This window comes from Lonchura striata, chromosome 17 (genome assembly GCF_050655825.1).
Source record: "Lonchura striata isolate lonStrDom1 chromosome 17, ASM5065582v1, whole genome shotgun sequence".
Taxonomy (NCBI): domain Eukaryota; kingdom Metazoa; phylum Chordata; class Aves; order Passeriformes; family Estrildidae; genus Lonchura; species Lonchura striata.
In genome coordinates, this window is record NC_140719.1 from 10,166,771 (window position 1) to 10,285,415 (window position 118,645).

The following is a 118,645-nucleotide window of genomic DNA, read 5'->3' on the forward strand; positions in this document are numbered from 1 at the left end:
GATCCCCCACCACGGCTGGAAGGATGGAAGAATGTCCTGTCACAGCAATTTAAATGTTTCCCAGCCTGGCCTTTCCACTCTCCTACCTCAGCAATTTGCAGTTTTAATTTCACGGATCTTTGTAATTACAGCGAGGGGCTCAGTGAAAACAAAAAGCAAACCAGGAGAGCTTGGCAGCTTTGCTTCTTGGCATGTTTTGTTGAATACTCTGGGATTAATTTCCTCATGTTTTGCTGTAGGAGAAAAGTACTTAATACAATGAATCTAATTTGGCTATAACCTTCCAGGGCCTCAGGTGGCACCTGAGCTGCAGCCAGGAGCACATCCTGCAGCAGCATCAGTTGCTTCATCCACAGATGCAGGGGAAGAAAAACACCCAAAAGCTCAAGGAAACACATGAGCCCTGAGCAGAGCAGACCTTGATGTGAAGTAGCAGCATGGTTTCTCTCCCTCCCCTTAGCTGGGAGCACATTTCTGTCAGAAAATCGAGGTTGGGGAAGCTCAGGAAGAAGGGTTTTGGAAGCGCGCGCGAGCATTTCATCAGAGTCACCTCCTGGCTCTGGAGGAATTCATCACGAGAGCAGGATTTATAGGAGAGCTGGGTAAAACCTCAGAGAAAGAAAACAAAATCCAATTAAGCCTCCTGTTAAGGTCGTGGTTTAGCAATTTTTGCTCTAATTCAGCATCCTGGGACATCACCCGGCTCTGGCTCGCCCTGCCTGGGGCAGGATGCTCTGTCCCCCTCTGGGACCACCTTTATTCCCTCCCAGCCAAAGCCTCCCCGAGCTCCCATTCTCCTCTGACATTTCCCTTCCCCTCAGGTCCCCCAGCAGGTTCCAGCCTCGCCAGCTCCAGGCTGGCAGAGTTTTTCATCCAGCAGAAAATGAGCAGTGCCCACGGGTCACCTCTGCCTGTGGATTGCTCCGAGCCAAGGGGAACCCACAGCCCATTGTCACCCCCGAGCCCTGGCTGGTGGCACTTAAAAAAAACTCTCCTGCTTTCTTTTTCAGCATTTTAAAGAGGGATTGTCAACAGCAAGGAAGGAAAAAGGGCTAAAAATACCATAATAAACCCAAAACGCAAGGAGGAATTGCAGAAGGGCACAGGCTGCTGCTCCCCTCTATCAGCTTTATTTTTATACCAAGGCTGAAATTTCCTGCTCATAATTCTTTACCTGCAGATGCCGAATGAGCAGCTTGTTGTGAAACTCAGTAGCTGAGACGTTGGTAGCATGGGTTAATTGTAATTGGGTACATAAATCCCAGCCTGCATTACTGTCCCTTAGAATCACGCTCTCGATGCAAATATTTGTTCTCATGAATTTGAGATGATCTCACCATTAATATTTTTCACATATTTGTTGTTTTCTGGCAATACTCCTGAGCTGATTTGCAGGACTGTTGGAGATGTTGAAGACCAGAGTGGGGCACCTTTAAACCCAAAATGCTCCTGAATAGTCTCAGTTCCTGAATAACAAAACTTCTCTGTCCTTCACAGCAACGTTTTAATCAGCACAACCCTGTCTATTACGAGGACTCCCATTTCAAATTAGACTCCTTATTAACATAAAAAAGTAAATAAAATGAGAAATGATCAGCTGTCCCTAGGTTCTCCCAACTCAGAAGACAATAAAAGCCCATTTACATTCCTATGCCATACTTCATTTTTTAATCCCCCTTTCATTTTTATGACACAAACCCAGTGATCAGGTATTAATGCTGCTGTTGAACTTTACAGAGGATAAAATGCCAGCTGATAAAAAAATCTTGGTTGCTGCAGGGACACACCCCTGCCCTTCCAAAGGGTCACTGCTCTCCTTGTGTTAACAAGGAGCACGTCTGGAGATGTCTCTTGTTTTGATCTTTTGCTTTTAAAAGGGAAGAAGAAAGACAACCTAACAAATTCCAACAAGTTCATGACACACACACGTCTTTATAGGAACTAATTATCTGATATTTCAGTCACTGTTCCTCAAAGCAAGAGAGCAGACACAAACCCCAGCGACTCAGAGCTTTGTTTTGGGGCTGCTGCTCACAACACAACCAATTCCCTCCTTACCCCGCTGCTTCCAGCCAGGGAACAACCACGGGAAAACCAGCTGATGTCTGAAGTGAAGAAACCCAGCTGCAGCCCCCGCTTCCCGTGGTTACCTGCAGCAAATCTCCTCTCCTGAAGGACGCCAGGTGAGTTTGGAACAGAAGCTCTGACTTGCAGTGGGGCATGGGGGACCTCGGCTCGGGCTGTGGCACTCAGCCCCCATGGGACAGCTCCTGCTCAGTGCTGGGGGAGGAGGAGCAGGACGTGGCCTGAAAGACCAAACTCTCTGATGAAACCTGGGTTCAGTCAGCTGGAGGCTGATCTGCCCCCCTCTTGCATGGATGGGGACGAAATCCATGCAGGGATCCGTGCTGGGGTCACACCAGTGGAGGGGAGGGTGGCAGGAGGAACTTTTGAGGTTCCCCTGCAATTTTGGGTGACAGCTGGAATGGGACCCTGAGCCTCCTGCCTCACCTCCTCCCTGCCAGCATCTGCCAGCTCCAGGGGCTCGGCTCTGGGTGTCCTGGCACACAGCAAGGAGGGATGGATTCCCACGTAGATGCTGCTGGAGAGTGCAGCCAGGGGTGGGAAGGGCCCTGCAGTGCAAACCCTCCACGACAGGGGACTTTTGGAAAGTTTCGCCACATCTCTGGAATTCGCAGCTCTGGAGACACCAGAACAAGCTGTGGATACAAGACCCAGGATGGGGATCCTGCCACACACCAGAGCCCCCTTTCCTGCTTAGCCAAGACAGGACTGCAGCACCACAGCACAACACGGAGCCCAGAGGCTGCCACTGAGAGACAAATATCCTCATATTTAAGCTGCATTTCTACCTTGAAAAGCAATTTGCAAACCCACGGAGCGATTCTGACAAGCCTCACTGAAACCACTTCTGAGTTTGCAAGAAAGATGCTTTTACCCACCTGCCAGCCCTGGGATTCATCATCATCACAGCCCCAAAGTGCTCTACAAGGCAACCCAGCTCTCACATTTGCAGAATTCCAGCGGCTCTCAGAGCGTGCAGCAGCAGTGGGGTGGGTGAAACCCCCTTCAGGGGGTTTAGTCAAGGATGCCATTTGGGGTTGAAGAACCTGCAGGAGCCCTGTCAGGTACCCAGAGCTGTTGGTGTGGCCAGGGCTGCTGCACTGCTGTGATGAGATTCCACTCACTCTTAACATTTAAAGCTGTTGGCAGAGGCCAAAGAGAGAAGGGAAACCTTTCCCATGTGTTCTTCAAGCCCTTCTCCAAAAGGTTCAGCTTTGAAATGGGACTACACCAACAGCACTCACTCTCTTACTGCATTCCTGGGTTAATACTTCCCTGTGGACTCCTCTGGCTGGTGCACAGCACCAATTAACCCAGGGCCTAATGCAAGAAATGTATTTGTTTCTGAGCAGATGTTAAAAACTTTGGGAAAAGGCAACAAATATACAAGAAAGGAAAGCGAACGAAAAGGCTTTGGTTGGAAAATTAAAGTTGTTTGCCATGGCTTGATGGCTTAATCAGTCGATCAATATTGTTCACAGGGCAGGCAGGGAGGGAGCCATGAGCTGTGATGAAAAATGCATGAGGGGACAAGGGAGACCTGGGAGTAGAAAATTAAAAAGTCAGCCTGTTACATTTGTCCAATATTGGCAGAGAAATTAAAGCAGTTTGGGGAGGGGTGTGGGGAGGGAAAGGGGAGCGGCTGCGAATCTGCTGCGGGTTCCCTTCACCAGAGAAACGTGGACATTAATTTAGTTGCTTTCTTAGCAAAAAGATGGATTTTGTAACCTTTAGCACTCGCCAGCACCACCAGCACAGCAGCAGGGGTTTGCACAGGGAAAAAAGAAGGGATTTCTTGCCAGAGGAGCAGGCTGGGCTCAGGGGGGTGACACCAAGTGACAGCACCCAGGGGAGGGCTGCGCCTGTCCTGCAGCAGGAGGGAGCCGGGTGGATCCTGCACAGAAACACAGAAACAACCACACTGGCATGATCCAGCTCTGTCACAGCCAGGCACCACAGCAGCCCTTGCTTCTGCATGTGCATCACTTTCCTTCTCTTTCTCTGGCCAATTTGGCCACTCCTGATTCTGCTGGCCTTGCAGAAATGAGGATAAGGACAAGTGCAGGCCTGGAAGATGCTCTGGAAGAAGTGAGAGCCAACCACTCCTTATAGATCACGCTCCTTGGTGCTTGCCTTAGAGATTGGGACTGCTTTAATAACTGCAACAAACTCCAGTGGTAAAGAGCAAAGTCACTCATTCTTCAATTCAACTGCTTTTGGTCACCCATCCTTTCTAAGGGTGACAAAAATAATTATAATGCCCAGTATCCAAAGCTGAGAAAAACCACAGAAATGTAACTGTGAGAATGTCTGTGTCCTTAGGAGTGACCTCCCAGTCTCCATCGCTTTCCTTGGGAATGCACATCCCAGGGACAGCCAGGCACTGCCACCAGGCTCCAGGACAAGGAGCAGGGACAGGCACAGCCTGAATCCCAACTCCTCAGGTGAGTTTCTGCCCCAAAATGAAGACATTCCAACCTGCTGCCCTTCAAGGCTTGCAGGGACAGAACTCCCTGCTCCTCCCAGGCCCTGGCAGATCCCGATCCCTCTGCTGCAGTTCAGGGGGATGGGACGTGACAAAAAGATTTGTGTTGCACTTCAGTAAGATTCAGTAAATTATTTTTGTACTGAGGTACCTATGGTGAATTGTGTGACTCTCCCATCAGACTCCCCAGTTACAGGTTTAAAATTTCAGGCTCAATTAACAGACTTGGACAACGCTGTTTTCTGCAACTAATTATCTCCAAATGCCAAGACAAGATTCCACACACGGTACTTTTGTGAACTTCAGGATTTGCTTTCTACACCATTATTTAAGCATAAACAGAAGGGAGCAGCCAGCAGTGCCTAAAGCAGGTTGGATATAATATTATGACCTTTATAGTAAAAAAAAAAAAAAGAAAAAAAGCTTATGCTATCAGAAAACCAGGCCTTCTAATTAGCACAGGAACAGGATGGAGAGTGGGGCTGATTATTTCCAAGGCTCGGGCTCATCCAAGATGCAAACGTTGTTCTGTCTTGGCTGATCTTTGGACTGAGAAGGCTGCTTGGGTCAAGTAACAGCACAAAAAGTTTTCATTAGGTAATTCAACTGCAGCTGGGTTTGAAATGGCCATTATCCTACTGCTATGGTAATTCTGTTTGGTGACGGGGAATGTTATTATTAATAATAATATGGAAAAAAAATTAGATCTCATTATTATCATTCTCAAACACACACTCTCATCCTTCACACAAATGTTGTGCCTCCACAGTCATAAACATGCATTTTCTTTCAGTCTCCTTCATACCAGCCAGTCCTGCAACAGAAGTTTGTCCAAAGGCAGAAGGAACCTCAAAAATGACTCTGCAGCACTGTCAATTTATTTGACATTTAATGAGTCACAAGGATCCTCCAGAGCTCCCCTTCCCAGCTCCTAACTTGGCTGAATCCTGAAGCCTTTGTGGTTTGTAGAAGCAAAAAGGGGGAACAAGAGTGGAATTAATCAAATTGGCTGTCAGGGGGTGACACGGGAGATGTGGAGTCAGCAAAACAGCAGAGGAGACACTTCACCCACCTCAGCCCTGGGCTGGGACAGGACCAGGGACCTCTCCCCATGTCTGGGGGAAAGAAAACCAGCCAAGGCTCATAGGATGGAACTCTCCCATCCCTTCCAAGCTCAGGGATTGCTGGGAGGGATCCTGCTCTTCTCCAGTGTGTTCCATGTACATTTTAAATCATTTAGGAAACACGCTGGGTATCTGTGCTGCAGAAACTCTGCTTTAGGGCTGAATTATTTCAGTTGTAGAACACGACTGTCAGTGCTCATCACACGTTTCCTAACCACTTAATACATGCAGATTTTGTTAACATTTCTCATTACAATTTCAGTAAAGGGAAACATCTGTTTCCCCCCCCCTTAGAAAGTTACACTGCATCTTCCAAGCTGCCACATGCCTTTGAAATTCCGTGTTTAATCAACGCCATAATCTCCTCTCCCACAAAAACATCCCAGCACTGAGATAAGCAACCTTGCAACAATTCCCCTCCCCAACATTTCAGCATGTTTAAAAGTTTCCAGTTCTCCTAAAGAAAAGAGCAGCACTGAAAAATCCACGCCAAATCCAAAGGTTTTGCTGACCAAATAACAGAACAAACAGCACAAATTTTGAGAATACAGAATTTATTTCAAGCTTACAAAAATCCTCAGCATTGCAAATTCTGTCACAAAACGCAAACTGTACAATGGATATTTTCATTAAATTTTGGAGTAATGATAATTACAGTCAGATCTTGCCAGGCAGATCATTTCAGATTCTCCTCCAATATCCATCAGTCTCACACGTGCCTCGCAGATGTGAGAGTCCAATGGTTCAGTGCAACCTCACTGCTTAGGGAGGCTCAGTGCTGTCCCCAAACCCCCAGGGCTGACTCCTCTGGGCTCCTACTGCCTGCAGGTGTCGTGGAAAGCCTCGAGGGTTCGGAAGTCCCTCCACGTGGGTGGCAGGCCATCCTGCAGGAACTTCCCACAGCGCTGGCACGGAGCCTGGAACAGCTTTATGTAACTCCTCAACCAGGTCTAAAAGGAAAAGGGAGAGAAATTAAAGACAACTAGATATGGATGCTGCCCTTTGTCATTACTCTTGTCAAACAGGAGCAGCAAGGACAGAGGATGTGCTTTGGCCAGGCCCCAGTGAGGTGCAGGGTGATTTTATAAACACAAGCACGCTGAAGATTACAAGGTCACTGTAGAGCTGAATTCCCACTTTATTAATCATCTCTTGCTTTTTTAGTCACTTAAGCAAATTTGTTAATAGAAATTCCTGCCCTGTGAGCAGGAGGCATTTGCAGCTCCAGAATTGTGAGGGGAGGCAAGTGCTGCAATGCTTTATATTTTTACTGGGATATAATTGTTCCTCCTGGTGGTGCCTTCTCCAGCTGAGTATTGGTTTGTCTCTTGCCATGACCATCTATCACCCCTGCTGCACTCCCACTGCAGGCTGGGCTCTCCAGAGCTGAAGACAGAAGGACTCCCACATCCAGCTAATGAACTTCCTCTCTAATGCGATTTTAGGATCAATACTCACTGGTCATAAAAATACTGAGCCATTTTAAACCTGATTACACTGATGACTGCACATATATATATATAAATAAAAGGCCAGTAGTGCTGAACAACACAGGGTAAGTTCAGATGTTCCTTCACAAAGTTCCTGCCTCTGAACTGGGTTGTTCCCATTGTCACAAGCAGCAATGAGCATTGCATAACCCAATTCCCCACTCAAGGAGATGCACAACTAAAAAAGCCCTAGACCAGCAGATTTATACTGTGAAGGATGCCACATGAATCTTGTCATTTAAAGTCCTATTGAATTACATCGATAAGAGAAAATTGTTCTCTAAAGAAGAGGTCAGCTGAGTTTATTGAAACAAATCCTTCCATCTTCATCAGAGTCTTCTCTATAGCAACCAAACCTTGGGCTGTCAATAACTCTCCTCCAGAAGAGCTAGATCTTGTCTGGGTTGAGCAGTAAATATGGGGACAAGGGCAACATGACTCTACAAGTAAATTGCTGTTATTTACTTCAGCTTGGATGGGCTTTGCTTGCACTATCGAGAAATTGAATTTTCTGAGCCATAATACAAAAATAGGTAAATGAAGTTAAATTGTGCACTTGAGACGTGTGTTGACAGAAAAGAAAGGAATGGGTTCTTCATTCCCATCAGAAAATTAGGGCTCCAGAAGATCCTGTCATGTGGATTGCACAAGTGACAGCTGAAAGGCCCAACATATTGACACTTGTGCTGGTTTTGCTTTGTTGGAAGCTTTGGTGTTTTCTCTGATCAATACAGCAAGGCCTTGTCCCACACAAAGCACTTGTTCTACTCAATATTCATTTTCAGGACCATGTTGAACATGGATCTGACCAGTAATGGTTGCTTTCACCTTTCAAAACCTATTATTTTAAGATACACTTTGCAAATCTTTCATCTTAGTGGCCTTTTTATTAAATAACCAATCCAGCACAGCAGGGAGGAGAGCCTGACTGCTCTGAAATTACACGCTGGAAATTAAGGATGTAAAAGAACTGGTGCTAAACACTCCTAAAGACAGTGAATGGCAAAATGAGATTTATGTTTCCCAAAGTCTCAGCTGCATTGCCCCAGGTAAAGGGGCAACATGAAGGAAATGGAGTAAAAAGCCTGAATTGTAAAGAAAATCTCTCTCCAAATCCTTCTTTGACTGTAGCAGAGAGAACAGCAAGAGCCTCCACTGCCAAAATTCATCTTGGTAGAAGGAATTCTGAACCTTAATTCCTTTATTCACCCCCTGATTAACACGGCTGCTTCTTATGCAAGTTTATTTCACAAATAGGATTCTAAATACAAAAAGAATTACAGGGGATAAACATAAATCTGTATATCAAGGTAGAATTGTACTGGATTAATTTTATTCAGTAAGAGAAGATCTGAATACTCCAGTATTTCCTTGCTTCTCCAAACACCTGCTGCTGAGCTGGGTGAGTACACACAGTTCCACAGGAACCAAGTTTGGATACAGCAAAATGGAACCTTCTGTAAATAATGCCCATCACCTCCCATACTGGGCAAGCTGCCTCAGCTGGATTGCTAATACTGAGAATTTCAATTTCCTCTTAGCAGGGACTTCCAGTGGAGCGGATTTGGTACATCCTGAACTTTCAGACTAGGAACTGTCAAAGGGCTGGGCCAGAGGACAGAGTTTGGCTGAGGGGGTTTTTCCTCCTGTTCTGACAGAGCACTCAGACCTTTGCAGACAGGAACCATCAGGCCAATACTGAGACCTGGACAGAAGAGCCATTCCCAGCTCAGTTTTCCAACACCAATTCCCCCAGGGAAATGGGGATGTGCTCTTCATCCCTGTCCAGGTAGGAGACACAAAGAATCAACCTCCAGTTAGATAGAGCTGGGGAAATTCCAACTGCCTGATGTCAATCACTGCGAACACACTCAAATTGGGCTGGAAAAAGATGTTTTCCAACACACTTACCATGAAAGACCTGACCACCACATCTGGCATCTGGGGCAGCTGGTAGTGCAGCAGGGCAGTGGTTGCATGATCTGTCACCTGCATCAGGGAAAGGAGAAAGAAAATACCTTTATTCACTCCCCATTTCACACAAAGCAGTGCTAGCTTGCAGGAAAACTGAATTCCACGGGGAGGAAGCAAACCAGGGAGTACAAGCATTACTCAGTTTCATTTCCCCTGACATCAGGAATCAATTAATATGTTTATGGTTTATAAATACTTGCATTACAAAAAGATTTCTGATAAAAAGCTTTTTAATTTCCCAGACAGAGCCATAACAAGATCATACATCTGGGAATTGCACACGGACACAATACATATAAAATGTATATTTATATTAACAAGAATAATTAAAGAAAAATCAGGAAAACTAACCAATGCTGACAGATTTTTTTTTTTTAATAACTACCATTTAAAAATTATTCTGGAAGAGGCACTTTCTGACAGTTATGATACAATTTTCTAGCAGTATTCAGCCTGTTATCTATTATCAGCACAGAAAACAGCTTACTGCTTCTTAGAAATTCCAGGCTGAATGCAAGAAATTATTGGAAAAACTCTTTAGGCTGGACAATAAAGAATTCAAAACAACAACACAACCACAAGAGCTCTTTCACACATTTCAACTCATGAATCTCAATGGTCCTCATCAGTAATGTCAAAGCTTCCAACAAAATCCATTATTTTGTAGAGAGTGATTAAATTGTATTTTCTAGTTCTGGCACAGGGAGTGGAGCTCTTCTCAGGGCCAGTCCATAGACTACAGCAAACTTTGAGTAAGAGAAGGTGAGAACTGAAATTCCCACTGCTATTCCCAGCTAACTCCAGTTGTTCCCCATTTGCAGTTAAATCCAGCTCAGCAATGGGAGCTGGAGCACTCCAAGTTTCACTGGAGACAAGAGAGGCTCGTGCTCGAAGCTATTCAGGGAGGTGGCTTTGCCAAAGATATATTCCTGAATAAATCCATGTATAGCCAGGCTCTCATTCACACCATACAAACTTCCTCCACGATTCTCCATCACATCAGTGTGTCTGCAGCCAGTTCTGAGTTTTCCTGCTATTTCAGACACAGGATGTGCTCCCCATCATTCTCACACACCCAGCTCTGTCAGCCTGAGCAGGGACTCACATGTGATTCTGACATTTGCAAGGGAAAACTTTCAGGACTTTGCACATTCTGGTGAGTTTGCAAAAATATTCACAAAACGGACCTCGGCCCGTTTTAGCCATTTTTCTGCTACCATGTAAAAATAAAGATGAGAAATAAAGTGATGAACTCTGCATTAATAGCATAGCATAACTCAAACCAGCCATTTCTTTTAAACACATCTCATGCAGTGCTCAGAAGCCAACCCGAGCCCCACCAGCTATCTGAATTTTTTTTTGAGATGGTGCTTTTATAGGATAGTAGCAGACATGTCAAAGAATAGGAAGTTCTGAAGATATTTATGAGCAGCCGTTCTCCTTCTGCTGCATTTCTACTTCTAACAAACTGTAGTTTGTTTTTTTTGGTTTTTGTTTTGTTTTGTTTTGTTTTTGTTTTTTCCTCCTCAATAACAAAGTTGTTTTCTCTTGGCACCGAAAGAAGTTGCTTAAAAAATACTGCTATTAACAAATTTAAATTGACTGGCCACTTTGGCAAAGTTGCCCATATGCTGTTGCTATTGTAATGTAAAGATAATGAGATTCCTTGGGGAGATGAAAGCCATCCCAGCATTGCTGCAACACTAATAATGCCTTCTGCACGAAAAGAAGGCAGATTTCTACCCTAAGCAAGAGCTGATAGCTAAAAAAGATCAAAGTGGGTGTCAAATTTGAGGAAGAAAAGTAAAGGAATGATTCCCCCTCCCCTTCCCAACCCAGCAAAGATCCCGATGTCAATCAGAAAAGAGCTGGGCCATGGATAAACTGCCCAGGGCATGGGAGTGAGGGAGAATTTAACCCCCTCAAGATAACAGAGATGATGAGAGAAAACACAAACTAATCAAGATTAAAAAAGAGGAAAAAGGAAAAAAAGAGGAGGGGGAAAAGAAAAAAAAATCCCAAAAGATCAATACCCAGCTTTCCTAATGGCAATACAATTTCACACCAAAGCAGAGCAAAACAAACTGTGGATGTGCCAGCTCACTTAAGGGACACACTTTTTTCCCAGCCAAGCTGGAATCAGAAACTAATTTATTCTGGGTGCAGGATGATATTTTGTACATCTCAGGGTTTTATTTTATTAACTCCACTTTTATCGTTGTGCCTTACCTACTGCTATCTGAGTTATCAGTCACTTTCTAATTTCTCTACTTTTTTTTAATAGGGAAACATATTCAGGGGAGCACACATCGATTGGGATAGCTCTGCTCTGGACCTTGAAATGGATTTTCAAGATATCTTGCAGAAGAGCTCAATATTTCACAATTCATCTATTGAAAAGCACTTGTGTTTCTTGTCTAAAAAAAAGGAAAAACAAGGCAATATCCTGCAGCAAAATTCTGCTATATAAAATAGCCATTGTTTAACTAAGCACTTGGAGACTGAGGAAAAGAGACTTCAGTGTCACGGAAAAAACAAATTTGGCAAAAAGTCTCAATTGTTTAAAGGAAGAGTTGTAATGCATTGGGACAGTACTGAGTTTTCCAAAGGTGACACATCCAAAAACGGCTTTATTGGGTTTTGATGACACTGGTTTGTCATACAGTATTCCCAAAGCTGGAAAATCCATTAAAAAAAAAAAAATATATATATATATACAATTTAGAGGGGAAGAAGGCTGAGCAAGTGCTTCCTGAAACTGGGATAAGCAGCACAAAAGCAAAGACCTAAGGCACAGCTTTGCTCCACCACAGACCAGGTGAGTGAAGCTACACCTGGCCTAATAAAAACCATCCCAAGACTGAATTATAAAAGCTTTCCCTCTCCCCATGTATTCTATCTCATTGCCAGGAAATATCCTCCTCAAAAGTAAGTGCAGAACTTCCTTTAGGAGCCACAACTTTCCTTGCCACTTACTGGTTTATTCCCTCAAGCATGGCACTGACAACTCCATCTAATATAAAGGGATTCTTTAAATCCCCTGGAAGGTTTTTAATTTTTTTCTCCCAAAACCTTGTAAGTTCATGGCCTTAACTGCAGCCTGTAGCAATGAGCTCTGAAGGCTGATCACAGCACTAAGGGAAAGGAAAAAAAGGAAGTTATTTTATTAGTGTTTAGATCTTTTATAGCGTGGAAAACTGCACGAATGCCTTAGTTCATTTCCAAGGATCCCCATTACTCAATCTTCGCTCCAGGAACACAGCTGAGTCTCTGGAGGGAATGTGGAGCACAGAATGTGGTGCCTGAGAGGTGCTGGGCAGGATGATGGATGGAACAGGCACTGAGGAACTCACACAAATCTTTACACATCCTTCCCCACTCCCAGCTCAGGAAAACACCACCACAATCCTCTGAAAGACAGGATTTACCAGCTGTTTTCAGAGCTCACAGTGTTCAGTTATTATTTTGCTTGTTCTGCTTATTTGGACTGGGTCACAGAGGTTTTATTTCACTCAAGCAGGTCTCTGAAGAGAGCCAGGGGCTGATCCAGCCAGGTGACCCTGGAGCAGCCCAGCTCCTCTCCTTGAGCAGCAGCAGCAGCAGCAGCAGAGCCCACGCTTTGTCTCATGCATGCATTCATCCTGCATGTGCTCTCTCTCGGAGATTATTGACAAGAATACATCTTCATACATTACAATACTTATGTGCCCTTGTGCTGGTGAAAATGCCATCACTTTGGGATCACACGGCTCACCAACAGCTTCTCCAGGTTCTGCTGAAAATCTGCTTTGGGGAGAAGCAGATCAAGCAAAATTATGACCAGAATGGGTGGGACTGTTTAGGTGAAAATCAGAATGAAATATATAGGTTTAAAGCCTCTGCATATGATTTAAACAGCTCATCACAGTACCCAGCTACACTGCTCTTAACTGAGCAGCTGTTTGACACCATCTCCAGCTTGATTCACTCACAGCAGCTCCAAAATTCTGTTCTTCCCTCCTTTTTTGAATGCAAAGTTATGAACATTGTACCATTCTTTACAATTAGAATTCGGAACCCTCTGCACGACTGTAATTATGCAGCCTTCATGTACACCAGGATTTAAGCCTCAAAATCTTTCCTTATTTCCTGTTTTATTCCTCTTCTTGCTTTAGTGGATCAAGAGGCATGAGGTGTTAAAATTAGGAGGTTTGAGATGAAAACATTTGCTGCTCCTGTGGAGTTTAAATGTCACACCAACATGGAAGCCTGAAAAACCTTTTCTTTGCTCCTTGTGTTTCTGCCCTTTCAGCATTCCCCTCTCTCATTTCCCAGCTCCATTCTCTGGATCTAACCCTGCTGGTGCATTCAGTGCCTGTAAGGATTGCTCACCCCAGGACCAGATTCAGGAAGTCTCCAGGGAACTGGGAAAATGACTGTACACTGGAACAGTAATGGGCCCTCCAGGAGCTGGCCCCCATCAAATCACACACACACACTCAGGTACCCTGCCTAATAAGAAGGAGAGAGAAAAGCCTTGCTGACACAGCCAATGTTTGCCAACAAAAAGTCAGGACAAATTCAGCTTGGTTTGACAGGGTTGGATTGAAGATCAGAGGTCTCTGGTCCTTAACCTAGAAAGTCCTGCTGCAACCCTGTGAGGATTTGACAGGACTGCAGCTCCCCCAGGCAGGGATCTGGGGAGCTCCAGATGTTGCTGTATTATCACAGAAGAGGGATTTTGGGAACTTGGCTGGGGTTTTAAAGAGGAACAGCCCTGTCCTTCAGAGGGGTGATGGATTGCACATTTAAAGCACTGCCCAGCCTCCTCCATGGGGGCAGCAGTTACTCATCCCTGTTTTTCCTTCTTCCACATTGCCATACTGGTGACTGCCATGAGAAACACATTTCAAGAACATTCAGATGTGCTCTGACACATTTACTCATGATTTTTCAGTGGCATGAAAACATTTGTTCAGAAAATCCTGCAGTACAGATCCTACCCTGGTAACAGAGTGTAATAGTTTCTGTAACACTATTTTATCTATTTCCTTCATTTTGCTACTCCTAAATCATTGCTCCTGGGTATTACAAAGAGACACAAGTGCAGCTTTAGAGAATAAAGAGGAAATCAAACCAAGCACTACACCACAGAGAATTTACTATGCTGAACCACAGCACTTTATATCACCTGTTTGAAAACTTGATGTGGGTCCCAGCCTTAACTCCTTCAACTATCAGCTCAATCTACACCACCTATTGATTAGAAGGTACCATCTCCTTGCATTTTCATCACATTTCTCAGGCTGAGAGCTCTATGCAACCAATTCAGTGAGAGCTCCTGTCAAGTCAGCAAATATTACCCCAGCCTGAGGGAGGAGAAACTCAGCCAAAGAGAGGTGAAGCTGTCCAAGGTAACACAGTGACAGAGCCAGCAAAAAAAATCCATAAAACTACTACAAACCCCCCCCACAGACAGTTGTTCAGCTGGTTACAGAACACCCTTTCCCTGAGGTCTTTCTGGGTTGGTTTTTATTTTTTGGTAAATATTACTAATTTGATATTTATCAAGAGAAAACTGGACAAAATGAACTTAGAAAGAGAATAAAGATTCTCATTTATCCAAAGTGCAGCCACAGAGGTAGCAGGGAAAGGGGTATTTCATGTTTTCCCACTGATCTCTTCCACCTTCTGCTCTGAGAGCATCACCTGGACATGAAGGGAAATTTTATTCACCCTGAGTCCTTAACATGGATATATAATAAAGCTGGACATTTACTGAACTCTCTTATCTTGCTATAGACAATTATATCATCAAAACCTGATTATTTATTATCATTTAACATAAAATTCAGCAATATTACTTTACCCTTTCAAGTTATTCTAAACCAGAACATCCAGGAGGACAATGTTATGCCCAAATGAGTGTACAACCAAACACACACATTGGGAATTTGAGATGATGCAGGTCATTCCAGAACCTTATATTTATTCCACTGCATAAAGCAGGATGATAACCAAATGCTGTTTTACTTCCTGCTCTATTACCCTACTTGGTACGAAAATAGAAAGAATATTTAAACCAGTAATCTCCGGGCTAAAGAATCAACTGCAGCAAAAATTCGCTTTAATGCCGGGCAGAGAAGGGAGAGCAACCAAGGTTCCCAAAAGCTGTTCTTTGATCTGCAGCAGGGCAATATCCCAGGTCAAGCACCTCCCTCCTGACTGCCTCTGAAATCTTGGAAGGGAGCTGCACAAACACAGCCAAGGTGCCAGAGTTTTGACCCCTGTTTTTAAGCCCTTTTCGAGTCCCTGACCCCCATTTGCTTCACAAAATCCAAAGGAGGATGAAAGGAGCCAGAGCAGCAGCTGGAGGCTCCAGCTCCTTGAAACTGGGGCTTGAGGGTAGGGAAACTGGAATTTAAACTCGGATCAATCTGAACTTACAGCATTCTGACAAGAGGCCTTCAAAGAGAAATCTTCCCTTCCTTGAAAATAGCAAGATATAGATCTTTCTAAAATGCACTTTAACCTTCTTAGCAGCTTTATTTTTATTGCTGCCATTCTCTCATCGCTCTGCTCTCACTTTATGGTACAACATTCATTCCAGTAAGTCCCTCCTCTTGTTTATACCATCACGGGAAGAAGGGCAGGCAAAAATAATGCCAAGGAAAATACTTCCAAACTCATTTTGGAAAGGGAGTTCCACTGATTTATTAAACTCAACCTCGCAGGAATGTGAGGCAACCAACCCCAATGAAAACAAAAAAGCAAAATGCCAATGAACCTGAAATAGTCTTTTCTCCCCCAAAAGATTTAAACTCCAGAAGGGAATGCTCTAAGATTTCTCATGAAATTTTAAGACTAGTGTAGTATAATCTCTTGATTTCCTATTCCAAACCATGGACTGGAACTGTGATGGGAAATAAATCCAAATTAAATAACACCAGAAGTGATCTTCTTTTCTACTCACAGTTTTCCATCATTACAGATTATTGTTTGCTATTTACAAGTTGTGATGACAAAGAATAAATTCTGAATTATTTAACATAAGGGCCCAGATATTTAAAACCAATTCCACATATGTGCCTTAAGTAGAGAGAAATGATGTGAGACTTACCGTTGCAGATGAGCGTGGTATTCCCACAACTTACCTTCTGAAAAACTTGATAGTTGGATTTAGACCATATGTCAAGCTACAGTAGGAAAAAAAAAAAAAGTTATATATTACTACTGATAAAGAAGCAGCTTTGGAGAGAAAATGGATCAACAAAGATGCATCTCTGAGTTCACTCTTTTGACCCCTTGCCCTCACCTGTTGCAATCCAAGAAAGGGAATTAATAACATAAGACTTCCTTTGTACTGCAATGAAGAATGAGCATAGTTCAGCACAGTTTCAATAAAAAAATTATACATACAAGACCTGTTGAATTAATCAGTTCTCTTTAAAAAAGCAAAATCTTCATTTGTATGGGGTTGTGGCTGATCTATGCAAATATTCATCAGCTTGAGTGTGTTTCTAAAATGAGGGCATTTTTATTAAGTTTATGCTTGTCTTGTGTTGAATAAGTGATTCAGTTACAAACGACACAAAGAGCATTTAGCTGAATTAAACTAAAGCTTTGGGTCTACTGGGGCTAAATAAAACATCCCTCAGGAAACTGCAAATTTACATTTGCAGACAAAAATCACACTAAGAGAGATTTAAGGTTGTAGATAACTGCATACATCCATGACTTAAACGTGTGCTCAGTTACATACAAACTAAAAGTACAAAACTGAAATTTAAGATTTATTAGCCCAGTGGCTCTGGTGTTTAACAATTCCTACTGACACATTAATGCTCTCTTAGCCAGCCCTGTGGAACATCTCAGACTCTGTCAAGGAAAAGCAGCAGGGAAAAACAAGAGGAGCTTCCATCAATCCCAAACGTGCAAATCACTTTTTTTAAACAGATCCCAGTGTACTCAACAATTCTGTTTGCACAGAACTTGTCACAGGAAAGGTGTTTGATAAAGCATTAATCTCAGGAATCTTGGTCTAGACAGAAGAACTTCTGAGTGAATTTCTGAAGCAGGGCTAGCTCCTCCAGTGCCTTTACCATGGTTGGACATGCACATTCTCACAAGGGGGGCTCTCTCTTTTTCTGGTACAACTGATCCTTTCAGTTCTGCCTCAGGTGCCCACACATCCTAACTGACAGTACAAGATTCTTCAAAGGCACAGAAAGAGTCTGAAATGAAGGAAGTCATGTGAAGTGAGTAAAACACATTAGAGGGAGGTGAGGGAAGCGAGGGGGAAGGATGCCGAGTCCAAGTGATTAATTCACCACGCTAAAAATGGTCAGAATGCTAAAAGCTCTCATTCTTTCAGGAGCAGCAGTGGGAAGTGGTCCAGGTCCCAATCCTGCCCAGCAGTGACTCCTGAGTCCCCAGTGCTCAGTGTGGACAGGACGTGATGCTAAACCTTCAAAAGCCACTCCAGGGTCGATGTTTCACGGCTCAGCAGCGCTGACCTTGCCGGGAGACAAAAGGCAGCTGATGGCTCAATGCCTTCTCCAGGCTGGATGGAGGCACGAGTACCCTGAGGCACCTCCCTGCAAACTTTGGACCATTTCCTGGCTCTTGGGGTGAGATCAGGAACCTCTGTGAACACCAGCACTCAGGGTGCAGCCCAGACTCAGATCCAGGCTTGATTTATTATCCCACCTATGCCTGCAGCACTGCACTTCCAGATTAGAAAAGCCTACATTTGAAAATAAAAAAAAAATAATGTACATTTAAAAAGAACCTAGTTTTAATGTAATTTACAGATTTTCTTTGACTGCAGAGTTGCTGTAATTGGAATGTATAGATGGTTTGCTAATCTCCAGTGATCAAACCAAGTATGTGATCCTCTCTTGTTAGGCTCAAAAAAAAGTCCACTTCAGATGCTGGTTTAAGATGAGTTCAACAGGTTCTGAATGTTCATTAGTTGGCATGGAGATGGGAAAGCTGAAAAAGTAATGAATGTCTGTCTTACAGATGTGATGCTATCCATGTTAAAAAAGAAGAAAGAAAAAAGGAAGAAAGAAAACAGGAAGAACAAAAAAAGGAAGAAAGAAAACACCACTAGCCCCTGCTCCATGCATACATCCTAAATGAGTGCCCACCTTTCCCTCCTGAAATTGAGGGTTAAGGCAGAGGCAGATTAAAGAATGCATCGTTATAGGTCTATTATTCTTCAACTTTTCACTTTCAATCAAGACACACATTTGTAACTAAAAAACTGCTGAAAGCACAATTTCAGGGCATCCTCTGCATGTGAATGAAACAGGGGCTTTCTCTCCCCAGTGCCCCTCTCCCCACCCAGCCCCAGCAGCTGGAACAAGAGGCCGTTTCCTGAAGGTCGCAGAGCGATTTCAAAGGCGATAACAAACCAGAATGTTCCCTGCATCCCATATCAAACAGGTCCGGTGCCAACACTTATTAGAGAAATCAGATTCAACCCCCCCTTCACCCAAACACACACACAGCCAGCTTTGAAGTGGTGAGAATGCAGGGATCAGAAATTACCCCAGAGACAGCTCTGCCTGTCTTTGAAGCTTTCCTTTGATACTACTATTTCTTCTCCTCTCTTACGCTAGGAGGCTAAAAGCTGCCTTTTCTTATTGATATGGGGTAATTAATGAAGCCATAGCATTAACATAACCCAAGTTCCCGAACATGAGAATTCAACAGAGACACTTATGTTTCCTTAGTTAAGTCTAAGGGATGCAAAATAGGAATTTGGCTAGGCAGTGAAGTGCCCACGTGCCCTGTCAAGGTGGTTCTTGGTCTCTGCATCCAAACAAAAGCATGGCGTTATCATGCCAAAAAATCCCAATATGACTTTTTGTTGGCAGATCGATGGCTCAGCTGCCCTGTGAAGATGAGCTGCATAGCTTCATTTAGTCAGGAATCAGGAAAACACTAGTAATTAATTACTATCCATGGTTAAATTTCAATGCACAACAAGCATGCCACAGTCTGAAATTAAGGGTGGCACTGTGCCACCACTAAAATGATGAGGGTAATTAAAATACATCAGTCTGTGCTGGACACGAAGGGTTAGGATGGTGAGCAAGAGCAACTGTGAGCAGGTCCAGCACCCACGACATGTCAGAGCCTGCCAGATCTCACTTATTGTTTTTGCAAAGTGGCACCAAAAATGTCCAAGTTATGCAGCTGGCAGCTTGGCAACGACATTCTGCAGGGTCTGTGAATAATTCACGAGAGGTACACAAGGCACTTAAGAAATGCAGTGATTCTGTCTGTATAAGCAAAGCTTGAAAATAAAACCCCAGAATGGCTGGTCTTGTTTTACTCACTGCAAGCTTAGAAGTTCTGTTTTTTCACCTTAATTTTGGAAGTATTTATATGTGTAAGAGGGAGGACCCAATTTAGGGAAACTTCAGCAGAGAGCACGTGAGGCTCTCATGTAAGCACCTGTCAACCTGCACAGCTCATTGTGTGAGCACACAGCAAGATAAAACAACCTGGAAAATGCAATGTCAGCTTTCCTGGGTAACTGCTCTGGTGTGTCGTTGTGCAGCTCCAAAACCAGGAGGAACACCCAGATCTGGGGGCTTTTGCCAGACTTGCCTGACTGGAGGACCAGAAGAGTCTCAACAGCTCTGCTGTTTGCACTTCTCTCTTCCTCTTTTCTTCCCAGCAATGCAGAATTTGTTAAAAAACAGTGTATTTTCCGTAATAAATGATGACTGCTCTGATCAGAAGGGAAATCTTTGGCCTCTTTTGTGCACAGTCCATTTCTCATTTATGGCCTGTGTGACCAGTCTCTCAGTGATGGCCAGTTCTCCTTTTTTGAATGCCACTGAATACATCCGGTTGCCCCAAACCCCTCTCTACCTGTAAAAAGTCTTTTCCCACGGAATTTCACTTTTTGTACTTAAAGGCCTTTCCAAAGTGTGCAGTTTGGAGGGTGACTCAAGAGACCCTCACCCAGTCATTCCAGTGCAAAGAAGATTTATCCAGTGTCCCTTCTTCAGCATGCCTTACAGAAAAGAGGCACTTCAGCATTGCCATATTGCATGTTAGCACCTAATTCCTCATCTCCCTGTTGTTTACAAATATTAAATGTTTCCTAGGAATACATAAGCTAAGTCCCAAATCAACAATGACTGTGTAAACCGTTCCCTGGAAAAATTATCACCGCCTACTGTGTTCCTGAGGGTTCTCCATATTTCTGTTATTTAATAACGATGATACTCACTGATCTTTTTCTTACTTTTTTTGTGTGTTTCTCCTTAATGCTGGTGCATTTTTCATGCTATCAGGCTAGCATCTGAGAAGCCAGAATGGTGTAGAAACCTCACTGAAATACCTTCCCAACAGCATCTGTTGTGACAGGAAAGGAATTGCAATGGACTCTGTTCGTAACTGACTGCAATCGCTCATTCCCAGCAGGCACAATGAGGAAAGCAAATCACTGTGAGAACACAATCTTAATTCTTATTCTCCAATTACCAGAGTAGTTAATTAGTGACAAAAAAAAAAAAAAAAAGGAGCTCACTGTTTGTCAATATGTGCTCCAGTTGGCAAAACTAGCAAGCTACGCATTTATTTAATCTTTCAAGCCAAATTTGCTCATGATTTAAGTGGCTCCAACTCCAGTTCTACTTCAGTCAAATGAAATGTTCCTATTTATACCTAAAAGAGAGACCTTCAGGTTTGCAAAATCTCTGGGATACCCACTGGAATAGCAAAGTGCCACGTAAAGGTCACAGGTTGGTGCAGCCTTGCAGGAGCAGTCACACAGCCCGGGTTTGGACACAAAGCTAAATGAGTAGAGAACAGACTCCCCTGCAGACTGGCTTAAAGCAAGAAATAAGCCAGGTGTTAACAGCAATGCTCTGGAGGAGCAGAACTGCTCCCTATTGACAGCAGGCAAAGGTTAGTGCCCCGTGCCCAGAGCTGGCCTTGGCAAGTCCTGCTGTCCCCTGGCAGCAAACGATGGCAGAGGAACAATGTGCAGCTCCCAGGAGAGTTCACCTTGAGCTGAACAGAATCCCAGTGCCAGATGCTGAGTTTCAGAAAGGAACTCCTTACTTAGCTTTTCAGCATATATAGCATTATTGTATTTCAAGGGAGCTTCAAAGGAAACTGGATTCATCAGAGAAAACGAGCACACCCAAATGAAGTGTGACATGGGAATCCATCACACACTGTCAGTGCTCTCTCAGCAGACCATCATTTCACTTCCATGCAGAACTTGGGGTGAAGAGGGGCTGGTGCAGCAGCTCTGCATTTATATGCAAATATACAGGGAGTAAAGAGCATCTGCTTCTGTGGCAAACTGGTATTTAAGCCTGCCTATCTGAAAAAGGCAAATCAAAATTAAGCAATTTTTATTTTACTACTTCTTAGGCCAATCCTCCGCCCTTTGAGGGAGAATGTCTCACATGGGAAATGGAACTGTACTATTTCCTTCAGCAGCTCAGCTCCTGGCCTTTCCCAGAGAACAGAGCTCAGACTGAGAGCTGCTGAACTCTGGGTCAGCACACAATGTGCTTCTGTGTGCTGAAACACAGTTATCACTTCTGAAAGGAAAAGAAGTCTCACCTCATTATATCATGGCCTATGGGTGCCAAATATTCATCTTGATATAATGAACTTCTTATTTTAATAGGCTTCATAATCAGAAGAGAAAGCTCCAGAGAGACAATGTGAAACATGGAGGTATTTAGCACTCTTACTGGAATGGAGAGTCCTGGTGTATGTCCTGGGAACAGAGACCCTTCTGCCCTGGAAAGAGACCCGAGCTGAGCTAAGGCCGTCAGGTCCTGTTAACATCTCCTGATGTGCTGAGGAGACCATATGGAGTGTGTGCAGGCACAGGAAATCTCAGGGTTCAAGCAGGGTGAGCTGTTCACAAAATAAATCACTTGTGGAAACAGGTAACGCTTGCTGTAGTAGCTGCTGTTCAAGATGTGCTGCTGCTGGCAAGCAAATTCTTGAGGAGCACCTACCAATGATCCTCTCTGTTTTGTTTATCAAGCCAAAAAAAACCAGCCCAAGATTTCTCAATGGCTCTCAGAAGAGCAAAAGCTGAACCTTGGGCTGTTGATGTGCTGGTACACTGCAAAAATATTTTCTCAGCAGACACTACGAACACAGCAACCGGGGTCTAAGGTGATAAATCAGAAATTCAAGCAAAAGCTTCAGCGCTTAGAAAGAACTCAGAGATTTGGGGCTGCAAAACCCAAGCAAAGCAAGACAAATTTAAACTGGAACATCGTGCAGACAGTCTTTTGCCAGTTTTACGTTTCTGGTGTGCCTGCAGAGGGAGCCCAGTTTTCTGCCATGAAAGCAGATGGAAATGAAGTGCAGAGCTGCTGGAGAGGCTGTGACCCACCTTGCCATCCTCGGTGTAGACGTTCTCGTTGTAGCCCTTGACGATGGTGCGGTCAATGAAGAGGCTGCGCATCACCACGATCACCTTCAGCACCTTCCCCAAGGTGACCTGGCAAGAGCAGCACAAGGACACAAAGGAGCTGAGGGCCAGCTGATGGGGGCTGAATTCATAAGACCATCCAGTTAACAGCTAAAGTTGATGCAATTTCAGTTTTCAATATTTTATAGAGAGACCAAAATAAAAGATCTAAAAGCAGTGTGCGTTATGAGGAGGAGAGATACTATAAAGTGCAGAACAAACAAACATTCATTTGCAACTGAAAATGTATGAGTTCACAGAATTCCCTTGTGCAGACGTGACACTGCCAAGCAATTCTCTCCATTTTATTAACACCACAACTCAATAACTTGTCAAAAACAATGGGAAAATGTGATTATTTTCGATGAATTTGATATTCTCCAATATAAGTCCACTTAGAGAAAAACAATTTTAAAGAAGAATCGGACTCTCCTAATGCTGGCTTGTAAAAGCATACCATGAGTTTAATGGAAAACATTTTCTGTCCAATAAAAATGTAAAATTATTTCAAAGGAAGCTACAGCTTAAAGTAAAAATGTTACATTTTCAAAGATTTCATTTCCTTCCGTGAAAGTGTTAAAGTGCAAAGAATAAAACTAGTATAATGCAAAATATAGAGGGTCAATCAGAGTATAACAACAGAAACAAGCCTAAATTATATTATTGACAAAAATGCAATAATGAAGGCATTTTAATCTAAAAATCAATTTACATTTCAAAGATGAAGTTGTACTTCAATACAGTTAAGATGTGTGTCTAACAAGAATCTCGTCTTTGTATTTTGTTATGCAGAGATTATTAGAGAGCTTTTCCTCACCCACAAAAGCATAAAACTGAGATAAAAAACAAGCAATTAGTTCATTTCAATATTTTCCAACCAGCAGCAGCTCATTTTCTGCCAGTGTTCCAACATTTCATACTGTATACATTAACACCCCCTAAAACAAATGTGCTTTTACTGCTGACCTCAGCAGACAAATCCACACCTAAAGAAATCAGTCAATATGCACCTTTATTGATCTGTTGGATGTTATTCCTTTGTAACTTCTGTTAATGACTGCTGCCCATCACCTTGTTCCAACACCAGCAGCCCCAGCCTGAGCTGATTTAATCAGTACAGAGCAGGACAGAGCCACAAACAGACAGAAGTGATGCCAAGCCTTTGGCACAGGACAGGGAGAGCTCCAGCAGGGAAAAGTCAGAACAACACAGGACAAGTTCACAGCAAGAGGAAAGACAGGGAAACAAGAAGGGAAGACAATGACCACCATCAAGCACACAGGCTGCCAGGCATAATGCTGCAGGAACATAAAAAAGTGGGTCAGAAGATTGGGTAATTTCTGAAGAAAACAATTTGAAAGGCTGAAGGGCAGGAACTTGTATCAAGGCCTGAGCCATGCACACACCAGAATAATGAAAAAGTATGGAAACATGATGTTGTGCTAACAGGTGCTGTGTATGTTGGTTTAAATGCAGCATCTTGACAGGGTACTCTTAAACAAGATCTCTCTAGTTGGTCCTCATATACAGAAAATTGGCAGAGTTATTTCAGCACCTGGCACTGTATTAATTAAGTTAGAAATGCAAAGTCATTACCCAGAGGTGCCCAAGCTATGATGCTGATCATCCACTGGAATCACAGTTTTGTCATAATTGCTGAGAGGAGGAAATGAATAAACTTTGAGAGAAGTTGCCAGCACATTAAGAGTTAACAGTTTTCAGTTTATTTTTCTGCCTTATTAAAACTGGCACTTCAGTGGGATATTGGTCTGCTGAGAGAACGGACTCTTATTTATAACTTCACACTAGGCATCAACCACACATAATAAAATTAAAAGGAGGAAAAGAAGACATTTTAAAGAAAAAGAAATCTTAATGGAAGAAGGATAAGGCTGCCTTACAAACACCCAGACCTAGCTTTCTGTATAATATTTCCTATCCCCATAACCTTCAGACACTTTAGCTGATGCTCCCTTCCTTCCTCTTCCTCTTTCCATTGTGCATTCACAGCACCTCCCATTGCTGCCAGGTAGAAATAAATCTGAGGTTGATCTGAAGCCTGTGTGGGATGTTCCTGAAACTCCTCAGAGTGAACAGTGGAACATAATACGGTGAAAAATCCTATGTGGCACTCCAGCTTGCTGGAATGAACTCACTGCTGGCCTCAAACCTCCTCCCCACATGATTTACCTGCACAAATGCTCCTGCATTAGCTCCCTGCCCTTTTCCAGGTTATCTGACTTTACACACTGCCAGTGGTTCACTCCCCACTTCCAGAATCCATCACAGCACTGAAATGTCACATCCTGCACAATGTCCAGGACAGGATCTTGATCATCCACTTGCCTGACCACAGAAATTCAAAATTCCTGTCTGCCACATGTGTAAACTGTGGAAACCCAGCTCTAGCTGGGTACCTCAGTGAGCTCCCTGAGAAAGGTCCTACAGCTGCACTCCCCCTTTACAGAGGGCACCCAGGAAATCCAAATTTTGGCTGGGTTGGTGCTGGGTTGTCTGAGTCAGCTCTTACAGTGCTCTAGAACTGAAACAAAAAACTTCCCTCTTTTGTACCACTCTTGTTTTGACAAGGGATTCCTGCAGATTTTACTCTGGCTGGAAGAGAGATCCAGACATTGAGATGATTTCTGTAGGACTGTATCATTAGTTAAGTCTGACAGAAGCAGGAATTTTGTAAAAGAGTAGCTCAGAGAAATTACAGTTCATGGTTTTAAGAGCACTGAAAGAATGAGGGTAGTAGTACAAAGAAGGAACAACAGCCTGTCACCAGACTGGAGGATGCTGTGAGAGGTGCAAGCCAGAATTCTGCTCCATAGCTATTTTCAGGGTGAAACACATTCCACACTGTACACAGCAAATGCAATAGCCTTTATTTTTTTTCCTCTAGTAATCAAGATTCATAGCTATTTCCAGGGCTTAATGTTTTTCTTCAACTCTGCTGTATTTTACAGATCCTGTTTTTCAGCAGACCATTTTATTCCAACCCCTGCTCAACCTGGCTACTTGGAGGCTGTGTTCAGAACAGATCTATGTATGGAACATAATTTACACTCGAAGTCATACAACTGTGTCCCTACAGATCACCTGAAAGGAGGTAATAAAACACTGATGGCTTTGGTAAACCAGTAATTTGATAGTTCTACTCCAAGCTCCAAAAGTGCAGATTTCTCCTGGAGGTCCAGACTCACCCAAATGGTCCCTATTTAATGGGCACTGAAATGTCCCTGCATTTCCACAGGTACCCACTAAGAGAAATTTCCTTCCTTGTTCAGAAAAGATACCTTTCAATTGTGACAAAATGGCAACAATTTCCCTTCTAAGCCAAGTGTTCCTATTAAATTTCAACTTCTCCTGTCGATATCCTGTTAAGACAGCACTTGGCTTTTTAATATTTTGCCTGAAGGATATATGCCAACTCGTCCTTGATGTAGAAAATTTTAATTCAAATCAATACATGTACAAGGTCACTTTAAAATTCAATTAATATGAATGAAAAAATATGCCCCACAGTTCTGTATGCTGAAAATGGAACAGTTGCGAGCTAAATACTTCTGTAGCTTCTGTTTTGGGCTGTGTAATAACAACATACTTCTAACTTCCTTTTAACTGAAGTATACTAAATTCAGACAGTTAAGTTATTCATAAATCCCCTGCTTCCTAAAATGGCAAGCCTGAGAAGAAGGTAGGACAGGCAGCTGATTGAAATCTGCAATATTATGCAGCTTTTCTGACAAAGACATATAAAATAAAAATCTTCTTGAAATACCCCAGTTTTAAAAATATTTTGTCTATCACCAAGATAAATCTCAAGGAGCATCTGACAGACACAGTATGCCAAGAAAGGGAGAGGGGGAAACAGAATAATCATGGAGAATGACTTAGATAATTTCTTGTAAGACTGCTAAAAAAGGTCCCCATTTAACAGCAATTAAAACTACTATAAAAGAAGAAAGTATCTTTCCAAGTAAGTAAAAATCAGGGTCCACACGAGTTTACAAAATGAAAAGGATCAAAATTAATTTACCATGCCAGAACTCTGCCTGGAGGAAACAGTTTGAAATTCCCCCCTTTAATTTTGCCTCTTCACTGAAACTAATATCAAGTGAAGCCCTTTTATGAACCATTTAAACAACACATTGACAAATGTTCTTTCTTAAAATTTATTTCAGTTTGATATCAGGAAAATGTATGCTGACAACACCAAGCTCCCATACTTTTTGAAATGAAAAATTCCCAAAGCTGCAGATTTCCCCTCAGCATTCCAGGGAATTTGCTGCTGATTTGAGCTGCAGATGCTCTGCAATGCAGAGCTAAAAGAAAGAAAACATTATTTTCAGTTAACATGGGCACCTCCCCGCTTCTATAAAAAGGAGCACAAGTGTGTGTGTGGCTTTTATTCACCTCAGAAATAAGGCAACATCCAACCAGAGATATAACCAAGCTACAGATTTCCAGCAAAAGGCCAGACACCTGCTCCTTGCCATGGAACCAGCCATAAGCTCAGCCTCCCACTCCCAGATCCTTCTTACTAATCAGTACAATGCATGGAAATCGTATTTATATATGTTGGAAAAAAAAAGGTTTTGCATTAAAAATAAAGTTTAAAAAAAAAGCCAACACACAGACTTTCAACTAGATTTTTTTCCTCTCAATTTTTATGTCTCATCTGCTGTTGGTATGACTGCGTTTTCCCTCACATGCTCATTATTCTTTAATGATGCCTATTTGTAAATAGCAAGATAAGATGCAATTAAGCCATTAGAGTCTAAATAAACAAACATACTAATTAGGTTTTTTACATGGATTTCTTTTTTTAGGCAAGGGCTGGAATTTACCTTTCATTAGTCTAACCTAATTGCAATAGTGCCTGATAAAAAGTCAACATAAATGAGGGACTTTAAATGCTTCCACCATATGAAGGATGAGCTGGCTCTTCTCCCTCACTAACATTCCTTTTTCTCTTAATAAGGCAAAAAAATTGGCACAGGAATATTGTTCAAAGGTACAAGGACAGATTTTGCCAGTGGCCAGTCACACTTAGGGAACACTCACACCAGCCCAGCGTTGTTACAGAAGATGAAATGGATTTTGTCTCTTTTTTCCCTTCTCAATTAAAGCATTACCAGGAATTTCACACGGATGAAAAATGATGTCTGATCTTCCACAATGTAAATCTGTGGGAATATCAATACACACCTGAGAACTTTGGGCACAGTAATCCTGTGGAGGGAGCAAAGCTGAGGACATTTCTCACAAGTCTTTCTCTATTTTTTTTCTATTCTTGTTCCCTTTTCCCAATGGAAAGGACTCTTCCACATCTTCCTCATTCTTCACTGGACAAGCAGAGAACACTTTCCAATTTACATGCCAACCCTTTGTTAATTCAAGACCTCCTTCCCCTGCCCATGTCACCTCAAACACTGACTTAATGCCCTTTAAATGCTGATTTTTATGCTTTCTAAATGCTGGTTCTCCATCTTAAGGCACAAACTGTGAAGCCACTGCAGTCACCAGTCCCACTGTGAGCTCAGGAGTGACTCCTTAAACACCATCCCAAGAGTTCCCTTAAACACCAAAACCAAGCTACTGTTTCCAAGGCAGTAAATCCCTAAATGAAAATTCATCCTCCAGGCTTAAAAATCATCTGCCCAAGCCACCAAACAGGACCACCAGAGCCACATCCCCTCCGTGAACCTGCCTGCTTTTATCCCCTGCCTGCTGAGCACTGCTTTCCTGATAAACCACCCAACAGGGAAGAAGGAAGGTTTACACTGCAAAGCACTCTGGAAATATGAAATTATTTTGGAAATAACAGCACTGGATGGTTTCCAATCAATACAACATCGATACTGATTTCAAATCACTTTGCAAATTCCTCCTCTAACTCCTCCCAGTTCTCCAACATCAGGGGCTCATGCACAGAAATCAGTCTGGTGCCTTTCTTAATGGGCAAATAATAAATTTCAGCATCCATTTTCCCAACAAAAATAATAATGGTTTTATGTAAAACACTAATAAACAAAAAACAATGAGACACAAGGAATTATTCAGATTCAGGGAACAGATGTCTGGCCTATTTGCAATTAATACAACCCACTGCCACACAACCAGAGTGCTGCAAGTGCTGGGAACAAGATCTGAAAGTTCAAATGCAAATGTGCCTGGTTTTAAGGAGACTGAATAAAACTGTAAAAACTTGCTTCATATTTTTATATGACAGATCTATTAAAAATCTAGGCAGCAGTATAAATCTATAAAAATCAATTTTAAAGCAAAAATTTGTAAGATAACCTGGAAAGAAAAAAAAATCATTATTCCTGCCCTGAGTTTGGCAGAAACAATTCAGTTATTTGGGTTGGAAGTTACTTATACATATCATTATGCTTTAGAAACACAAATTACAGAAAACAATTCCATTATCTGCAAAAATATTTACCCAGTGATTGTAAATTCTGTAGTAGTTCTTTACAAATATTGAGGATAAAAAGAATTTAAAGACAAAGTAGTTCCCAGACATTGATAAGAAAATAAGCTTCTTCCCTAATTAGGACTGGCTGGGTACTTGATGGTCAGGAACTCCTATTTCTCAGCTGGAAAAGTAGGGCTGAAGTTTACTGCCTTCTAAAATATTTCTGTTATTAATGAGTAAATTGTACAGAGGATATGCTTCATGCAAAAAATATTATGAATTTTGATAATATAAACAAGGTATGTGAAACAATCACACAATAATTTGATTATTACAGTAGGAAAAATAATTTATCTAGGAATATGACTAATCATTCAAGGAAAAAAATGTAGGTATTTTCATTCATTAAAAATTAGTTAACGTTTTCATAATATACAAGATAAGGTTTACCTATTTAAAATTCCTGGCATTTCACCAACAAAATCTCACAAAAACCTTAAGGAATCCTCAGTTCCCTGTGCTGCTGCTAGAAATTAATTTTGCATTATACAGTTATTAGAGCTGATATAATTCTATGTTTAGTCTATTTTATACATAGTGCTATTAAAAGATTAATTGAAAAATCACTAGTGAAGACTGGGATTAAACAGCACCTTGAAATGCCACAATAAACTGCTTTTAAAATCGGCTGAGGATCTCACACAGCTCTGAAAGGTTTCAATTATTTATGTGTTTGGCCTGTGTAGCATAAATCCAGACTAATGAGGTACAATTGCTGTGTATAAATCTAAAGCCTAAAAAACCTCCTCATTGTCTGGAGGCAGCAGTTCATTTTTCTCACAGGAGTTTGCAGCTTCTGGTCAGGGAGAGCCCAGCTGAGCACGAGGGTTACTCGCCAGCAGAGTCTGACCAACAGGCTCACACAGCTCCTAATTATGACAGAATTCCAGAATTGGAAGGGATTTCTGGAGATCATCTCATCCAACCCTCTGCCCAAGGCAGGGTCAGCAGGAGCAGGTGACACAGGAGCACACACCCAGGTGGGTTTGGAATGTATCCAGAGCAGGAGACTCCACGCCTCCCCTGGGTCCTCTTCCAGAGCTCTGCCACACTCCATGGAAAGAAGTTAATCACAGAATGTTCTGAGTTGGAAGGAACCCACAAGGATCACTGGGTCCAACTCTGTTGCCCTGATTCTTAAGATTTTCTAAAGCCCTCTGAGTTTACATCCTTGTAGAGAACTTTCTCACACAACTTTCTGTAAACAATCTGTTGTTTTGCATTCCTCCATAGAGGTGGAGAAACTTGATGTACTGGTAATTTGTCCAATGTCATTGGAGAGGTGGCACATTCACCCTCCAATCCACTGTCACCTCTAGAAAAGTATAAATGCTGGAGTCAGAAAATAAACTTCCTCTTTTTCACCTTGCAATAGCAGCGGCTTGCATCGTGCTTTCACGTGTCCTATAGTGACACAACTCTTGTGTGAATGGTCCACAAAGAGATCAAACCCACAAACCAGCATCACTGGCACCACGCCCTAACCAAGAGAGTTCATCTCAGGGCTCTTCCTCATGCTGAAGTGAAACTTTCTGTGGTGTCTTTTAGTTTATGGCTGCAACTCCTTCTCCCGTCACTGGGCACCACTCAAGAGAGTTTGGCACTGAGTTGACACATCTTGGAGACACTGACATGGATTGCTGAGATCCCCTCTCAGCCTTCCCTTCTCCAGATTAACCCGGCCCAGCTCTGCAGTGTCTCCTCATCAGAGAGGTGCTCCAGCCCCAAATCCTCTGGGTGCCCTCCACAGGAGCCCTCCAGCAGCTCTTTGTTCTTCTTGAAGAGAAAGACATCTTCTTGCAGCACCTGATGGATCTTAGTGGTACAGGTCCCACCTCTACAGCTAAGGACATAAACAGATTTCCATGTGCACATGAAGTTGTAGAGTTGAAACTTTCCCTCTTGGGTCTTCTTCCTAAAGATAATTTGTTTGGCATAGGCTCCAACGTTCCTTGAGTTTCAAAGAGTCTCCCAGACCCCCTTTTCCCCTTCTTCCCCATCTCCTTCCAATCATTTACATGTTTTTAAGGTATGTATAGTGCTTACCAGTGCCTTTGAAGGTAAATACACGGGTTTTCTCTGTTAGATGGAATGATTGTATTTAAAGATCCTATAAAAATCAGACCTTTGCATCAAGGACCTTCCCAAGACACCAGGTGTGCTATGAACAGTCCAAGGATTGAGATTATACAGTTAGTTAATTAACTCTGGGCAAACAGTTTGGCTGTGAAATATTTTGATAAAATGAACGTTATGTGGAGCCTTTGGCACTGAGGTAAACCACACTGCTGCAGGGGAGCAACTCCAGATGTAACCTGGGCTAAGCTCAGAGTGAGAAATCACAAGTGCTGAAGAAACCTCCCTCCTTCTGGGGGAGGTGCTCTTCACACTGCCCATCCCTCAGCACCTTTTTCACTGAAGGATCTGTGGCTGAAAACAGCAAAAGCTTTTGTAGCAGTCAGGGCCAGATGGAAAGTGCCATATTGGCAACATCAACTGAGACAGATGGGGAAGAGGGAAAACCTGGCTAAAAGCAAAAATGATAAACCCATCACACAATCACACACAAAAATACTTTAAAAACAATCTTTTTGATCTCTGATCCAAGGAAAATATGCACACCACTGGTTCAACATGGGGTTGGGATCTTGTAGAAACAAAAATGTCCTTGATTTAGAGAGCAACTGCCACATGGAATTCACTCAGTTACTGCTGCTGGTGAAAGGCACTTCCTTTACTTACCACCCAACCTTGTTCCTTGGAAGTCACATCCAAGATAATTTACCCTACTTCCTAATGGTGCCCGAGTCTTGAAAAACATCATCTATTTCCTGACCACCTCAAAAAACCACCAAAAGTGAAAGGTACTTCAATATGCAAAGAAGGGCTCCAAGAAATGGAAAGCATTTCAAAGTAGGGAAGCAAAACCAGACTTTTTTTTACAGAAAACCAGATAAAACACAAAGTCAGCTTAAGAGGAATTGCAAAAACTTTTAAGACTTAAAACTTCTTAAGACTGCACTGATGAATTCCATTCTTTTCTGGAATATATTTTTCCACTTGGTGAATCCAACAATTGCAGATTAAATGTTTTAATGCCAGCTGTTTATTTTAACCTCTGACTCAGTTAATCTCTTGTGAATTTGTGGCTGTTCAAAGAAAGTTAATAATGAGATGTTAGACAGTTGATTAATTAAAACAAAATACACTTAAAATACTTAAACATTAAAAATAATCACAGCAATAGTTGCTATAGGGAAATTTCCATGAGAAATGTGAGATGTAAGAGACTGAACTGGCCACAGTTCTTCATCTATGTATGTGGTATATTTTCTAGTTTTATTTAAAATTTGGCAAAATATGTCACTTCTGCCTTTCCCTAGAAGGAAATCAGCATCCAGCTGCCACACCTCTTCCACTTAAAGTCTTAGAGCTCTGAAGACTTCTTCTGCTGTAAGCACAACAGCTGCCTGTAAAAATGGATGTGAACAATAGCTTCCTCTGCAATGAAGTCTTGCTTGGTCAGGCAGAAATAAGTTGAATGTATTGGACTTGTTTATCTCAAATCCAGCCTTTACTGCTCATTTACTTCAAAGGCAAATTCTTAACTTCATCATATAACAGAAATTCACTGACCCAAGAGCAATGTGAACAAATTCAAATCATATTGGTTTCCTTCTTCTTTTCTTCTTCACAACATTCTCTTCCTTCTTAATTATCATGATTAAGATTCACTCATTGGCAAGTCTGCCAAAACCCACAGTGAATATTTAAGTTTTGTGCTCATATTTCTACAATCACATTTAACAATAAAGCAATAGATCTTCTGTTTAAAAGGGAAATTATTTTTATCACTTATTTGCCTAAGAGCAAGAAAGATGCTGCATTGCTGTGGCAAATGAAGAATGATATGTTTCTGGGAAAAAACCATCTTTAATAACCTGCATTTTTGGGACAGTAATTCAGCCTGTGAAGACAATCAACTTGAGATTAAATGTTTCAGCTTACCAGAAGCATTGCAGAGGTTCCATTTGGCCGGGAGAGCTGGATGGACATTTCAGGGAACATCCGATCAATCCGACTGATCACATCATCAACGTATCTACCAACCAAACCAAAGAGCAGCATTAACACAAGGGCTCTCTCTCTCACACTCAGATTATAAAAACTATGCTTTTAAAAAAAATTTATCCTTTTTAGGAATTATTTTAAAATTTATCCTTTTTAACCCTGTTCATGGGTCTTTCCTTAATCAATTTCTCTCTGATACCTGCGTATTTTTCGAAACCACATGCAAGCAATAATTCAAAAAGTTATTGATAAGAGGAAACAAACCGAAGTTCTCTGCAAGTTGTTTTGAAAATCAATTACTCTGCCCTTAAAAACATGCACTCTTAAATTTTAGTCCAAATCTGTCAGCTGCAAACTCCTGCATTGTATTTCTATACTTTCTCCTCAGGAGGGTTGAAGGACACATGATTACAATTACTCTTCCAGTGTAGGAATTCACAGGCTGTCATGTCCTTACTCTCTCTTTGATAAACCTAACAGATACAGGTTTTATCAAAGTCTTTGGATGATTCTTAGGGGTGTTTTTTTTTTTTTTTCCCCTGGATCTTTCCAATTTATTTCATGCACTGGTGACTCTGAAATTGGCTGGTAAATTCCAGATGTTTCTCTGGAGCAATCAAACACAAAGGTAAAACAACATCCTTTCTGCTGGGTGTAATCTCTGTTTCTGCAGGCCAAGGTGAGCTGGCACACAGCTGTCCTGCTCCCTGGGATCAAATTAAGAGCTGACCTCCATTAACACTGAAAAGAGCCTTACAGGGACCTTGTTTCCCAGGACACATCACCCCAAGCCATGGACATGCCACTTCAGCCACTCCTCCGGACATATTAAAATCCAAATATTTGCTTTAGCAGAGTTCCCAGGACAGTCTGTATCATCTGTGCACTGATCTGTCCCCATTTACAAACTCTGCAACTCAACCAGATTCATGAATGAATTTGTAAATAAAACTGTTTCCATGCTAAACCACATACATGCTTTGAAAAAAAGACTTTGGAAAAATTGGTTACCTGAGTTAGATTAACAGTAAAACTTAAAAAAAAAAAAAAAAAAAGCTAATTATTTCCCATTAATCTGCTTAAACAAAGGCAAAAAATGTTGAATTCCTGCTCTTCAAAGTAATTAATTTCTAATGTTAGTGCTAAAACTTCCTGAACATCAGTAAGGTGCTATGCTCCAATTGCTTCTTTGCAAAGGATTAAAACAATCAGAAAAAATAAAATCAAATCAGGAAAGCTCCACCTCCTCAGCTGGTAAAGTCAGCTTTTAAAAGTAACCAAAGAATGAAATGAGTTATGACAATTTTGCACAAAAGCCTTAATCCACACTTGTCATTGTGCAGAACAAAGTTCCCCCATTCACTGCAATGACTCATTGACACTTGCTGCTGATAAGAAAAGCCAAAAACATCCAGAAGCCAAGAATTTCCTCAGCACTGGGAAAGAGGAGGCACATCACACACTGCTCCAGGAGGAACCAACTACACATGGACGGCACAAACCCAACTCATTTTAAACACTGCTGAATCCCAGACTGATTCCATACAGCAGGAGAGTTTACTCTGCTTCATAAATGCCACTACTCCTGCAAATAAATTAATCTCTTGCATGTGGGGTCCAGGGATGTCTGGCTGTGGTACAGGCAAGGAGAGATTCTGTGGTTCTGAACATGTCATGATGCAGATTTTTACATAGCTTAAGTTTTCCAATTTGCCAAGCTGAAGCCAATAAGAAGTTAAACCAAATAAGAAGTTGTGGAAAACAAGACACTGGCATAGTCAATGCATTAAGGAAGGAAAATTCAAGCAATTTTAAATCATGTGAACAACATTTGGATGTGGGCATTTCATCTGCTTACGTCCTTCTGAAAATCCCAGTGGACATGTACACCCATCCTTTGAAAATGGGATGCACACTGGCTGGAGGTAATAAATTGTTCAAAGTCTTTCTTAGATGAGATTATTTTTAAATGTAAAATTGTCTTGACCATGAGGCTTAAAATCTGACTCAAACCCAACTGTCACCTTGTACTACGTGAGCACTGTAAGAACAGGGAATTCACAGGGTTGTGGAATCTTCCCTTTAAATGAAATCACACGTACAGCAAAGCAGAAATCTCCTGATTTGCATTAACCACCTTCTGAAAGCACTTAAAGGTGAGTTACTATGACTTTTTGGGCTTGGATGCCTGTTAATTTTGTACCACTTTTCATAGATCAGTTGACAGAAGGAGGAAAATGAAAACCACGTGCTGCAGGAAATGTGCTGTTTTACTCTGGCAGCTCTGTCAGGAGCATCACACAGGGAACCTTTTCCTTCTCTTCTCAATCAATGGGATGTCAGAGAAGATCCCAGACCAACAGGAGAAAAGAGCATTGATGTATGCAGCATTGCTTTGTGCCTCTATGCCTTTTTTCAATTAGTCATCAGGCTTTCCTGAGCACTCAGAACAAAGATTCTTCCAAAAATACACATATAATTACTCAATTAGCCTGACTGGATTGTGTATTGTATCAAATATGAAATGGCAAACAACCTTATCTAATGCAAAATTCTATAGATTTGCTCTTCTGAGAGGACATCTGGTAAAACATCTTGTGAAGGGATGGACATGAGAAATCAGGTGCAGTGAAGTAATGTAAAAGTGTAACTGGTGATGACTTCAGAGAAAGCTGGGGCACACGTTAAAGAAGAGATAAAGTGCACTCCTGTGGCTGTTTGGGAAGAGGGTCAGAGAAAAAGCTGCTGTTTGGAACTTATTTTGTAGAACTGAAATACATACATTGACTGCCAAAATAAGCACTGACAAAATTTACACATCTCTGTCCAGTTTTAGCTCAAAATACGATAGTTCTTATTTATGTTACAGAACCTCTTGCCCAGTCTCAGAGAAGCAAAGCACTTGAGGATGGAGAAAAGTCTAATTTTACTTTGCCAACAAGCACTTCTAACTTCTGACGTCCTTTGCACATCTCAGTTTTCTCCTACGTACAAAAGATGATGGCTGGAACGAACATTTACCCAGATGAAATAACACAAAGTGGGGAAAAGCAAATGGCAATAGGTTTGTTCAGACATTTGGCTTATTTTCATCTTAAGAAATTAATGGAATTCTCAGAATTAAATAAGCTGAAATTTCATGTCCTAGAACAGGCATTGTTCCACCTACAAAGGGCTGAAGAGAGCGTCTAGACAAATTCCCTATTGCTTCTCTGGGATGCAAAGGTGGTTCAAAAAGGTCTGAAGCCAGGCTGCAAAAGACTGTACCAAATAATCTCAATTTTTTCAGCACAGAATTTTAACTCTTTATAGACAGAATTTCATATGATGAACTATCCTAGGTCTCAAAAAACATTTAACAACTTCTCACTGCAACATCCTGAGTTAGTCCCATTGTATTTAAAAGGCTTTAAGTAACTTCATCAACACCTGCACCCTAATCCAGATCCATGTGTGCCTCCTAATCCAGATCCCTGAACATCCTACTCAGAAAAGAACAGACTCAACCAACAGGTCTCCACCTCATTAAATCTCATCAAGCACTAAACCATTTCCCCAGTGTCATTTTATTGGTCTGGGAGGAAATTTTTAAAACATCTTCAACAGCAGGTTTGTACCAACTTTCCCCTCCCAGTTTTTCTTTTTCTTTCCTTCACGACACAGGTTCATGATTCTTCAGGAGGTATTAAAATTGAATTTTAGATACAAAATCTTTACTTATAAAATGCTAATACTATCATTCAGGGGTTTGCATCTGAATATGCAGAGCCAGCCAGTCCATCATATGCTCTCAAAGGCTGTCAACACTATAAATCAGTATTTTTATTTTAATGTAGAAGAGTTATTTTTTCCACAAACGTGCCAGATTAACAATACAAAAGTCAAAACAAATCTACTTCATGAACATCAGCAATGACTAAAATTAATTCAAAATATTACACTTCAAATAAAGCATTGTTATGAACATGCAGAGAAACCAAAAATAGAACAAAGTAATAGAGATATTAATTTAAAAACTCTCTGCCATTTTCCCAGAAAGCATACACAAAAATCCTCTAGTCCCTATTAGAGAAACAATGCCTGGGACATGCAGAAGACACCTTTGAAGCCAGTTAGAAAATACTGTTTAGAAAGGCCTAATTATCTATGCAAAACACTCACTGAGAAGTTTAATGCTTAAACATCAGGTTGACAACATAGAAATAATTCAGGAACCATTTTTGTAGATAAATGGTCTTGTACCATCTCTTTGATTCACACAAAGGCCCCCCAAAAGACAGCAATATAGGAAAGTAATTCATTATAAATGCCTTTCAATTCCACACTGGACAGATGGCTTCACTCTCTAATGTGACCTCTCTTTTTAATTTTTTTTTATTTTTACTGGATTAGATCCAGCAATCCAGTGTTAGTGTGATGTTTAACAGCTTAGACAAGACTTGAATAGCATTTTTCCCACACAGTGTTTCACTTGCATGCTGTTCATTTTTTGCACCCAATACAACAATTCAAAAATTAGAAATATAGGTACTAATAATACTTTTCTTTTTGAAGAAAGAAAATTTTGCTAAGTGATCTTGGGAAGATGGAGATAAAGAGAAAAGGAGTAAAACCACAAATTTGTAACATGAAAGAAGTTAATCTTTCCTATACACTTAGCAGAAAACATCACATGTAAGACAAAAATAAACTCTACAATTCCATCAAATCTGGATTCATGATATTTTGGAGAGCAACCGGGGAAACTCTCCACACATCCTCTCACTTACTAGCACAGTATTTACTTGCTCACAGATTTTAATTTCTTTTTTTTTTTTTTTTTTGGCTTTCAGTTAATATTTTCAACCCAGTTAATAATTTCTTTTCACATGTGTGATATTTCAGAAGCATGAGCTGGCCCTGCTGCACATGTTGGGTTGGTTGATGGTGGCACTGGGGGACAGCATTTGCCAGCACTCATTCTAAGACCTATGGAACAGCTATTTTTGGCAGAACCAAGATTCAACATACAACTTCAAGACTTTAGCAGCAGCAGAATTTAAAATATTGTAGACTTACAAAGAGATTTAATAGTTTTCAGGCAGCCTGATTGGAGAAATAGTATATTTTAACACATACAGGGTAACCACAGTTCTAGTGTGATTTATTCATCACGGAATTTAAGTTTTAATTTGATTCAGCTACCTGCTAGGCAAGTCTCTGCAGGTAGCAAATTCAAGTTGATAGAAGGCTTTTCAGAAGCATCAATTAACAATAGTTATTAAAACAGTGACCTCTGCCAGCTCTGGTGAGATGACACTTCCTGCTTGGATAGGCAATGAAGAGCGTGAAAAGAAATTCAACACCACTCACGCTGAGAAAGCGACTTCACATCTCAAGACTAAATTAGACAGCTGGCACCATCCCTGACATCTGTACAACAATCCTGGAAGTCTCTGCCTCCTCTCCCAAATTCCACAGGTTCTGTAGAAATTTTTTTCATTATTATTGTTAACACAGGCTCTTGCTTTTCACTTCTGCAGAGCCTCTATAAAATGCTCACGGTTTCCTGGCTCCGGTACTAAACTCTCTTGTTTTGAACAACTTCTCCTCCAGCTATGAGTTTCCTTGCCAGGCTGTTTTCTCATACAGTTGTTAACACCGTCCTCTTGTCCTTTCTGAACAAACTGTTTCAGCAGTTTCCTCTCTCTTCTCACCCAATTTCCAAGTTTCTTGTGGTGGAAGATTCCAGCCAGGATCCTCTTGGCTCATCTTTTTCTTCCCTTCTCATCTGCACGTTGACTTGGTCTCTGCTACTCCTGCAATGCCTCTGTTCCCGCTGTAAAATCTTTATTCATGCTATATCACAAAGGAAAAATGTTCTTTCAAATATCTGACTTGTAACTACCAGGAGGTGAGGTGAGTGCAGAAGGAGCAAATCTGAGTTCTGCACAGTTCTTCAGTCTTGGGGCTAAACCACAGGATGAGCAGGAGGGAGTTTCAGCACTGGAGAGTCTTGGCAGTATGAATCCTGAATCCACAGTTGTGGGAAGAAGTCAGTGTGGGCTGCAAGGAACTGATTTGCTAAGATACCTTGAACAAAGGTCCTAAGGAACAAATCTGCTAAAATTTTTGTGCAACCCACTCCACTCCACCTTCAGAGGAGTGGAAGCACTGAAAGATCCAAACTCAAAGAAGGCAGACTTCCATTGATTCTTAAAAATCCTCCTGTTTTCAACTTTGCTATGGATGTTATTTTGGTCATAGAGGAATTATGCTTTATTACTGAGTGGATGCAAAAGATTAAGTTATGTGCTTAAATAGTCTAGCAGTGTTTACATATAAACACAGGGTGGTCTGCTGCAGAAGCATATGCACACAGAGCTGTATCAAACACTCACCATCTGCACTTCTCACTCACAAAAGGCCAAACCTGGTGCAGCACTTAAGGACACATGTGGAATCATTTGGACAGCTCTCCAGAAGCCAAGACAGAGTGTTTAAGGGTTGGATTTACAAAGACATTTAGAAACCTGAGGCTGTGATTCAACAATTTTCAGGCTTCAGCAGCAATAGTGACATAAGGCACTGACACATCCCCTCCTGCACAGCATTCAGCCCCCTCAGCTGTGCTATGCTGGAAGAGCTGGAGCTCACAACTGAGCTGGCTTGAAGGAAAAAAAGAAGTATTGGTTTAAATCTAAACCAGTTTCATGATTCAACTCCCTGTGAGGCTGCACACACAGCGTGCCAGTACAATTCCTGCTGGCACTACACATCATGGGCCAGGAATGCTGCACACTGGGGTCGTTCTATTACAACAATAAAATATTGGTTTATGGTAAAATGTTGTTACTTTAGCGGCATTGTTTATAGAGCAAACACAACTCTGAATTCTTCAGTGAGTCCACTGCTACGTGACGTGGTGCAGACCTGCCTGGAATGTCCTCAAAGGTCTGAGCTGACAGTGATGGCACAAATGAACACAGGTTCTCCTCCTAAAAGCTTCTGGAATGCAAACCTGCTGCTGAATTAAATACTCTCTGGACATCTGCACATTTATATTAAATATGAGCAAATAGCTCTGTAACACACTCTGAAAACACACGTTGTCAGTGCATAATTTATTTTTCAATACAGAGCAAAAAGACATCTCTTCACAACACTGAATTCCAGTGCACCACCTTAAAAAGCATAACTTTAATAAGGAAAAGTTTAACTTACAAACAGAGACCTTGCAGTCTAATTCTCAGGGCTATTTTATTATAGTATTGAAATAACTTTCTTTGTACTTATGTGGAATGCTCTTCAAAATGCCTTTAATTCACAGCAGTAATCATGAGAGGAATATGGATATTAGAATGTGTGAAAACTGGTTAACAAAACAAGCATGCATCTACTTTACAGTCATCACCAGGATCCTGCCTGAGCCTGCACTGGTCTGTGCTTTATGAAACAGAAAAGCATTAACTCCTTTATACACACCTTGAGAGGTAAACCAGCCCTCCCCTTAACCATTCAGCATGGGTGGTAAAATAATTTCAGAACCAAAACTCCACAGTACAAATGCACTGTTTATATTTCCACTTCATGGAACATGATGTTGCACAACAACAATAATTATATTGCTATTATTAACAACAAATGCTAGAAGTAATTTTCAGGGGCCTGGGTAAGAATCAGAATTATTACATTAGTGTTTATCTACAAAGATGATTCTTGAATTATTCCTAACTTGTCAAGACATTTGTGCCCCTCACGTCAGCCTAAATTTGCATGTGCACACACATTTCCATACAGCAGAGATGTGTCAGAATTCCTCAGGAGAAACTCAAGCCAGAGTCCTTTAAAAAGGAACACAAATGTTTGCACACACACAGAGCTGTCCCCCACGGTGTTCCAAAGCTGGATGATGTCCCCACCCTCTGGGGTTCACCAGGGGTGGCTGGGTCAGTGCTGGGAGGTGAAGCCCCCTCTCCTGACTCCCAGACCTGCAGGGAGGGACAGGGGGTTCAGCTGATGCTGATCCCACTAAACACTGCTTTGACAAGGGCCCCAGAGGAAGGCACAGAGTTCAGTCCTGCCTCGAGGGAATGGGATGGGCTGGGATGGTTTCCAGGGAAGTGAGTGGGGCTGTTTCCCATCTGGGAAAGGCCCCACTGTGTGCACTGACCACCCGATGGGACCCTGACACCATGCATTGCTCCACACTGTCACTGAACTTGAGTTCAGCCTTCTCAAGCTAGAATTTATTATTTTATAACCTGTTATTTTCAGCTCTGCTATTGGAGATTTACTGCAACAGCAAAGCCTTCTCACTCTCTTTCTTTGTGCTTTATTTCTCCCTCAACAGAGCAGAAATTACAGTACTTACCTCCTTTTTTGAACACCAACAGATGATGCATGATACCTATTATTTATTCTATACTTATGGGAAGCAGCAGGGTTTTACCTTTGGGTGCAGTGAGTGATGAACAGGAAACAACACAGGATGTTGTGCCCAGTTAGACCTTTTCAGACACTGGGCTTGACCACGACAGGCACTGCTGGCAGGAAGAGATCCCAGTGATCACTTCTCTTAGGCACATCAACTCCCTGAACTTAGTGAAGGCATCACAAGTTCCAGAGGCTGGGAGGAAGGGAAGATCAGGGATCTAACCCTCTGGAGAATAGCTAATGTATCAAAACAGGAGAGCAGAGCAGACCATTTTATACACATGACTAAAATGATATAGAATTAGCAAGTGAAGACTCAAATTTTAGGCCTCATCAATAGAGTTCAAACAGCCACTCCAAAAAATCATCCACTTCAAGGTCTAGAGCTTTTGTTAAAATTACAAATTGTGGTAGAAAAGGCAAGTCTTAATATCATTAGTTCTAAGGGTACTTAAGATACTTGATATCAGCCTTTAAGGATCCTTAAGATCAATTTGTTCTTCTGTAATTAAGAGGGAAGCAAAGGTGAAGAAAAAAATCAGGAAAGATGAGATATAAACGTTTCGCAGCCCACTGCAATTTATTACACAAGCTTTTACCCATTTCAACTTCTGTGATCACTTACTTTAAATTTTCTTGAGGGAATTTCATAATTAGTCCTGGTTTTTAGCTCTTCAGAATTATGATCTGACCAAGTACTTCGATCTGCCTGTGATACTACAGAGATAAAAATCTATCTTACAACTCAGAGGTTTATCAAAAGACTCCTTCAAGGTCATCTTCACACTTCAGTAGAAAAACTGGAGATAACAAGAACAATTAGGCATTTATAAACTCAAGACTCTCCCAGTACAAACATTTAGGAGAGAGAAGCCCTTCAAAACACTATTTTATAAAAAATATGCTTTCATCACTTCTTCCTCCAGCATGACAAGCTGTTCCTTAGGTTGAGATTTTTTATAGGGCTTATGGAAATTAATTGCGTGGCTTCCACTGAAAGTCAACGTGGGGGAGGAGGGAGAATTCCCTTGAGGAAACTCTGAGAAAAACTCTCCTTGAACATGAAAGTTGGTTAAAGGAAAGGGCTCATCATGCCTGTAACTCCTGGGCTTGGTGAGCACAGTGCAGACATGGCAGCAAAGGGACAGCAGAAATTCACTGCACCTTTCTGGCCATTTCCCCACTCCTGTAATCAGACTCCCTCTCATCTGTTATTTCCACTCACACAAGGATCGTGTGCAGCCCCAGCAGAGATCACACAGGTTTTAAGTTCACTTTTGAAATGTTGGAGCCTCTGAGCTGGAGTTTGAAGTCTTTCATGGGGCTGAGAGCTGGACTAAAGCCAAGTAGCAGAGTAAGAAATACAGAAATTCAGAAGTGTAGTCCTGTACCTGCATTGCTTGACATCACCTGCAGATTTTCCCTAAAAAATAAAACCTAAGCTAGCATTAATGCCAAATATATTTAAAGTAGAATAAGCCTTGCAAAATTACCATGTCTGGTGCAATCTGGGAGAAAAGCTCAGCCTACTAAAAAATAATATAATTCTGTTTATGTAGGCAGACTAAGAGAGGAAAGTGCCCAAGTGAAATCCAAGGAATGAAGATCTCCCAAGGTAAGCATAAATATTATCATTAACACTGCCTAGCTTAGTTCCAAATACATTTCCCAATCCTCTTCATGAATATCAAGCTCCAAACTTGTGAAGAGCAAATTCCTTTAAGGCATGTCAAGTTGGTTATTCAAAGTAAAGAAATTCCAGGTTGTCAGATAATTTCTAATAGTAAATAGATACAGATTAAAAAAAAAAAAAAAAAAAAAAAAAGACAGGCTATGCATCCACAGTCCTTTAAAAAAGGAAAAACTAAAGCCTGACCACTGTAATGTGACTGAGTGGTACAAAATAATCCACCTGTCCCTGGGTCTGTACTTGGTCAAGAGCCAAGGTTTGTACTCTGCCAAACATCTCAAAAGTGCTGCTAGAGAAGGGCCAATAAAACATTTCCTGCAAACCCTGCAGACAACACGAGCCTGCTGAACCCTTTCTGATCAGCAGCCCCAGTGTCTGGCCTGTCTGTCAATGCCAGTGGCTCTCAGCAGGGAGTGGTTTATTATTCTAAAAAGATGCTCCAATGAAGAGAGGGTCAGCTCTGAATCACTGCCATGAGATTTAATTAGATTTTTACACTGACTAAAGACATTCCCTGCACACACACACACAATTTAAAATATGGTGATAAATGACAGTGTCTTTTAAAGCAAGGTTACTTTTTTAAAATTCCTGTTTTAAACTCCCTGTTTCTATTTTTTCTTTTCTTGAGACAGCTGTTTACATTACACAGTTATAGTGTCCAGGCTTAAAGGTTTCTTGTGAAAGTGTTCAATATTTTCTGATTAAAAACTCTTCTGGGCAAACCTGAAGTATTACACCAAATACAGAGCTCTATAATTTCCTAGGAAAAGGTTTGAAAACCCATACACAATTAAAAATTTGAAAAACCCAACGAAACAACCCAAATTTTCTTCACGACAGAATAAAACCTACAGAACAGATTGATACTGAATACACGTACATTATATAGCAATGTTATTATGCTGTTTTAATTAAAAATATACTGGATAAAGAAGAGAAAGAGGCTCAGCTGTAGCTGATCCACACAGCTGCAAACTACCTGTGTTAGCAGACAGAACGTTCATTAGGGGTAACCTCCCATCAAAGATTTTTCTAAAAGCCACCAGAGGAACGCTGAAGTCAAGCACGAGGGCCAGAGCTATTAGGGCTGTTTCAATCATTAGGAAACCATTATCTCAAATTCATGCTGCTACCAGGATACAGGTTCACCCAGTAACATGACAGCAAATTATATGATTAATTAGCTCCCACATAGCTACTGTGAGTCAACCAGTTGAAACTGATGCCCCTACAGAAACAGATGAAATATTACCCAATGGTAGCTACTGGCTGCACAGATCTTCCTGCAGTTACACTCCCAAAAATCAGTGAATTTGCAGATGTTTTAAGGGAGCTCCCCAGCCATGCTCACTTTGCATTCACTACTCAGTGTACACATATGCATTTCTGTATTTGATTTTTCTTTCACCATATAATTATTTTCACTTTTTTGCTTAATTGCCATCAAGTTTCCTGTAGATCCAAAACATAAAGGACTCAAAAGGATTCAAAACATAAACTACACTGGCATTCATCTAATGGCACCTATTCTTAAGAGCACTTCATAGGCATTTTTAATAAGGAGACAAAATATTTGCCTCCTTTGGCAATTTGGCAAAAGACACAATGAGATAAACACTGCACAACAACTCTGAAAGAGGTGATGGGGCAGCTGAAGAGAATGCTTAACTGAGAACAAAACCAATTAAATTATATCCACCACTGAGAACTTCCCTGCTCTGATTGCTGTCCTGCACCCCATCCCACCAGCTGAGTCAAGAGGTGAGAAGTAAGCCACAGCAAAATAAAAACAAACATGGGAAACAAAACAAATCTCATTTTATTCTTTTTGAGGGTTTACAAAAAACCCCAAAGGACACGTGTGTACAAACATTACCCAGTATTACAGCAGGTAATGCTCCCTGACACCTGGAGAGGCTCTGCTCACTCAGAGCTGAACTTTTCTCAGTACATCCTCTCCTTCACACTCAGGAGACAGGAATGAACTATTTATTTAGGATCTGAAAACACCAGGAGTCAACAGTGGAGAGACCTTATGTGAGAGAAAACAACTTCATCCTTGAAACTCTTCAAAACAAACCAGAGCAGGTTAAGAGATAAGGAAATAGTTGAAACAACCTGCAAATCTAAGGACCATCCAATAACCAGGTTCTCTGTGTACCTTCTTCCCACCATCATTTTAAGATATCTAGAGAATTTCAGCAGAAGGCATTTGAGAGATTTGCAAAATGCAGACCTTTAAGATCCAGTATTTATTTACTGACACTTTCACAAAGCAGTTAATACAAAAGCAAACTGATCACTTTATTAAGAGGTTTACTGTTTACTTTATTAAGAGGCATTAAGAGGTTTCTGATGGAAGGTGATGCCCAAGACACCAAAAATTAACTGGCTTTAATACATGCCAGCACACAAAGAGATTATTCAATCATGGCACTGCTGAGAGATGCAAAAGAGCAGGACAGAAAGAAGGATATTATAACAGGCTACAATATCAGAATCTTTATCCCTATTGATGACTTAATATAAAACTGAGGGAAGATAGCAATTGTGGAACAACAAAAAGAAATTAGTAGCTGCAGATTATATTTCAGTTGTACTAGCAAAAATTATAATTGATTTTCTGTCTGTGGTGTTAAAGTTGCTATCTTTGCTCTGAAAATAAATTTTAATTTTAAAAGCATAATCACATGTTAAAATAGTTCAACCTGGCATTTTCTGTCCACAAGCTCATTTTACAAGAGGGATACAGGAGCCACGATTGCTCTGTCATGTCAAAGAATCCATTTCACTTCCCTAGGCATACCTAAGATTAGAAAGCATTAAATTTGCTTATCATCTGCCATGCTGTAAAATCAGGTTGTTGAAGAAGGAACCTTTTGTCTAAATGAAGAGCAACTTTCAAACTAGAAAAGATCATGGAAGCATCCACATAGAAACTGGTTTTAAGCCAAATTTCAGATTTAAAAAAAAATCATGCAACTGTTACTTTAAATGCCAAGCACTCTTCCTTGTAGCACTCCTTTCAATTAACTCAGTTTCTCACTGTGGGATTTTTAAGCAGGCTACTATAATCTACATTATTACTTAATGTAGTGTCTTCAAAAATACCTGTTTTCTCCTTCCATCAGCCACTGCCCTCAAACTGTCCTTCTCAAAGGTTCACAAAAAGAGGGCTCAGCTCTTTTCAAGACCTGTCTACATGGCACACACAAATCTGTCATGAGCAAAGCATCATCTCTGCTGAGCAACTGTCAAAATGCAAAAACCAAAATGAAAGAAGGTTCTGCATGTAAAACAGGGAAGCAGAAAAGGCTGGGTTTGGCTTCAGGGGAGCTCAGCTTTACAGGGTTATTTTGGACACAGATATTACATTCTGACTGAACACACATCAGAACTGTAGGGTATTTTTTTGCAACTCCTAGAGCACATTTGATTTTAATACCAAACACTGAATACAACAATCAGCAAAAGAGCTCAACAGTTTGAGGCCACAGAAGAGTAGGCAGCTTGACACAGACTGACAGGCTCCAGCCAGGCTTGTGTGGAATTATTTCATGTGCTGGCACTTTGCCTTCCATCACTGAAATGAGCACCTAAAGGCAAGAACACAAAGGATACAGGATAATACATCACCACTCATCCATCACAACAACAGCTGGCAGTGGATACTTAGAGCTTCTTAACAGGCCTTGTTATCTGGTCATTCCTTCATTCCTCACAACGTGTCATTCCCAGACTCTGGATTTTTAAAAATATTACCTGGTCTTGAACAAGCAAAAATAAAAGGTAAAAGTCCAGACTCTCTCCGTGGATGAAGGCATCTGCTTTGTGGTTAATGCCTTCTTGCTCCATTCACTCCCAGCATTCCTGCACAGCTGATAAAATTCTCACCATTCCCATGGGGAAACTGAGGCACAGAACAACTCAACAAAACAGCAATTTGCTCTGCAAAAACTTGTTTAGGAGTCTCTGTATCTTTAAGTGCTTTCAAACACATATGAAATGAAATGGCTGAACACTATTCTACAATCACATTTGGTAAGGGATGGAGTCAAAGATTACAAGCAACTGTGGAGCATAATGATAATACACAGAATACAATTTTCATTTCATTTCATTCCAGGTAAGCTCAGCAAAAATTAAATATGTGACTCATTACCACCAATTCTGTGCCAAACTTTCTTTCCCAAAACTGAGTTTCAAAGAACAATCTTGAGCAACACTAAAGCATAAATTTAATTTCAATGCAAAACTTGCTGCATGGAGGTGCTTTTGGTTGCTAAAATTAGAGGGCTTACTACAGGATTCCCCTGGCCATGACTCACAGACAATAAAGACACGGTGTGCAGCCACAGAAAAAAGTCAGCCCAAGTCTCCAGTGTTAACAAGGTCTTCCCTGTGTAGTTTTTCTCCCATGCAAAGGTAAGAAAGGTAAATAGACAAATAATGAGGTGTATCTATGTCAGTTAGCAATGTGTATCACACTATTAATACACTTATTTCCACAATAACATATATATACTCCTGAGTAACATCAGTGAAACTGAAAGGATGGTGCTACTCCTGTGTAGGTAAAACCTACACAGCACAGAGCAAATGCCTTCCAAAATTAACCCATCAAGAATGGAAATAACAGTAAAGCAGCACCTATAAAGAGATGAAAACTGAGTCACTTTACCCAGTGAAACTTCTAATGGTTCCATTTTATTTATATTTTCCCACTGTGTGTTGGGAAAATGGGACTAGAAAATAAGTGCACCAAAATGTTTCAAATCATTTTAAGTGAAGATTATATTTAGAGGAGAAAACTATGAAGTCATCAGCTGGAAATTGCTTCCCCAAGCTTTTTTCATTTAACCCATCCACAGGACTCCTTGTAAACACATGAATACCCAGAGAATGCCCTAAAGTGAAATTAAAAAGTAATAACAGTTATTTTTAACGGCAGGTAAAGAAAGCAGAGCAAAGCAGTTCTCCTCTGTAGTTAGAAAGGACAGCCAGGCATCCTCTCTGTCCCTGCACGTGGTCAGGAGCACAGCCAGAGCCTGGCACCACCACGGTGCCAGGGATGGGAACAGTGCCCTGAGCTCCAGGACACCTCCATGGTGCAGTTCATCACTTGGGAAAACTTTCCCCTTCATAGAGTTACTGCTGAAATCATTTTAATTGTCTTTATTTCCAGGTAAGATTTGCATTTTTGAAGTCTTTTACTGTGATACACACCTAGAGAACTTCTCCTCAAGGGTACAGGGGTCCCATATGAAATCACTTTTATCCCCCCTCCCAGTGTAGCTGCTTAGTTTTCCTCTGAAAGACAAAGGTTATTTTGTAGAGATGCAGAAATAAAGTTATTAATTAATATATTCACAGTGGACTTATACCACCTTACACAATATAAATATACAATAAAGCTGATCTGGCTAAGCCACCAAAATATAAAGACCTTTTCATTCCACCTTATTCCAGCTCTGCTCCTCCTGCTCATCTCTGACAAGGGAATATACAACCAATGCAGTTGCTGTAATATATTTTTGAATTTGGCAAGAGGCACTTTTAATTTTATTCTTTTCAGACTGTCTGCTGCAGTAGAGCAGCCTCGAAGCCCCATCCCCCTAACAGCAAAGCTAAAAAAACAGAAATGGGGGGAGTTTAAAGCAATCTTATTATAAAATCACAGCTTTAGCAAAAGCTTTGATATCATTATTAGGTTTACACAAATTTCCTCTCTTATCTCGTTTGTTCTTCATTGTCTTAATTAGTCCAACTACACATAGTTTGTGTTCTTTCTAGCTTTTCTTTGACACAGAAACAAGCAGTTAAACTAGTATTTGCAGTCTTTAATTACACATTAAAATCTTCATCCTTGGACTTTCTTTTTTACTGAAAGTACAGGGATTCCCTACAGTGCAATATTAATGTTCTGCTCTGAATGCTGCAAGGGCATCTTCTAATGGTTGGGACTGTGGAACAACTTTTAATTAATTGCCACCTTTTAATGGCACGGTTCTCACACAAACATTACCTTTAAGGCAAACATACATCAAAGAGTCAGAAATTTGCTCTTTTACAACAGAGCTGAGGTCCCTAGTAATTCTAAACTCGCTAAGGGTCTTCTGCTCTGGATCTGTGCATGTTTTGGAAACAGCAGATCAACACTGCTACATGGCCCAGAGTCTCCAAAAAGATTCATCTTTTTCACTTCCCAAACAGAGTGTTCCAGTTAATCTTCCCCAAAGTAGATGGGAATGATTTCAAATTGCTCTGCTCGGTCACACAGGGCTCCACATCACACAACAATCCTGTATGGGGGATTATTTGTGGAATATGACAACAGAATATCAACAGGCACCAGCCCCAGGTGCTTTTTGGCTCATGTCTCCTTGTCAGGCATGTGCACAGAGCTCATCACATCAGTCCACAGTGGCTCACAACATACTTGTAGAAAAAGCTCCATACACAGTAAAGGAATTGTGGAATCTTAATTGCATGCACTCTCTTTCCACAGCACTTGGCTGTAAGAGGTGTTGAAAAGCGTAAATAGAATAGATTTTTTTCTCCCTGTTAAAATACACTGTGAAGTTTTATCTCCTAACCAATGTTTCCTACCCAGAGCAGCTGTGGCTGCCCCTGGATCCCTGAAGTGTCCAAGGCCAGGTTGGACAGGGCTTGGAGCAGCCTGGGATAGAAGAAGGTGTCCCTGCCCATGGCAGGGGCTGGAATGGGATCAGCTTTAAATCCCTTCCCACCCAAACCATTCTGTGATTCTTTAATGCATATTTCAGTCATTTACTAGGGATAAAGCAACATCCGAGATCCATTTGTATTGTATGGATAGAAATTATTCTCCAGTTAATGAATATCATAAGGAACATTTAGTTTTAGTCAAGGTATTTCCTTTGGACAATCTATGTTGATCAATGCCTGCTGGTTTTTTGTAATTACTTTGTAAGAAAATATGCAGCTGTGTAGTACTTAATGGAATGAAATTAAATACAGCATATAACTGCAGCAAAAAAAAAAAAAAAAGGCACTGATTTGGCATAACAAAACAAAGAAGATTACTGCAGAAACCCCTGCTGTCAGATATATCAACATATTAGAAGATTAAATCAAGATTAAAATGTTTAAAAGAATTGTGTTTCTAAAGATGCACAGAGCAGCAAAGCTCATGTACTGTATCTTTGGCATCTACATAAGTTACAAAGCATCTGTAAAGTCCCAAAGTTAACATGATTCAAAACCCAAGTAAACAACACTGAAATCAGAGAAATTGGACAATTTAAGAGCACCTATTTTAAAATTTACCTGTTACACTGAAATAAAATTTCAACTGGATTACCCCCTTCTCTCTTTTTTGGAGCAGAGTTTGGTAAGGTACCTTTGGCTACAAGTAGTGGGATGACCACTGTTCTATCCCTGGATTTGATCTGACTGGAGTTGCCTAAAGAAGCCCTTCATGAATCAAAACTGTATTGTGGAGTTTTTTCTTTCCAGCTACGTTATACTGAGTGCTCAACAGTAAATACCACATAACTGAGACAGATTGCCATTACATTTAACAGCAGACTCTTTCACCCTTATCACATTTAAACAAAACACACCCAAAGCAGCAGGACAAAAACATCCAGTCACAGAGCTCTGGAACATTTGTCCCTGCTGCTGACATGGGCAACTGGGAAGGAAAAATATCTGTCTTTAAAAGCTTAGAATCATCTCTCATCCAAATGAGAAGGACTGGGTAACTCACTTGTGTCACACCTGAAACCCAGAAAGGACCATGCAACACCCACCCAAGGGCTGGGAAAACTCAGCTCAAGACAGGTTAATGATGTGCCATCACCCTGGAAGTGTCCCTGATCATTTGTTCCACTGATGGGATCAGCCAAGGGAGATGCTTCCCCAGCTGTGGGATCCACAAGCCCTGAACACGCTGAAATCACCATGGCAGTCAGGGGTAAATGGCAATACACTGCAACTGCCACTGAAACAGCTTCACAAAGAGCTCTGCAACAGCAGTTCAGCAATTTACTCAAAATAAAAAGAAAACAGCACAATGATGTGATCCAAACTGTGCACAGGACACCAAATACGAAAATTAATGTTCGATTGACATGGTACACGGCTGCAAAGTAATTAAACTTATTCTTGTAAATATTATTGTCTAACAATATAAAGAAATATTTTTTTAATCTTTTTTTCCTTTCATATAAAAGGGGGATTAATTTGTGGAGCAAAAGGGTCACATGTTTCAGCAACATGTTCTTTTACAGTTCCTGTTGCACTGTCTGGCTAAAATCAAGCTGAAGAATTCTGTGAGAAACTTAAACATTACCAGGGATATGAAATGAGCTCCCAGTCTTGAAAGTTATTGGAAACTGATCTCTTCCTTATTAATACAATTCCCCATCATGTACAAAAAGATATCTCCATGTTCCAGAATGCAAACAGAGTTTTAATCTTTAATTATATTCTCAACCTCAGCTCTTCTGGAGAGAAGTACAGATGTGGGCCTGAGGATTATTGCTTTATTACATTATCATCTCTGTGGTATTTAATGAATATTGATACTTAATGCAGCTTTGCCAGTACAGGCAAAGAAGAATTTGAGAACTGCACAAAGAACTTCTGATGACTTCTCTCAAAACAGGAAATACAGACACACACTTCACTCTTCTACTCTTGAACACTCCAGGAGGAGGCCCAAAGCTTGGAGCCCTGACACTGAAATTATTGCAATAACAACACTGGCTCTTAAATAACCCCACCCCTACACCTGCTGTCACACTGAACTGAATCAGATTCATCACAGAATTTGGGTTGGAAAGGACTAACACAACATAATTTAAACAAGTTCTCTTAAAAATTAGAAAACTTACAAACATTTATTGCTTTATTGTTTTGCATTACCTTTAGGAAAACCTGTCTTTTTCTCACGTACTGAAAATCCCTGAACTTAGGAAGCAATTAGATGCTGTTTATAAAACAAATTGCTGAAAAAACACTTTCCTCCAAAAAACTCTTGGCAAAGGGCTCAGGATTTTTCCTTAATGCAAAAATGTTAAATTTTTGCATTAATTCCAAATAATTTATTCTGGCACATCTGATGACTGGGAGTATAATTTTATATATATATATGTATCTGTTTAAACCAGCACCTTTTTAAATACTAAATCCTTAATTAAAAATCAATTTGAGTATCCTGAAGAAAGCTCTTGACCAAAGCCAATGGAATCTGACAGTACTAATTATATGACAGAACTATTAAACAGGTGAGACATTAATGCTGTGACAGAACAACACTTTGAATATGCTGGTACTGAATCAAACTCCAATAAACACAGAGTTTGGGATATCTGCACAGTTCTGTTCCAAATCCAGATGAACAAATACCTGCTGAAACTAGCCAGGAAATTAACTTTTTATGGAATCCACTCACTATGCAGTGAGTGGAGTAGCTAATGCAGTTCCAAAGGATGCAAAAACTATGGACTTCTTTTGAATACATCCTTCTTCTCTAGAAGAATCATCCAGATGAATTCTGAGGTGTAGAGAGCAGATCAGAGACCTCCTCCATCTCACCCAGAACCATGAGTAGAAACAGAGTGCCCATCCAGAATCTCTATATCCTCAGGTCATTGTTATCTCCTAAAAGAAAAGTTATCTCCACAGATTTTTTTTTTTTTTTTGCTCATTCATCCACAACAGTATCATGAGCAGCACTGTCTTTTCCTTTATTAAAAAAAAAAAAAAAAAAAAAAGTAATTTTGCTGGTGTGCTCCTAGCAATAGAGTACAAATTTACAGAGATTTTTACTCAATCTATTACAGTATTTTCACTGTCAAGTTAGGGCATACATCAGACCACAAGAGATTCACAAGACAAGTTGAAGAGCCTTAAAACAAAGCAAGTGGACTCTCTTTAACTCAAACCTCTCTGCTCATTGAGCCTGAAGTTGTCAAACAAGAACAAGATTTCCACTTGTTTATTGTTTATAGTGTACTTATTTCTCCAAAACCACAAAGTGACAACAAATGACCCTAAAAGGCACCATAAAGGGCAAGAGTCTCAGTACGTTCTGTGGTGATCAAGTTCTTGTTCTGGCAATTTTCTTCCAGACAGAGAAGACAGATGATCAATCTGGGAGCACTGAGAAAGCCCCACACAACAGAGCTATCAAAATCACAGGGTTTCCAACTGAGACCCCTAAAAATTCCCATTAAAACTGACTGACTCTTGTGTGTGCCACTGAACTGCACTGCATGAATACAGACAGCATCCTGGGCTTCCTCTTTTCTTCCTTCCCCAGCTCACAGTGGCTCACTGCTGTTGTTTTCCAGCTGGCCAGTGCCACACCACATTCCCTGGGATCCCAGCAGGGTGGTCCAGCAGCAGGAATCACCCTATGGACTCCCTGCACTCAGCACTCTCCAAGAGAATTCTGCTGCCTTAGGCTCTCAGAGACAACTTCCTGACTGCAAATCTGCTCCTGACATGTAGTGCCATGCCAAATAATACCAGATTAATTAACTGCACCAATTACTACATTTCAAGAAGGAAAGAAAAGCTACGCCATCATTTCCTATTGTCTTTATTTATCGATTCCCAAGCAGGAGCAGCCACCCTGGTTTTCAGCAGGGCTGAAAGACACAGACACTTCCCCAGGCACTGAGAGGAGCTGACAGCTCTCAGCACTTCAGCAAACACTGCCTTGAGATTCCTCAACAGAAGGGAGGAACAAGCAGCCAGATGAGAGGCATGTGAGGGAACGCATCCATTAGCACGTACAGGGAGATGTCTTGTTAATAGAAGACAGAAGGAGGGACAAAGCAGGCACAGAAAGCAGCCAGCAGTTAGTCATTTTCTCACACAGATCATTTGGCTGGGAATGAGACACACATCAATCCAGCCTTCCTTTCTGCGCTTTCAGAGCCAGGGAAAACCAAAACTGAAAAGCAAAACCCAACGCCAAAAGGCCTCTCTTCAAAACTGCTCAGCAGCCTTACAAATCCTCAAATAAACAGGGAGAAAATGCAGATTTTCTTCATAGCATTTGCATAGGGCAGAGAACTTCCCTTTTCAAAACCACTTTTGGATTCAAAATTGCTGTTGTTTCAGATATTTACTAGTGAAGAACTAGAGGCTCTCGCCTCCAAACCACAGCACAACGCAGAAGACAGCCTAAGGTTGGGGAGGAAAAAGTGTGAGGACCTACCAATAATCACTTTTGCCATCACCAAAACCCTTTCTCCAGCTCCTTCTATGAGCATAAAATAGGAAGAGATGGCTGAGCCTCCAAGACTGGCTTGGGTTTGCTTTGTTTGATTGATTTATTAAAAAAAAAAAAAAAAAGGCATTTTGGAGGGGGAAGAAGAAAAGCAGAGCAGGGATAGAGACTGAAGACTCAAATGAACAGTGAACTGAACAAAACTTGATTTTTCTGCTGTAGCACTCCTTTTATGAGACGAAATATCATTTAGGAATTTTTAGTTTGTGGAATACAACCCAAGTCTCACCCCAGCAGCACAGATCAAAGACCTGGATGAACAAGAAAACTGCTCAGCTTGCACCACTGCCATGGAGAACGTGAAGTGCAATAGCAAAAGTTACTCATGCAGTTTCTTCAAGAAACAGGACCATAAATAAACAGATAGTAACCTGCCCTCTAATAATACCTGTAACTCAAATACAGACATATTTACTAGTAAACCAGCCATGTGCAAAATCTGCATAAGAATAAACTGGTTTTAGGAGGTCCTCTGCCCAAATCATCACCTCTGATACCTCCTGAGCAAGTGTTTCCTGCGGCCCTTTGCTGGCAGAAAGGATTTACTGCAGTGTTGATATTCACTCCAACCTGCTCTCCTGAAATGACATTTTGGCATACAGCTGCTTTCAACTACTTCTGTTTAAGAAAAGCTCAAGATAATATAGCTGCTCTGAACAACATTTAATAAACACTTGACTCATTGTTACTCACCCCAATGACTTGTCACTGAACTTAATTTTAATAGCATACATCAAAGCAAAAATAGACCAAGAAATAGTTATCCCTTCCTTGATGAATTAATAAAGCTAAAAGAAAATCCTTGAATTGCCATGGGAATATTAGGATGCAGGATGTCCTTTCAAGGAGATCTGTAGTTTTGCAACTGGATATTTTCTTCTTTTGAATTTTATAAAGAATGAAGGAAAAAAAAAAAAACAACCAGCCCATGATTCATCACTATTTGCATGAAACTAACAAAATCAAGATATTAAAATCCATTTGTCACAGCTTTTTTTCTTTCTTTCTAAATACCTTTCATAAGCCTATTTCAATAAGTCTTTTCATAATCTGCTTCTGTCCTGTGCTGGAAACAAGATACTGAGCCCAACAGGTATTTGATTTGCCTTAATATCACTATTATTCTCTTAAGACACACTGAGATAGCAAAGAAGAACAAATATGGAAAGGTCAAAGAGAAGCCAGAGAGGAGGCAACCAGTGACAGATAAAGGGCCAGCTCAGCAGAAACACATTTCCCTGTGAATAATGCTGGAAGTGGTAATAAGATACTGAAACATAATTCAACTACTGCCTAAAGTTTAGCTACCACACCGAAATTTCACTCTATCTGCAGATCCTAGGTAAGTGCACCACTGAAGGAAAATCATCTACAGATAACAAGACATATAATACTTTTAAATCTATATATTATGTACCTCACATTAAGATTTATACAGCTGCAACTGTTAGGAGCACATTTTTCTATGCAAAAGTAGCTCTTTATACATACTTCTAGTAACTAGAGATGCTATGATTAAGAAACAAAACAAAAAACCACCAAAATACTTTAAGACTTCTGAAAAAACTGTGTCAACTGATATACCAAAATTCCAGTTTATAGACATGCTGGAGAAGGAAGCCCATTTGAAGCTCCAGATACCCCAAAAAAGAAGGAAGACTACAGCCAGTTTGTCACAAGATACCCCTGTTCCATCCCACATATCAGAGGAAGAACATCTGGTTTTCAAACTGCTGGGGCCCCCTTCAAACCATTCTCCTTTGGCTGACATATTGGTAAAACACAGCATTTTATGGATTCTTGAATTACCAGCACTTCAAAGTTAATATACAAGGGGACAGCTCTATAGACTCTGATTTTTTTTCACATTTCCTTTAAGAAAAAAAACCTCTAAACATTGACCTATGAAATCTGGTGACAACAGGGACTTTTATTATTGCAGCTATGAGGTTTTTGGTAGCACAGGGTTTATACATCAGTGACTCTTGTTTTGTGAAAAAATGCAGGCAGTTTCCACAAACTACAAGGATGTTCAGTACAATGAACAATTGCTTAGCACTTCATTTTCTACATAATAATCATTTTCTTACATGTAACTAAATATATTTCAGGTTTATTAATTTATAAGCTTAGTTGTGCACATCTCTGTGTTTCTGGCATCTCTACATACACGCTGCTTAAAGTGTTGATACTCTCTGTCCTCAAACAGTTTCTATGTGTCCTCATAATTGCTTGTCACCTGTAAAAGAGGTTTAGATCCGATGAAAAATTAACATATGGTGAACAGATGGACTTGGAACAGACGTTTGCCGAGAAAGTACTCACACCAAAGACTTTTTGGCTTCAGTCTTTTAGGACCTTCAGAAAAGTCCTGCTTGAAGCTCCAAGTCATAACAATCAGGTGAGCATCATTCCTCAATGCCAAGCTTGTGTTGCAAAAAAGTTTTTTAATGACCTGCTACAAAGAGAGCGTGTACGGAACAAAAATGCAAGCACAAGGTCGCTTATTGCAATGATTGAAAATTAAACCCAAAACCAAGGAAGTTAATAAGAAATATTCTACCTCCCTCACATGAAAACTCTTCCAAATATTCCATTACTTACTGAGGAGGCAGGACAAGAGTTGTTGGCTGGGCTTTTGGTCTGCGCTTTGCAGAGACTCCCATCTGGTTGGCCGAACGTTTCAGAGACTGCTGATTCAAAAGGCCAGATGCCAGCCCAGCATGGTACTGCAACTGGATAAGAAAAAAACATATATATATATATTAAAATACACACCACTGCAGTACTCTGTCTGTGTCAGACCTCTGCTACTTGTGGCACCTGAGTCGAATTACAGCCAGTCAGGAATACCAGTGGTATTTCAGATATATTGCTTGGTGGAAGACAATAGGGACAAAGCACATGAAAAAAGTCTGCTGTGAAATGGGTAGGAGGAAGAAGTTATGCATTAGGGCAAGTAAGATGATGACTCAAGGACTTCCTCTCAAGTCCAACTCTCTTGAAACTTGGGCTTGCTTTTAAACATTGAAACTGTTTCTCCTCTCTAGGGACTAAACATTCTCACTTTAGGAAGAAGATAAGAGGAAGACAGATGCAACCCTTTCACAATATAAACCATCTTTTTAGAAATAACACTCATCTTTTTCTTCTTAAACACAAAACCACAAAACATTTGCAAAGGAGTTTCTATCACTGTAAAGAAAAATCTTGTTTTTAAAATACCTGCTCACACATCTCCATAGCACTGCAGAACAATTCACATTCAGTAGCTTTCTCCTCAAAACTTCTCTTTTCCTTGCCAATAAAAGACAAATTTTTGAAGGACACAACATGAATCGGCAGGATTTTGAGTGCACTCCCACAGCTCTCAGCTTTAAGAACAGCTAGAGGGCTCTGCCTGTCCTGCAACCACCTCCAAGTGCAACAAGTTCTCCTCTGAACACTTTCAATTACATTCCGAGTTCCCCATTTTTGAACTGGAAGGGGGAGGAAGATTCGTTGTCAGACAAATGTGATTTCCTGCATCATTCCAGTACCTGGATCTATGTGTTCATTACATTGTCTGAAGATTTGTTCTGAAAAAGATGAATTGTTTCACACGTTAACTCCTCTAACCCTATAGTGTGCACATAAAAAATGGGTTATGGTCAGGAAAGTAGGATTTAAAAACGTTCAGAAAATGAAGTGGTCTTAGACCAAGCTGTTCTACAGGGGCTGAGTGAAAAGGAGGGAAGCAAAGTTTGGAATGTGTATTCAAAATCAGGAACAGGAGGGGAGCAATCCCCTGAGCCACTTTGAGATGTCCCTGCTCAGCACCTCCAGAAGGATTTCTAACAGGCTCCTGGCTCCCCTGGTGCTTTGCCACGTGAACTCAACTGTGCTCCACCAGAGAAGGGGGGGATTTTAGTGCCCCAACCAATGGATTTTGCTCAGATTTGTTTTTCTCTGACAGTTTTCTGAAATGAAAAAAAATCAATGAGAGCAATGGAGGGTCCATGTTTGAAAGGCAATGTTTCAGTGTCAGGGGCTTAGTTTTCAATCTTCACTACCTGAATGTGCAGGGAGTGCAATATGCAGGGAATTAAAAGCAAAGAGAGCTCTGGCAGAAGAGCCCATTGACTCCAGGAATATGTTTTTCGTTTTCCTTCCTGCATCTTTTCGTGCTGGTGACACCATCCACCAATGTGCCCTATGCAGGTGTTTCAGGTAAACAACATTATCTGGACACTTGCTCAGAAATGGAGGTAATCACTGGTACTAATCAGAGATGGATTATAAAGGCAACCTCTTAAAAACATTTCACAACCTCCCAGCTAGTGACATTTAGTAGTCAGGCATTAAAAAAAAAAAAAAACAAAAAACTATGAAAGGAATAAAAAAGAAATAGATTCTAAATCAAAATTTTATCCTTCAAGGCTGACTCCAAAGTGATTAAGTTATTTTTATTAATTATAAGTATTTCCTCTTAATCTTCCTTTGCTCTTAGGAATGCAGGTCCAACTGTCAAAACCTGTAAGGGCCATTAAATATTTACCAAACCATCTCTATAATGGGAGAAAAGGTCAAAGTTAATAAAACTGACAGGCAGCTTCTGTCCAGTTTGATTTATACATTATTAAAGCATCACACACTGTACTGCACAGAGTGCTCTCCTTTTTGGGGACAGGGGGTGTTCACTGAAGGGATCAGGAAATTGTTTCTTAATCATTTTTCTGAGGAGCAGAAGCAAAACTGAAAATAGTGCCAAGGCAAGACCACAGGTATCAGAACTATGGCCAGGAGATTCATGGTCTGATGGAAAATACGGTGCCATTCAGTTCCCTTCTCCTTTACAAAATAAACACCTTTTTCTGCCAGCATCAACCATGAGAGAAATGTCAGCTAAAAACACACCAACATCCCCCCCCCCCAGTTTTTTGCTTACTAACAAGAGAATGCCATTTCCAAACACATTCTCTCCACTTTAGGGAAAAGTGCTGAAATGCACTGTCAGAGGATGTTGTGGGTGCTAAAAGGCTCATGCAGGGAGGCTGAGATGAGCTCATGGGACACAAATACTTTTTGGGCTTAATGAACATACAGACACTACATGGAGCTCAATGAGTCCTGAATCCAGGGAATGCTGGTGCCTGCAAGAACATTGGGGAGAAGGTTGTGGGCACATGCTACAGATGGAGATGGACAGGGGGTGACAGAGCAGAGCTGTTGGGTTCCAGCACCTCTGGGTGGGGGCTGAGACCCCACAGCCAAAAATCACAGAATCGCTGATGGTCAAACCTGCCCTGCCCAGGGCATTGACAACAACATTCCCAACAACCTGTGCCCAGTCACACCAGCACAATGAACACCCACTGGAATGAGCACTGCTGCATTCCCAACAATGTTCCAAACAACCTCCCTGTGCTCCTGCCCAGTCACACCAGCACAATGGTGAATTTTCACTGGAATGAGCACTGCTGCATTCCCAACAATGTTCCCAACAACCTCCCTCTGCTCCTGCCCAGTCACACCAGCACAATGGTGAATTTTCACTGGAATGAGCACTGCTGCATTCCCAACAATGTTCACAACAACCTCCCTGTGCTCCTGCCCAGTCACACCAGCACAATGGTGAATTTTCACTGGAATGAGCACTGCTGCAGCACCACGCAGTCGTGCATATCATTCCCCTATCACCTGCAAAGGAATTCCCCATCACTACTGCAAGCATCCATGTTTTCCAGCTTTGGGGAATTCCACCTGTCTTGTGTGAGGCTAAGCTTTCCCTAATGAAATATTTTTCTGTATGATATCAATAAGATCGATCCATTTTCCCCAATACATGCAGATGAAACAGAAAATCTATTTCAGAAAACCAAGAAATCAAAACCAGCAACAACAAAAATCAATTTACAGCATTTAGCAGCCAGGAGATACCCCAGTGCCAACTTGTACAGGTTTATGATGAATCTCATGATAGCTGATATTTTTCTTAAAACTACAGTTTCAAGTAGATGTGTGAATTCTCAATTTTACAATCAAAAGTGAGTCTTCTTAGGAATGTAGGAAAGGTACTGAAAGTAACACTTCAATACATACAAAAGCTTTACACGAAGCTAAATAAAAACAGAACTTGGATTACTTTAAATTGGTTTTTTTAAGATTAATTATTTTTCTACGTTAATGGCCACATGGCTAGATTTTCTAGAACAAAATGCTATCACTAATATTTCACATTTTCAGCGTTCCTGAGTATATGAAAACTATATTCCTATATTAACATCTCTTAATCTTCCTCACTAAGGGAAAAGCATCAACAGTGAAAACACTTGGGAGTCACTTTTCTCACAGCTGTAATTGTAAGGAGGACAATTTCTTCATCTACATAAGATGTCTTTGGCTTTCACAGGAACTATTTAAACAAAACCAAGGTGTATTAAAGAATTACAGATCTGATTTAGAACTGAAAGCATTAATATTTTTAAAGAAGTTAACCCCATGACATCTTTTCCTTACTCTACCCCAGTGACTATTCTTACCAGAAATAAGGTAACACATCTTCTAAAACAATGAAAATAACCAAAAAGAACCTCCCCAATCCCCCCAAAAAATCCTGTCTTGTGCAGATATCTTTAAGATCTGGAGCAGACAGAAAACCTTTGCTACAGCCAGAAGCCTGCAGAAAAGGCCCCTTTGCTCAGCTGAAAAGCACTGACCATATTGTGACAGGTTTTAGTCTTAGCCTGTAGGGTTGCTTTGCAGTGAATGTTTTAAAACCACAAACATGGGCACAGTGCTCATTTAAAACTTTGAAAACTAAAGCTTCATCATTAGAATCAAGCTGGGTCTAGAGGTCTTTAGTTTACATAATTCATGGGCTGGAGATTTGGCATGTGCTGACTGCTGCCCAAACAAGTGAGTACACTGCACTTACTGACAAGGCCATCCAAAATTGCAAAAATTGGTTGAAAGAAGGTAAAAATCAGGGAAAAATTAGGAAAGAGCAATCACTTGGAGCATTAGCAACTGATCACATCAGCTACAGCTGCACATGACATTTACGTTTTGCCATTAATTAAAGCTTTCTAAGCACCAACACTTTAAAAAGTGAAATCAGAAAAATTATTTTCTTTGTAATCACATTACCCTATTACTCCTTCCATTCTCATGTAAATACTTAGTGATCATATATATAAACAGAAAACTGTTTTCTCAGATGCAGGTAACGTAAAGTTTATTTCTATTCCTTCAAGGAATGCCTTTTAGAGAGCAGATACTCACCCACTGTGGCATTTTCTGAGTTAGCTATAATCCTGGTGATGCACATTTGCCTCCTTTAGGATGCACAGTGCTCCACCCCTCATCATTAAACAACTTCTCCCTTGCAGATGAAAAGGGATTTGTTTATTATGATAAAACTCTACTGGCTCTTTTGAAAAGAGCAACGAGCAAGCAAGCAGGACACTCCCACAGTTTCATCTCTACAGACTAAAGTAGGCAAGAGAGAAATTATACTACCTTAATTGATATTTTTAAGCTTTTTTTAGATAATGAGGCCTGTTTGGAAATTCTCTTTTTCTCCGAACGACATTTGATCATTTTAGGACAGCTGAATTCTTGACTTGACCAAAACAGCATCAATAAGCCAAAAGGAGAGTCTCCAATTTCTTTACTCATTGGTTTTCCTCTTGTCAAGTTGGGTTGCAGGCTTTTCAATTAATTGAAAAACTAGACAAAGTGTCTTTGCTCTATTTTACTATTTAATTAGGACACTTTATTCTATTTTTTTTAAAGCACTTATGCCCCCCAAACACTTTCCAGTTTACAAGAATATTTAATCAAGAAACACCTATCCATGAGAGGAACAAAGGCTGCTCCCATGCCATTCTTTTTTAAATCCCTGTGGAAAAGTTATTACTCCTTTTGCCAACCACCCTGATCTGACTAAACTGTGACAATAATGAGCTCACACTTCTCTTAGGGTCCTCTCTCATGCCCAGGCTGTGAGATGCCAGGTCAATGAAGTGGAATATGGAGCAGGCTGGGAACATCAGCCCTGCACAGGGCTTCTCTCTTAGGCCTCTCTCCTCCCTCCCTCCCTGACCTAGGGAGCTCAAAAACAAGCTGAAATGGTTTTATTTATATATATATATATATATAATGACACAATAGTAGGAAATGCATTGATACACATCCCTGTTTCTTTTAAAGCCTTGTCTCTGCTACAGGTTTTATTCCATTGTCTCTGGATTCCTATTTTTGCTGAGAGTGCTGTTTAATTAGTGCCAGATTCAGGTCCTAAAGTCTGCTCTTCCCATACTTTTCTTTTGAAAACACAGAAGTTCTGCTGATGAATGTTCCCTCACTCCAATACTGCTTGCAAGTCTTTGGCTTTTAACCATGCAGAGATAGCAAATCTCATGGCTCTTTCTTCAAGGAATTGGTCAAAACTTCAGCATCTGCATCCTTGCTGCCAATAAAATGACCTGCACTGTTCAAAGTCTTTTCAAAAGCCACTACTCCTCCGCCACGTTTTTAAAAAAATGTTCAGTAATCAATTTAATAGTTACAGAAGTGAGATATTCTTGCTTTTTGGATAATTTCAACACAAAGGGACACTACACAGCCACCAGGCTGAATTTTAAAGGGATCTAGGGTTTGAAATGGATAAAGAGGCAGAATAATCATATTCTGGGGTTACAAGCTACTTTATGTACTCTTTAGAAGAATAACTGTATTTTATGCTTAAAATGTTTATACCTCCAGGTATTCTGAAGGGTTTGAACACACATATTTACTGAAATAACTAAATGAACTGGCATTTATTTCATTGTATATGCAGCTACAATATCAACACATAACAGAATTCCAAAAAGCAAAGTAGAATTATTACATTGTGTTCTGCATCTAAATGACAAAATAAAACCAGCTGCAGTAACAAACAGCAGCATTTTTAAGTAACCCTGAGCTGAAGGCAGGTGCGTGTTACAGAGGTTGTCCAGAATAGGTAAATGGTCTTTGTGTCACTCTGTGGGGTGTATTCACAATTTTGTGCTCCTTTAATGGACTTCATTAAAGTCTAAAGATCCAAGAAGGGCACATGATCAATATCTGACAGAAAATCCTAATTCCTTTTTGACAGAAGCATTATCTTCGTATAGGACAAATAATCTGAAGCAGGGGAAAGTCATCATTAAACTCCAAGATAAGGACACAATTAGTACCTTCCCCCAGAGCTCCGTGCTCCCTTGAACAGCCACCAGAACTCTGGAGACACTGCTCTCTTGCTAAAATTAGTGTTTTCTAAAGCCCTAGACTAAATCTTTGGTGTCAGGTGGCAGCTGTGTCAGTATGAAGAATGACCTGCTGCCTCTGTCACAGGGGGTGCTCAGGTGCTTAGACAAAAAATGGGGAAGATAAAGCTCAAATGGCAGAATAAAGGGCTGCAATCAGGTACAGAAACACTCCCCAAACTGTCCAGCACCATGCCATGATTTGCAGCTCTGAGGGTGGCCTTTACTGCTGCAAACAAAGCCCTTTACAGATAAATCAAGAAATTAATACTCCTCAATAAAATGTCTACGTGGTGCAGCTTATGTAAATCCAACCAGTACAGTGCACAATCAGACAAAGAGGAGACAGGCAGTCAAAGCAGAGATGAGGGAAATCCATTAGTGGGTAAGCAGTGGAACAGTAATGACAACACCCAGTACTTGTGCTGTTGATTAATTCTTTCCCTAACTCATTACATTTAATTATTTTAACTTCTCTTAAATGCCTTTCTTTAGCTTTGGTGACTTGCACAATAATTAAAATGCACAATATCTTTAGACTTTAGGCAGATACCCATACTGAGTGTCTGACCACAGCCCAGCTGAAGGTTTTCCTGTCAGCACAGGGAAACCTGGCTTTCCTGAAGGGGAAATGGGAAGATCACAACTCCACAGTCCATCCCAAGGCTCTGCCAAGCTACACCAGACATCACCACTCTCTTCTGCTCCAGGTGACCACCCCACTTCACCAGCAGAAGGGGCTGAAGGAATATTGCTTAAACTGAGCTGAAGTTGCCAAATTACGAGCTAATTCTTCCTTAAACAGTTACTTTTGCTAATATCTTTCTTTATATCCAGCAGGCATCCTGAAGCAAGGCTGCAGGGGATGCTGATTTCCAGCCCACCAGGGAGAAGCAATTAAAACTTGAAGCTGGAGACTTCTGGAACAGAATGCATGAGGGCTATTCCCCTGTAAGAACATTCCTACCATAGCTGCAGAATATTCGTGACCAGATTAATTTATCCACCTTTTCTAGACACTGTGAAGTAACCCACAGAAAATATTCATCCACAAATAAGAGCAAATCTTAAATGACAGGTCACTGTTACCACTAGTTTGAGTAAAAGGTTTTAACTCTCATCCTTCCCATATAACACCAGAGACTTTTACAGAGACAAATCCTGGAATCAGCACAGGTGTCTGGAACTTCTGAAAAATCAGATTAAAATGTATTTCAACTTAGACGTCCAAAAAATAAGTAAACATTTATAAAAGTCTTAGGCAAATGATTTCTTTAGACATCAAAGAGTTAAGTCATGAATGTTTTTGGGAATGCAAAAAGAATCTATCAGGTTTGATTGATAAAAGTGTAGCTTTTAACTAAGACTGAAAAAATGGAAGACTGGCAACATTCTTTCCCAGAATAATATGCTTCCTCTGCTTTTTTTCAGCATAGTGCACATAAATCAAAGAAATGTTAAAGAGGCCCATACATCACAAGCTGGCATTTCTAAACTATTTACAAAATCCGTAATAATCAAGAGGGTGGAAAACATAAAAGTGCGACCAGCAAAGTTCCTGAAAGAAAAAAGGTAGTTCTACCATCCCAGCAGGGTAAAGGTTGGAAACTCTTGATTGTAGACTTTAAAACCATTGAACCAAGACAATCCTGATAATGCAGACTGGCAAAAAGCAAACAGGATGGTGTTACCAGCCCAATTTGGTGACAGCTAGAGCAGAGCACTGAGTGCCACGTCCAGGGATGGTGACTTCACCTTCCTGGCCAGCCCTTTCCAATGCCCAAGCAGCCTTTCTGTGGAGAAATCCTTCCTCATGTCCAACCTGAACCTCCCTGGCAAATGCTCTAGGGAGGTTTGAAGTGCAAAAGCAGGGCTGACCTCACTGCAGACAGCCCCAGAAACAGCAGGAGCTCCAGGGCTGAGCTGTGTATCCATCACATCTTCACATCCCCACACCCATGCACACAGCAATTTCGACAGACAAGGTTTTCCTCAACAACTTTTACAGATGAGAATCTCATCTCCTCTTCTGAAAGGAAAGAAGTGGATTATGGAAAGTTTATGTGTCCATCTGTTGGAGATGTCACACTCTGATTAGAGAGTGCAAAAAGCACAGAGATGTTTTACAACCAAATCCCAAACTTACTGTAGTCTGAACAAGTGAAGAGCCATATGTTTTGCAAAAAAACACCTCTTTTGCTACACATTTTTTGCCACAGCACAAAGAGTAACAGTTCGAAAGCTGCTGTAATCTTTATTTCTGAAAATAGATCACATATTCTTACTCTCATCTGCTACACTCGGGTGAGTTACTGATAGGAAACCAGAAAAACAAGGAAATACTACTCTGGGAAATGCAAATAAAAGACATTCTGCACTGCAAGGAGAAACCTGCAGCTACAGAAAAGGGGCAGCTCAGAGAGCCCGGGATTGGGATGATGCACAACAGGTTTGGTGCAATGACACATGAAATTCTTTTACAGTTTTCTCTGTTGGAGACTTGCAGTGGGAGCATTTGAGATGAAGCTGGGGGACCTCAGAAATAACTTAAAGAGTAAAACAAATGGAATACACTTCATCCTATTTTCATGGGAGCTTATAATGATATTATAATTAACTCAATTACACCACAAGATTAATAGCCTTTAAAATGCTCCCAGTCATTCATTACAGGCCTAATTAAAATTCTCTTTTGGTGCTGAGCCAGCAAGAAATATGAAACTACTTACTAGCAACCATATAGAAATATATAAGGTATTACCTTTACTGTGCTGGTGTTTCCATGGTCACAATTCAGTGAGAAGTTTGGGTTTGGGTTGTTTGGGTTTTTTTAAATATCAAAAACAAGAAAAAAGGACAAGATCCACTTTAGAGGCTCCAACACCTGCAACAGCATATCAGCTCACTACAGCTAACCAGTTTATTTCTAGTTTTGCTGCAACACTTAAGGGCTTCTACAATAGCAGATGCCTTTCCTCCCACACATCAATTAATTTGCAAATGCGCTCAGGTTGTAGAAATAATGAAGTGCTGAATGCTTCTCTATTGACAAGTTTTGCTGTCAGGAGGTGGATGCTGTGGGCGAGGTGCTAAAATCCTCTGCTTCTCTCTGCATGCCAAAGGAAAGACACCACACGAAACTTGGACATGAAACTTGCACAACAGCTAACAGGGCACATCAATTACTTTATTTACGCCTCTCTCACTGGAACCAAAAGGAAGATATCCTCTCCAAAAGCTGTTTATTGTATTTATTTAGGGATTTATAACACACCGTTTTACAGGGAGGTGGGAGGTTTTGTGCTGACCCAAGAAACATTGTGTATTTGAGGAGAAAAGTAGTATTTTTCATGTATTTTTAGGTATGCTAAAAAAGTTACATTAAAATTAAGGTTACAAATGAACAATTCCGTAACTAGGAAATGCTTCATAATGCCTGTGCAATCTAAATCAGTCTGTCTGTGCTAAAGATTCAGACTTTCATTATGTGCTTCTTTCCAGACCTCAAATTACCACAGTCTGCAGGATCTCATGGATGAAGAGGCAGTTACTCAGCACCGTTTTCATGCACAGAATGTTATTTGCAGGATCTCACACAATGCCCACACTTCTCCTCTCAGATGCCTTCTACCATATTTTCCTGCTTTATCCTGCTTCTTTACAAATACTGTTAAATTTACCTTCACAATTCTTATTCCACTCATGCTGGGTGTGGATCTGAGGAATCTCAGATTTTTAAGAACACTAAATGTTTTTACTACATACTTACTATATTTGTAGTAGAGTTTCCATAGATAATGACTGCAGTCAGGTGCTGAGCAAGTCTTTGAAGCAGCCAGAGGAGGCTTTCAGCTAGGTCGTGGCAAGGTTGGAATCTCTATCCCCACTTCTATCACTTGAAATAAAGAATTAGTCTGGAACTATTAATTGTAACTTCCTGTCTGGACCAGCCACTAATTGGAAATAAAGCACATCCTGCCAGATATCCTCTGCAATCAAGTTAAAAAAAAATTAAAAGTTACTGAACTTTCAATTCCAAGCAAGGCAGGTCCCAGACTATTCCTCTCCAATTCTTCCCATGCTTAATTACCACAGGTGTTTAAACCATCCACACCTCAGCAGCAATCCAAATATGTTAAACTTTTCTTTTCAATTACTGATTTTTTTTTTTTGTTTGCTATAATGAAGAACCCTCTTACCCACTTTCCCCAACAAGTAGATGTTGGTAAAAAGCAGGTGACCCCTCTATTATCTTTTTTTTTCATGAGTGGAATAAATTGACTTGTTTAATCATACAAAAGGAGCACAGGAATCCAAATGCTTCTGGCTCAGTTCTCATAGATCTCAACTAAAAATCCCCATATTAATGAGCACTGGACAAATGGTAACTAGGTAGTTTTACAATTAAAATGATGCTTAAAACCATTTTCAAGTGTTAATAACTGAAAATGCTATTAGTAAAGGTACTAACAGGTAAGGAAATTTGCTGTTAAAAATAGATGATTTTCTGCTTTTTAAGATATGCAATTTTCAGGCTGACCTTGTTCCTTTTAAATTTTTATAGCATCTTCAGTTCCAATTTGAGATTTTCATATGGGGTAGGCAAACCTTCTTATGTTCTGTATTAAATGCAAGACACCTCCTTGGCATGATCTGCAATATTAATAATATAACAGTACCAATTTCAGGAGCAGCACTGTAGCATCAACACATGCATACCTACATGAATCAAAATTTAACCATGTACATCATGGAAATCTTTAATACATCACAAGAAAAAAGCAGTTCTAAGACAGCTCAAAGACAATTTGAGATCTCCCCTTTTGCCATACAAACACATGACCTTGTCATGCCTCACAAGGTAACACTGATGTAGCTGATGCAAGAAAACATATGCTACTTTTTGCTGGGCTCAAAATAGGAACAGAGGGGAAGGAGAATCATACTCAGGGCCAAACCCAGGTTTCTGAAGATCAGACTTGCAGCTGTCACTGTACTGAGCAAAAAATGTCCCCACCCACACAAGCCCCACAGGATTCCTAACACTGACTGCCACTACAGAATCGGGAAAATACTTTCTGGAAATTACAAACATTAGGGATTCATTACTTAGCTAGAAATTTGCACTGGTGTTATCACAGGGTTTTAAGACTTGGAGATTGAGCCGTTTTATGTTGCTGTGGGACACAGTTAAAGCTACAGGAAAATAGAAATTATTATTTTTCATGGATTTCAAAGGACACCGACATGTATTTGATTTTCCATGCACTGGCTGTCTTGCAGGCACTCTTCAACAATCCAATTACCACTTAAATGTTGGCCATCTAGCCCACAGACATTTCAGATCCTCATTTAAATCTGGACATTCCTTATTTCTGTATCTTGATAATCACTAGAAAATTCTACCAGATCAAAGCCCAGCAGTTTATCAGTATCTCAGTTCAAGGCACCAAATAAACAGACATTTCTCACACTGCTTTGTGGATTTCATTACTAATGAAGGAAAAATTGCAGACATCAATCTATTGCTTCAGATGGCCATCATCAGAAAAATAAACAGAAATGTGGCTGCTCACAGTGGCTCATCTGGCACATTCACTGGAAAGTAAATTAAAAGCACTAATGACCAGTGCACAACAAGCGAGGGAGTAACACTGGATTTGAATAGAAAATGCTTCTACAATGCTTCATTCAACTACGGCTGTGTTTTCTCCCTCAGTCATAAGATAAACAACTATCAGTGATAGTTTTAATTACTTCACCCATCTCTGCTGAAGGCCACACTGCCTACAAGCCCTTACAGAAGAAATGAACACTACTGGCATTATTTCTGAATATTCCCCAGTACCAAGAAAAAATTAAAGGCAGGAAATTAAAAAAAAACCCATCACAATATTCCTTAATCTCTTGAAAGAGCCATAGGCTCTGAGGGGATTCTCCTTCCCTGCAGCATCCAGTTCACAGCAGTTCACACTCATCCCTGAACTGGGTAATTCCAAAAAGTCCAGCTGGCTCTGGGAAACAGCACTGACCTCCCTACATATGGTTTGTGTGGTACTGAAATTTCAGCATCACCCTATTGGGCACTGGTCTCAAACTCATCCCATATATGGGACTGCTTCCCATAAACACCTCAATGTATCCCATATATATGGTCTGCCACTTTCCAAAGCTTGCCAGTTCTCAACAGCCACAGAATACTTTATATTCTCACTTATTCTTCTTTTCCTCACCTCAGAAACCAAAGTAACTTCTTCTCCAACAGTTCTGAGGTGGCCAGAAGCAAACTCCCTACAGAGCTGAGCACAGCACGGTGCCTATCACTGCAGTGTTGTGGGTGCAGAACACTGGAGAACCACTGCAAGTGGGAATGTAAAAATGCATCATACATGTAAGAAAAAGGAAAACAAAACCCAAATCTGTATCTTTTGGTCTTGAAAACAGACAGGGAAATTGCATTTAAAAAAAACCTGATGCAACTTACAGTTACAGTTGGAATTTTCCATTACAAATACAATTTTGAAATAGACATGAGATGATAAATCCAGCATTAAGTTTTCTAAAAGTATTCTCAACTCTTCAGCAGTGCATGTACTTACACAACCAAAAAGGATCTTTCTGTATGAGCTCATAGCACCAGCAATATGACACACTGGTGTGCATTTAAGGAAACTGGGGCGGTGGGGGAGCCAGACACTGCTTCTCACAAATGATGATTTTTGAACTTGTTTCCATCACTTCTCCAGCTACAAGATCTTTTTTAATGAGGACACTACCTACCTACCTCACATAGTTTATTTTATCAAGCCAATAATTCAGCAATATGAACAACTGACAATTCACTCAACTATAGTTTTTACCTGAGGCATTCACAAAAACATAAAAGAGCAAGAAAAACTTAAAAATTGTGCTGGAGAGCTGAAGCCTTGCTGGTAGCACGCTGAACAAAAAGGAACAATTGAAAGCTGAGGAGCAGTCAGTAATTTATACTACTGAGCCCAATGCCTGGACAGTAAGGAAAACAGATGGCTCTGCAATATGGAGATGGCTTCATGAAAAGCAGTCAGCACAGGGATGCTGCAATAGCTCAGCAGCAGTAGTTTGCCTGGCTGTAACAGCCACAGCAAAGCGAATTCCATCATTTCAGAGGATAAAACAAAAGAAAAGTAAACGAGAGTAGAAGAAAACAGAAGTTCTTATTACAGTTGGCCTATATTCCATGACAAAGCGTGGGCTCCTTCAGAGTTTTTCCAAGAGTCCTGCATAGATAGTTCCATGCAAATAAATGAGCTCCATCCACCCGGCAGGAGCAGCGCTCCTCTTCCTGTCCCGGCCCCCTCCCAGGAATTCTGCATCACACCAAACGTCTCTGAACGTCAGCTATTTAGTTCTACTTTTAGCTCTGCTTTAAATAAAAGTGTGTGGAGTGCAAACTGCATAATGAAGGCTCAAAACCATGGAGATGGCACAGACTGCACCGGGCAGCATTACCAAGCTGAGGGGGGTTTAGGGTTTGCTTTTCTTTCTGGCAGACTTCTTTACCTGGAACAAAACCAAAATTTGCCAAAGGAAGTTTCCAACTCCATGCTGGAGGAGACAAGAAACTGGTTCCAAATGGAAATGGCCCTGTTTGAGCCTTGAGGACAAACCTAGAGGCAATGGCAGGGAACACATCAACGAACACATCAACACAGGAAGAGAGGGCGAAGGAGTTCTTGACAAATGCGTAAGGACCTCAAACTAATTTTTTTAAGTATTGCATTTCAGGGCCATCATGACTAAGCAATACACCAGTTATGCAAGGCCTTAAAATAAGCTAAAAATCTAGCACAAAACTTTTCAGAAAGGCCAAAACATTATAAACTCTTTGACCGTAAGAACCTCTTAAAATAAATATATACTCACTATGGAACCAGAGCACAGGTGAAAGCCTCAATTTAAAGCCAAGCATAAGATCCTTCTTCCTCTGCAAGTTTCCTGTGATAAATCAGGTTGTTTAAAGGGCAAGCTCAGTAGCTGGATTTAGCAGAGAAAATATCATCTTGCCTTGCACACCATGACAGGTGATGCTATTCAGCTACAGATTATGCTGACATATTCCTGTTTCACCTACAAGATTGTTTTAAAATAAAAAAAAAAATCCACTAAAATGAGTGTTTTACTGTAGAATATGTCTATTATTTTTCTTAAATCAAAACCCACTGACACAGTTGCTGATGTTGGTAAAAGGCCTCTGTACACAGTTTTACAAATGGTTTAGAATTCAGCATGAGCACACAACTGCCTGAACTTGGGGTAGGCTTGTAAAACTCAAAAGCACAAGTTTATCATCACTCTGAGGGAGTAACCAAATGTTATTAATCTATTTGATTATTTGATTATTAAAGTAATAATCAAATAGAAAATCAAAGCAAGTTCTTTTTAAGGAAGATGCTTTCAGATATATTTCTCTTTTTCCAGACTTAAGCCTGAGACATTGTTCAAGAATTAGAGCAGAACCTGCAGTGTACAGTCCCAGCATCCTCCTGCCAGGACTGCGGCCGCTGGCATTGCTCTTCTCAAGAAAGCAAATATTAAGATTGATTAAACACCTTTGTTCAAGTACTCTTGATAAAAAAGGGATTCTTCTTCTCCTTTTCTAATGGTTATTTTATTCTAGTAACTGATGGATCGTATATTAAACTGTTTCAATTCCAAGCAGCATCTGCTGCTACAATTACCAAACTGAAGAAAGAAAGGATATAAAGCCCTGTGATTCAAAGGAAAAACAAGAAGAGAAAAAGGCATAAAGTTTACACAACACTAACAATCCTACTGACAGGTTTTTCTGACTTTGCAAACTTCCTTTCACACAGAAGCATTCTTTTATAACCTGACAATTCCCTGAAAACCTCATGAACATGTCACAGACTCTTGTTTTCAACCTCTCTGAAGTTCCTACAAAAATCTTTCTAACCTACTGGTCAGGATGACTTCCAACTGCAGACATTAAATTAATAAGTGCATTTGTAGTACCCTTCTTAGACTACTCCTGCCCTTTACAAGATTCATTGTTTACCTAAGTAAACAATGAATTTACCTATTAATGAAGACAAACAAACATCAACAAAGGTTAAAAAAATAGATTAAAGCAACTTGCAAGAAAAGAAAAAACAAATCATTCAGCCAAGCATGTTTGACTTCATCAGCCACTGAGAAAAGCACAAAGGACATGCTGCTACTTTCAGTTTGATCATGCAAGTCGCTGAAAACTTTCCCTGGTCCATTATTTATTCAGGAAAAAACCCTTTCTATCTTTACCATAAGAGTAGTGAACATGAGACATTAGTTTTCCAGACTTCACAGTGGCTGACAAAGCAAAACACACTGCTGAATTTAGGCAGCCAGCAGAGCAAGAATCTCTGAAAAAGGGCACCTTAAATAAATGCACAATAAATGTCTCCTCAGCCCACTCAAGCAGAGCCTTCAGCCACTGCTGTATGTCCATGACTGCTTTAAAAGCAGGTCATGGATGCTTAGAGAAAAGCCACAGACCCTGATTTCCATCCATCTGGGAATTACTACATTTTGCAAGTTAGCACATATGAAAATGCACTAAGGACAGTACTCTCTGAGTTCATTTAGGCTCACAGAGTTCTACTACAAATAACCTTTGTAAAACGGTTAACATGACCTACAACAGATTTTTTAAGGAATCATATTCTGTTAACACAATAAAACCCTTTTCATAGCCTGACCATCAGCAAATATGCATTTACTAGCCACAAAAAAAACCCATAAAGTTACCTTGAAATTTGTTTGAAGATTAGCTAAAATTATCTGCAATACTGTACTCTATGACTCAGTAACATCTCCCATGCCATTAAAACCTATTCCATCTTAAACAACTTCTTTGTTATTCCACGGAAGATCCACACAAGTTTACCATTACAGGAAAAGAGCAAAACTTCATTAATAAAGTCCTATCAAATTGATACAGCTAGAATATGGTGCATGAGGGAACAAATTAAATCTCTTTCCCCTCATCAACCCCTTTTTCATTTCAAGACTCTTTTACTTAGCAAGGAAAATTAATTTTATCTGAGCAGGTGAATATTCCATGTCCCAGCTGTTTTAATTCATGCAACTTTCTATGGCAACACAGTCATTTCATTTGGGCTCTTGCAAAAAATTAACAGGAAATTTATTCACCTGTGTGTACAGGTATTGTTGCCTATTACACGGAAATACCACTTTGAAGCACCATATTTACAAAACAGAATATTCCAAAGCTGCCTGGTCTCTATGGATATCTGTACAACACCAAGTGCATCATAAAACAGGAGTAATGAGAAGTTCTTTTGAAGGTCCCACACATGAAAGGGGGTTCTGCTGACTCTCTGCACCTGTGCTGCTCTTTGAAGGGACAGAATCATCCCTGGGATGCATCAGCTCAAGCAATTGCATGGATTATCTAACAAGACAACCAGACTGCAGCTCTCCTCACAGCCTTTCCTTGGAAGAGAGATTTGCTCCTTCCAAATCTGTTGGGTGCAGTGAACTCCTCTCTGCTTCAGCTCTTCCAGAGGGAAAGTATTGGCTTGGAGGAAATAACAACTAAGTAGCTCCCTCATCGACAGCAGAAAGCGAGCGCATTGACTTGTGCCCTTTCTGTATTGATGCTCTGGCTGAGTAAATGAAGATGTACAGGGGAAAAGCAAAGAGCACCACAAGCGGGTATGTGACCCAGAAAAGCACAGTAGCAATTTTATATCTTCTTCAATCTTCCTGAAATGTGATTACAGTTGACCTTTAAATCTAGTAGATCAACCAATCGATTCTGCTGGAACAACCCCGTGTGTGATCTAAGAGCATGCCCATGCTTAAAAAACTTCCTGTGCCTGCCTGGCATAGTCATTTTATTTTGTTGTAAAAGTTCCCAAGATTTGTCTGAATTGATTTTACTTGCAAGAAAAACACACCATCAAAACTGCAGCATCAGCAGACACTAAAGGTCTTAGATTCTTGCAGGATGAATGCAATATCAATACAATTAGGATGTATCCACATGAGGTACACAAGAGGGATGGAAAGAAGATGCTTCTAATCTCACTTAATCCTAATGCAGCCCCAAGTCTGCTTTTTTAGACTGTGGGAAAAAAATAAATACAGGGAAAACTACAAACACTCCAAAGTATTTGCCAGGCAAAACATTGAATTTGGAACGGAAAAAACATATTTAACAGCTCTTTAGGAAGTAAAGCTTTAAAGCTTTCCTGTTGTATTGGATGAGAGTTTTACTTCAGCTGATAAATTGTCCTTTTTTTTAAAAAAAAGAACCCAAAAGAGACTTCAGGATAGTGTTTGTCCACAGTGGGCTTGGAAGTGAGGACCAGCAACACCAGGGATCCTTCTCACGTGCAGCATCTCCCTCAGATTTCTCTAAGCACTCAGTCTGTAGCACAACTCTTATTTTATAGTTAGATATTTCACAGATGGAAAAAAAGACATGCACAACAAAGACACTCATGAAAACTCATCCAGCAAGCTAAAGCCAGAGGAAAGAGGAGGATGGATCTCTCCAGTCCCATGACAAACTTGGCAACGCTGCTGCTCCCAAAATCTTCATCCTCCCCATCAGACGTGTTCTGGGAAGTCCACATCACACACTCGTGTTCACAGAGTTAGCTACACAGCAAGTTCTTTTAAGCTGAAAGTTATTAACTTCACTCCATGTTACATGCAGAGTGTCCAAAAGAACCAGAAAATTGGAAATGAAAGGTTAGCTGGTGCTTTATCAGGCACAAGAGAGCTTACAGACTTGATAGCTCTGTGATCTATGAAATTTCTACGAACAGCTTTGGAAGAAGCATCAAATACTGCAGCCAAAAAAAAAAAAAAATAAAAAAAAAAAATAAAAAAAGAAAGATGGCACTGAGGAAACTGAAAATGCTACACTGAAAATTCTGAAAATACAGGATTTGACTCCAGAGTAAAACTGAAGCAGACGGCAAAGCAGAGAACTTGTTAAGTCTTAGTGCAGGGACAACTGCAGAGAAGACTCTAAATAGAACCCAACTGAAAGCAGATGGGTAGGGCATGGAACATTAGAATAAAAATCTAACTAATGGTAAAACACACAGGGATGTTTCTTCTCAAAAGAGAAACATACATCCACCCTCACTGAGGGATAACCTCGGAGGAAGGAGGAAGCCATTATCTTTTTAGCTGCAGCTTATTTGATACTAAAGTGACATTTTCTCTGAATGAGGAATTCTTTTTCCATAAAGAAAAGCCACCATCTGAAATGAGACAGAGCCCAGTAATGCTGCAGTAGTTGAGAATGTCATGATTTCCATCAGAAAACTGTTTTGCAGAGATCAGGAACAGCTGTTTCAAACTGAATTAGACTAAAACTGGAAACAAGCTGTCAAAACCCAAAAAATATATTTTATACATAAAAGAACATATTTGATTCAGCTGTTTTATCATGGTGGTCAGCCAAAAGAGAAATAAAGTAACATTCTGAGATCCAGACATTGTCGCAAAGACTCTCTCATTTTAACACTCTTTATGTAGATTTATTCCTTTGAGCATTTGGAATAGGAAAAATGTCAAACAGCTCATATCACAGATTCTTGAATATTTTCAAACCATGGGCAGCTTAAAACAGTCTAAAGACACCTGAGGACTCTTGCTGCTCCAGTCCACATTCTCTGCATCTTCCGTAGCAGTAACAGGCTGGTGCAATAAGGAAAATACACTGAATTGATGTTGACACAAAAAGATTAAAATAATTCACTTTAACCCACCACTTGTGGGTAATAGCACATGCATCCAGCTCCTTTTTGTGCATGCTTGCAGATCCTGGGAGGCTTTTAGTGGGTCTTTTCAATATTGATTTCCCTAGGAATAGCAGTTTAATGTAATGAGAAGTAAATACATCTATTTCAGAATATACTGTAAAATGTCACATCAAGATACAATTCCTTTGTGTCTAATGGCCCATGCAGTACACAGAGCACCTTTAGTACTCTGCCACTACCAGCAACAGGAGCTTATAGAATCCAGATACAACAACCAAATTCATCAAGACTGTGCTGGTTTTGAATAGAACTAATTGTTCCAAAGCACAACTCTGAACATCAAAGACCTCTGTGATTTTGTTATGTGCTGTAAGATGTAGCCATTATACCCTGCTTGCCAACCAAGTCTGAGGTAATCTTGAAAATACCCTTAGCATTTCAACATGGTCATTACTTCTCATAATGATGATTCATGCTAATTCCATCTAATAAGGATATTAGTTATTACTGTCAGCTTGTCAGCAGATGAGCTTTTGAAGAAGAGGTATCTAAGAACAAGCACATTCATGAGCATGTAAAAAAATTACACCCCAAGAAATGCATTTTTAACTCTCTAGAAGACCAGGCAATCATGCACCTGCAGCCATGTGCCGTTTCTCCTCACAGATTGCTCACCCAGTACAGATTTAGGCATTTTAACTCGAAGGCTTAAGTTTTCAGCACACACTCAGTGCAGTTCCAAAGCATGACTGAATGCTTCACACTAAGCCAAGAACTTCACAAAAGAGCACAACAAGGTAACTGCTGCTCAGGATACAGAAACTTTTGATCTTTCTTTGAAAAGATCAAAAATGTGAAAGCCTAGCACCTGGTAGAATCAATCAGCTTTCATTAAATCTTCTTTTTTAATTCAGAGGACAGCTTTTTCCACATACACTGTAACTGAACAAGTGTCAGTGGTTGAAAGATTTATTCATGTTTTTTGTTTCTTCTGCAAGAATCATTACATTCAGGCACTTTAAAATTAGATTAAATGAACTGCTATAAATGCTTGGGCTAATCTTGTATCAGCAAAGGACATAAGATGTACTGATAAGTGTCTTTATTTCCAGAACTTCAGGATTTGACAGCTCTAGTAGATTTAAATGCTAGCTCATATAAAGAAAATACACCAGCAGCAAATGGAGTTGGGAGTGAAGCAGCTCTGAGTGTAATGATCATATTCTGATCTCTTCTCTGTTTTCCTACCAATCCCCAAAGCAGCCCAACCATGGCACCACTGAGATTCCAGGAGAGCCAAGACATGGTTCTGGAACTACTCAAGAAGCAGGCACAGAGTTGCACAGCCTACAGCTCTCATCCAGTAATGGTCTGTCATTTCTTGCACTCTTCAGCTGTCACACCACCCTTTGTCCAGGGCAGGATTACTCTTCCCTCCCAGGAAAATGAAAACCAATCTGCACTGACCTCAAGAGACAAGGGATTTTGAGGGTCACCACAGACCCTCTGCTTTACACACCTTCAACATCAGCAGCTCAGTATTGGCTCCTGCTGAACTGAAAACTGCTGGCACCTTTTTGCCAAATGCACATTTTCACAAAGCAGCAACCAGTGGTCAGAAATGCAGTTTTGATTATATGCTTACACAGTTCCTTACACAGACTACACTCAATTTAATTAGCTGTTAAACCATCTCCATGTTTTGTTACCCAATTATCAACAGCATGAGATTAAGATACAATAGGGAAGAACTGAGCATTGTTTAGATGCAATTCAAACAAATAAATCCATTGTGAACTGTCGGGGTGGGGGGGGAGGGTGCAACTTCAGTAACTTCAAAAGAGAACTCAAAGAAGAATACAGATACACTTCTGCATTAAAAAATCCAAATAAAAGTCACAATAAAAGACCTGACAACAACAAAAGTAGAGAGCAACAGGGCGACATCATTATATTTTCCATTTTATTTGATTTCCTCTAGAAGCTACAAAAAAAAATCTTTTCCATATGAAGAATACCTGTGGGATTTTTATCACCTGCATCAGTTATTTTATATTAGTGTTCATATTCCTTGAATGCCCTTCATATGAAGGTCAGTGAATGCTTTGCAAGCATCTTTAATTTGCCTCAAAGAAAGCAAGAAAGGACACTGAGTTTCTGAAAACATTCTTTGTGTTTTCATGGTGGCACCATCCATGAGATGATCAGGCTTGTTCACCAGCAGCGAGTCAGTCTGAGCCATGGCGAGCTGAGGCAGAAGAAAACTGGAAATTCAAAGGCATGATGGGTCTGAGGTTTCTCTCAAAGCTGCTCTTATTCTGCAGCCCTGCATATTCATCAATTAATCCCCAGACAACATGGATTTCCAGTTATACTTTGTTTTATTCCTCAGATTCTGAAAGTAAAGTCTTTTCTGTTACTCTGATGGCTGTACTGTGAGTTACCCAGGCCACATTTCTGTATCTGTGCCTGGCTTAGCTGCATTCAAACTCAGTACAAAGCAAGGCAGTTTTAATTTAGTTTGATGACCACATTATACAATTTAGAAAGGGAAAGTGATCACTGCCTTATAAATTAGATATTTGAGCCATCCAGCATGAAAGGTATGAGGAGTTCTTGCAGAGGGGAAGAAGGAGAGGAGGAAGAACTAGGAGTGGGCAGAAGTGTTTTGGTTAAAACAGAGCCACATCAATCATTTCCATCCTGAAATAGGCTAACAGCTAGGACATTAATACTTATCAAAGAAACGGGGAAAAAACCCACTCATTAGCAAATAAAGGTGTTGCAAAGCATTAAATAATTCCCACCAGCTGACAAGGGGGCTGTGATTTATAACAGTGTGTTATTGATAGATCACTTCCCATAATTAGGAAAAGTGAGACTGGTACTGCTTACAGCATTATTTTGATCAGAGCCTAGGAAAATACTGTTGAATAATAACAAACACTAGGCATAACAATAGAAAAACAGCATAACATTCCTCTCAGGCTGCTTCAGACTTGAAACAAAATATTCTAAATAAAAATTCAGTAAGAACAGCAATTCTGTTTGGACACATAACCTTACTTCACAACAACATCCTGGTGTGAATTATTACTATGATAACTCTGGGAGGATCATAGATATAAAACATTCAAATGCTGCAGCAAAAATAAGTCAGAACCAAAGGCTAATTATTTCTCATTTTTCAAGCAACAAGTTACTCCTCATAATCTTCTCTTCCTGAAGTTAACAGGGCAACCTCAGTCTACTAAAATGTCAAATAAATTCAACTAACTTCCCTAGTAGCACAAGTCAGCATATACAGGAAATTCTCACCTGCCATGATAACTTTCCACAGTACAACGAAAAAAACACATTGGCAATTTTAATTTCCTTTCAGTCACATTATTAGGTGTCAAAACCACTTTTATGCCTAACAATAAAATAGTTACAATAGCCCTGGCTTGAACTTTTGTCAGAAACCAACATTAAAATCAAAGGCAAAGCAACAGAGAGCTGAAGATTCCAGGAACTCACAACTGAGGAGGGAAGATGCATTTCCAAAGAGAAGACATAACTGATGTTATCCATCCCTAATGCCCCAGACACTGCTTTAGGCAGGATCTCCAGGGAAAACAAACCCTGGCTAACAAGCTCTAGCTGGTGATTCTCCCTTTACTGCTGCTATTGTTCTAAGCTTCCCTATTTTCCTTATGGTTTTCACCATTTTCTCCTCTCACTATACCTACTTTCTCTTTTTAAACTATCAATGCAGAGCTCAAAGACCCTAAGAAAAATTTCATGTTCTACCTTTTTCCATCTCCAGTAAAGCACACATGGGCTACTGAAATTACATTTTGGTACAAGCACTTTCTCCCTCATCACATCTTTTCCAGTGCTTTTGCCCTCCCATCATTATAACATCAAGGATAATTTCCACACTACTTGAATTTGCCATCTCTGTCATGGCATCTCACTAAAATCAACCCTGCAATAAGAAAAGTCAGTATTCTCCAGGCAGACAACTGAACAGTAATTAATAACTGCAGCAGTTGGAAGCACAGAGGTAACCACCTGTTTCCCAGTCATACTAAAAAAAAAAAAAAAAAAAAACAGGAAAAAAAAACGTTAATGTAATTCTGAACAGTAAGGGCATTTCACTAGGTATTTGCCCAAAAACATACAGAATTAAAAGCCCATAAAGGACATTTTTCCAGACTGCCAGGCAAACAACATTAGTCACTGGCTATATAATACTTGGCACCTACAAAACATTCCAGTCAAAGAACCAATGCACTTGAGACACATTTAGACTAGAAACTCTCCCAAGAAGTAGGTTAAGAGATATTATCCTCTTTTATCTGCACCAAAAATGAGGCACAGTAAAAATTAGTGTGTCTTGTTCAAGGTTACAACAATTAGTGAGAAATGCAGGAATAGAAGCCAAGTGGCCCACCTCCTATTTTGTGTCCAGTGTACAAAACCCACCAGGCTGTGCTATTCATTTCTCCAGGGACAGAAATACAAATTCCTGTGGCTGATCTGCACAAGAAAGGAGCCCACAGCTGGAGCTCCCAATGCAGCCCCCTCTAGGAAGCTCTGATTCTGCTCTCACAAATCAGATTCCACCACAATCTGTGGATCAACACATAACAGGATGTCTCAATATAATAATGCTGAATTTTTGTACAAAAAAAAAGTCCTGAAAGGACATTTTGGCCACCTGCCTGAAATTCCCAAGAAGTGCCAACACAATAATCCAGTTACATTGTCCATGCTACTGTAAAACTACAATGAAGTCACAATGTTTGAGCATACCCAAAACTCAAAATTAATGTTCCTTGCAATGAACGTATCCTTTTCCAATCAAGATGAAGTGATTTTTTTTCCTGTTCTGCAGTGCTTCTTTACTATCATGGTTAACATTTAATGTCATTTATTGTCATTAAACTCACTATTTGTGTCTAATCAATACTAAGCTACCAAGTGCAGCTGTAACAAGTCTGGTCTTTCTCTACATGCTCTATTGATTTTGTTTTTTGTGTCTTACAATAAACACAATTTATACAAATAATTTATCAGGGAACATATCAAAATAATTTAATAAACAAAACCTATCTATACCTTTTCTCTTCAGTCATGTGACAGAAAATAATTTTAACTCATTAATGGTAATCTTAACAGTTCAATTTTAAATTTATGTAAAAACAAGAGGAAGCTATGAAGCAACAAATTTAAATCCAAACATTTTTAGTCTATTTCCACATGCAGATCAACAATATTTTTTTCATTTTGTAATTCCCAGCATATTACTTTCAAATAAATTTATGACAACTCCTGTCCAGCTTAGTTCACTTAGAAAACTTATAATGCACAGATATTATAAAGTTTATCCAAGTTGCCAAAATAATCTTTTCATAGAGAAGTAAATAAAATAATTTTATATAAATCCTACTTCCCCAAAAAGTTACAAATTCAGAAAAGTGATTTTTTGCTTTCTGCTTGAGGCAGTAGAAAACAGCCTTCCCAAACACATGGTTATCACGTGCTGTAAGCAGCATCTCATGAAGATAAAACAATACCACCACCCCTCACACACCCCCACACATGGGTTCAAGAAGAGTTGGCACTGGAGTAAAGCACATGGATAAATGCAACTCTGAAAACAGCAGGGGCTACAGCACCGCACTTCAGTGAGAAGTCAAGGAAAAGAATTTGAAATAACATCACCTGTTCAAGACTACAACTGCTCTCAATTTCCCCACTTCTACTGCTGTTAATAAAATTATTTGAAGGTCTGAACACCAGCCCTTCACTGCAAAGGAAGGGGGAGAAGGAAAGATGATTTGCAGAAGACTATTTTTACTTGAGCAAGTGAACTCAGCTGATGCTGCTGTCACTCAGCAATGCAGGGCAGACCGAGTTGCTGCTCTCCAACAAACACAGCTTTCCTTCACTGGCTGAAAGCAATTCTGGAGCATTGGTTTGGGAGTTGATGCATTCTGCACACACCCTTCATCTAAACAAACAACAAGCAAAACACCTGTACAGTGGTTAAAGCTCAAGTGGGGCATGAGCTACTAAACAGCATCCGAGCAAGAGAGGGGATACCTGCCCCAAAAAAGCATTTTCCTTGCTCAGTGGACATAAAATACACTGTTTTCTGTTCCAGTGGAAACCCCTTAACAGGTACTGCCTCAGGCACCCACAGGGCGAGGGCATGGAACACTTCACCAAGGGCAAAGGATGAGCAAGTACACACTGCAGGCCATAAATAACCTCACTGAAGCTGCAGATGGAAACCCAAAGTTTATACCACTCAAAGAATGAGTTGACACTCCTGGGTTCCAAAAACCTGCATCTGCTCTGACACCAGCCTTACCGTAGCTGGATCAAGTGACCACACCACCAAAAGCTTCATGGAACATTTAATGTGTGGGGAAGTGTGATGTTGGATTAATCACAGCACCAGCAAGTATTTTCTCTCCCTACAAAACCTCTTTGTTGACCAGTATGGAGAACAAATATTGAGAAATAGGCAGTTGCTTAGTAAACAAAGCTGATATTCATGAGTTGGTGGTCTCATCTCTTGCAGGAAACAAGAAGCACTTGGAAGAGGGAAGGGTGGCACAAGGGCCTTGGCATAGAAGCCTTCTGAAGAACAAGAGAAGAGAGTTCTTGTATCTACCACAAATCTGAGATCTTGTATCTACCACAAATCTGAGATCATATCTCAAAAAAAAAAAAACAAAAAAAACCAAACAACTAAAAAAAACCCCCAAAACTTAATAAGTATTTCAATCTAGAAAGTGACTTTCAAAACTTCCTTTAATCTAAGCTTAGCTGATGCCTTCTGCTGTGGTGATTCCTCTTGAATTCCAAGATAATACAAGAAGCAGGCAGCTGTAATGAGGGGTAAGGCAGAGCCTCTGCAGACCCAGTCCTGACTGCTCCAGGCAGCACCAGTCCAGACACACCCTGACCAGGAGCCCTCCTGGCTGCTGCTGTCACCTCAGATTTCACCTGCTCAGACACAGCAGTATATTACAAAATAAAAAAAAATCAACTGCCAAGATGTACATAACTACTAAACACAGAATTCAAGTGCAATGACTTAACAGTCCATGAGAAAAACAACTACTGCTATCTACACACATCCTGTCTTACCCATAATAATCTCTCTGCATTAACCTTGCAGAATGATAGCTCATTTTTACCTTATCTAATAGTGTATCTTCAGTATTACATTAGAAGGTACATATGGATCCTTCTGGGGAAACAGCACTTCAATTGTAATAAAGATAACTTATTTTCTTAAATAAAATTGAAGAGGAGGGAGGGGAAAAGAAATTTATCAACTAGACCTAAATACTGTTCCATGGCTACTGCATGTCTCCATGCACCCCACAGGCCACAAAATAGTTCACTTCCATGATTTCTACTGATACATAAAATAGGTTAAAGCAAAGAAGAAAAACCACTTAGCTGTCACTTGCAATAAAATAAACTTCCTGTATTTTTCACTTATGGCTTGGTGAAAGCTGTTAAACACCTGAAAAAGGAAAGTTCCTTTACAGCTGTGTGTGTATGCAATTAATGCATTTGACAAGCTGTTGTGTTCCCAAACAGCTGCTTTCATTACACAGACAACTTTACCATCTGCAAAACTATTGGATAAACTACAGTAAGTAAATATCAGGAGAGCAGGTGCTCATAAATAACAAACGCTGCCAAGATAACACACTTCTGTAAGGGAAGTTTTCATTCTTCCCACTGGACTTCTCCTTACTCCTGAAGCAGGTAAACTTGCAATTAGAAATGGAGGGACCAGTGCTGTGACTCACAGGAGCAGTAAAAAAGGGTTCAGGGCAAGTAGCTGTGAAATCACAATTAAATGTAACTCATTTCTACAGCACTCAGCCAAAGGGGTCAGTAAATCTGCACCTGAAAGAGGGTCTTCTCCAAATACACAACCAAGCACAGCTACAGGTATTAATTATGGTAACAAAACAAGCCAGTGTCAGCTTAAGTCTCATCCCCTATGCCAACACTCACATCTCAAACACAGCATTTTCCATTTATGTCTGTGACTATGATCTTCACTCCATTTCACATCCAGCACTGCTACTTAAACCAAAAACTTGTCCATGCATCCAAGAACCAAACAAAATCAGGCATTTGCTGGATCCAACCTCAAAACAAAGCTGCAAATAGAAAGAACCAGCTATTATAAAATCCAGGATCTCACTGTCACAGGACAATGCTTTGATATAATGAATACTCATTTGCTTCTCATAGGTAGTCCAGTTATTACCAACCTTACTTCTTATTGTCCTCAAAGTGACTTTTAACAGTCACCTCATGTCTTGAAAACAAGCAGACTGCATTGAGACATGCAGCACAGTCTGTGCACTCATTTTCCTCCTATTTCGTGAATGTTCTTTCAGAATGGCACCACAGCCCCAGAAGTCTCCTCCCCTGGCAGCCATGGGGCTGTTCATGCCATCAGTAATGCATGAACAATCAAAGGCAGAGGAAAATGCCCTTATCTCAGCTCATCAAAAATACAAGCAGGCAAGCCACAAAGGGGTCACAAATTAAAAATTAAATGCAGGCAGATCTAAAGTGTATTGACAGACCATCACTTCGAAACCATCCCTGAGAAGCAGCTGGAAACAGGAGACACATAATAAGAATTGAAGGCAGCCAGAAGTAGTAATGAAATAACTCCTATTGCAGAAGTGTATTTAGCAATGAAGAATTAAGCAGGAACAGAAGGATCTGTGGTGGTAAAGCCAGCAGCTCACACCCTCACACAGGCAACAAATTCCCTGCAACTTCGCCTGTGTTCTTCTCCTCTTCTCTATCTCTGACTTCTGTTTCACAGCTAAAATAAAAGATACTGTTCTTCTCCTGCAACATTTCCTTGTGAATATGACTGCACAGCATGCTAAAACTTCCAGGTCTCTGAAATCAGAATCCAGGATTACAAAAAATTGCTCTTCAAAGCTCCATAACACTCTAAGTTAATAAAAAACTACATTAGAACAGCTCTGTAAAGCTATTTCATTACTGCCTGAGTTTACTCTGATAATGACCTAAAGAAGTAATTAAATCCCTGAAGACTTAACAGCCTTACAAGTTTATAAGTTTTCCTACTTCTACTTTTGCTGAAAGTAGCAAATTAATTATTCTTTCTTCAGTGCCAATAATCTGCTGCTAACAGCAAGGAATACAAGCAAACAAGAAATATTTTCTCAATTACTAAATCTCCACTTAAAAATCATTCCTGCCCCTCATTTTCCAATCATACCAAATTTCTCTCAATGCCAAATTCTGCTGATTTTAGAAAATATGAACATATATTTGTATTCTGATCCATTACTGTACAAATATTATTGTGGTATTTATACAAACATTATTGCAGAATCCTATCTTAAATCTGAATAATATTAGAATGGTTGGCTCATTGTATAACAAGAATTTGCCTACAAAGTTATTTGTGTACTCTCAAAGTCTTCCTGGCTCATGTATCATAATAAATAATTTAAAGTGGAACTGCTTCTTTTAATGCTCTAAATATTTTCAGATTTATTATTCCTGCTTACTCCTGCTGTCTCGCATACGGGTATTAAAAGCTACACGACACACTACTACTAAAAGCTATAGACACACTACTAATAATTATTGTAACAGAAATTAATCCATCTTTTGTATTTCTTAACAGCTTACGGTATTTCAAACATAACTTTAAAGAAAGCTTTTAAATAGTTACTCATCTTCATACTTCTATAAAAAGTAATAGGCATGCTCAAAAAAAATCAGGATGGGAACAGGCAACCTGAAACATAACAATGCTCAGAGGCCAGTAATAATTGCAATGTCACTTTTACTTAGTTAAGAAAATTAGATGAAAGGAGTATTTTTGACCCACAAGTAGATTGTTCAGAGTAGAAAAGGAAACATACCTATCCAAACCTATATACTCAATATACAGGTTTATGAAACTGAATTATGCTGCTGAGAAAGAAGTTTCTTTCAGCAAAAACAATTTATTTTTTTAAATGTAAAAGACTGCATTAATATTATCTGCCTTTTTCTTTTACACTACTTAAAATTCAGTGCCATATAGATGATATGAAAACAGGAGGGATGTCAAAGCTGCTGAATACAAAGCTGCTTTTGAGACCATGGACAGAAAATGGTAGGGAAAAGGCTTCAAGATTTCTGATGATGACAACTTCCCTAGAGGACTCTTCCCTAGAAATAGTTTGGAGGTGACATAAGCTGTTGATTCTCTGTTCTAATATCCCACTACAGTGTTTGCTGCCAGATGCAAGGACACAACATACTTTTTAATTTATATCTACATAAGATGCTAAATGTGGAAATGCTTGGGAGTTAATACCCCATTTGAGATCAAGAGCATGCCTTGGTATCACAGAAAAAGTCTCCTCTTAATTAAAACACCATTTTATCCTTGAAAGTACATTTAGGTATATATTATACTCCTCAATTCCAAAAAGAGTCAGCTCTTTTTGGCAGCACCAAACCCTCAGAAGCCTGTTGTATGGCTAATGCAATGGGAATACACAACTAAATCACACAGATGTGCTCTGTTACCTTGTTTGACCATTTGTAGGCCTGGAGGAGCTGGCTGTAGAGGGGGGTTTTGTCCTGCACAGGGTCCAGGCTCAGGAGCCCACTGTTGTGCAGGGGGTGGTTCTCTGAGGGCTTCCCAACGAGGTTGCTCAGACGTTCCAGCTCCCTGGGAGAAAGCAGAGGGGCATTTTTTAGAGTCAGAATTGGGAGTCGCAGATGTGCAATCCTCCAGGGACAGCAGCACGCACCAATTCTATTTTAGTAGCTAAATGAGTTTTAAATAAGTCCCAGATTTGATTTAAAACATAATCCCTCTTATTACCGAAACAATTTGAAGCAGTCTGTTGGAGCTCTTCTTCAGAGAGAAAATACCAGTCAAGAGTCTTTGAAAACAACCTGGAAAGAGTCAGACTATGGCAGGTCCTGTTCACAGCCCAGGGCATCTCCTGAGCAATGCAGCCCCTCAGAAACCACAAAGTTCTGACTTCAGCACTGCCTGCAATACTAGAAGTATTTTTTGCAAACTAGAAGTAATTTTTTGACCTACCAAGCAAGCAGATTACACATCATTTCATTAGAGAACTCCAAATTAATACTGTCCTCATATAAATATACACAAGAACTGGCACTAGTCCTAAGCCTGGAGACAATCCTGCAAAGGCCGTGATTACCCTAATCAAGTATCTGCCTTCCAAGTTCTCAGGACAAGGAAGGATGTTCTGATTTCCATGAGCAATTTGTAGATCTGTAGTGTAAAATACTCAACTGAAGCATAATAAGCACCATTTTCCCATGAAAAAATCCCTCACTGTGAAATGATCTATCATTGCTTCATATCTCATTTGTCAAATGCAACACTTAATCATAACAAAAGTTAAGCAATTTTTCAAACTTGCATTAATCAGCTGTAGAAGAAAGACTGGCTACTTTGCACAGATATAAAAAGCAGTTTTTCAAGTGACATGACCAATCAAGTGCTTTTCCTTCTGACTGCCCAGTGCTACACCCAAGTCTGAACTTCAGAACCTCCACTAAATTAAATGCAGCACTCAAAAGGCAGCTTATGAAAACCTATGTGAAGAAAAATCAAAAATATCTCAATTTACATTTAAGAAAGGTTACAGAAATAAACTCCCAACAATCCGGGAACTGGCAGTTAAAAGATTTTCAGACTTCACTAACACAAAGTCCTCCTTTATTAATCATCATTCCTTGAAGTTTTCATGGCCTACATTCTTTCCAATCCTCTGGTGCTGTGAACACTTGCAAATCTGCTTAATACTCCTTGACAGAAGAATACAATAAAACAAGTGTGACTAGGCATAATAACTAAGGATTTGCTGAACACAGATACCAGTCAATATTTTCACTACATAAAAATCCACTGGTAATATTAACTTCAGCACACCTTGGAGTATTCCCTTGCTATTTGAATAGGCCAGTTCATGGAATACCCTGAGTTGGAAGGGACCCACAAGGATCCAAGTTCAGCTCCTGAGTTGTTACCTGTCGTCTGGGAATGAGATTTTGGGGTTATACCTGGTTACTCTTTAGGAGGCCCGAGAGTCAGGCAAGAAGGATAACCAAAGGAACAGCTCAGCTTCCACTGAGCAAACTGTGAGACCTCCTCAACTTGAAAACTAAAAACCAAAGGGACACAACACCTATTCCTAGAGCTGGGCACAGCATCATTCATGAGAAGGGTTATCCACCACCCTTCCCAACAGAAGTGGGTAACAAATTACATTACCATGAACACAGCTAAAAATCAGCAGGGACTTTTAATCTACAAGAAAGACATTCTCACACACAAGACCCTGAAGCAGATGATGTCCTGGGAAAGGGTGGTTAAGCACCTGGGGACACCTCTCTGGACAGTGCTGATAGCTCCCAGGAGGACACAGCCAAACCCAGCAACTCAGTAGTGGGATCCATGTGGACAATTGTTGAGTCAGGCTGGAAAACACCTTAATGATGTATTGTAAATGCAGGCAAACCCAATGGGAAGAAATGATGATGTTCAACTCAATTCAGAAGGCTGAATGATTTCTTTATTATAACTATGCTAAAATACATTAATATACTATATAAAAAGGAAGATACTAAAACTACCTACTACTTTCTCTGACTCTATCTTTAACACAACTCGTGACCCTCTCTTGAGAGTCTAGACACAGTGGATCTGGTTGGCCATCAGGCTCAATCAATCCTCACCAGAATCCAATCAAGCACTCACTCCAGGCAAACAATTCTCCAAACACATTCCACATGGGAAAAACAAGGAGCAGAAATAGAAATTGTTTTCTCTTTCATTTCTCTCTGTTCAACTCTATGAAAAATCCTGAGAGTGAGAGAAGTGTGCTTGCCACAATGATGGTTAAGTCCAACCATAAACCTCACATTGCCAAGTCCACCACTAAACCTTGTCCCTAAGTGTACACGGAGTACTCAGTTCGTATGTCAGTGTAAGGGTTTTCAATTTAAATACATAAAATTGCTGAATGAAACTGTGGGCCTGCCTCTCTCTTCTGGCCATAACTTTCCTCCACCTCTTCAGTCTCAGCAGTGTGTCTCTGCTCACAGAAAACACACATGGTACTAAGAAACTACACTTACCTGGGATAACTTTCCAGCCTGACAAGTTTTGGTAATAAAGCGATCATTCTTGAACCCCTTAGATACTACTGAGTAGTCTGCACCTACAAAGTGTCTTAATTTTTAACAAAAAGCTTCAAATATAGAGATAAATCTCCCTGCATCCGAACACCTTCACCTTGTCAATGCAATCCCTCCGGCAGGTCCTTCGTGGGAACAAAAACGAGAACAAGGTAAATATTATGAGCATATTTAACCCTTTGGTGACTCTGGAGCAGGACACGCGAAGTGGTTAAGAGCTGGGGTGGGGGGAACAAAACGAAGCATTTTCGCATTTATTTGCCTAAAACTTTCCCCTGGAGCGAAAACTGAGAGGAGCCAAGCCACCCCGGGACCCCCTCCCCTGGCAGCCCCGCCGGGGCCGGCTGCTCACCCCAGGTCGCGGCTGACGGAGTGCAGGCTCTCCTGGAAGGCGGCCACGAAGCCCTTCTCGCGGCCCTCCAGGGTCTCCTTGTTGCGCATCCCATCCTTGAGGCAGTCGAAGACCCTGGTGACGCTGGAGCGCAGCGCCTGGATGGCGGCGATGGCCTGGGAGAACGCCTCCAGGTTCACGCCGGGGCTCAGCGCCCCGTCCGCCATCTTGGCCGGCGCCGCCGCGCCGCCGCGGTGCGCGCTGGGAAATGTAGTCCGGCCGCGTGAGGGGGAGGCTGGCCGCTGATCGCCGCGAAGCGAATTTTTAAAAAAAAAAACTTCGCGGGAAAAAAAAAAACGCCGATCGTTTGGTTTTTAAGATTTTAAAAGTTTAATAATAATAAAATGGTTATAAAAATAATAATACGATTAGAGTAATAAAGTTTAGAGTCAGGACAATAGCAAGACAATAAAACCAAAGAATTACAGACATCTGGATGCTCTTGGACACTAAATCACAAAAAACATCTTTTGTGAACAAAGGAATAACCTTAAAAGCAACAGCCTGTTGCATATTTATCTATCTCATACATGATGCATAAATTCCTTGCAAATTAAGAACCTTTTTGGTTCTTGTCAACTTCTTAATCTTGTTTGTTACACAAAGATGGAGAGAAGGTGGAAGAATGTCTTTTCTGATAAGGAGGCAGTAACTTTTTATGGGCTCCCTTCGCTGACATCTCTGTGTGAAGAAATTCTTGGTTATCTCTTCTCTTCCTTGAGCTAGTAATAAAATCCTACATCGCAGAGTTTCTATTTTAACATTGTGCTGTAACTTAAAACTACATTTAACACACTACGTAAGAGAATTAATACAGCATAACTTTCTAACATTACACATATAATGTTCATTGTAACATTTGTGAAAAGCCAATCATAAAATATGCATTTTTCACAGCTTTTATCTTCTTTTCATACGTCGACAATCACGGAGCCGCAAGAGTGGAAGAGGCCTGTGAAATCATGGGCTTAGCTCAGCTGGATAGAGCATGGCGCTAATGACACCAAGACTGGGGGTTCGTGTGTGGGTCATTTACTTGATGATCCTGGAGTGTCTCTTTCAGCTCGGAATGTTCTGTGAATCTGTAAATCATCAATTCTAACCATCTACCCAGTACTAATACCATAACCCTTTAACCACATTGCCCCGTGCCATGTCCAGATGCCTGGAATGACGAAATTACAGAATCACAGAATATCCTGAGCTGGAAGGGACACGAGGATCATCCAGCCCAGCCCCTGGTCCTGCATGGACACTCCAACCATCCCACCATGTCCCCTGTTCTCCAAACACTCCTGGAGCTCTGGCAGCCCTGGGGCTGTGCCCAGCATCCTCTGGGGAAGAACCTTTTCCTAAATCCAATCTAAACCTTTCCTGGCACAGCTCCATTCCATTCTTTCAGGTCCTGTCACTGATCACCAGAGAGAAGCGATCACTGCCTGCACTTCCATTTCACCTCTTGTGGAAGTGGCCGACCACAATGAGGTGCTTGTAGGGTTTATTCCCTCCCTTGGATGTTCTGTGGATCTGTAGGGTGTTTCCCAGGTACAGAACCAGAAATAAAACCATTTGGAATGGGAAGTATTGACTCCAGTCCTGCTGCAATAACTGCACTGAGTGTGATGCAGGCAAGAGCATGTCCATCCTCCTGGTGGTCCTGGGGGACTGGAGATGTGCAGGTCCCATGTTATAATTCCTGTTTTAGTGATGGAGCCACCTGGTGCAGTGAAAGGTGTCCCTGCCCATGGCAGGGGTGATATGAGATGACCTCTAAGGCCCTTTCTAACTCAAACCAGCCTGTGATTCTGTGTTTCTATATTTCAGTTGTGATTACTGCTGAAACAAGGCCCTCGTTACCCAACCTTTGCAAATCACTGCAAAGTTCAGGAGTGCTTTCACAGCACTGAACAGTACTGGTTTGATTTTGTAGGAGCTGCTTGTGTTTCCTATGCCACTGCCAGCTCTTTTCACCCTCAGAATGCAGCTAAAATAAATAGAGCTAAAGTAAATGAAGCACTGCACAGGCCAATAGTCACTCCACACAGAGTAAACTGCAGCACAGGGATGGGTCCTTTGTTTTCTCAGCTTCTAAAGTAAATAACAACCCCTTTCATAAAGGTATTAATTAAATTCAGTAAGCAAAATCCACAGATTCTTTGGCCGGGGTGATCTTTCTTTTTCTATGTGTAAAATGGAAATGAATACAGCAAGGAACAGCCGAGGTGTCAGTGGCCAAGTGAAGCGAAGCTTCGCCCTCCACTCAGTGACACTTTTCTGTCAAGTGATGGATTCTGAAAATTGTATCCAATCAATTAAATGTTCTCAGAGCACCATGTGAGGTATTGGAAAGTGAAACCCTATTACTTAGCATGAAGAATGAGAAAATGAAAGGGCTGCGGTTCCTCTTGAGCTTAGGGATGCTGCTCTATCTGAGCACTGGGGTAAAGCAAACCTGGAAGCAACACAGGCTGAAGCAATGGAATTCAGCCTACACAGCCAGTGAAATACACACCAGTGTGCTTTAAAGAATCAGCAATGGGCTGAGCCCACTTAGTAAGGTAAATAGGAACAAGGTAGGAATAGTTCTTTGTGCTAAAAAATACTGAATCAAAGAAAAGCAGCCAGAGGCAGAAAGGACAGGACTATCTCAGCCAGACCACAAACCCAAACAGTTTATGGATCTGTAATGCTAGTTATTTTAAACATAAAATACCTTTCTTTGGACTAAAATAGATTGATCAAGAAAATATTGTGTTATAAGGGAATACTTGCTGAGAGATCATTCCTGCATGACAGTATTTTTTTTCTTCCCAGTACAAAATTCAAACTCTTGATGCACGTTGCAGATGCCTGTAACTTATTTTATGTGTTATCACTTGGAAATGGATTATTCTTTTCCATTTAATAGTTACTATTTTAAACCATATATTCTTACATGTCAATACTGCACTTATTTTAATTATTTCCAAGAGCCCTGTCATTGTAGTGCCCCAATGCAAGTAGTTCTGATTTCACATCCTACCTGGAACAGTAAAAAAGGTTTGACGGTTGTTTTACTATTTTTAAAATGACAAAACTGTGGCCTAAAAACAAACCCATAAATATATAAGGAACCATTTGGAACTTGACCCTACAGCACAAAGTGCACCACATAGCTTTGCCTTAGAAACTCAAAGGAGGGCATTCACAATTTTTTGCTCCAGGGATCTGCTTTTTCTTGCATAAATGAGGAGCCAAGTCCTCCTGAACACACAACAGGCAATTCAGAGCACTCAGAGCTCCACTGACTCCGTGGGGAATTAAGGCAGGCACTGCTTCAACACCTACAGATAATGGCTGAAGAAGAGAGCAGGAGCTCCTTTTCCTCTTGTTATTCCTCCTCCTGTTCTGCCACATCTAGAAGGAAAAGGCTGCATCATTTTGTGTGCTCATTTGTAGGGCATTGCCGTGCCGATGTTGCTCGTTTCTTTTAAGCAAAATTCCTTAACTGGCAGCTTGCCCAAGCCAAGGCAGTATGTTCACTTCATCTTCATTATAGGTGCATTGTAAGGGGGCATTATGGAGAGAAAATATGTGGAACCAGGATATCTCCAAGGTACTGATAAAAATCTTCTTGCCTTAAAATCATTAATAAAACATAAAAGCAAGAATCCAGCTGATGTTCGGCACATCCAAAAATCTTATTATCTGACAGCTGTTGAGTGGGCTCCTGCAAAATTATCTGGGTGGCTCGATATGGGCAGGTTTCCATACCTGAGCAAGCAGCAGAACTGGTATCTTTTATTCTCCCCACCAGAAGTTCAAGGACCTGGTGATTTCCCACCAAAAATAAAAAATTAAAAAAAATCACATTTAAAGCAAAGGGGCTTTAAATCCACATGGCACAACTCAGTGTCATACAGAGAGGTGCTCCCTTAGAGCAGCATCCTGCCCACACTAATTAACCCTGTATCTCAGCCTGGCTAATTAGCTGTGGCAGACCCCTGTGCTAACACTGTGATGCTCCAGCCAGCTCAGTTCTCCCCATCAGTGCTGCTCCACGCCGAGCAGAGACACTACGAGATGGGAGAGGGAAAGCTGCTCTGAGCTGCCAGTTCTGGATCTGTTCTGTGGCTAAAGAGAGAATTTCATTTTGGGTGCTGTCAGTCTCGGAACATACATAAGCTCTGAACTCACTTGGAGAGAAGGGAGGGGTAAAAAGTATCAATCCAGCCTGGCATCACAATGTGCAGCAAGAGAAGTTCAGCTCTCTTCTCAAGAAGAAGCTTGGCTGGGGGAGTGTGTAATTAAGATGAACATTTCACAGCAAAATATGTTACTCAAATTGCAGCTTCTAAGAACCACGTGGGCTGTAATTAATCAGCAACATCAAAGCAAAGGGATGACTTCAGAATCCTTGCAGAGGTACTGTAAACAATTTGTTAGGGAAGAAAGTGTCCAATTAGAAATGCATTCTCATTTAAAAGAAATTAATTTTGTTGTCAGGAGAGACAATTAATGGCCACTATTGGGTTTCAAAGCAAGTGCAGATAATCTCTCACAAAACGTCCGAACAGGGCTCAGTATTTGAAATAACTTATAACATAAGAAATTAACTTTATCTTCTTCTGACAGAGATAAATGCTGATATTTATTCTATGGCAAGCTGGACTGATATTCATCACCAGAACCTCTTCATTTCTTTATACTTCATTGCTACATTCTTGACAGCACTTCAGATAAATATAATAAACTGATTTTGTTGTTGTTGTTGTTCAAATAATTGTGATGCTCAGTAACGCAATTGGCAAGATGTTCTTGCTATTTTTACATTCCTATTAATTTCTTTCAGGTTTTCAGTCTTCAATTAGCCACAGAGTTTACTACACGATGCATTATTGAAACAGAAGAGAAGCTCAGGGGTTATCGACTCATGTTTGAGGCTTCTGCCAAGAGAAGGGAATGAGTCCTGCCTCCTTTAGAGAAGGCTGGAATGGCAAGACATTTTCAGATGTGGAGGAGATTTGCTTTTCAGTGCTATTTCTTTCCTATTGTTCCCTGAATCCCCCACTATATCCAACAATAGTAAGCAAAAATTTTATCTGAACACTCCTGCCAGAAGAAACGGTGAAATAATGAACTGAGCTGACAATGATGCAGTTATCATCAGATTTCCTGTGGGATGAACAGAGTTAGCTTCCTATTGTTTCATGCTCTCAGGCGACCAGGCTCACATTCTAAAGGATCTTCTTCCACATCATGCGGGATGGAAAAGAGACCTGGAGGCCTCTGTCCCCTTAGGGGGTCTCTGTAACTGTAGGAACTACAATTTTCACGTGGCTATTCAGTAATCCAGAGTGCTTTCTTTCAGTTTGTGGTTATAAAGTGTCCCCATGACACACAGAGAATCCAGACTTGTCTGCAGAACCACCAAGGGCCGGCTGGACTATGATTCTTGGATTCCCTCTTGCCTGATGAAACTGGTACTCTTGATATCAGTTTTAAGAAAATTGAAAGAGATCTGCTGTTGTGTTGTGCTGCTTCTGGAACTTGGTTCCTTGGAGATGTCAACTTAACACCTTATCCCAGCACCCAATTTACATGAGAAGTGTAAAGCAAAATACAAAAAGTAAACCATACCCAGCAAATCTCATGGTGTTATTTTATGCATGAGGAATTCTGTCCCAAAATATGTCAAATTTTACTTGCAAAAAAAAAAAAAAGGCTGCTGTTTTATTCTGTATGTGTGCAATCTGCAGAGAGCTCGGTTAATTCTTTTCTTTAAACATTCAGTAATCAAATGGGGAATCTGCTGTAAAACCGAATGGGAAGAAAGTACCATTATTTAAAGGCTACAGAACTGCTTAAAATTAGAGCTGTGAAGGCACCAAAAAATACCAGAAATCACAGATGGCTTGCAGATAAATTCACATTGCATTTAGTCCACTCAACATCTAAAAAAAACCCCTGTGCTTTTGCCTTGCTTTTCAGTCTATCTGTTGATGCCTGCTCAAAACGTACTTTCTTTAAATTGGGCTTTGAGTCATGTTCTGTTGCCCTACACATTCAGATCTCAGTCATTTTGAAAAATCTGCACAAATATGTATTTCTAAATGATGTTAAAATTTAATCTATTCTGCATATTTGCAAAATCACAACTATCCTGAGCAGGTTAAATAAGATATTAGCAGGGATGAAATAATAGCAAGAACAGACAAGTAGTTCTGCAATATGCAAGTGGCTGAGACAGAATGACCCAGTTGTTTCTTCTTGTCTATACTGATGATTCTGCAGTATTAGAGTCAGTTAAACATTGTTTTCCCCACTCAAAGACTGCAGGATCAGGATTTTACATAATTCTGGGATATTTGTGTATTCTGTAATTTAACTAGTTAAAGCCTATTTGTTTTGGGGTGTTTTTAATGCCTAGGCTGTATTTTCAAATGCTGTCTCTTGTCCCCTGGGTTTTCTCTCTGATACTGGCTTGCTTAGGGGAAAATTCCACTTCCATTATCATGAAAGATCAGTATTTGGCACAATCATTCCAGCCTCACTGCCTAGCAGCAGTCAGCAGAATTTGTTGAATACATAATGCTCCATTCTCCTCCTTACCAGGTTCTTGCGGAGGGATTTTGCATCAGGCGAGGGGAAGCTCGGAGCGTGATGGTTGTTCAATACCTGCTTGAGACATCCAGAAGCACTTGCTCTTCATGGCTCAGGCACAGGGAAGTTTTAGATGCCACTGTACCCACTGTTAAGAGACTAAATACGATGAAGTTCATGGTACAGTATATGGCATTTCTTCTTGCCAGGAGCACACTCTCACCTGCAGCCTGGAATAGCCGAGGCTGCTTTTCCCCTGGCTCGTTAAAAAGCCTGACACAGTAAAAATCCCTGAGACAAGTTCAGAGAGTTCTCAAGTCCCTGATTAGTAAATATTATTTGTGCAAAATGTAATCTCAGGACAGTAAGTCCTGATGTGAACCAGATTCAAGCATGTGTTTGGCAGTCCTCAGCTTTATTCCTTCTAAATACAAATGAAGCATGCCAAGCAACAATCCTCTAACTCCTGAGCTTAGCTTTCCCCATACCACCAGCCACTTGCCAAGAGTCATTTGCTCCAGTACTTCTCACAAAAGCCAAGCTACTTCTCATAACTCTCCATCCTAATTAAGCTACTTGCTGGCTTTTATAATCACCTCTCCATACACCAATCAATCTCAGCAGGACTTTTAACAGATGAAACTTGGCTGATTTCCCCTTAAAGCACCAACCATCCTGAAACAATAAGGTTGAGTTTTTTACTCTTTACTGCTTCTCTTGCAAGCCTTTTTTCTTCTCTATCTGTCAAAAGAGGAGGCCAACAACAAAAATAAATATAGTCAAATAGGCTTGAGGCTGAATGAGGGCATGGAAAGCTGCTGTTTTCCAGATGAGTCAAGCAGTTCTAGCAATTGCATGGACCAGTATTTACTTCAAGCTGTTCCACACCCACTATCCCACTATTGTTCATCAACCCATCAAAGAGGACAGACAGCCAAGCTTTTTAACAGATACCCAGACAAAACAGGCAGAATAAAGCAATGTTCTGGAATATTCAGAACTTTAGCATTTCAGAAATTCATTACTTCATCTTGACCTTTACTCAGGAAAGCAGCTTGAACTAAACTTGGTGTACATACAAAGGGAGTTTTCAATCAATAAGCCCTTCTACACCACTGCTGCCTCCTTGAAGACCCTCCTCTGGACTGTGCAGGGCATCTAAACAGAGCCCCATTCACTGAGTCTATAACCATTGTCTCTGGAGGGGCTTTTGGGTGGAACACACACATCCAAAAAGTGCAGCGAGCATCCATGAGTCACTGCAGCACTCAACATGTTACCACAACCCAACTGACACTGCTCAAATTGCCACTGGACTGGATTTACCCAGAATCTTCTAATCCCTTAGACACTGTTGTGGAAAGCATCCTACATGAGGGGAAAATAAAATTAACCAATTTGATGTCAAAGGCAGCAGGGTGTTCCTTGCTGCCTCATAATGAAAGGGACATCAACACTTGGAGATAGAGGAGGCGGTGGATGAGGTGGAACCAAACTGGCTTCAAATAAAAACCCAGCTTCCTTTTGTCAGGACAGAAGCAAGGCAGACAGTGAGGCCACAGAGCTTCCAGCACCCCCAGGCAGGGTCAGCCCTTTTGGGTCTTGCCCCATGGAGAGCAGCAAACCCAAAAGCCACAGGCAGGACTGTGTGCTGTCGGTGCCTGCCCGCTGCCACACCTCTGTGCCCACTGACAGTGCCCACAGGGTTGGGATGTGTGGCGTGGGCAGCAGATACAGAAGGGATTGGATTGTTTCCAAAGGCTATTATGCGAAAAAGACTTTGCTTTATGCTTGGGCCAATATGGTAAACTGCATCCAGTTAGCTCAGGGAAAGGTCAGACATATTTTAAAGCTAAGAAAGGCCATCTCTGGCAGGTGTATCCAATTCAGAGAGATATATTATCCCCAAAGGAACATGAAAAAAAATCCTTATTTATTTTATTTCTGCATATTCCACTTAGAGTTACCCTGATGCATTGATGATATGGAATTGAGCAATGTTTTCAAACAGAATCCAGCCAGTCTTTCCTAAAATGAGACATAGTTTGTCTAAACAGACTATCACTTCCTGGAATTTGCAGATCTAATTCCATACTTCAGTATTTAAGGCCTCCAAAAAAGTGACATCCATCTTCCCTCTTATTAAAAAAAAAAAAAGAAGAAGAAAAAAAGAAAGATTTTCCTTCTATCTGGAGATTATTTAGTGCTCTGTTATTGACGCTGCTTCTATTGAAAGATTTAAAGATAAAAATGCAGTGTATTCAAGTAGTGATCATTTTTCATAGTCACTTAGTGACAGAACAGCCTGTAGTCAATTCCAACAGATCTATCTTTTCTGCTATTGATCCTGTGCGCAGGGACTTGGCTGTGATGCTTCAGAACTGCAGCAGCAAATGCAAAAGGAGTGGACAAGAGAGGTGCCAAGCAGTCTTGTTTTCATTCCCAGGCTGTCTAATTATTTCCCTCTAAGTGGTGAGACAGGCTGCTAGAAGATAACTTGTGTGTAGACACATGTCACTTCCTGATGGACAAAGGGAGCAGCTCACAAATGCTATTTCCCCATGTAGCTCAGTCTACAAGGTGTTCCAGAGCTGAGTTCAAGACACTGGATGCAAATCACAACTTCAGGTACCAGAGGGACAAGCGTTTTGTGAAAAACAGGAACTGCCAGTCAGGTCCCTAAAGCAAACCTTCCATGATCTCCTGGGGTGAAGATGCTCTCTTGTGCTCTCATGAGGATGCCCATCACATCATGAAAAGACTATTTCTGCTTTTTGAAGCCCAAAGAGAATGGAAAGTATTATCCTGAGACTTTGGAGCACTCCAGCCTCCAAAGTTCCATGACCAATTTTTATACTTAAGACACAGAGATTAATTCTGATCATCTTCTGAGTACAGAGTGAAGCTGAAGGGGAAAAAAACAACAAAACATTTAGATGCAAGGTAGAGCCTGCATTTTCTCAAGCAGTTCAGTACTTGATCACACACTACCTAGTATTTTAAACAGAGCCAGACTTCTATATATGCTCTTCTTCACTTAAGCCAAATACATCGGTAAATGCTGATACAGAGGCTGTGAATTTGATGGCTGAATAATGTTTGAATCCTTCAGGGACTAAGAAAGCTTTCTGCAGAAGCTGTCGTGCACCTCCTGATGGATCACCACTCACAAACCATAAAGGCATTTAATGTTGGGAGCAGGCAGAACCAGATCTCCAGCTTCCTACAGCAGCTGCTAAAGGGTGCTTTTGGGTTTGCTTCCCTTCAGGTACTGGCTGAAATGTGACCCAGATACCTTTTAAGTTCCTATACATCAGGTGTAAGTTTTAAATATAAGCTGGAAAAGAGGCACCCAAAGATCTGGAGTGAATGAAGAGACAATGGTTCCTCTGTGCTATTTGCAGTTTTCTCATCCCGTTGATGCCATTTATCCACAATTCCCACTGTGACTTTGGGTCCATTTTTTAGCTATTTCCCACATGGGTTAGGAGATAGAGACGCAAGCATTGGCTTGAACACGGGGAGCTGTTCCAGCCCTTGTGGCTGGGGACACCCAGCAGATTAATTCAGACAACAGCAAAACCCCCAAACACTGCTACTGCAGGAACTACATCAAGATGAAAATCACAGACCCTATTCTGGAGGCAATAACTTAAACAAAGCCAAGCAAACGACACAAATAAAACACATATACAGGTGCACCTCATGTATGAGCCTGACAATATTCTAGCCCTTCTCTTCTTCCTTGTTAGTCAGCTTGTTAAGGAGCTCATGAGGTTCGTTTTCTAAAAACTTCTGTGAAAGGTGTTCTTCTACAGAGACCTAACCTTGCACTCCTGCAGCTCTGGCTGTCTTGTCATTTCCTGATCCAAATCCTTTTGATTAATCTCTGAACAGGTTTATCAGTCTATTCCAAAGCCTGCACACAGGAACATACATGTTCAGCAGATATTTCCTCTGTAACTTTCTCTGCTACACTATTTTGGAGAACTGTTCCAAACTGTGCCAGCTAACTCTAGCTATTTGCAGACATGGGAGATGGGAGTCTAAGCCATGAACACTTGCCAAGGTAGCTATATGGGTATACTAGCAAAAGGATATTTCTCCTACTGTATAGCTTATTCCTGCTCTTCAAATAAACTGTACTAGTAAAAAGACTTCCACTGCCTCAGCAGAAGGGTTTTGTTGATAGATAATTTCACCTCTTTCATTGCAAACCAATATAACAGTGATAATTCAGCTTTTGACCAGAGTTGTTTTCTCCTCAGTATTCACTGCTACCAGAGAAAGAATATGATCAATGTCTTAAAGAATAACAAGTGGCTTCATTTTGTCCCCCAAAATAATCTGCACCTTAGGTCCATTCTGAATTCTTTCTCTTGCAAGGCTTTCCTGCTCAGAGAACAACATTAAACAAATTAACAAATTACTCTCTCTGCAAGAGCCAGGTCATATTTCATCATTAGAGAAGGAGTCTGATATTGGTTGGGTGAAAATAAATCCACAGTAACACCATTTGCTATCATTCATGTCTCAACATTTCCCCTCAAAATAGTTTCATTTTGTTATATTTAATGCTTCAGCATTGCATCTTAAAATAATGCCAATAATTACAAATCTCACTGTTTTATTTTAGGCACTGTTCTCCTGAAGTGACAGAAGCACACAGATTGAAAATGTTGCTGAAAGATTGCTGCAAGAGAGGAAAAACACGTCCAAGATTTGCCTAAGTGGTAAAAAGGAAAGAGATGCTCTTTGGACACAGTAGGAGATAAAAAAGTTTGTAATATTCGTCATTTGCTTAAAGACTGAAGAGGATTTTGGGACAGCAAACGGAAGCACTGCAGTGCCGTGGGTTCGTGGTGCAATATTTTGGTCCTTGTGGGATGTTTCACTGCAATATTGAAATGAAGGATCATCCTCTGAAGTCTGCAATCTGGTGCCCCTCTCTGGCTGTCATACCCAATTCTAGGTACAAGAAACCCAATAAGGGATATCGATCAAACTGTCTGATGTGTCAGTTAAAAAATAGCCCTTCATATGTAAACAAAACCTATGCAGAGCAAAAAAGAAATAAATTCAAAAGCCTCTTCTTCTTCAAGTTATTAAAGCTCTTTCTGCTGCTATACAATGAGAATCTTTGTATAAGTTTTATGAGCTCTATCACTGATCTATTCATTTTCTAATGCCTGAAAAATTACAGATCTTGTGCCTATTGAATGAAAAAGCAATGCCCTTTACAAGCCTATTAGGAAAACAATATTTACAACAAAGCACCAAGGAAAATTCTCCCATTAAATTTTACAGCAATTTCCTTGGAAGAGTCCTTTCCACTGAGAACAGCTGGACTTAATTGCAGATGAGCTGACTGAAGGAAGTACATCTGATTGCAGATGTAATAAAATTCATGCTTGACACCTTAATTTTTTTTTAATATATATTGGCCACCATCGAATCACTGCATTTGCTGGTTTGCAGGCTGAATCTATCAAAGTTTTGGCAGGAGAACAGACAGGGAACGGAAAAGCTTGTGGAGGCCTTCAAAGCTTGGTGCTTAAGACACAGCTTTTTAATGCTATTGATTCCTAAAAATCAATATTTTTTTTTCAATAAGAAGGTCTCATATTACCCCTTTTCCCAACCACTCTTCACAATGAACTTAGTTAGGATGAAAAAGCACTTAATGGTTTTCTTTTGAGATTTTTTTTTCCATGTTCATTGCAGTTTCTTCTTCCTTACAAAGTTCACCTTGCTCAGCCCTTCTGGCTGATGGTACATGGTTGTGGAGTGGTTGACCAGATGTTTTCCAGCATAACAACCTGCCATGAAGTTAAGCTTTGACCCAGAAGAGCTAATTTCTTTCAAATAAAAGACATTACAACCACATCAACCTCTAGCCTTTAAGGTTATTTGCTTAGAATCTACCATAAAATCTAAGAGCTTGCTCTTCTTCTTCATCCCTGTTGAAATTCTGTAGATAATTTAATTCTCAGTGAGTTTCACAAATAAGGTTTTTAAGTAACTTTTTACCATTAAACCCGAACCAAAGCAGTTACTTCTGTTAGGAGTTTTTTACAGTGACTTTTCAAAAAGTGGGGTTGGTCATCTGTTGTGCATCACAAGGGTGTGGAAATTGCTTAGAGAGAGAGCAGGGGGAGTAAGGAGCTGTGCTCAGTGCCACTGGAGATTGCCCAGGAACTGAGTTGCAGTGCTGACTAATTGCAGGCAAATTGCTTTTGCTGGAATATATTGAGTGAACAGCAGCAGCAGAGCTTGCCTGGAGAGCAGCAAGTTGAACAAGGATGGAATAAACACTAAATGCTGCCTGAATCCTCCTGCAGTGGGGGTACATAACCCCTTCCCTCTTCAGTCTGTGAGATGGGAGTGTGGGATCACCCTCCCCTTTGCCCAGCTGCTCCATTTTCTGATGAAGAAAATATTGGGATACTCCTCCAATTCTTTTCTGTCTCCTGACCTAACATGATTATTCCTGAACAGAAACATACATTTCAGTGAAAGGAAAATAGTTCTATTTCATCCCTGCGTTGTGAGCTGAAGCTGATAATCAGGACTCATTACAGAGGCTGCTTCTCATGCCTGGGGGTTTTTGTTTGCAGAGTAACACTGTGTGGGCATCCCAACACTTCAAAACCAACCTGCTGCTCCTCAGGTACCTAGCATGCCACTAATAACAGCTTCATGAATGTTGCAGAGTCTGTAATAAGAAACTTAATTTTTTTTAAAAGAGTAGCATTCACTGCTTGTTTCTGTAAGTGGCTGTTTAACCAGGCCTGCCAAACATTGCAAATGTACACACAACTGCATTTTAATCAACCACAAAAACACTCTGTAGCATAAGTAGTTAGGCAGCTATGCCCACAAGAGCACAGGTAAGTGGGCTAGTAAATATTTAATCAACTATTGTTGCATGGGATAGTAAACATGAATATTTAGTATAATACTTACTTACATTTATATCCCCATGTTTAGAATAATATTATGTTTAAGGACAAGTATACATTCAGATGTTTGGTCTGGTAATACTACTCATAGACACATGCTTAGGTAAGTTATTTAAACACTGTCTTGATGCAGGCAAGAAATGGAAAGGATTAGTTTATAAGACATAGATAAAGCACACAGCTATATACATATTTCGTTTTCTTTGTGGAATAATTGCACTGTGAGAAACAAATGCAATCAGAACCTCTTTGCAAGGTGGTAGATGTTGGGATTTTAGCATCAGACTCATCACCTGGCAGAGAATGACCTTGGGGGCTGCATTACAAAATGCTGGACTGGCAGGAGGGCAGTTTTCCAATGAACACAGCTTGAAGTGCAAATATCACTCCCCCAAGGCACAGCCCCAAGCACAGACACACTTCATGCCCTTCTTAGAGAGTAAAATGGAGAGGTTGATGATTCTTTAGAGGAATGCAGGATCCAATCACTCCAAAGAAAAAAGTTCCTTACCAAAAGCCCTGGGAATGCACCAGCTCCCTGGCAGGACTGCTAGCTTTTGCCTCCATCCTGAAATAGAGGTGGCATCCAGCTTCACACATTAATATTTACTGCAGCTTGTAGTGCAGCAATAGTCCTACATCAGAGCTGACTCTATTATAGAAAAGACCTGCATTATAGCAAGAGGTGGCCCTTTACAGGGATTTGGGTTTTCTGCCTGATAACACATTTTGGACTACAGAGTCTCTAAATACATTGAAAATTTCCTGTTACAGCCACCTTGCATTCATGATGACAGACAGACTTTCTCTTCAGCTAGAGGCCTTATGAAAGAGTTCCTTAAGGTCTTTTTTTATTTATGAACTAAATGAGACTTCTTGTAAAATGTATGTCTGTATGTGGATGTGCAGGCTTGGGTACTGATTAGTGCCATTTATATTGGACCCCTGACCAAAGCCACTTACTGAGCTTGACCAGAATATTTTGTGCCAAAGTAGAGAAGTCATCTGAGGACCAGTAAAGCAGTAACAAGCATTTAATCACTATTTCATGGGCTTACAGATGGCCCATGTTACTCAGGACTGCTTTCACAACCATGACCTCAGCGAGACGTGGCGTGGCAGTGGGTCTGCTCTTAGGGGATACAAGATGTCTGTTGTACAAACAACATTGTCACTGCTGATATCTCTGCCAGAAGGACCTGTGTGCAGCACTGGGGTTTGCTGCTCCTTTCCTTAGCATGCACTGCCTTTTTAGCAATATGCCTGCTGAATATTAACCACCCTAACGATCCCAGCGCAGCTCCACAGCACTGCTGCTGCCTTTAGCTCTGGCTGAAGTGATTTTCTGCTTTTGTAGCAGTTTCTGTAGAGGGGCCAAGGATTGGCAGAACTACAGCAGCTGAGCAACCTTCCTCCTCTTCACAGGCAGCTCACAGCCAGGCACCAGTGCTGACGCACAGGGCAAAGGGATGCTCTGTCCTCTCAGGCTGTTTTGACAAGGGCATTTGGTGGTAGGACAAGGGGGAATGGCTTCAAACTGGGAGAGAGTAGGTTTAGATTAGATATTAGGAGGAAATGCTTCCCTGTGAGGGGTTAGGCCCTGGCACAAGTTGCCCAGAGGAGCTGTGGCTGCCCCAGCCCTGGAAGTGTTCAAGGCCAGGTCGGAGCAGCCTGGCTGAGTGGAAGGTATCCTTGCCCTGGCAGGGGGTTGGCATGAGATGATCTTTAAGGTCCCTTCCTACCCAAATCACTCTGTGACTGTCATTCTATGACTTACACACCCTCCCCTGGCTGCAGCTGGACTGGCTGATGTGGTGGCTGTGTTTGGGTGCCCATCACTGCTCTCCCCTCTGTCAACCAGCCTGGCTGGGTTACTGGGGGTGAGGGCATCCAGGGGAGCTGACCCAGCCAAGACCCTCCCAAAACAGCATCTGCTCTCTCTCTGACCTGCCCCCAGCCTCTCTGCAGGCACACTTCATTTTTCATTGACTGCCTGGTAACATTGTGCCTGACTTCATTGAGAGGCTTTTAAAATCTTCAGCTTTGCTATTAGTATTGATTAGCTTTGTCCTCTTAGCAGGCTATTCTTTTTGTGTGTGTGTGTGTCTCCTGGCTTGTTGCATCATCATATTCTATATTGCTCTTTAGGGTCCTTCCTATGGATTTATATGTGTGAATACAGCTGGGGACACCTCTGGGAAGAGATGCTAATCTTCTGAAGAAACCTCCCAGGCCATCTTTCAGTGTTTAGGAGACAATTTACAGTGAGAAAGAGGACAAACAATCTGATCATTGCATCTAGGCAAAAAAAACATAAGAAAAATAGAAAGAGGGAGAGTAAGTTGCCCTTCCAAAGGGAGAGAATGAGTATTCAGTAACTTAGAGAGCCAATGCACCAACTTCATTCCTGCAGCCATGGGTTCTGAGCTTAAGAATACAGAAGTAGTAATTAATAGTTTGCACTTACATAGCATTTTTGCAGATTAACCTCTCCACCAAAATTTCACCTAAATCTAAATGCAGCAATTTCTGGAGTGGAAAATAGTGGGAATTTAATAATGCATAGAAACACCATGCAAGAAATCAAGTCAGGAATATTATACAGATATAAAAATGCAGGGGCAACATTCATAGTGAGAGAACTCAGCTACTCAGGCTGAAATTGCTTTGTCCTGTCCAGCTAATAACCTGCCTTACAAAGTTGTTGCTGAATTGTTAAAATATTACTAGTAGGTGTTACAAGTACACTTTAGTTCCATATCTTATCTTACAGACAGCATCCCCCAGAGTGCGATGCCTCCAATCAAATCCCCCTGCATTAATCTGATATTTATTCTGAGGAAACAGAACTTCTGAGCCACCCAAACAACGTTTTGCAGCGCAGGAGTTTTCCACTGACATCTGTCCTCCAGCACTCCTGCAAGCTGTGAGAACAGCAAATATCACTTTGCAAGGTGCTGTGGGTGCAGCCCATTGATTAGATGGTCTCACCCCCATCCACAGGGAATGCATCCATGGCACAATTTAGCTCGGATGTCAGAGAGGTGCTGCAGGTAGGACAGCTGCCTCACAGACTGATCATAGTTATTCTTCTTTCCCAATTGCTAGAAAGTCTTCCTTGCCATCTCTATTCCTCATTCAATGTCCCCAGTCACCAGCATTGGTTGGTTGGTTGATTGTTCAGTGGAAGGGGGACCAGGGGTCATTTTTAGGCTCTTCCTTGGGTGCTTGTGGCTGGGGTTTGATGTTGAGCTCATCCTTGTGCCTCTTACTGCAGACCATGAGCTCTCCAGAGGCACACACCTCATCCTCCTGCTGCATGGAGGAGTCCTGTGACATCTGGATCTGGAGATGTTGCTCATGTACAGCGAGTTCAGCTCATGGAAGAGGGAGGAAATACTCCTTAGGGGGGTGTTCCCTCATTAGCTGACCCCAGGTATTCCTTAATTGGACTCTGCTTCCCTCAAAATGCTCTCTTGAGGGTTGAGCTCTAATCAAATTAATTTGTCTCTTGGCCGGTGAGGAATAACAGTAAATCTGAAGTCCCTGAAGGAGTATGGAAATTGGCCCACATGAACCATATAATTTTTAAATATGAAGGAGAAAATAGATTTGCAAAAGAAGTTTCTTAGCTGGCAAAATAAGCTATAACAGAGAGCACAGCAAAAGGGAGAAAGTAGTCAGGAGAATAATGCAACACAGCTGGAACACAAGGTTTTGTCTGAGAAAAGCACTTTCTTGTATTTTACCAGAAAGGCATTTCACTCCAAAAATGAAATCCAGACAGGATGTTACTGAAGGTCCACATCTTATTTTCAATAAATGATGAACCTTCATGTCCCATGAAATATGAAAGTATAAAGCTGCATTTCTATCATATTCAGCAAAGGTAGGGGGTTTTTTTTGTTCCCTTTTGTTTAAATATATTCATTATCAAAGGTGTAGTGCCCTTGAGAAGCTGAGACAGTTGCTTGTATTGCTGTGCAAGGAATTTGAGAGACTTGGTAAAGTTTTTATGAACAGTGATGCAGAGATGTGTAGGGTGTCTTTCAAGACCCCTGATCCATCCATCCAGAGCTGCCACTTGAGCTGTAAAGAGACATCCTTGTCAAACCACTTACATATTGCATATACAATGAGATAGCCCTTCATTTCTAGCACACCAGTTGCAGGAAGTAGAATTTAAAGCAGAAGGGCTCCAGAACTCTTATTTCAGATTCTTGTGGCACCAAGCATGGAAATCACATTGGCAATAATGAAAGGTCAGTATCTGAATGCACAGCTTGTGAGAGGGTATGGAAATATTTTGATGAAAAAGAGCCTGTGCTTCAGAAATTGTCAGTGAGCTACAAACCTGAGGGCTATGGAGGGCCAATGCTTGTTTGGGATGGAGATTATCCCTGTACATGCTTTGTTTTGTCCTGCAGTTAGGAATGACAGTGTGGAAAATAAACCCACCTGCATGTAGCATATAGACCTACAATACAAAAGAGAAGGAAAAATATCTCAAATGGCTGGTTTCTGAAAGTCAGAAAGAAAAATAAGATTCAGTTCAGCCTTTAGATACACACCAATGGCCTCATGATTCCTCTGTACCTTTTACACCTCTTACTTTCACTACGATTTTATTTTAATAACACTTTTCTACCTTCTTCCTGTCCTTTAGACACACTTGTTACTGTTTAATATAATATTTCCATTTTTAATTTGTGTGATACCCTCACACATAGTTCAAAATCAGGGAGAATTACTTATCTTCTCAAAAAGTAACAATGGTTGCTATTAACCAGGTTTTGATCTCTGCGGTGCCACTGGGAAAAGGTGCCTCAAGTGACTCCAGTTGTAACCCAGGAACCGAAGCAACCAGAAGTCAATGCCTAAGCTGAGAGGAAGCTTTCTCCTCTGACTGTGTGTTTCCAAGGAAAGTGCAGGCACAGTCATGCTGGGTATTAAAGGAGATCCATTTTATGCCTGTTTTTGTCCGTGACAATCTCATCAGCAGCCATAGAAAACGATAGGAAAAATCTGAAGATGGATGTTAACAATTCATTTCTTAAATTTCCATAGTTAATGTAAACCTTATAACTTCCACATCCTACCAGCTTGATTGTGCCTGCTGGAGTTCACTGTTTAAATAGTTCTCCCTGTAAGGAAAATGTACCAGGGGCATCATCTGGACCACTTTGTTCACTGCCAGGAACTCGGATCATTTCTTAGAATAACGATCTAGGCAGGATTTTTACAAATCACTGCAAGTTCAGCTCCTGTGAAAAGGGTTTTCTGAGGAAGAACTTGCAGGCACAGCATGTTTGGAGGCAAGCAGGAGTTGAAGATTCCCCTCTGCCTCCATGGGAACGGTACCTTTCCCAAGGCACCTCTCAGAGCAGCAGAAATCCTGCACAGCATCAAGTCAGTCATACCCAGGGAGGCTCCAAAGGCTGCTCCAGCATCTGGAAGTCTTTTGAGGTGCTTTATAAATATGCCCACTCTTAGAGCAGGTGCCACATCCTGGTCCACCAAGGAATTTTCCTGCATCTGTTCCACGGAGAGATCTGTGCAAGGCTGAAGGTTGCAGCTCTGAGAAGTCCTTGTGTTAAGTGACTTCAGCTGGCTGGGATGTGGTCCTGGCTAATGTCTAATGGCTTTCATATGACTCAGGTTTTTCTCCTTTGTCCTTCCTTCTCCTTGCCCAGCATTTTGCTAGTTAGTGGTTATGCAGCAACAGCTGCAAAGTACCCTTTCAAGGCAAATTATTATTAACATCACTTTGCCAAATTGGCACAAACTATTGAACAAGGAGTCACAGAGTGGTTTGGGTTGGGAAGGACCTTAATGATCATCTACTTCCAAATCCCCTGCCATGGGCAAGAACATATTCTTCCAAGCAGCCTGCTCACTGCAACCCCCTAAGCAGAGCACGCATTTTGAGCTCCACACGCTTTTTTTTTTTCTCCTGGAGGAGGCGAAAAGGCAGGACCTTGGCTGGCTGCAGCAGAGCCGAGCACGGCCCGGGCAGCCCCGCTGCAAAAGCACGGAAGGAAAACTGCACTGAGCGAGGGATGCTCTGAGCTGAGGGATGCTCTGTGCTTAGTGAGGGATGCTCTGAGCTGAGGGATGCTCTGTGCTTAGTGAGGGATGCTCTGAGCTGAGGGATGCTCTGTGCTTAGTGAGGGATGCTCTGAGCTGAGAGATGCTCTGTGCTGAGTGAGGGATGCTCTGTGCTTAGTGAGGGATGCTCTGCACTGAGCAAGGGATGCTCTGTGCTTAGTGAGGGATGCTCTGTGCTGAGCGAGAGATGCTCTGTGCTTAGTGAGGGATGCTCTGTGCTTAGTGAGGGATGCTCTGCACTGAGCAAGGGATGCACTGCACTGAGTGAGGGATGCTCTGCACTGAGCAAGGGATGCTCTGCACTGAGCAAGGGATGCACTGCACTGAGTGAGGGATGCTCCGCGCTGAGAGATGCTCTGTGCTTAGTGAGGGATGCTCTGCGCTGAGCAAGGGATGCACTGCACTGAGTGAGGGATGCTCTGTGCTTAGTGAGGGATGCTCTGTGCTGAGCGAGGGATGCTCTGTGCTTAGTGAGGGATGCTCTGCACTGAGCAAGGGATGCACTGCACTGAGTGAGGGATGCTCCGCGCTGAGTGCGCGATGCTCTGCGCTGTGGCAGCTCCGGAGGTGCCAAGCGAAGCTAATGCTCCGGAGCGATACTAGAGGGCACTGTAAACCTGGCAGTTTTGGCTTCCGAATGGGACGAAGCAAAAAATTGAAGCGTTTGCTATTTGCGGTCGTTAAAGCTCTCCTGGTATTTAGTGCAAAATTAGTGCTAACCCCCGGGTCCTGAGCAAATTAATTTGTGGAATTACACAGGAATTACTCCCTTACAGTCCAGGATTCTTATTCATTGCCAGGCCCTGAACTTTTGCATCCACTGCTGGAGGGGCTCCTCTCCCAGTAAATGGGCAGGCTTGGAGGAAAGGAGAGTAAGAACCATTATGAGAATTCAGCAACTTTTTTTAAAAAAGCTATCGCTTAGCAGTAATGTGTTCATTAATTGGCAGCCAGACCACTGCCTGGCTTCATTTAAAATCTGATGGTATCTTTTCATTGTGGTAGCAAAGGTTTCATCCTGCACTTTCCCTATATGCCAACATCATTTTTTTCCCTGTGCCTGATTGAGGATACACGCCTATCAGAGAGAAGGAGAGTTCCTGCACTGTGATAAAAAAAAAATTGTTTTTAAAAGGGTCTTTTAAAACATATTTAAAAATAAGAACATGCTACTCTAAATTAAACGCTCCAATCAATGTGATCAATAGATTAATAGGTTTCAGTACCTGTCTCCTCAGACAGTCCTCATACACCCATCACTGTAATTTGTAATTCAGTGTTCATCTTAAATTAGTAAAATTTAAACTGAAACAACAACGGACTGACAAGTAAACAAGACTTTCCAATTTAAATGTAAAATGTTTACCCAATGTGCAGAATCAAGCTCTCTGCCCTCGCAATATCACCGCCACACAAAATAAACACAGAGCCACAGGGGACGGGAGGAAAAGGCATCTTGAGAGGTCACCTAGTCCATCTCCTTCCCCCAGGGTAGGATCAACCCTGCCTAAATTGGTCTTGACAAGAGAGTTTCTCTAACCTGTTCATCCCTGGAGGTTTTAAAGGAACTCCACAGGCTCCTCAGATGGTCTATTCTGGGTGTCACCTATTCTTATAGACGGAACATTTTCCCCAAAGTCTAACCCAAATTACTTTTACTGCAGTGTAATCCCACTAATTCTGTCTGTGAGCAACAGTTCATTACTTTTGTAGCATCTTTTATATTTGGGGATATTATTACTGTGTCTTTATCAGCCTTAGGCAATGGACCACAGTTCTTCCCCTCCTGGGAGGTTTATTTTTTAGACTGTTCTTTTCATTTTCTGTGTTTCTCTGAAAGTCTGATGACAAAACTACTCCTCCCCAACACTCAGCAGAGATGGGAGCATTGTGCCAATGTACCACACCACACTCTCTTTATGTACAGTAGTGGCAGCTTTGCTTTGCTCACACCAGGGCACTGCAGTTGGCTCGCAGTTCATTTCTAGTCCATGGTATTGCCCTTTCTCTTAGAAATGCTGCCTATGCAGCGATTTCTGGACATGCATTTCAGTAGTTTTAATATATTTATCTTTGCTCCTGTCCCTGTAGAACATCAACATCTTCTTTCCAGCATGCTTTTTCAGTTTGTTAAGATTTTTGAATCTTTCTCTTGTTCTCTGAGAGCACTTACAGCCCCTCTCAGCTTGGTGTTGTTAACAATATGTCTCCTCCATACTACCCAAGTCACCAATGAAAATACTGAGTAATGCCAGAGCTGCAGAGACCCCTCCAGCAGCGTATTCAAGCCATCCTTCCACTTGGACAGCAAAGAGCAAACAGTTTTCAGCGTGTTTCCCAGCTGGTTTGGTACCTTACAGCATTTCTCTCCATCCATGTTCCCCCACCTCGCTCCTGGAACACCCACGAGTGAGAGTCAAAAGCCTGGCTGCAGTCAAGCTGCAGCTCCTCCCCTCTCAGAGACCTGCTGCCCTGCCACAGGAAAATTAGATTGGCTTGACATGATTTATCCTTGACAAAACCACAGCTTGTGGGGCTACTGCATCCCTCATGCCAGTGCTATGCCTTGGCTTTGGATCTAGTGTGCAAAATTCTGTCCCCTTTGAAATAAGGGACAAAACTCCCACAACCCAGGGACTTTACCAAGCCCAGGCTCCACGCAGCCCCCAGAAGCAGTGGAAATACCATCACATTACTGCTCATTTTGGTAAGCAAGGGCTTATTTCCACTGAGAGCTGCAGAGGCAGAACATAATCAGGGGTATCACAGCTGGGGTTGAGCTTTACACCCCCCAGGTACCATCACATTGTGGATACACAGCCTCTCCCCAAAACTGGTGCTCCTTCATTTCCTTGGGACAGTTCAATAGAGGTGGGAGCAGGTGTAATTTACACTCTGAAGGGAGCTGCAAGGAGGTATAAATTACTCAAGCACAATCTACCTAAGATTCACTTAAAATTCACTCTGAATTTGGCACCAGAAATGTAGGAGATAATCAAGTTTTCCTTTTTGAGATCTTGTGTATTTAAAAGCTGCTGTGTTTAATTTTTGCAGTCACAACAATGCTCATTCATAAATATTTCCTAATGTTTGATCCTATTAGTATGTAGAGTTCAGTGTTTGATTAATGGACTAGAACAATGCGATCAAATATATTTTGGGCTTCAGAATACCACTTTGTAATGCCTAATATTTGAGGAAATATTACAGATAGGCTTGTCTTCTGACTAGAAGCGATTGCACTTGAATTCTGAGAAACCCAGATAGAGATCTTGGATAAGATCTGAATTTCAAACAAGTCCTAATTACACAGCACGCTGGACCAAAGCTCGAGGTCTGCACATTTCCAGCGTTGGTTTCTTCACAGCTCAAATGCAAATGTTGTTTCTTAGCCCTCTCTCTCAGGAATTCATAACATATTAATCAACTTGTAGTACCTAAGAGCCCTGTCCGACTGTATTTGGAAGACCTTAATTTGACTCCGGTAGGAATGTAACAATATTAATAACTAATATTAAACTGGATTCCTAACGGGGATGCTGGGACAATACTCTTTGATCACTGCATTAATCTGGTGCAATTGTGTTTATATCAGCCTCGTTCATCCCATGTGAGCTCAGTGCCATCTTGGCATGAATATGAAATATGCAAATCTGGGGGATACACGTTAATAGTGGGTCCATCTGCTTGGATCTTTTATTAAAGGGAAGTGTGAATGCAGTTGCCATGCAATACACTCTTACACACAAAGAGCACGAGTTACGAAAACAAGAGAAAACATCTCGTGCTTTGGCCTTATTGGTATTTCGCATTTGTCATTTCTGCGTTTGGTTTTCATTTTAATTTAGGAATTTTCCCCAAAACGAAATTTGAGTGAAAAAGCTCAACAGTTAGGAATGACTGTGCGTATACACGCACGCACATCTCTTCCTCTCTAGTGACAGACAGGATATTACTTTTCCACTGCATATGAAATTAATACCAGAAGCACAAGAAAAAACATGTAAATGCCATCTCTTAAAGCCTGATCTGGATGTCACTTCTATGCTTAAGACATATATAACATTGAGGAAAACTAGTTGTTGGAGTGAAAAAGAAGTTAATGCAGAGCTGGTTTGGGAGAGCCAAGCCCAAGCATGAGCTCAGCCTTGGAGTCACAGCCCAATGCCTCCACAGGATGTGGATGAGCTGCTGTGTTCTGCTGTCCCACTTTCTCTGTAATAAACAGCTCTCAACTCCATCCAAAAGGAAGAAGCTCCTATGGATCCTTGTTCCTGTGCACTGCCATGGCCTTAGCTTGTCTCCCTTGGGTGTGTGCTCATCCATGCTAATGGTCTGGGGGGAGTGTGCTGGGATTTATTCACCAGCTGGCAGGTCAAACCTCTCTGCCCCATCAGCAAGTGCTGATTCACGTGTGGAGAGGAGAAGGTGACACAGAGCCAAAGCATGTGGTATGATACTTTGCACCTTGCTGAGCATTCCTAACCCAGGAACAGCCCTTCATCCAGCACCCCGCAGGAATGGAGAGGTCCTGGCACCACAGTGGGTTCTGAGCCTCACACTCATCCCAGAAGGCTGGATTGAGCAATCATCTTATTCAAGGACACTGGGATCTGATGTACAAAAGGGCCCATTCTCCTCCTTGATTCACAGATATTTGAGTAGGCAGCAGAGTAAGCAAGAGGAGTTTTTTCCATATCTTCAATATGCAAATAGATGAGTGAGCTCAGCTCTCTATTCATTGCTTCCAACATACATGACACAGATGATGCTGTTCCCATTGTCACGCTAGAACTGGGGGCTTGATGACAAGAAATTCACTGAGCTTCCATCTGCACAGAGCTGAGATGGTGGTTGGGTAGGGAAAGTCACTGCTTTGGATTATGTCAGCTCTGCTGTTTGCTCCCACAGTTTATTAGCTGTGCTGGGATCTGAAAAGCCAGTTGAAATCACAGTTATTAGTGCAGGATCAGCTCTTGGTGCCACCTGGGCTGGGCCTCATTTGTCACTACCCACGACTGGCACCTTTTTCTCTAGCAGGGGCACAGGGATTGTGATTTGGGAGCCAGCAAATGACTGAAGGGAGTGTTCAACCAGCACATGACCCAAGAAAATATTACAGTGTTGAGATTTATTACACATGTATTTCTTAATAGCATCTTAGCAGAACTGGGTCAGCTATCTGGGAATCAGCACATGTGTGCCTGGGAGGGGGACATGTGCATGGGTCTGCTGGTTCTGTGCTGCTGAACACATCACCTGCTTGGGAGAGGATGAATATGTTTATCCCAGTGCTAAGGAAAGAAGGAAAAAAGAACAAGTCAACCTTCCGCAGCCAGCTGATTATGCGTTTTCCACATCAAATTGTCAGCATTTATTCAATTACTTCACTCATTACAAGTGTGTTCTTCAGCCACTAATCTGAAGCCCCTCCCTGCTGCTGTCAGCTCCATTAGAAGTGACACGTTCCTTCCTCAGGTGAAAAAGCTTTTGTGGAAGGCATCTCCTGCCAGGCCAGGGCTCAGGGCTGCTGGGGGAGCACAGCCCTGCCCTGGGAAGGGAGCTCCTCTCCCTCTGCTGCCCTCCTTGAGCACGGGAATCCACCCAGGGATTGGGGTGAGTCCTCCAAGGGGTAGCAGGAGTTGTTTTTAAAGCCAGACACTCTCTGAGGCAGGAATTAGAGGAATTCACAGGGCTCAGCCAAGGATACAGAGGAGATCCCCTGAGCCAAAACTGTATATTCTCCAAACACTTCCACTTTAATAGTAAGTTAAAAGGAAAGTTCCCCTTCTGAGGGGTTGTTAATTATAGATCCCTCCTTTAAACAGTCCTCCTGTTTTTATCCATGCTTACACCCCCACAGCTGGTAAAGAGGAGGAAAGCTCTACCTTCCCCAAAAAATCAAATACATCCAAAATGCTTCCTGAGCTGATTCACTTGGCTGGGCTCCTGTTTGATATATGAAACAAAAGACAAGGCAGCAGAAAGCAACGTATTTTCCCTGTGTCAAGGTGAAGCACTTCCCATCACCCAGCCCATCTCTGCTGGGGTTAATGCGCATCAATAATATTTAAATGATCAAAGTTTTTCAGCTCAGACAGTGATGGGGTTTTTTTTCTGACTTGTCATGCTTGTTTTCCTTAAAGAGGCAATGACCTGCTGTAGTCGAGGCTTGCAGTTTGGCACGCAGGAGCGTTTTGAGAAGCGTTATCTCCCGAACAGAACAGCAGCCTCATGTTTCCCTGCACAACAACCTTTCTTAGCCTAAAATGCTTTGCATCCCATTTCCTTGATCTGGCTAAGTGCTTGCATGCTGAAAATCCCACCCTCCCTCCAGCTGTCCTTCTGGCAGGGAAGAGACAGCATCTTCTCTCTGGAGAGTACAGTCACTGCTCCTTTGGTTATCTAATCAGGGAGGGCAAAATTCACTCAGGGCCCTGCGAAAGCGGCTGAGCTGCAGAAAATGCATCCCGAGGTCTTGTGCGGGAGGGTGGGAGGAGGCAGCCGGGGAAGCCTCCCCTCCCAGAGCAGATGCTCTCTGCCATTTCCCCAGTAGCTTTCACAAAGGAAGAAAAATGTGGAGTACTCCAGGGACTGAAGCATTCTGCTCTTCCTCCTCCTCCTCCCCGGGTCTGTGCGTGCCTCCCAGCAGGGCAGGGTCTGCCCCGAGGCCAGGGCAGCCTGGGCAGGAGGATGAAGAAATAAATGTCCCCCACCCACCAGGAAATAAATGTCCCCCACCCACCCTCCCGGCCTGCGTGTGCCAGAGCTCAGTTTCTCAGGCTTTGTGTGGGTTTTCCATAATTTCTCCTAACTACAAAATATTATGCCTCTCCGCTTTCTAAAACTCCGTGATTCTGTCTTTGCACCAAGCACGAGGAGCTGGGAAGCACAAACCTTCCCATCCTGATCAAGCTGGGAGCTTTCTTCACATTCAGCTTGCTGAGAACAAAAGGGCAGTACAAGGGTGGTGAGATGAGACAAATCCCCCCTGGAAGTGCGAGGTTCAAGCAGCCTTTGCCTCCATCATCTGTAACACCCCAAACAAAAGCAACTTTAAGTCACTTCCTCTCTTTTCCTGGCAAACTTTTCCCCAGAGGTGCTGGTGGGCTGGAGAAAGCTACCACTGGAGCAAGGTTTGGGTAGAGCTGTGCTTGGCAGGTATCACCCCTCACAAAGGGGTTTCTTGCCTGCTCCAGGGCTTGGAGGCACATTTCCAAGCCGTGTGTTCCCACCTAATAAAATGCTTACTCACTTGCAGGAGGCACTTTGATATCCTTGGCCGCACACTGCTAGATAAGGAGCATAAAAAGAATGCATTGCTGTTATAGGGGATACAGCAAATAGGTATCCTCAAATGAAATATCCTTTATAAGCCTGGTTATTATTCTGGCAGTGATCTCGGGTCACTCTCAGCGGGCTCAGCTCAGCTGAGGTGTTAGTGAGCGGGGACTGCCAGGTGTCACATTTACCTTCTGTTGTTCCAGGGCATCCACTATCATCCCAAGCTGGGAAAACACTTCCCTCTTCTCCCAAGCATATCAAAAGCGCCATTTGCCATTTAGGGAGCCAGATATAGCCCTGGTATAAACAGGTGCGAGCCCACATATGTCAATAGAATTACACCTGATTTTAATGGGCTTACATTTGGCCCTTGAGCCCTGGGGATCCCTCAGGGAGCAGAGGCTGTATTAAATATTAAGGGCCTTATTCTCCACCCCTGCCTATGCTGGAGTAATTAAGTCTCCATGCAGACCCATTGATTTTCAACCACGCTCTCTCGTGTGAGGAGGCAGCGCTCAGCACGAGGGAGGGAGCAGAGATGTCCCCTCAAGGAATCCATTTTTCCTCCCCACAGAAGAAAACTATACCCAACATTAAGTGTTTGCAAAACGTGCTTGGGTGAAAGAATGCAAATGGTCTAAAATGAAACAATGGCTCCAACTCTTCCCCATTGCCTCCAGCCTGTGACAGCATCACTGCTGCTGCTTTGCTGCTTCTTTCAGGCTCCCGGGTCTGTGAGTGCCACACACAATCCCTCTCCTTCCCACATCAGGACCTTCAGAGCCAGACCTGCGAGGAGCTGGGTGATTTCCCATCCTCCAAGGATCTCCAGAATCGCGGTGTAACCTTGGACAAGCCCCACAGCTGTTGCCAGCCTCTCTGGGGGGTTGCGCTCATTGGTAAATTCCCGTGCTTAGCCTGGAGCTAGCGCCTTTTACCTGTGTGTGTACAAGCATTATTGCCAGCTTGTGATCTTTTGAGCTAGCAGGGCTGTGAAAAACGACTTTGGTTTTTCCTTAAATGCCACGGAGTTTAGAAGTGTGACGGCTCACACTGTGCTGTTATTCTTTCCAATTGAAACCTAATGATGCGTGCATATCACTTAACTCTGATGTCAATAATCAGCACGCCACTTGGTCTTTGCCGTGGCTATTAGGGAGAATGAAAATGAAATACCAACTCCGTTTTATCCTGTTACTGTACCATAATAACTAATAAAGAAGTAATAAGTGAGACGTGGGGAATTTCCAGGGGAGTCATTACTACAGAGCAGACCTAAAGGCACAAAGTGAAATCCAGGAATATTAGCCAGCCCTGGATTCCCAGCCAGTGCTTCTCACTTAAGCTATCCTGCTGCTGTAAAATAAGTGTTTACAGAAGAAGTTACCATGTGGAAAGTATCAGACCGTGTCCTGGAGTGGAAACTGAGCCAGA

General features: G+C 41.2%; 1 protein-coding gene and 1 long non-coding RNA gene across 2 annotated transcripts; both read right to left on the bottom strand.

Annotated features, from left to right (window-relative positions):
* Nucleotides 1-6,231: 6,231 nt before the first annotated feature.
* Nucleotides 6,232-90,463, bottom strand: MED27 (mediator complex subunit 27). Its single transcript, XM_021543531.3, has 8 exons — nucleotides 90,237-90,463; nucleotides 87,230-87,374; nucleotides 57,169-57,299; nucleotides 33,107-33,200; nucleotides 22,534-22,641; nucleotides 16,292-16,333; nucleotides 9,096-9,173; nucleotides 6,232-6,644 (listed from the first exon to the last, which is right to left on the bottom strand). Exons 1-8 carry the CDS (start codon nucleotides 90,440-90,442, stop codon nucleotides 6,510-6,512), a joined length of 939 nt encoding a protein of 312 aa, XP_021399206.1. The 5' UTR covers nucleotides 90,443-90,463; the 3' UTR covers nucleotides 6,232-6,509.
* Nucleotides 56,475-57,162, bottom strand: LOC146765885 (uncharacterized). Its single transcript, XR_014958785.1, has 2 exons — nucleotides 56,890-57,162; nucleotides 56,475-56,803 (listed from the first exon to the last, which is right to left on the bottom strand). It is a non-coding gene; the product is annotated as an uncharacterized LOC146765885 (long non-coding RNA).
* Nucleotides 90,464-118,645: the final 28,182 nt, after the last annotated feature.

Bases quoted from the DNA above. Each gene is read 5' to 3' on its own strand.
- MED27 (XM_021543531.3), bottom strand. From the start codon at position 90,442: ATGGCGGACGGGGCGCTGAGCCCCGGCGTGAACCTGGAGGCGTTCTCC. The intron at 33,201-57,168 runs GTAAGTAATGGA...TTTGGTTGGTAG, and splicing joins ACTCTTGTCCTGCCTCCTCA to ATACGTTGATGATGTGATCA. The intron at 6,645-9,095 runs GTAAGTGTGTTG...TTTTCCTTTTAG, and splicing joins TGGTGGTCAGGTCTTTCATG to ACCTGGTTGAGGAGTTACAT.